We start from the raw sequence: 139655 nt of genomic DNA, 5'->3' as shown, positions 1-139655 counted from the left end.
GATCCGAGGATTGCAGGCCCGCCCTCGTTCTCATGTCCGGCATGCTGAAGGTTGCCTGTGCGGTGTCACTATTGGTCCCCAGAGCTCAGTCCCACACCTGCCCAGCCAGACCCTGTGGCAGCGCAGCAGATTGTGTCCTGGCCAGGGAGGCTGCTGACCTGCCCAGTCAGCTTCTGAGCGGTGGGACCTCAGCTCCTCATCTGCAAAGGAGAGAGTCGCCTGGGAGATGACTCTGAAGGTCCCCCCGGGTCCCACATCTGCCACAGTCTAGGAAACAGTCTTGGATTCGTAGTTTCACAAGAAATAGCACAGGATTCGGGAAATATTGTGGCCTCAGCAGCCAAGACCTTTCACCCAGTTCCTCCTACTGCCCAAGAAAGCCCGGGCAGAGCTGTGCCTCCTGATTTATTCCCTACGAGAACACAACAGCCAGCTGGCAGGCTCCTGCGAGGAGAGAGCCTCTGCCTGCACCGCGTGGCTGCCGCCTGGCGTTCTGTATAACCCTCCACTCCCCTCCTGCTCCCATCATCATCAGATCAGCAAGGAATTCAAGTACATCAGCACAGGACTCTGTGGCTGCCTTACGGGGCGCGGTTGACGAGGGTGATATGTACTGAACTTTACCCTAAAAGGCTCAAGCAGGAGGACAGCAGGGAGTTACAACTGGAGCAGCGGAAGGTCACATTCCTTAGCTCTGACGTCGGGATTTTTATTATCCCATAACAGAAATCGTTCCAAGGCGCAACCTTTTCTGTGTCCGGGGCATTGTTGTAAAGTTGTAGAATGACAGTAACAGCTCCAAGCCAGCGCAGCCGCCTGGCTCGGCAGTTACCACATATTGGCTTGTATCAGAGTGACCTGGATGGCTCGCTGACACAGGCTGGCTTCCCCCGCACAGTCTCTGATTGCAGAGGCCCCGTCAGGTGCAGGACATCTGCATGTCTTCCAAGTTCCAGGGACGCTGCTGCTGCTGCTGCTGCGAGCTCAGGGGCTGCATTTTGAGAAGCACTGGCTTGGACAATAATGGCACAGGGCTCTTATTGTCCAGATTAGGAGGGAGCACGGGCCGGAGTGACAGGACTGTGGGACCGCAGAGGTGGCCAGGCCACTCACCACCCCCTGGGGACTTGGACTGAGGGGGGCTGTGGGTTGAGTTGCCTCCCGGCAAAAGGCATGTTGAAGTCTTCATTCCCAGTACCTGTGAATGTGACTCTATTTGGAAATAGGGTCATTACCAACGAACAAAGTTAAAGTGAGGACATAGTGGATTACAGCAGACCCTAAACCAATGGCTGGTGTCCTTAGAACAGTGGTTCCCCAACCTTTTTGGCGCCAGGGACCAGTTTCATGGAAGACAATTTTTCCACGGACTGGAGTTGAGGGGATGGTTTCAGGATGAAACTGTTCCATCTTAGATCATGAGGCATTAGTTAGAGTCTCATCAGGAGCATGCAACCTAGGTCCCTCGCATGCACAGTTCATAATAGGGTTCGTACTCCCATGAGAATCTGAAGCCACCGCTGCTCTGACAGGAGGCAGAGCTCAGCTGGTAATGCTTGCTCGCCCCCTGCTCACCTCCTGCTGTATGGCCCAGTTCCTAACAAGCCACAGACCAGACCAGACCAGTCCATGGCCTGGGGGTTGGGATCCCTGCCTTATAAGAAAAATAAATTTGGGGCCGGGCACGGTGGCTCACGCCTGTAATCCCAGCACTTTGGGAGGCCGAGGCAGGTGGATCATGAGGTCAGGAGATCGAGACCATCCTTGCTAACACGGTGAAACCCCGTCTCTACTAAAAATACAAAAAAATTAGCCGGGCGTGGTGGTGGGTGCCTGTAGTCCCAGCTACTCGGGAGGCTGAGGCAGGAGAATGGTGTGAACCCGGGAGGCGGAGCTTGCAGTGAGCTGAGATGGCACCACTGCACTCCAGCCCAGGCAACAGAGTGAGACTCTGTCTCAAAAAAAACAAGAAAAGAAAAGAAAAATGTAGACACAGAGAGGCAGAGACTGGTATACCAAGGACTGCCAGCACTTCCAGGAGCCAGGAGAGGCCTGGAGCAGATTCCCCTCTGAGCCTCCAAGAAGAAACCAACCCCCCAACACCTTGGTTTCAGACTTCCGGCCCCCAGAACAAGAGAATACGTCGCTATTGTTGTAAGCCACCCAGTCTGGGTTACTTTGTTATGGCAGCCCCAGGAGGCAAACAAAAACAGAGGGCTCCTTCAATGTGTGGCTTGCAGTTCTTTCTTGTTTTTGTGTGTGTGTGAGAGAGACAGAGTTTCACTCTTGTCGCCTGGACTGGAATGCAATGGCGTAATCTCAGCTCACTCCAACCTCTGCCTCCTGGGTTCAAGCGATTCTCCTGCCTCAGCCTCCTGAGTAGCTGGGATTACAGGTGCCCACCACCACGCCCAGCTAATTTTTTTGTATTTTTAGTAGAGACGGGGTTTCACCATGTTGGCCAGGCTGGTCTTGAACTCCTGACCTCAGGTGATCCCCTGACTTTGGCTTCCCAAGGTGCTGGGATTACAGGCGTGAGCCACCGCGTCCAGCTGTGGCTTGCAATTTTAAGACCAAGAGAGCCCCTGGCAAACTGGGGCAAGAAAGGATAAGGAGCCCAAATGACAGCTAGCCAGAACTTTCATGTTTACAAAGGAGAAAAGTGATGCTCAAAGTTGTGATCTGCCAAGAGTCCCAGTGATATAGTTTGGATGTGTGTTCCCTCCGAATCACATGCTGAAATGTGATCCCCAAGGTTAGAGGTGGGGCCTGGTAGGAAGTGTTTGGGTCATGGAGGCGGATTCCTTGTGAATGGTTTGATGCTGTTCTCATGTTAATGAGTGAGTTCTCACTCTGAGTTCATGCAAGACCTGGTTATTAAAAAGAGTCGGGGTTCCCCTCCCAATTCCACCTCTCTTGCTCCCTCTCGCCACATATGCTGGCTCCCCTTCACCTTCTGCCATGATTGGAAGCTTCCTGAAGCCCTCACCAGAAGCAAATGCCAACACTATGCTTCGTGTACAGCCTGCAGAACTGTAAGCCAAATAAACCTCTTTTCTTTGTAAATTACCCAGGCTCAGGTATTCCTTTACAGCAATGCAAATTGACTAATACACAAAATTGGTACTGAGGAGTAGGGTGTTGCTATAAAGATAGATACCTGAAGGTGTGGAAGTGGCTTTGGAGCTAAGTAATGGGAAGAGGTAGAAGAGTTTGAAGATGCTCAGAAGAAGACAGGAAGACAAGGGGAAAGTTTGGAACTTCTTAGAAACTTGTTAACTGGTTGTGACCAAAATGCTGATAGAAATATAGACAGTGAAGTCCAGGATGATGAGGTCTCAGGTGGAAATGAGGAACTTATTGGGAACTGGAGCCAAGATCACCCTTTACACCTCAGCAAAGAGCTGGGCTGCATTGTGTCCAAGTCCTGGGAATCTGTGGAAGTTTGAACTTAAGAGTGATGACCTAGGGTATCTGGTGGAAGAAATTTCTAAGCAGCAAAGCATTCAAGATGTGGTGTGGTTGCATCTACCAGCCTACGTTCAGATACAGGAAAAAGGAAATGACTTAAAATTAACACTTACATTTAAAAGGGAAGCAGAGCGTAAAAATTTGGAAAATTTGCAGCCTAACCTTGTGGTAGGGAAGGAAAAGCGTTTTCAGGAGAGGAATTGAAGGGAGCTGAAGCAGCCACTTCCTAGAGATTTGCATGACTAAAGGGGAGCCAAGCGCTAATGGCCAAGACAATGGGAAAGGGCCTCAAAGCCGTTTCAGAAGTCTTCAGGATAGCCCCTCCCATCACAGTCCCAGAGGCCTAGAAGGAAAGAAAGGTTTTGTGGGCCAGGCCCAGGGCCTCTGCTACCCTGCTCAGCCTCAGAACAGTGTTCCCCACATCCCTGGCACCCCAGCTCCAGCTTTGGCTCAAAGGGCCCCAGGTACAGCTCAGGCCACCACTTCGGAGGGCACAAGTTGTAAGCCTTGGCGGTTTCCTTGTGGTATTAAGACTGCAGGTGCACAGAGTGCAAAAGTGAAGGAGGCTTGGCAGCTTCCACCTATATTTCCACCCAGAGTCCCTGCAGAGAGATTACTAGGGCAATGCTGAGCAGAAATGTAAGATGGACCCTCCACGTAGAGTCCCCACTGGGGTACTGCCTAGTGGACTTGTGGAAATGAGGCCACCACCCTCCAGACCCTAGGATGGTAGAGCCACCAGCAGCTTGCCTAGAGGAGTTACAGGCACTCAAGTCCAACCTGGAGAGCAGCCATGGGGGATGCAACCTGCAAAGTCTCAGGGGCAGAGCTGCTCAGGGCTGTGGGAGCCCACCCCTCACACCAGTGTGCCCAGGATGCAGGACATGCAGTCAGGAAGATGATGTTGGAGCGTTGAGGTTTCATGTCTATCCTGCTAGGTTTCGGACTGCGTAGGGCCTGTTCCCCATTTCTTTTGGCCAGTTTCTCCCTTTTGGAAAGGGAATCATTACTCAATGCCTGTACCACCATTGTATCTTGGAAGTAAATTGTTTTTTATTTTACAGGCTTATAGATGGAAGGAATTTGCCTTGAGTCTCTGATGCGACTTTGGACTTGGGACTTTTAAGTTAATGCTAGAAAAAGTCACGACTTCAGAGGACCAGGGAGAAGGGATGGTTGTATTTTGCAATGTGCGAAAAACATGAGATTTGGGGGGTCAGGGGTGGAATGATATGGTTTGAATGTGTGTCCTCTCCAAATCTCATGCTGAAATGTGATCCCCAGTGTTGGAGGTGGGGCCTGGTGGAAGGTGTTTTGGTCATGGGGGTGGATCCCTCATGAGTGGTTTGGTGCCTTCCTCACAGTAATGAGTGAGTTCTCATTCTGAGTTCACACGTGATCCAGTTGTTAAAATGAGTCAGGGACCTCCCCGTCTGTCTTGCTCCCACGTGCCGTAGGGTACACTGGCTGCCCTTCATCTTGCACCATGATTGGGAGCTTCCTGAGGCCCTCACCAGAGGCAGATGCCAATGCTATGCTTCTTGTACAGCCTGAACCAAATAAACCATGAAGCAAATAAAGCTCTTTTCTTTATAAATGACCCGGTCTCAGGTATTCCTTTACAGCACTGCCAACGGACGAACTCAGCCAGAAAATCCATGTTATAACCAAGATGAGAACCCACGTTTTCTAACAGCTGTCCAGGGTCCCAGTTGATTCACACACATGCGTGGATCCGTGTATATACGCATGTATGCACATGTCAGCAGCCCTGAGATGGCCACCTGGGGGAAGGTGTTGCTTAGTGTCGATTGAGATTCAGCAGTTCTGGGGTAGAGCTCTAGACTTGGCACTTCTGATGAGTTCAAGGTGACCTTGGTGCTGCTAGACTGGGGGCCACACTTGAGCCCCTCATGAAGATGCAGCACCTGCTTTCAGAAACGCTTAGCCCTCCCAGGGGCCTCGCTGTTCAGGGTGAAGGGAGACCTGAAAGTGCAGGCTCCCAGGAAAGGGGAGGGGCCTGGCACTGCGGGGTGCCCGCTCTGCCCGCCGCTTCTTCATGGCTTTGCAGTGAAGGTGGCAAGAGACAGCACACAGCACGTGTCTGACATCACCCAGCAGCGCAATGACAGCCAGGTCCTTGGAACCCCAAGCCGGGCATGCAGGCTCCATAACCCCTGGAATTAGAGTCCTTTCGGGATGTGAGGCCTTGCTGTCATGTTTTTTTCTGTTTCCGCAGATCCTGGTTTTGAGGGGCAGTTGGACAGAGTCTTCCTCACATGCAGGCCCTTGGGCTCCAGGGCTAGTGCCCCCTTTTCTGCCACCTGTCACCTGATGGTGGCTGGCCCACAGCTCCTTGTGGGACTTCCTGAGGGTGCCAGCAGCTCCCCTGCGGGCTCAGGACACAGACGCTCTGTCCAGTCTTTCTCCTCTGTCTTCTGCTACATCCTGCTTGGATTTGAGGAGTGCTGTGGTCTGAACATACCCCCTAAAATTTAGATATTGAAACTTAATCACCAGTGTGATACTAGGAAGAGGAGAGGCCTTTCCAAGGGGGAGGAAGTCTGAGGGTGAAGCCTCACGGATGGGCTCTGGGCCCTTATCAAAGGGCTTGAGGTAGTGGGTCCACTCTCTTATGCCGCGTGAAGACAGACTGTGCCATTGGTGAGAAACAGGCCCTCACCAGCCCCTGCCCCTGCGAGCACCATGACCTGGACTTCCCAGACTCCAGAACTGTGAGAACATGAGTTTCTTCTCCTTCTAAATTACCCAGTCTCAGGAATTTTGTTACAGCAGTGCAAGTGAACCGAGACGAGGAGGAAGGCCTGGGAAAGCCGCTGTCTTCCACATTCCACGTGTGGAGCTTCTGCCGCAGGCCGGTTTTAATTAAAAAACAAAAACAAGGCTGGGCACGGTGGCTCACACGTGTAATCCCAGCACTTTGGGAGCCTGAGGAGGGCGGATCACTTGAGGTCAGGAGTTCGAGACCAGCCTGGCCAAAATGGTGAAACCCCATCTCTACTAAAAATACAAAAAATTAGCCGGACATGGTGGCACATGCCTGTAATCCCAGCTACTCGGGAGGCTGAGGCAGGAGAATTGCTTGAACCCGGGAGGCGGAGGTTGCAGTGAGCCGAGACAGCGCCACTGTGCTCCAGCCTGGGCAACAGAGTGAGACTCAGTCTTGAAAAAATACATAAATAAAAAAACAAAAACAAAAACTTTGAGAGGCCGAGGCAGAGGATTGCTTGACGCCGAGAGTTAGAGATCAACCTGGAAAACATAACAAGACTCAGGCTCTACAAAAACATGTAAAAATCAGCCAGGCATGGTAGCATGTGCCTGTGGTCCTAGTTACTTGAGAGGCTGAGGCAGGAGGATCACTTGAGCCCAGGAGTTTAAGGCTGCAGTGAGCTATGATCGCACCACTGCACTCCAGCCTGGGTGACAAAGCGAGACCCTGTCTCAAAAAAAGTTAAAATAATAAAAAATAAAAACCCTCTCTTGATGTGAACCCCACAAATGTCTCATCTCATCCTGCATGTGGTGCTGCGGTGAAAGCCACATCCCTGCTGATAAGAGCTCCTCTCCTCTCTCCTCCTCCTGCCTTTGCTCCGCCACTGGCCCAGTGTTCAGACTCGTCCTGAGCCACTCGGACTCCACCAGGACCAAATGGTGATGCAAAGGCTCAGTGGCCTAGGTCAGGAGGCAGGCTTCCATGTTGTGCTTTGTCCCCCCCGCCCCTGGCTGGTGTGGGACCACGTGCTGTGTGGCCTGCCCCCCGCTGCAGGCAATCAGACCAGGAGTGAGCTGGGCTGGGACCCCACTTGGCCCCAAGTGAACTGTCCGGGGCTCCCTTGTTCAGAGCCATGGACTCAGAGATCCTGAAGGAATGAGGCTCTGGCCCGGAGGGCTGTAACGTGAGAAGCAAGCGAGGCTGTGTGCACCAGAGTCCTGAGGTTGGAAGACTGAGCATGAGGACACACGCTGCTGCAGCCTGGGACCACAGCTGAGGGGACTGTAGCGTCTGCAGTGGGGCACTGAGGGGGTCACCGTGGACCCCAGCTGCCGCAGCCCCTGGAGCTCCCTGCTTGGTCAGTACCCTAGGGCCTGGCTGTGCACAGTCCCTGCTCTTGGAGTCAGTCCTGCCTTACGCCCAGGAAAGAAGCCTGCGCCTCAGGGACCAGCACTCCCACCCTCACCCCCCAGAACCTTGGAATGCCTTCCTTAATATTCAAAAATGTCTAAGTCTCTCCCTGGTTGCTGGGACTAGCCAAGGCTGGTGGTGCCATCAGGTGGGGGCCCTGAGCTAAGCTGGGCCCCTTTGGGGCATTCTCCAACCCTCCACACACCCCCAATGAGTGGGGTGTGTTCATGATGCAGATGAGAAAGCACGGCGAGAGGGCATCGCTGCAGATGAAGCAGGCTCGCACGGTTCTAGTTTACCCCGTGGATGTCTTTATGCCAATGCGTTTGACATTTTAGATGGAATAATCAGTAGACCAGAAGAGCATAAATTACCGATATTGACTCAGGAAAAAAATAGAACACCTGGCTAGAACTAGACCTGTTACAGAAATGGAACCTGGAAGTCAAAAATCTAACCCCAGAATGGCATCAGGCTGGGACCGTCCAGAATTTTTAAGGAACAAACTCTTCCCAGAGAGTAGAAAGTGACAGTCCCTGTCATCTTTTATGAAGCTAGCAGAACCTGCATCCACCACCCAGAGAGGAGCCACAGGCGCTGACCTCCTGCCTGGGGAAGGGACAAGTGGGAGCAAAGAATCAAACCCAGGTGACTGCATTACTTCCCACACCTAGCGGGCGACGGGAGGTGACAAAGAGCAGAAGACACACAGCAGCTGCCAGGCTGCCCCCATCATCAGGAAAAGCAAAGAGAGGCAAAGTCGTGCAGTTGTTCCCTCAGGCCCTGGCAGGCACAAAGCTGCTCCTCCCACCTTCCCGCTCCCTGTCTCCCAGGGCCGCTGGCTGCTCCTAAGTCCGCTCCAGCCCTCCCAGGAGCCCAGCCTGAGGGTGCCCAGGGCGACTCTGGGGTTCCCTGCCACTGCGGCCAGGTGTCCTGTCTGCCGGTGCCGGGCCGCCTGAGCTGTGGGCTCTCAGGAGCACCCCACGCTCACCTGGTGACCAGTCCCTCTGCTCCTCTGGGAGGAGCTTGCTCATCTGTGAAATGGGTTAACCACACAGAACTCTGCCAAGATGGTGGGCTTGTTGTGAGCTTCAAAGTGGAGACTAATTAAACAGTGAGAATTCATTAAACACCAAAAGATCAAAACGCGATGCCATGGCCCCCACACCCACTTTGCTGTTGACCCTCATGGTGGGTCTGTGTGGAGGGATTTCACGTGCACCTTTCCCAGATCAGGCCACGGAGACACAGGGCCAGGAGCCCTGGTGGGGACAGTGTGACTTCGTGTGGTGCCCTTGCCTCACAGCAGGGACTTGTGGCACCTCAGGATGATGGACAGCCCTGCTCCAGGGGGACAGCGGCACTGGGACCACGCGGGGACAGAGGCAGGGGACGCAGCACAGAGCCCCCCTCCCTGGGCTGGATCAGGCAGGCCCTTCCTACCCTGTGAGGCCAGGGCCTCCCCTTGGTGACATACATCTTTCCCAACTAACCAGAGCGGGCACAGGCTTACTGCCCGGGATGGCACTCAGGCTGGAGTGCAGTGGCATGATCTCTGCTCATTGCAACTTCTACTTCCTGGGTTCAAGTGATTCTCCTGCCTCAGCCTCCTGAGTAGCTGGGATTACAGGCGCCCGCTACCACACCCAGCTGACTTTTGTATTTTTAGTAGAGATGGGGTTTCACCATGTTGGCTCTGTTGTGCAGCCCCCACTTTGCCCATCCTTTCATCTGGTGGCCAGGAACCTTCCAGAGCCTCAGGAAGGGAGCAGAAGCAGAGGCGAGTTGAGGGCTGGCGGTGGAGAGCACTGGCTGTCTCCCTGCTGAGGCCCAGCTGGTGCCGAGAAGAGCCCTGGCTTGGGGCCCCTGGCTCAGAAGCTTCACTCCTGCTCCCTGTGGTCGGCAGAATAGTGACCCCCAAAGATGTCCACGTCTTAATCCCTGGAACCTGTGACTGTGCCGCCTTCCGTGGCAGAAGAGACTTTACAATCATTTCAAACAAGCAAAGACTGAGAGTGTTTACCACACAGAGGCTACTACTAAATGAGTAACTGAAAGACATACTTCAACACGAAGAGGAGAGAAACCCAGGTGGAGGGTACAGGATCTCAGAGACAACAGTGCAGTTAGTAATAAGATGTATTGGTAAGTTTATTAACTAGTTACAGTCTTTCAAATGTGTTCTTACAAAAAGGAAAATTAAAACTATGGATTGTAATATCAACTTGGCGGGAGAGAGCTCTTCTTTGCTTCAAGAGTAAAAGAAATATCAGAGAACTATACTTTCTTTTTTTTTTTTTTTTAGATGGAGTCTATCTCTGGGATTTCAGCTGTGAGTCCCTGCGCCTGGCTTTCTTGTCTTTTTTAGATGACCGCTTTGCTTATCTCTCTAAACACCCCAAATTCTTGTCTTAAAGTCTTGTCAGATTGTGCTATAAATGTGTTCACTTTTTTTTTTGACGGAGTCTCACTCTGTCGCCCAGGCTAGAGTGCAGTGGCACAATCTTGGCTCACTGCAACCTCTGCCTCCCGGGTTCAAGCGATTCTCCTGCCTCAGTCTCCCAAGTAGCTGGGATTACAAGCACACGCCACCACACCCGACTAATTTTTTATACTTTTTGGTAGAGACAGGGTTTCCCCATGTTGGCCAGGCTGGTCTCGAACTCCTGACCTCAGGTGATCTGCCTGCCTCAGCCTCCCAAAGTTCTGAGATTACTGTATTCAATCATTTTAAGTGTAAACTTTGATGAGTTTTGACAAACGTATCCACCTGTGTGCCTACCACCACAATCAAAATATAGAACTTTCTATCACCCCCCAAAATTCCCTTGTGCTGTGTCTTAAAATCACCATCTCTGCCACCACCGGCTTTGGACCAGGAGGCCGCTGGTGTGCTGTTTGGCACCAAAGAGCCCTGTATCTTGTCCAGAGTCTCATACACACAGAGCCACCCAGCGTGCAGGCTTCTGCGTCTGGCTTTCTAGGCTCAGCGGATGTTTCTGGGATTTATTCATGCCACTGTGTGTATCGAGAGTTTGTTCCTTTTTACTGCTGAGTGGTATTCAGTTGTATGGATGAACCACGATGTAGTTATCATTCAACCATTGGTGGATGCCTGGACTGCATCCAGGCTGGGGTTGTGATGAATAAAGCTGCTATAACATGTGCAAAGCTGGGGGTCTATGTTTTTACATCTGTTAGGTAAACACCAAGAGTGGAATTGTCAGTTAACATGGTAAGCGTATCTTGACTTTATAAAAAACTAAAGTAACTGTACCATTTCACACACCCCCCAGCAGTGAGTGAGAGTCCCACTTGCTCAGCACCCTCAGCGACACTTGTGATGTCTCATTGTGCTTTTAATTTGCACTTTGAGGGGTAGCTTTTAAAGGATGAGCATATTTTCAGCCTTTGAGTCATTCGATCAGGATGTGTTGATGACTTAGGTGAGGAAGAAGGAAGTGAAGTGAGATCTAAAGAACATGAGGCCAGGCACGGTGGCTCACACCTGTAATCCCAGCACTTTGGGAGGCTGAGGGGGGCGAATCACGATGTCAGGTGTTCGAGACCAGCCTGGGCAACATGGTGAAACCCCGTCCCTACTAATAACACAAAAATTAGCCGGGTGTGGTGGCTCACACCTGTAGTCCTAGCTACTCGGGAGCCTGAGGCAGGAGAATTGCTTGAACCCAGGAGGCAGTGAGCTGAAATCGCGCCACTGCACTCCAGCCTGGGCAACAGAGTGAGACTCTGTCTCAAATAAAATAAAATAAAGTAAGAATATGAATAGATAAAGCTGGTGTGCTTTTAGAACTGCACAAAGGTGAGGAAACGTGTGCGTTATAATTCTCTGTAGAGGTTAAGGGCACCAATTCTGGATTCAAATCCCAGCTTCACTGCCTGCTTGCTGTGTGACCCTGTGACCTTGTGCAAGCTACTCATGCAGGCTGGGCCTCACTCCCCACAACTCTAAGATGAGGATCATGACAGAACCCACCTCCTAGGATTGTTGAGAGAATTAAATGACTTAATATATGTTAAGCTTTAGTTGGTGCTGGCTATAAGTAAGCACTATGAGAATTCGAATTTATTATAATTCTAAGCAGATGTGGTGGCACCCGCCTGTAGTCCCGACTACTCGGGAGGCTGAGGCAGGAGGATCGCTTCAGTCCAGAAATTCAAGACCAGCCTGGGCAACATAGGGAGAGCCCATCTCTAAACAAATATAACGGCAATAATAATTCTAATTCTAAATCCTCCCGCGGCCGCCCTGGGGCGTGTGGTGATTGTGCCCACCACGAGGGGTCAGGCTTCAGCAACTTTCATTTACCCGAACCTCGCTGGCTTTCAGGGTGGGAGACCCGGGGACTGTCTTCTGGGGCGCAGACGTCCCGCCTTTCCTTCCCCGCCCGAATCCGATGACCCCCGGAGCACTGCAGCCCCCTCCCTCACGCCGGCTGGAAATGGGGCGGAGCCAGGGGGCCCGGGCTGGCGGGGCGACCCCTGCAGAGGCCCAGGCCCAGCTCACTTGCAGACGGGCTCACTCGCAGACGGGCTCCCTCGGAAGGGCAGGGACTCCGCCTAACTGGGCTCTTTACACCCCCTTCCTTGCTGCCTGCCGGCGGCCACGACGCCAGGGCACAAGCTCGGTCCCCAGCAGGGAGCGAGGCTCCTGGAACCGCCCGGCACCCCCGCCGAGCTCCGCTGGGGCCCTCGGCCGGTGCTGCAGCCTGGCGGTGCTGGCCTTCGCGCATTTATTCCCTTGTTCATGCACTCATTCACGCACTCATCAGTGTCCTCCGGGGCTGACCCGGCGCAGGAGGCGGAGAGAGGAACCCGCAGCCCGGTGCGGAAGCGCGGAGCCCAGGCGGGAGCTGCAGGCCTGGTGACCACGAACTGCGCTTCGCTAGCGGAGCGTTGGGCAGAGCGGGCATCGTTGCCCCATGCAGCCCTGGACCGCGGACGGAGTCTAAAGTCTCCCCGCTCTCGCCCACGCCTGAGCTTTGGTATGCAAAGTGTTTCCAACTTTTTGTTCGTTTATAAATATCTTTAATAAATATATATATTGAGACGGAGTCTCGCTTTGTCGTCGCCCAGGCTGGAGTGCAGTGGCGCGATCTGCAACCTCCGCAGCTCACTGCAACCTCTGCCTCCCGGGTTCAAGCGATTCTCCTGCCTCAGCCTTCCGAGTAGCTGCCACTACAGGTGCCTGCCCCCACGCCCAGCTAATTTTTGTATTTTTAGTAGAGACGGGGTTTCATCATGTTGGCCAGGCTGGTTTCAAACTCCTGACCTCAGGTGATCCGCCCGCCTCGGCCTCTCAAAGTGCTGGGATTACAGGCGTGAGCCACCTCACCCGGTCTCTCTCTCTTTCATGTATATGTATGTATGTATGTATATGTGTGTGTGTGTGTGTGTATGTATGTGTGTGTGTGTATATACATATATACATATATATACATATATACATATATATACATATATACATATTTATATACATATATATACATATATACATATATACATATATATACATATATACATATATATACATATATACATATATACATATATACATATATACATATATACATATATACATATATACATATATATACATATATATACATATATACACATATATACATATATATACATATATACACATATATACATATATATACATATATACATATATACATATATACATATATATACATATATACATATATACATATATACATATATACATATATACACATATATACACATATATACACATATATATACATATATACATATATATACATATATACATATATACATATATACATATATATACATACATATATACATATATACATATATATACATATATATACATATATACATATATACATATATATACATATATATACATATATACATATATACATATATATACACATATATAAATATATACATATATACATATATATACACATATATATACATATATACACATATATACATATATACACATATATACACATATATACACATATATACACACATATACACATATATACACATATATATACATATATACACATATATATACATATATATACATATATACACATATATATACACATATATACACATATATATACATATATACACATATATATACACATATATACACATATATATACATATATACATATATACATATATATACATATATATACATATATACATATATACATATATATACATATATACATATATACACATATATACACATATATATACATATATACATATATACACATATATATATACATATATATACATATATACATATATACATATATATACATATATACATATATACATATATATACATATATACATATATATACATATATACATATATACATATATACATATATATACATATATACATATATATATACACATATATATATATGTATATATATAAAATTTAAGTAGAGACAAGGTCTTACCCTGTTTCCCAAGCTGGTCTCGAACTCCTGGGCTCAAGCAATCCTCCTGCCTCGGCCTCCCAAAGTGCTAGGATTACAGGTGTGAGCCAGCGCGCCCAGCCCGTTTGTAAACATCTTTTGAGCGCCTCCTCCTTGGTGTCCACAGCTCTAGCGCTGAGCGCCTCGCCCACACAGATGGGATGGTACCCGCTGGCGAGAGAGGTTGGGGAGTGGGGCTGGGAGGAGGCGCGGGCAGCGAGACCAGGTCCTTGAGCCCTGGGAAACTCAGCTCAGGTGTTGGGACCGCACCCCAGGATGGGTGCAACATCTCAGGAGGCCTGATCTCAGGGTCCTGCATGTCCTGGTCCCTGCTTCACTTGAAGGGCCATGGGAAGCCATTGAGCAATTTTAGGTAGGATCACATTATAGGTTTTAAGTGAGTATTCACATTAGAGCACCTAGGAGCCCCCCATTTGTAATGTCTTGTCTTTTTTTTTTTTTTTTGAGACAGGATCCTTCTCTGTTGCCCAGGCTGTAGTTGCAGTGGTGCAATCTTGGCTCACTGCAGCCTCGACCTCCTGGGCTCAAGCAATCATCCCACCTCAGCCTCCCTAGTAGCTGGGACCACAGGCATGTGCCACCATGCCCGGCTAATTTTTTAATTTTTTTGTAGAGACAGGATCTTGCGTTGTTGCCCAGGCTGATTTCAAACTCCTGGGCTCAAGCAATCTTTCCTCCTTGGCCTCCCAAAGCGCTGGGATTACAGACATGAACCACCTTGCCTGGCCTGTAATGTCTTATTTCTTAAACTGGAAGGTAGATTCGCTGCCTGAAATGACTCATAATGTATATATAGGGAAAGGAGCCGCTGTTGCTGTGGGTGGAGAACGGTCTGGAGGAGCCCAGAGCAGACAGACTGGGATGCTGAGAGGCTCCTGCAGCAGTTCCACTGGTACTGACAGTGGCTGGAGCTGGGGGTGGGCATGGAGAAGGAAGTGGGGAAGGGGGCAGAACCTGGGGGTCTCACACAGTGGTGTCACATACAGCCTCAATTTGGAGGGGAGTCCTGAGTCCTGTCTCTCAAACGCTACCCAGGATGGCCTCTCCCAAGCCCCAGGACCACTCTGCTCCCAAGAGCATTAGGATGACGCTGGAGGCAGGGGGCTACTGGGAAAGTGCCTCCCCTCAGCCTGTCACACACACCCAGAGCTCCAGAGTGAAGGGCTGGAAGGGCCTCATTGCCCACTCACATGACTTTGTATTGAATTAGGGCAGGTTTGGGAGTAGCAACAAACTGGGAAAAGTCTAAAATGAACCCACACAACAAGGAATAGACAACAGCAAAGGAACAGATAGCGGACTCACACACACACACACAGCAAAAGAATAGATAGCAAGTTAAAACACACACAGCCAGGCATGGTGCCTCATGCCTGTAATCCCAGCACTTTAGGAGGCCAAGGCAGGAGGATCCCTTGAGGCCAGGAACTCGGGACCAGCATGGGCAACATAGTGAGACCCCGTCTCTACAAAAAATTTTAAAAACCTAGCTGGGTGTGGGCATGTGCCTTTAGTCCCAGCTACAAGGGAGGCTGAAGCAGGAGGATGCCTTAGCCCAGTTGTTTGGGGCTGCATTGAGCTATGATCGTGGCACTGCACTCTGGCCTGGGTGACAGAGTGAAACTCTGTCTCTAAAACAAACAAACACGTGCACACACACACACACACACAGGCACACACACATAATCAATAAGGAAAGAGAAAAAAATGAGCAAAGCATATGAACAAGCAATTTACAAAAGATCCAATTCAAATGAACGCTATACATTTGAACTGATGTTGAGCAACTGGCCTTGGAACTACCAAGGGTGGATCTCATCTGTATGTCGGTGGGGCAATTTGGAAGACCTCTGTGGCATCTAGTGGCTTGAAGGTGAACTCATGCTTCAACCCAGCAATTTCACCCAGAGGCATGGGCCTCAAAGGAGGCAGTATTGGTCCCAGGGTGCGGTTGGAATTTTGTAGGGTGTTTCTGTTTGTCAGAATGCTGGAGGATGGGTGGGCAGGCCCCAGGATGCTGGATATCCCACAACATCCAAGGAGACACTGTCCCACAATTTCCCCTAGGAACGCATAGTATTTTTTGTGTGGCTTTAATATATACTGAAGATTTCCTGGTATGCAGTTTATTAGATATATAAATGGAAGATTTTACTTAGTTTTCTGAGGAATTCTACTGAGCTTTGTTAATTCACCATTTCAGAAACTCTTGTCACTAAAACAAAAAACCAAATTGCAGAAGGCTACATATAATGTAGCCACACTAAAAATTTTCTATTATTTACAGATACATACGAAGAAAGTAAAAAGATGAAAACACACAAAGACATAACACAAAAATCAGGACAGTATCTTATCCTTATGGGGAAGGAAGCCTTCGATTCTATGTATAATGATTTCTCATTTTAAGGAAAAACATTGATCCAACATAAACCTGGCAAAATGCTAAGATTTGACAAACTTTGTATGGTGGTGTTATTGTTCCTTATATTATTTCCTATTCTTCTCTGTGCTCTAAATTATCCAAAAACGGGAGAGACAAGAGGCAGAGAAGGGAGGCAGGCAAACGGGTGATGGCTCAGGGTGATTTATTATTAAAACCATTAGCCTCCACGCTGTAAAACTCTCCAATGCTGAGCAGCTACTGGTAGTTCTAAGGCTACATGTTATTGAGATTTTATTTTTTAAGCTATGACAGCATTCTTAGCCTTGCTTCTTCTGTGCTGTCACGATATTTATTCTCAGTCCATTCCCTTAGAATTTTGTCCCCAACCAGCAGCTGTATAGTGACTCAAGATCTCACCTACCTCAAGGTACATTTTAACAGTGCTCTACCAAAGATGACTCAAAAAAATGACTCTGATGTTGAGGTTTGGTGATACTGGCATTTGCATATTATGTAGCTATTTTGGGGAGGGGTTCTACCTGGCTACAAATAGATAATATGAATCTTAGCAGACTCCTCCTCTGGTAACTGAATTATAATAAAATCCCAGGTGGGAATTGAGATATTGCATTAGAAATAGGGAATGGAGGTGAAATTTGCAGGTATCTTATTCATCTACCCATTTTTAACAATTCTTTGAGTGGGGCTTTCAGCTAGGCATTTTTTCATATGTATTTCTCAGAAAACACCCCAAATCACTGCTTCTGTTTTGGATTCTGTTGTCATCACCTTTTTGGGTTGTCTGTGTGCTCTGGCCCTGCTGTGATGAGGGCAAATACAAATTAAAAAGAAGAAGTTCAGCTGGGCACGGTGGCTCACACCTGTAATCCCAGCACTTTGGGAGGCCAAGGCAGGCGGATCACTTGAGGTCAGGCGTTCAAGACCAGCCTGGCCAACGTGGTGAAGCCCCATCTCTACTAAAAAGACAAAAATTGGCCAGGCACGCCTGTAATCCTAGCACTTTGGGAGGCCAAGGCAGGCAGATTGCCGGAGCTCAGGAGTTCGATATCAGCCTGGGCAACACAGTGAAACCCCATCTCTACTAAAATACAAAAAATTAGCCAGGCTTGGCGGCGTGTGCCTGTAGTCCCAGCTACTCGGGAGGCTGAAGCAGGAGAATTGCTTGAACCCAGGAGGTGGATGTTGCAGTGAGTTGAGATCACGCCACTGCACTCCAGCCTGGGCGACAGAACAAGACTCCATCTCCAAAAAAAAAAAAAAATTAGCTGGGCGTGGTGGCACACACCTGTAGTCCCAGCTACTGGGGAGGCTGAGGCAGGAGAATTGCTTGAACCTAGGAGGCAGAGATTGCAGTGAGCTGAGATCGCATCACTGCACTCCTGCCTGGGGGACAGAGCAAGACTCCATCTCAAAAAAAAAAAAAAAGCTCTTAAAACAACAATGAGACACCACTGCACACTTATTTGAATGGCTAAAATCCAAAACTTGATAGCACCAAATGGTCAGAATGAAAAATCATACAGCCACTTTGAAAGACAGTTTGACAGTTTCTTTTTATTTGATTTGATTTTGAATTTTTTAGAGACAAGGTCTTGCTATGTTGTCCAAGCTGGTCTTGAACTCCCGGCCTCAAGTGATCCTCCTGCCTTAGCCTCCTGAGTAGCTGGGATTACAGGTACAAGCCTCTGCACCTGGCTTTTATTTTTTTTCAGTTTGTTGCAAAACTAAACATACCCTTAACATATGATCCAGCAATCCCACTCCTTAGTGTATAGTGAAAGGAGCACACAAAAATCTACGCATGGATGTTTATAGAAGCTTTCCTCATAATTGCCAAAACTTGGACACAACCAAAATGTCCTTCCATTGATGAATAGATAACTAAACTGTGGTACTTCCAGACAAGGGAACATGATTCAGCAGTGAAAAGAAATGAGAGACTAGGCCAGGAAAAGATATGAGGGAATCTTAAATGCATATTACTAAGTGGAAGAAACCAGTCTGAGAAAGCTACTTACTGTCTTAGTCCGTTTTGTGCCACTATAACAGAATACCACAGACTGGGTAATTTACAATGAACACAAATGTACTGGCTCACAGTTCTGGAGGCTGAGAAGTCTAACATCATGGCGCTGGCATCTTTCAAGGGCCTTCTTGCTGCATCATCCCATGGGAGAAGGGCAAAGAGAGGGTGAGAGAGAGCAAGCGGTTGACCTTGTAGCCCTTTATGGTCAGCGTTAATCCATGAATGAGGGTGAAGCCCTCATGACCTAAACCCTTCCCATGAGACCGCATCTTTCAACATTGTTGCATTGGGGATTAAGTTTCCAACACATGTGTTTTGGGGGACACGTTCAAACCGTAGTAGCTACATACTGTAAGATTCCAAATACATGACATCCTGAAAAAGGCAAAACCGTGAAGATAGTAAAAAGATCAGTGGTTGCCAGGAGTTAAGGGGGAGAGAGGGATAAACAGATGGAGCCCAGGGGACTTTTTTTTTTTATCTTTTTTTTTTTTTTTTTTGAGACGGAGTTTAACTCTGTCGTCCACGCTGGAGTGCAGTGGTGCAATCTTGGCTCACTACAACCTCCACCTTCCAGGTTCAAGCAATTCTCACTGCCTCAGCCTCCCAAGTAGCTAGGATTACAGGCGCCTGCCACCACGCCTAGCTAGTTTTTGTATTTTTAGTAGAGACAGGGTTTCGCCATGTTGGCCAGGCTGGTCTCAAACTCCTGACCTTAGGTGATCCACCCGCCCCGGCCTCCCAAAGTGCTGGGATTACAGGTGTGAGCCGCCGTGCCCAGCCCACACAGAGGACTTTTAAGGTGGTGAGAATACTCTACATGGTGCTCTAATGGTGGAACCATGGCATTACACTGTAGAGGCAGTAAAGTTCTACCTCCATCCTCTTAGGGTCCTGGCTGGGCCTGAGAAATAAATTGACCTAAAACAGATTAACAAGAGAAAAGCATACAAACTTATTTAATACAAGTTTTATGTGGCACGGGAGCCCTTATAAGGAGATGAAGACCCAAAGAAAAAGTTAAGAGTCAAACACTTACATACTCAACTGGACAAAGAGTAGCAAGCTGTGAAAAATCAACCACATTATGTGGGGAGGCTTTAAAAATGTGTTATTTTAACAAAGTCTACGCCGCATTCTCTCAACTTCTCATCCTGTATCCCGATGTATAACATAGGTTCATCGGTTGTGACAAATGAACCACTCTAATGGGGGCGCTGATTGTGGAGGAGGCTCTGTGTGTGTGTGCGTGTGTGTGTGTGTGTGGAGGGGCAGGGGGTATACAGGAAATGCTGTACCTTTTGCTGAATTCAGCTTGAACCTAAAGCTGCTCTAAAAAATAAAACCTTTTTTTAAGGCTTATTTTTCCCTGTTGAAAATAAGGGAAGAGGCTTCCCTTTCCTCCCTTTTCTTGCAGAATTTCCTTCTCTGTCATTTTCAAATGTGTGTAAATCTTTTTAATGGCTAAACAAGCCTCTTGCCAGTCTAACAACTCAGTCATGTTTCCTCTGGGAGCCAGGACCATCTCTTTGAGTCTTGACATCAAGGAGTAAGTGCCCCCACCCTCCCCGTTTCCTGAGAAGCCTGACTTCAGCTGTCACCTGACTCCAAATTGCAAAACCCACCTCCAGTCATAGAGATACAAGAAAATCAGCAATTTTATCCTGAAAACATGAATGCAGTGGGTTGTGTCTGCTTGGCTACAGAAGAGTGAGATCTCTCTCCATCTTTGCGATCTCTTAGGGGAGAGATCGTGATGCAGATCGCATTCCAGTTTAAAGTTTATTCAATAATAAAATTGTTTTTTTTTTCCTTCTACCTTCGTGGAGAAGTTTTCTGGGTTGGCTGGAGATTTTGTTTTTAATTTTATGTCCCCACCAGGGCCCAGGTCCAGAGGGAAACATTGGAATGTGTGGCTTGGCAAGTAAGGGCGCCAGTGGAGGCAGCTGGGCGGCGTCCCTGGGGAGGACCGTCCCTGGGTTCAAGGGTGACATGCAGGTTCTGGTTTGTACCCTGTCTACTTTTGAAAAGCTCCCACAGCAGAGGCAAGGTCACCCCTCTGCCCCAAGAATCACATAACCTCCTCTTCCTGGGCCTCAGTGTCTCATCTGTGAAATGGTCATAAAAATATACTGTTTGAAGGAAGAGCAGCCCAAACTCCTCCCCAAAGCTCCTCCCTGCCCTCCAGCAGAAGCCCCTGTGGAGCACCTGCCCCTCTCTCCTTTGATCTCAGAGCCTGTCCCCCACCACCCCAGCCATCTGAGTCATGAGTCCGGTGTTCCCAGCTCATCTCCCCAGCCGTGTGGGGGCTGCACATCCTGTGGGCTCCATGTTCGCTCTGCTCACTCCACAATCTCTGAGCCTCTGCTGTCTGCCAAGTGCCCGTTCTGGGCCCTGGGGAACTCTCCCTCCGCGGTGGGGCTGCTTTGTGCTGTAAACTGATCCTGGGCGTCCAGGGTGGCTTAGTTGGTGCAGCAGAGAGGCAAGGGGCAGAGCACTGTACCCCCAGCTCAGGGCAGCGCGGGTCACCTGGGCACCCTAGGCAGGATCTTCAAGGAGAGAGGGACCCAGGGAGGGAGAGTGCCAGGGAGGGAGGCAGGCAGGAAGAGAGCGGGAGGAGGGAGGCCTGACCTGGCCTGGCGTTTTGTGGGGTGTGGGGGGGTGCATCAGGGGCTGGGTGAGTTGGAGCCGGAGGTCTAAGGTGGGGACCTGGGAGCTCAGACCAGAGCAGCCAGGGGAGGGGCGGTCAAGGGCTGTCTGTCTGTCCGGGGAAGCTTGGGTTGCATCCTCGTGGAGACAAACAAGTTGGCACCAAGGCGAGACTACCTGCAGCCAGGTGAGAAAGGGGAGTGGGCTGGGGAGCTCGGAACAGGCCTTGGGAGGGAGGGAGATGGGCGTGAGGGCTGAGGGGCAGCGCAGGGGAAGAAAGGTTGGAGGGCTAGAGAGACACCTCCCCTCCTCCCCCCACCACTCCAGGGCAGGGCAGGGGCAGCCGCGGGCTGGGCGGGAGGGCTCAGGGAGGAAGGAGGCTCGGGAGCTAAACGCGGAGAGCACAGGGAGACCCCGGGCAGGGCGGGCTGCACTCGCGGTGGCACAGGGTGGCCTGGTGGCCCCTCGGGCTTAGCACGCCCGACAGCACTAACGCTCCGGGGCCGGCCCAGCAAATCTTTTGTCCGGGGCGGCGCTGAGCCAGCAGGGCGCTGCCCGGTGTAAACGGGGACCCGCGGAAGGGGCGGGGCGCACCATGGCGCAGCGCTCGGGGAAGGTGAGTGCGTCCCTCAACCCCAAGGAAACCGAGTGGGGCTCCGCCTTCGCCCCCTGTGCTAGGGGATGCAGGAGGGTGCACACTGTTGATGGTGACAAATCCAAGGGAAGCTGGTTTAATTTCTTAATAAAATGGGGTGGCCTCGCTACTGGCCTGGGGCCTCTCTGGTGTGGATGGATAGGAAGGTCTCCATCTCCACTCCTTCCTTCTGGGATTCCAACCCCTCGCCCCGCAGTCAGGAGCAGGGAGGGTGGTCAGACTCCCTGGGGCTTCCTTGGGGTGGGGGAGGCTTGGCTTGTCCCATAGCCCTCCGCCCCACTGCTGCGGCTTCTTTGCCCAAGGCTGGCCTCTATGGCTTTTCCTTCCCAGGGTCTCTTCAGGGACACTTAGGGCTGGCTCTCTGAAAAATGTTGAGATTTGAGGGAGCCCCGAATCCCTTTGGTGCCCAGACCTCCCTGAAGGTTTCAGGGGCCCTCTACCAGCCGTGCCTGGTGCAGGAAGGACGGGAGACCTGGCTCTCCCTCGCCCTCTCCAGTGCCCCTAGCCTAGCCACTCCCATGAAGCCTTTGGTCTCCAAGGCCACATTCCAGAGTGTCTGGGGGTGACTGTGTTGCTGTATCAGTCTGCATGGGCCAGGTGATGCTTCAGTAACAAAGGGCCCCAGTAACTCTGTGGTGCAGAACGCCAAGGTGTCTGCCTCCTTTCTGGTGAACGCATGTGGCCACGCCTGACTCCAAGGGGCCTGGAAGGGCAATTCTCGTGTTCTTTTGAGCGAACTGGAGACACTGGTGAGGCACAAGCGACCATAGTGATGGGGAACATCACTGCACTCTGGCAGGACCCTTCTAGGGCCACAGTTCTTGAAACCCAAAGAGTTACTGAATGGTTGAGATTTTAGGTTCCACAGCAGGAAATGAGTCTGGCGGGTTGTTATTGCTTCACTTTGTTTTGTTTCGGGACAAGGACAACCTGTGAGTGCCACGTAGCTATAAGACACAATGTCTGAACTCCCACCAGGGTGATGGAGCTCCAGATCTGATACATGCCTGCTACCCAAAGGAGTGCCCTACAAAACACAGAGAGACAGGGTGGCACTTATAAGCCCTCTTTTGCGAACATTAATCCCGAGCCAGGCCCTGACGCGGCTTCGGCTGATTCAGCCTCTCCAGTGAAGGAGGCCCAATCCCAGGAACCCGAATTTCTGCAAAATATATGCTGGGTTACCATGAGAGGGTTGTGGGTGAAGTTTCTTCTTTTGAAAACACCTCCTTTAATGTTATTATCAGCTTTATGTTTTAATAATTAAAAAATGAGTTAAAAATGCAGTGGAAGTTGAAAACAGCCCGTTTTGAAATGGGCACCTAGACAAAGGGGAAACCCCTGTCCCCAAATTGCTGCTGAAATTTGTCTGCCCCACTGTGAGCTCCTAAGGGTGGGGAGGAACAGGAGCTGTGTATGGCATCAGCCTGCCAGCTGTTCATTCTTTTGCCCAATTGGCAAATAGTGTTGGGCACCTACTGTGTGCAGCAGGTCTGGGCTTTTGGGGGCCTGGGAGTAGGGGTTCCATCCAGGGTGTTGGGACCCAGACGCCAGCCTCCAACGCTGACGGAGAGAAGCCCCTGACCCTGAGCTCTGTAACCTGCCGTTTCTAGATCACTCTCTATGAAGGCAAGCACTTCACAGGGCGGAAGCTGGAGGTCTCCGGGGACTGTGACAACTTCCAGGACCGGGGCTTTATGAACCGAGTGAACTCCATCCGCGTGGAGAGCGGAGCCTGGGTCTGCTTCAATCACCCCGACTTCCGGGGCCAGCAGTTCATCTTGGAGCACGGTGACTACCCCGACTTCTTCCGCTGGAACAGCCACAGTGACCACATGGGCTCCTGTCGGCCTGTAGGAATGGTGAGTGGGCCCGTCCACCAAAGGCTGAGTCTTCCTGCTGGAGGGACCGAGGGTCAGCCCTGGCAGACAGTGGCAAGGAATCGGGGAGCATGGGCCTCCCGGCTTTAAAGTCTGTAAGACTGAGGGAGCTATACCCAGAGCCACCTGCTGGCATGAGGTGAGTAGGTGGGGGGCCAAGTTGCTATGAACTGAGTGGGAGTGGCCCTGAGTTTTCATACAGGTATCAATAAACCACTTTAAGTTTCGGAGCCAAAAATCTAGCTGCATTTTCCATTTAAAATGCTGTTGAAATCATCCAAATTTAGATTTCCAGCCAGATAGGGGACACTCCGCCAATGGGAGGCTGATTTGGGCCTAGTGTGGCCACTAGTACAGGTGGTCTTGTGGCACATTCTGGAGCCTTCCATGCTCCGGTCTTGGAATGGCTGATGGAGGAAGCTGAAGAATCACCCGCCTGTCAGGGGAAAATTGGGGGGCAGGTCCCTTGGAATTACACGGGTAGCTGCCGCCCAAGAGGTGTGTGCAGGGAGGGCAGACGAGGGGCATGGCTCCCCGGTGGCGAAAGACTGTTTCGGTCCAGCTGCTCCTAGGGTGGGATTTAAGCAAGGCCGTTCCCCCAGGTCATGGGTACTCACTGACCTGCTGTGAGCTCTGGAGCTTCAGGTGGGGAGTGGCGGACTCCTGAGCCTGGGGGCGCGCATCTCTCATCACAGAGCGTCTCGCTTATGTCTGCTGAGGACCCTCCCCCGACGCCTGGGCTGGGCGGTTCTGGTGAACGTCTGAGGAACTCCAGTAAAGGGGCCTTTGCGTGGTGCCCCCTCTCTTTTCTGTATCAGTTGCAAAACCAGCTGGGCTTTGGCATCTCAAACTGTAAGAATGCTTTCTTAGTATTTCTTCCAGGCTATGGTCCATTTGGAAAAAAGAAATTTAAATGGTTGGCCCTGGACCCTGCATAATGCTATTTATATGAAAAATATCCTTGGTATCTTGCGAACTGCTGTTCTCCTAAGAGCTATCCTGGGGCCAGCTGTGACGCAGACCAGGCCCTGCCGGCTTCTGAGCCAGGCAGGGGCTGGCCCTCCTCTGTCTTTTGGAAATGCGGGAATCATATAGGGAGACGTGCTGAGCCTAGGGGACAATGATGTCAAGGCCAGCAGGGGTTTCAGCACATGAGATCTGGTATTTGTTTTAGATTTTTGGCTTTATGTTTTACTAAAAGGTTCTATTACAGTTTTAAAATGTTATCATTTGAAGGCTTGCCCATGGGCTGTGGCCCAGGGGTGGGGAAGTCAGAACCCGGAGTGTGTTGCTGTGATCAGGGCCGGAGTCCCCCACGCTGAGCACCCAGAGGGAGCCCCGTGACCCCAGCCCTGGTCTGAGTGTGACCGCTGGCCTCTGGTCAGTTTGGCCCTCTTTGGACCTCAGATTTTCTAGTTGTAGAAAGAGGAGCTTGGACCAGCTCAGTGGCTTGGAACATTTTTAGAGTAATAGAACCCTTTCTTCCAACCACATCTCATGTGGAAGAACAAACAGAAGTGTGGGGTTGAAGTGTGTGGGGTGGGGGTGCCCAGTGCCTTGGGTACCTCCTAATTCCTTCCTGCATGGGGCTTCTGTTTCTGGGAGAGGGGAATTCACAGCAACCTCCTTCTTTCCTTCTTTTTTGCTTGGTCTTGGAGCACGGGGAACATTTCCGCCTAGAAATCTTCGAGGGTTGCAACTTCACGGGCCAGTGCCTGGAGTTCCTGGAGGACAGCCCCTTCCTCCAGAGCAGGGGCTGGGTCAAGAACTGTGTGAACCCCATCAAGGTGTACGGGGACGGAGCATGAGTACAGGCCACGTGGCCGCACCCCGAGGCCCGGCTAGGCCCTTCAGCACCAGGCGTGGGAGGCTGCCCGCCACACAGGGGTGGTGGGTGGGGTGGGAATGAGACCTCCAGCAGTGGGCAGCGTGTCCCTGGCCCCACAGGCCCTCTCCTTTCCTCAGCTGCCTCACCTGCCCCAGTCAAGCAGCGGGGAGCTTCCCCTGTGGCCCAGAAGGGCCTCAGAGAGGGACTCTGGGCCCCAGAGGCACCCTGAGACCTTCCCTCTAGGGCCTCAGTCCAGGAACAGAGGTAGGAGAGTACCTTGAAAGTTGCACGGTTCTCTACGATTGATCTGATACAAGGGGCCGCCTTTGGTTTTCTTGAACCGGGGGACACCTGCTTACCAAGGGGTCCTCCAGGGCCTTATGGGCTGGAAAAGCCACAGTGGGCTCACTTGCTCTGAGAAGGGTGGACCAGCCCACCCTGCCCCCGCGCCTACCCAGCAGAGCTGACCCCTGAACCGGGCCTCTCTGCAAACCCCCACCACCCTGGCCTCTGGGAGGAGATGGACTTCGGGGTGGCTCACTTCTGGACAGAAAGTAGCTGGGGGAATTTTGCCCAGGCCCAGATGGGTTTGTCTGCCCCACACTTGGGTTTCCTCCTGGTCAACCAAGGGCAGCCTGTGTGCCCCCTCCTGCCCTCCCGCACACTCCCCTTTTGCAACTATCCTCTGAGCACCTTCAAGTTGGCCATGTATTTTCATTGTCCAGCCCACACCTCTAGGTCAGGTAGATATTATCGCCCCCGTTCTACAAAGGGCAAGCTGAGACTCAGAAGGCTGACTGCCCGGCCGCCCCGTGGGAGTGGCACAGCTGAGACTGCAGCCAAGCCTGTGTCTGTCCCTGTTCCAGAGCTAGCCGCTTTCCCAGGCCTCAGTCCCCTCCCCTCAGGCCAAGAGCCCCTCACACAGGTTCCAGCTGGCTGTGCATGGTTCTGGCGCCTATCGAAGCAATTGAGGAACAATTTGCCGTCTATACTACAGAGGTTCAAGGCCAGGGAGCTTCGGAGGGGATGCAGGGGGCACAGGGACTGCAGGGAGACAGAGACTGGGCCGAGGCAGAGCTGGGCACAGGTGGTACCCCATGTCCATGGGCTCCAACCGCACAGCGAAAATATCCCCCCACAATTGTGTCTATGCTGAATATGTACATTATTCCCTGAAAGATACTGTACAACTATTTACATAGCGTTTATGTTGGATTAGGTATCATAAGTAATCTGGAGATGATTTCGAGTCCAGTAAGTTGTCACTCAACATTGTGGATAGGTTCTTGGAAACTGTGACTTTAAGTGAAACGATGTATGGCAGGTCCTCGAATATGTCGTCTTGTTCAATGTGGATTCATTATAAAATTGATGAGGGGAGAAATGGCTTTGTTATATATCATGTGCTTAAAGCCACGGTTCCCAAGAACCTACTGACGGTGTTAAGTGAGGACTTACTATATATGGGAGGATACACATGGGTTATATGCAAATACAGTGCCATTTTAAATCAGGAACTTGAGCATCCTCGGATTTTGATATCCAAGGGAGGTCCTGGAACCAGTTCCCAGGGATAGGGAGGGACTGTGTACATCCCACCTTTCCCCGGTGGCCTGATGTTGGCCCCCTTCCTGCTGTTTCTGTCACTCTAGCTGGCTCCAGGATTCCGTTTTACGAAATTGCATTTTGCCCTAAATTGGTGGCACCTGGAGCCCAGGGGTGGCATTCCAAAACAAGAATTTGCCCTGGAAAACTTGCTGGCTAAATTGTGTCTTGTAAGGCCCAAGTCATGCCTTTGCATGGAGGATGTCCTGAGGCCCTAGACACAATCCCCCCGGCCCACCCCCAACGCTCAGGGGCTTGTTGAGAACGAAGGTGGGGAAGGTGGAGGCTAACATTTCTCTGACTGAGGGGCACACAATCCCCACTGTCCCTGAGAGGAGCCAGCCATCGGGACCCCAGGTGGGGGACCCAGGAGCTCAGCCTTTGCCGCCTAAGACTCTTACTCTTACACAAATGTAAGCCCTTGTCAAGGAGGTAACGCCCCCAGGTCCCCTGGATCCGGAGGGGACACTGCTAGGAGGCCTTTCCTGGGGTCGGGGGAGTGGGCAAGGCAGGGCCCCTCCACCACCTCCCACTGCCAAGACTCCTTCCCTCTGGGTCCCACATCAGCCCAGGCATGACCCATCCCCTCAGACCCGTGTCCTGGTGGGCTCTTGGAGGGAAATGCACTGGCGTTCTGCCCCCACCTACCCTCACCTGGGGAAGGGCACGGTGCTGATGTGGGCAGGACAGGCCCCTGCCCTTTCCTCTGTCTGCCTCCTCCCAGTAGCCACAGCCAGGACAGGGGACGGCAGGATGGGTGGTTCCCCGCCCCCTCCTTTTGGGGGTGTCCATGTGAGAACCCTCATGTGGCCCAGGACATGGCTTGGGGCATTTCTTGCCCACCACAGGGTAGGAAAGGACCAGCTGACTCTCTGAGGTGCCTCTGAGGGCCCAGCTGTGGCACAGGTGTGGGGTTGGAAAGCTGTAGGTGTGGAGGGGCATGGAAACAGGGGCCATGAGGGTGGGGTCCAGGCTGGACCAGGCCTGCCCTGAGTCCCCCAGCAGGTGCTCCAGGCTGGCTCACACCCTCTGCCTCTCTCTCTTCCTTCCTGGCCCCAACCCTTGAGGCAGCAGACTGTGCCAGGCACCAGGCATGACAAGCCTCACTCGTCTCAGAGATGGTGAGGGAAGGACAGGGTTGGGCCAGCCCATGCTCCGAGCTGTCCTGAGGTGTCTTCCTTGGACCACACGCCCCTTTCCAGGCAGAGGCCACTATCCTGGACCTCCAGTCTCTTCCTCCTGGTCCCCCGTTCCCTCCCCACCGCACCTTCCTGCTTTTCTGGGCCGGGCCCACAGCTTCCTGGGTGATGAAGAGCTGTGTTCTCTCCTGCCCCCACCAGCCCGAGGTCCTCCAGGCTCTGTAAAGACTTGTCCTGACTGTTTCTGCTCTCTGGGTTGTTGGTGGCTGCCCCAGTGGTGTGCAGAAGGGGAGGAGGACAGGAAGGGGCCCTGCTTGGGACTCCCCAACCCTCCTCTGTGCCCTGCAGGCTCCTCCATGCAACTGCACCCCCACAGCCCATTTCCTCTGCAGGGGAGGCCCCGTGAGGGCAGGAGGGGGCAGGAACCGTGTTGTGTGACCATGGCACCTCTCGTACCTGACACAGTGTTGGGCACACATGTGGGAACCTGCTGGCATTCACTGAATGAACGGTGCCCTCTGTGCCAGGCCCCCCACCAGGTGCTGGGGGTACTGTCTGTGCAAGGTGGTCCTTATCAGGGAACAGGAGTGTGTGGGGCGTGGAGTGATGGCGGGAGTGCATCCTTGCCAAGGACGGCTGAAATGCAGTGGCGCAATCTCGGCTCACTGCAACCTCCGCCTCCCTGGTTCAAGCAATTATCTTGCCTCAGTCTCCCAAGTAGCTGGGATTACAGGTGCCCACCACCACGCCCAGCTAATTTTTGTATTTTTAGTAGAGACGGGGTTTCACCACATTGGCCGGGCTGCTCTCAAACTCCTGACTACAAGAGATCTGCCTGCCTCGGCCTCCCAAAATTCTGAGATTACAGGCGTGAGCCCCCATGCCCGGCCAGGACTGGTCAGTTTTAAAATGTGGACATTACTGGGCCTGTCCCCACACATGTCACACCCCAGCATGGACCCCACAGAGCACTGGGGAAGGAAATAAAAGCAGAGGTGGGCACCGTGGGTGCCTTTGTGTAGCCCAGAGTGAAGGGGCCGCTCGGCCGGGAGGGGTTGCTGGGTGGCCAGGCTGTGCAGGCTTTTCTCTCCGGAGTCCCGGGGGACTTCCTGGCAGCCCCTGATCCCCACTCCCCTGGCCTCCAGGTGGGTCCTGTATGAGGAGCCCAACTACCACGGCCGCGTGTACGTGGTGGAGAGTGGCGACTTCCGCAGCTTCTCGGACTGGGAGGCCCACAGCGCACGAGCGCAGTCGCTCCACAAGGTGGTCAACTTCTTCCAGCCGAGCCCTCCCACCGGGATGGCCGGGCGCAGCTCTGGGGACAGGGGCAACCCCTTGCGGTCCCACCCAGACCTCGGGACCTTGGGCGATAAAAGTCCTCACAGCCAACGGGCGGCTTCTGAGTGCTCTCTCGGCAGTGGGCATCCCAGCCCTGGGAGGAGCTGGATGATCCAGGGCGCTTTCCTGGACTCCCAGGGACCCCCTGGGCCAGGGAGGGGAGAGTGGTGGGGAGAGGTGGTGAGAAGCAATGGGGATGGGGCAGGGCCGGAACCCAGGCCGGTTCAGGACTCCCCAGGCTCACTTGGGGCTCTGCCTCTCTGTGACTCGGCAAGGTGAGGCTGCCAGGCCATGTGGCCAAAGGCCTGACCCAGGGTCTCTGTGTCTGATCTCTGGGTTTTATCCTCATGGCTAATCTTGGCCTCGGAGTTTCTAAGGGAGACCCCTCTGGAAGGATGGTTTCGACCCAGGGCAGACCCCTCTCCTGCGAGAGAGAAAACAGTTAGTGGTGGTGAGTGTCAGGGTGGGGGCTTAGCTTGAACAGGTGGGCTCTGTGGGAATGGAGGGGCTTTCGGGGAGAAAGGGGCATGAGGCGTGTCTGCTGCAGCCTTAGCCCCTGGAGCAGTAGGGCCGGCAGACCCAGAACCGGCGGCTCGCGTCTTCAGCTGGTGCAGCACCAAGCGCTCACCTGTAGAATTCCTCCATTCCTGGGCCCTCTCCAGGACACTGGGTCCTCCTGTTGGGGTGGGCTTGAATCTAGAGGGGACACCCCACCCTTGAGGGGCAGAGGGGAGGGAAAAGTCTGTCCTGGAAGGAGATACTCGGCCCAGGCAGTGGGATTCCTGGGCATAAGAGCTCCACGTCGCCAAAAGCATCCCCCCACTCCCTCCCCACCCACGCCTATGCTTCCAACTCACTGGGGAGAGAGGAAAGGTCCCACGAGGGGGAACTCTGGTCCCTGGGGGTGGCCCAGGTAACTCCCTGCTGCCGGCAGCCCTCCAGCAGAGTCCTGAATGGAGCCTGCCTGTGAGGAAACCATAGCCCACCGCAGAAGGAGGCAACAGATGGAGTGCTCTGGGCTTCTGAGGAGAACACAGGGGCCCTGGACCCGAGATTCCTGAGCATGGGGTCTCCTGGACATGGAGACCCCAAAGATGTCCACATGGCCTGTGCCTGGACCAAGGCCTGGCTGGATGAGGGTTCAGTGGGGAGCCAGGTGCATGGGTTGGATCACCCGTGTGCCCACAGAGTTCTGGCTGTGGTTCTGACTCCTGGTCCGGCCTCTAATCCCCGACTGCGATCCCAGAGTCCCCCCAACCAGCTGGCTCCCGACTGGCCTCTCAGTTCCCGGGTCCTCCCACCACACATCTTGCTCCAGTTTTCTGAGTAGATGGAGGAGTTTGGATGGGGATCAGCCCCTCTAGGCTGGTCGCCCGGCTCAGGACTCCCAGGGAAAGCCCATGAGCCCTGGGTTACTATCTGAGTTGAACTGAGACACGCCGACAGGCCTGGGGGGTGATGGATGTACAGCAGGGACCTCAGGGAGGGAACACAGGGTTCCCGAGAGAAAAACAAAATCTCAGGGGCTGATTCTGCCGCAGAGTGTGGTGGCCTGAGTGTGGTGGGCCAGGGGATGGCTGTCCCGTTCCTGGGTGTCCTCCAACCTGTCCCCATCCCTCGCTGAGAGAGCAATGGAAAAAGAGTCACGATGGGTCACCCAATTCACCCAAGACAATGCCCCACCAAGAGGTGGGTGGCAAAGACGGAGGGGCCCCATGACTGCTGTGGGACCCCCGTAGGCTGTCCCATGACAGCCGAGGCCAAATGAAGACATGAAACCACTAGGCAACCGTCCACTCCGCCCAGGAAAGGGGAAGGGGCTCCCTGCTGCCATGTGGTAGATGGGTCCCCAAAAGGCCTGCTCTGTACCCCTAATGCCCTGGCCCCACCTCCTTTCACCTACAAACCACAGAGCATGGAGCCCTAGAAGCTTCGGAGCTGAGGACTTCCAGCTGAGCAGCTCTCTTCAATCAGATCAAGGACCGGAAGAGGCCACCACAAAACCAGCAACAACCCAGCCACCTTTCCTGACTGCAAACCTCTGAGCCTGGAACCGATTGACATGTAAATGCACCTGCACTGTTTCTGAGCCGGGAGAGTGTTTACTTAAAATCATGCCCTCAGTTTTCATTTCTCTGCCAGTTTGTTAGGGAGGTGGAGCCTTCTGTGTGTCATATCTGCCAGCAGGAGGCCCTCCCCACCCATGGCAAGGGCCCTGTCTCTTCTGAAACAGCCGTCCAACCCTCCACCCCACAGCCTCCTTGGGCCTTGGCACCCTGCTGGCCTCAGGCCTCCACAATCTCGCACCTCAGCCCACAGCTGATGATGGTGATGATGTTGATGAATATTTATGGAGCACTGACTTAATGCCAGGCTCTGTAGTAGCTGGAATCTGTGTAATTTTACTTAATCATATACAATAATGCCAAGATGATGATATGCTTATCACCACTGTACAGTTGAGGAGAGCCAGCCACAGACAGGTTAAGCAACTTGCCCAGGGTCACACAGCAGTCAGGACTAAAACCCAGGTCTGGCTGGCTGATTGATCCTTTTCGTTCCTAACCACTCCTCTATAGAGCACCACACATTTGCATATTTAGATATATTTTTGTCATGAATTTGGCGCAAACCCAAAGCCTCTCCAGGCCTCAGACCCTGTTCTGTGAAATGAGTGCAATCATGTCTGCTATACCAACTGTATACCCTTGTAAAAGCCAAAGGCGTGACCCATGAGCGGGTGCCATATGAGGGCTGGTTAGTAGTAGGTGACCCAGTAGGTGACGGGGTGGGGAAGCAGGCAGGGGAGTGGCATCACAGGAGAGAAGGTAACTTGGCTCCAAACTCCAACCTGATTCCCACTCCATCCCTCACTAGGATGTGACATTGGAGAAGCCACTGCTGTGTGTCTCAGTGTCTTCAGACGTACAGCAGTGGTAATCATTCCGCCCCCTCATAGGCAATTAATGCCTGGGGAATGAAATGAGAACTGCAGGCCCCACCGGTTCAGTCCAGGTCCTTGGGAGTCACGGGAAAAACCAGGCCTAGCAGCCCTTCCCATGAGTTCCAGAGGCTTCCCCTGAACTCTTCCTCTCCTCCCCAGCACCAAGGCCTAGCAGCACCTCATTAACTGGTGATTTAATGCTTCTCGAATGGGCTTTGTGCTCCTGGGTGACCTCCCCCTCACCCCAGCCCCCTGCTCCCTAATCTGTCAGCAAATCTGCTTTTTGTCTGAAAGAGGAAAAACAAGATTCCCACCAAAGTGCTTGTGGGCAGCTTGTAATTTATCTGAAGTCCGTCCAGGGGTCGATGGACCGAGGGTGAGAGGCCCTCAAGAGCCACACATGCTTCACATATTTCTACCTCCCTCTGTGGTTTGGAAAGCTGGGACTTTCACAGAGCCATCCCCTCATGTCCTCAGCCCTAGGTCCCCCTGCCCTGCTGGCCCCCTGTGCACTGTTTATCAGGCCCAGTCTGACCACAGGAAAAACATTCCCTTTGAATCCCCCCAGCCACCCCATCCCCCGCGCCAAGAAGTTCCTCTCACCAGCCAAGGGCTGGTCCAAGAAGTCTCTGTTGGCCCCTTCCCCTTCCTGGGCCTCCCTCCCGTGCCCCGAGGTGGCCTGCGCCTGGCAGGCTACCGCCTTCTTGGCTGGAGGCTTCTTGGCTTGCCTCTTCACCCCACTGGGTGCCTTAAGAGCAGGGCTGTCCTGCCTGTGTTCCCCCCAGGAAGCCACAACAGATCTTCAATCAAAGCCTGTTGGATGAGTTTGAGCCCAGGGACGTCAAAAAAAAAAAAAAGAAGAAGAAAGAAAAAGACAAACTAACAAAAAACTTGTCGAATGAGACAGTTTTAAAGGTTTAGCTCCAGAGTTTCAGTTTGTGAAGATGACAGACTTCTGGAGACAGACAGATGGTGCTGACGGCCACACGACTATGTGTGTGTACTTAATGCCACTCAACCACACACTTCAAATGGTTAGGATGATAAATTGTATGTGTATTTTGCCATAATCAAAAAAATTAACTCCTTGTTGCTGAGGTGCTCAGGACTGTGGGGGGCAATGTGGGAATGAAGGCCCTCGCTGGTCCCAGGGAACCCTGTGGGTCTCCTGTGCCACCATGCCCCACATTCCCTACCTGAAGAAGCTATCACCTGCTTATTGATTGCGTGGGTCCCATCGGCTTGGCAGGGCTCTTGGCTGTGGCTGCTGGGGAGGCTGAGATGCAGGAGGAGGAAGAGGAGGAGGAGGAGAAGGTCCTTGTCCTTCAGCAGGGATCCCTGGAGCGTCCCTGTGGTTGCCTGGGACTAACCCTGCCTTCCGGACCCCCAGGACTTAGTAGCCCAGGTCTGGGGACACCAGGAAGGAGTGACTTGGGCAGCCTGCCCTGAACAGCGAGCATTTGTGTGAACAGGCTCCTGGCTTCCTTGCCTGTGGACAGCCCGCTTTGGAATTGTGATTTAAAAGGATCCTGTGGAGCCCAGCTGGCGTGGGCTGTGCATGGAGGGGTGGCAGCCCTGGACCCAGCCTTGCTGGGGCTGGGGGATGGACTGGGCAGGTCAGTGCTGGTAACCCTAGTCCTGGTCCATGCCTGCTCTGGGACCCCCAGGACTGCCCTCCCTGGGTAGGGGCAGGGGCAGGGGCAGAGGGTAGGGCTGGGCTGAGGGTGCGCATTCTCAACCCGAAGTGGGCTCAGCGATGTGTAGGATTGCTCTGGCTAGGGGGCTGAGCAGGTTATAAGGACCCTCTCCACGAACCCTGCCTGGCCCCCAACACCACGAGCGGGAGTTCTCACCAGTTGGGCTGGATCGTTCCGCGGGCTGAGATGGTCGTGCCCTGGGTTCCATTCCCGTAAAGTGTTCATTTCTAGGTGCCAGGCACAGGGAGCAGGGCGGCATGTCCCCCGCACAGTGTGCCCAGCCTAAGCACCAGCCCAGGCATTCCTAAACTGCACAGACAGACATGCGGGCAGTAGAAATGGGCGCTCCCACCCAGTGGGGCTGCTGGGTAGAAGTCCCTTCATGGGGCTGGTGATGGCCGAGGTGGTGTCACCTCTACACACAGAGGGGACGCTCAAGTGTTGCTTTACCCTTGGAGGCACTGGGCCCAAGGCCAGGGGAGGAGCCCATTGTGATAAAAACGCAGATACAAAAAGTAGGGGAAGAAATCTTTGCGGCAGAGGGGACTTAGAAAAATGTTGTAGAAAAAAGCGAGGCATCCGTAATATTCTCCCCGGCACAAGTCCTGTGCTGTCTGCTAGAGAGGAACTCCTAATTGGGCCAAAGCAAGCAGGGAAACAGGATCAGCTCCATCATTCGCTCAGTCCCAAAGATGAAAGGAAGCTAGTTTTCCGGAAGAAGCCCAGCAATTCCTGGGACCGAGGCCAGAGAGAAGTTTCTTCCACGGGTCCGCTGGCCCCATGCCGATGACTCACAAGCTGCACCCTCAACGTTAGCCCTCCTGCGGGGAAATTAACAGGTTTCCTAGGATTTTCTGTAATAGCATCCCACAGGATTCGGTGGACGGCACTGTGCCAAAGTCAACTTTTTGTGGGGGAGGAGATTTTAACATTTCTGGTTTACGTATGAGTATATTGCTACTTTTAAGTGAACCTAATTGGGTCATGAAAGCGGGACCTGGCAATGACTGGTTATCAGTAGATACCAATACCAACAGCATTTTCTTGGGTAATTACTATGACACAAACTGTGTGCTAACCCCTTTTTTACATATAACAAGGTGGGTATATTATTTTCTCTCTTTTACAATGGAAGAAATAGACCTAAAAGGATGATTGTAACTTGCCCAAATGTGTGCCATAAATGGCCAAAAAGGCCAAGTGCCCCTGGCCGTCTGACCCCAGCCCACACCTAACCCCCTCTACACATCATCCCCTGTGGCAACGGCTTCCCAATCTTTTTGACTGAGACGCACATGTAGGTCATTAGATATAAAACTAACACAGCTGTGTCACAAACAGTCCCGATCCTCACTATTTAGTTGAGCATCAATATTTTCTATTTTATTTTACTTTAAAAGAATGCTGGTCAGAGACCCACTAAGTTGATTTCGCAACCTCCTAGTAGGTCACAATTCTCCAGTTTGAAAAACACTACACCACTGCCTCATAGTGTAAACAAACGAAGATTTAAGGAGCCACAGCCTACGCTGTGGATTAGCTCTTCCAATCCCAGTGCCCTCCTCCCTCCCTTGCCTGCCTTCACTAAAGCATCCAGAAAAGCCAAATGCTCTTTTCTCTGCCTCCCAGGCCATGGGACATAGCTCTGGTCACTGAGATGAAAGCTGACAGACGGACTTCAGAAAAAGCTTTGGCTTTCTGGATAAAAAGCCCCTTTCCCCTGGCTTCCTGCCTTGAATAAAGATGTGACGCCAGGAACTCAGGCAGCCTTCTTGTAATCATGAGATAAAAGCCAAGAGAACCAGGGAAAGGCTGGCACCAAGCTCACCGAGCTGCTAAATCAGCATCAGCAGCCACCCTTCTTGTTATGTAAGAGAAGTGAACCCCTATTTGTTTCACCACGCGTAGGTTTTCTATTATTTGCAGCTGAAAACATTCCTAACTGATAACATAATAACCAAAAACCCCCAAACCTCACACAGGTAGTTCCTCCTGTGTTAAACCCTGTGCTTCATTGTCTGGTGAGCAATAAAGGCACTTGCACTTGGAAATACTAAAATAGATTTTAAAAAACCAACCTATTAAATAGTTCATCTATTTAAGGTCATAGTGCGTTTTTTCCCAATTAGAGGCACCGCCTGCCCTGTGACATACGTTCAATGGCCGCGGTATCCTGACCGTGGCTAATTTTTGTATTTTTAGTAGAGATGGGGTTTCACCATGTTGGCCAGGCTGATCTCGAACTCCTGACCTCAAGTGATCTGCCTGCCTCCGCTTCCCAAAGTGCTGGGATTACAGGTGTGAGCCACCACGCCTGGCCTATTTGTTTCTGTCATGGAGCAAACCCAGATTCTTTGGAAGAGAGTTTTGTGGGATGTGGAAATGGAAAACAATTGCATGGGAATGCCACATTCGGTGTGGGGCCTTCAGGAAGAAACGTGTGAAAGGTTTCCAGAAGAGAAGGCAACATGATTCACGTTGGAAACTGCAGGGCTGTGGTTGTTTAGATTAGAGAGAGAAGGGGCCGGGTGTCTGGCTGCTGTAACAAGTCTCTGTGTTAATTTCCAAGTGCATCCCTGTCTTCATTTATGTTTGATGCTTACCTGTCAGGTGAGCAGAATAAGTCTTGTTGTTCCTGGTTAATGAAAAAGGAATCGAGACCCTGAGAGGTAGAGGGGTTTGCCTGTGTTTACATCGTAGGTCTCCATGGAGCAGTCCAGACCTCTTCCCAGAACTCATGCTGGCCTTGCTACCCAGAATTCCTGCCTTTAGGGAATGACCCTTCCCCTGGCCCTGCCTTGGTTCTGGTGTGTGTGCCTCACCCTCAATGCCCTGCCACATGTGGGCTGGGCCAGTCAGATGCACTCCTGGGAATTTGAATCTTACGCAGAGACAGAGAGGAACCCAAGGTGGATAGAGGGTTGAGCCGAGTCCGTTTCTGTTACCTGCACACCAAAAACCCTAATTGACAGAAATTTCTACTAGACAGAAGGTTGAAGGCCACAGGCCAGCAGAAAAATGTAGGATATTTGGAATTAGTTATTGGGATCTAGATGAGTAGAGAGTAGTTAAACTCCCATTTACATTCTGGTGTGGATGGCATTATGGGTTGACACCATAACGTATACATTGAAGTCCTAACCCCCAGCACCTCAGGATGGGACTGTCTTGCAATGCACTTAGTTAAGTTAGAATGAGGTGTGTCTTAGTCTTTCAAACTATCATAACAAAATACCAGAGACTGGATGGCTTAAACACAGAAATGTATTTCCTCATAGCTCTGAAAATTGGGAATTCCAAGCTCAGGGTGCTGGCCAACTTGGTTCCCGGTGACAGGCCCCCTTCCTAACTTGCAGTTGGCTACTTTTTCGCTGTGTCCTCACACGGCAGAAGGAGCACAAGATCTCTCTCTTCTTCTCCTTATGAGATTAGGTCTCCACCCTTATGATCTCATTTAAGTTTAATTAGCTGATAAAGCCCTATGTTCAAATACAGTCACGTTGGAGTTTGAGCTCAGATACATCAATTTTGGGGGTGCACAGTTCAGTCCACATCAAGATCCTACTAGAGTAGGGTGGGCCCCTGATCCATCACGACTGGTGTCCTCATAAAAAGGGGAAATTTAATTAGACAGGCGTGGTGGGAGGCACCTGTAATCCCAGCTACTCGGGAGGCTGAGGCAGCAGAATTGCTTGAACCCAGGAGGCGGAGGTTGTAGTGAGCCAAGATCACCATTGCACCGGCAACAGAGCAAGACTCTGTCTCAAAAAGAAAAGGGGGGGGCGGGATTTAGAGACAGACACACACACAGGGAGACCACCATGTGAAGATAAAGGCAGAGACCCAGGTGATGCTTCTGTGAGCCAAGGAACCCCAAAGACGGCCAGCAAACCGCCAGAAGCTGGGAGGGAGGCCTGGAACAGATTCCTCGAAGCCTCGGAGGGACCCAACCCTGCTGACACCTTCATTTATCTCCGACGTCCAGCATCCAGAACTGTAAGACAGCACATTTCTGTTGTTTGAGCCATTCAATTTGTGGTACTTTGTTATGACAGAAATGAAAGGGGAGAGCTGCCTGTGGTACAGACGGGCCACATGCCTAGTCAGGCCACCCTCCGTGGCCAGCTGGAACCAGGTGTGCACTTGTAATGCCCAACCTTGTTTTCACTAACCCTGTTTTTAGACTCTCCCTCTTCCCTTTAATCACCTAGCCTTGGTTCCACCTGAATTGACTCTCCCTTAGCTAAGAGAGCCAGACAGACTCCATCTTGGCTCTTTCACTGGCAGCCCCTTCCTCAAGGACTTAACTCGTGCAAGCTGACTCCCAGCACATCCAAGAATGCAATTAACTGATAAGATACTGTGACAAGCTATATCCGCAGTTCCCAGGAATTCGTCTGATTGATAACGCCCAAAAAGCCCCGCTTCTAACACCTTGTAATAGTCTTTAAGCCTCTACACCTGGAACTGTTTACTTTCCTGTAACCATTTATCCTTTCAAGTTTTTTGCCTACTTTATATCTGTAAAATTGTTTTAATTAGACCCCCTCCCCTTTCTAAACCAAAGCATAAAAGAAAATCTAGTCCCTTCTTCGGGGCCAAGAGAACTTTGAGCATTAGCCGTCTCTTGGCCACCGGCTAAATAAATGGACTCTTAATTCATCTCAAAGTGTGGCATTTTCTCTAACTCGCTCAGGTACAACACACTAAGGCAGGGTTTTGAGGGTCGTACAGTTGCTGTTGCAACATAATTTTAAAAGAATGCAGAACGCAGCTGACATGTAGTTGCCTCTGACAGCACTGGATATTTGGATGCACATCAAGATTAAATCCGACAAAGCTCCTCTCAAGGTGGAGAGCAGAACTCAAGGCCTTCCTGTGACCAGTCTAAAATCTCATTAGAGACAGAGTTTGGAGACAAATCCTGTAGGTTGCTAAATGAAAACGTTAGTTGTCTGCATGAACTTCCCAGAGATTTGATGTGAAATTTAAAGCACTAACACAAAAAGAATGAGACACCAACCGTTGGAACGGGGATATTTGGGAGTATTTGGAAAACTAGAACCTCCAGATCCCCCAAGTCCTTTAAAACACCCCCCACTATGTTCCTCTTACCTGAGAAAGATGCTCCTCTTTTGAAGGAGAGAATTAAGAGTTCCCTTCACAGCCCACTATGTAGTGTTGCTTGCCCCATAACAGGAGTTCAGCTTGTGTGGCTTAGACTAAAGGGAGAAGTACGGAGAGACCTAGAGAAACTGCCGGAGGTCACTCATCCACATTGCCAGCAGTCTGGAGAATGTTTGTGGGAATGGATTTTTGAGGGTTCTTGGCCAAAGAGGGAAGAACTGGATTCTGGCTTGCACCAAGGGTATTGATAAGACAATTCTGCATTCTGTGTACTGGCTTAGGGGGTGCTGTCCATGTCCTAACAACCTGCTGATGCAAAGTTGATGGCGTTGAAGTGGCGCAGAAAGGCTAGGAACCCTTGGCATAAGAGAGGGACTGGTTCTGAGCTGTGGGAGACAAGATGCTGAAATGGATCCTTTTGTGTGTTTCCACCCCACCCACCCCTCGGGACGGACCTCAGGATGGAATCAGGTGACTCCTCCACCCTCAGCCTTGCCACAAAGAGTAAACTGCCATGGATTGTTAATGGGAGGGACAGTGATGGAAGGGGGATCCCCAATCTCTAAGGGGTGAGAGGAGCACTGGGAGCTGGAGGTCTTCACTCCGGAAGTGCACTGGATAGGGCTAAGTGGAGCCTGGATCTCAGGGAGTCGTCTCACCTTCCAAAATCTCAGGTCATGGATGATTGACAGGTATCCCCCAAATTAAGTCGGTAATCAATCCACTCATGTCCCTCTTTTTTTGTAGACTCAGGAAGGTTGCAAGAGGCCCAAGTAGAACCAGCATGCTAGAGAACCATGGCCTGTTATGAAATTCCCAGACCCAGGTCAGCCCACAGACCTGGCACCCTTTGAATGTGAAGGCCAGGCATCCTTGAAGAGGGCAGCTGCTATAATATCACATGTATATTCTGACTGTTTTTTTTTTTTTTTTTTTTGGAACAGAGTCTCACTCTGTTGCCCAGGTTGGAATGCAGTGGTGCAATCTTGGCTCACTGCAACCTCCGCCTCTTGGGTTCAAGCGATTCTCCTGCCTCAGCCTCCTGAGTAGCTGGGATTACAGGTACACGCCACTGTGCTGGCTAATTTTTGAATTTTTAGTAGAGATGGGGTTTCACCATGTTGGCCAGGCTGGTCTTGAACTTCTGACCTCCTGTGATCTACCTGCCTCAGCCTCCCAAATGTTGGGATTACAGGCGTGGGCCACCATGCCCAGCCTTTCTGTGACTTCTTAACTTTAAAAACTCTGACCTTTGAGCCAGGTGGGTGCTCATGTCTGTAGTCCCAGCTACTCGAGAAGCTGTGGTGGGAGGACTGGTTGAGCCCAAGAGTCCGAGGCTGCAATGAGCTATGATCATACCAGTGCACTCCAACCAGGGTGAAAGAGTGAGACCCCATCTCTTAAAAAAGAAAAGGTAAGGTATTTAAGCCTTCTCTCCTTGGAATTAAACTTGGTGCAAAAGCACACTGGGAAAAAGCAGGCTGGAGCCAAGTCCACTTGCAGCAACATCGTGGAGACGATTCCACAAGGCCCGGCTGCCAAGCTCCCTGGCATCTCCCTAGTGCTTATCCTTCAAATCTGGATATTTATCTCTATCTTCTCTTGCTCTCTTTTCAATAAATCCATTTTTCTTGCTTAAACTCACTAAACTCATTTATTTCACTGCAACCAGAGAATCTGGATGGTTCCCACTTTCTCCCTTTTTCCGCTCCCAGCAACATAAAGGCAGGTGTGGAGTGGGTGGCCCCACCAGCCCTGGCTCCCACTAGGAAGGACACTGAACGCACACAAAATACCCTTTGTAGGATTAGCAACCCCAGCACTCCTTAAGCTGGGCTTCAGAATCCACACAAAGAATAAGCAAAGGCATAATTTTGTGGGCAGTTAGAAATCCTATGGAGTGAGTGGAAACAGACATTCCTGCATGGGGCTCCCTCCTCATCCCTCCCAGTCACACACACACTCTAACCACGGTGCCTTACTGTGGCAGATAAGAACAAAAGCCCCTTTCAAGACATGTGGTGCCTATGTGCAGAAGGTCTGAGATCTCCGTCTGGGCTGGGAGAACTGTGCCAGGTGCCAAGAGCCTTGCTGTGGCTTGCTTGTCTTGGTCCTCAGAAATGCACTGAGAATGGAGGAAGCGGTCAAGGAAGGGTCTTCCAAGTCCTTTGGATTTTCTCCTTAGCATCTGGTATCTCCCAGGCCTGAGGCTGGAAGGATTTGTGATATTTTTCCCATTCTGTGGGTTGATTTTTCACTTTCTTGATAGCATACTTCGAAGCACAAGAGCTTTTCATTTTGATGAAGTCTGATTTTTTTTCCTTGTTTGCTTATTCTCTAGGTGTATCTAAGAAGTCATTGCCTAATCCAAGATTAAGAAAACTTACACCTGTGTTTTCTTCTAAAAGCATTAGAGCTTTAGCTCTTACATTTAGGTCTTTGATTCATTTTTAGTTAATTTTTCTATATGGTATGAGGTAGAGGCCCAAATGTATCCTGCATATGGCTATCCAGTGGTCCCAGCAGCATTTTTTGTAAAGATTACTCTTTCCCCTGTTGAATGGTCCATACATGTCTGGGCTCTCAATTCTATTCTATTAATCTATATGCCTATCCTTATGCCATACATTGATTGACTTTTGGATGTTAAACCAACCTTGAATTCCTGGGATAAACCTTGGTTACCAAGTTTTATTGTTTTTATACATTCTTGAACTCAATTGCTAAAATTTTTAAAAGAATTTTTGCATCTATGCTCATGATAAATATTGGTGTGTAATTTTCTTATCTCTATTTTTATTTTATTTATTTTATTTTATTTTATTTTATTTTATTTTTTGAGTTGGAGTCTCGCTCTGTCGCCCAGGCTGGAGTGCAGTGGCACGATCTCAGCTCACTGCAAGCTCCGCCTCCCGGGTTCAGGCCATTCTCCTGCCTCAGCCTCTGGAGTAGCTGGGACTACATGCATCTGCCACCACGCCGGGTTAATTTTTTGTATTTTTAGTAGAGACGGGGTTTCACTGTGTTAGCCAGGACGGTCTCGATTTCCTGACCTCGTGATCCACCCGCCTCAGCCTCCCAAAGTGCTGGGATTACAGGCGTGAGCCACCACGCCCAGACTTTATTTATTTTTTGAGACAGGGTTTTGCTCTGTCACCCAAGCTGGAATGCAGTGGTGTGATCACAACTCACTGCAGCCTCAACCTCCCAGGCTCAAGTGATCCTCCCACCTCAGCCTCCCAAGCAGCTGAAACTACAGGAACATGCCACCATGCCCAGCTGATTTTTTAAAATGTTAATACAGATGAGGTCTTGCTGTGTTGCTCAGGCTGGTCTCAAATTCCTGGACTCAAGTGATCTTCCTGCCCTGGCCTCCCAAAGTGGTGGGATTACAGGCATGAGTCACAGCGTCCAGCCTATAATTTTCTTTACAAATAATGTCTCTGATTTTGGTATCAGGGTAATACCAGCCTCATGGAATAAATTGAGAAGTGTTCCCACCTCTTCAGTTTTCTGGGAAATTTTGTGGAGAATTGGTATTATTTCTTCCTTAAATGTTTTATGCAATTCCCCAGTAAAACCACCTAGGCCTTGAATTTTCTTTGTGGAACGTTTTATCCAGATATTCGATTTTAAAAATAAATAAAAATAGATATAGAGCTATTTTGATTACATACTCTTCTTGATGCAACTTTGGTAGTTTGTGCATTTTATGTTTTTGTGATGGGGTACAATGAGTTTCTTGAATCTATGGACTTATTCATCAAATTTGGAAACTTTTCAGCCATTATTTCATCAAATATTTTTTCTGTTACCTCCTTTTTCTCCTCTTCTACAAAGACTCCAATTACATATATTTAGGGTACCTGTCCCACAGATCACTGATTTTTTTTTTCATTTTTAAGTTCCTTTTTCTTTCTGTTTTTCATTTTGGATAGTTTCTCCTGCTGTGTCTTTAAGTTTACTAATATTTTCTTCTGTATCATCTAATCTGCTGTTAATCCCACCCAGTGTTGTTTAATTCCAGATATTGCTTTCATCTCTAGATGTTCAATTTTGAACTGTTTGATATCTTCCATGTTCCTACATAAGTTTTTGAACATATGGAATACAGTACAATCACTGAATAACTGTCCTTTTTTTTTTTTTTTTTTGAGATGGTGTCTCACTCTCTCGCCAGGCTGGAGTGCAGTAGTGCGATCTTAGCTCACTGCAACCTCTGCCTCCCAGGTTCAAGAGATTCTCCTGCTTCAGCCTCCCGAGTACGGGGACTACAGGCGCGTGCCACCATGCCTGGCTAATTTTTGTATTATTAGGAGAGACAGGGTTTCACCATATTGGCCGAGCTGGTCTCGAACTCCTGACCTCGTGATCTGCCCACTCCGGCCTCCCAAAGTGCTGGGATTACAGGTGTGAGCCACTGTGCCTGGCCAATAACTGTCCTTTAAAAAATTATTTTCAACTTTTATTTTGGGTTCAAGGGTACATGTGCAGGTTTGTTACATGGGTAAACTCGTGTCATAGGGACTTGTTGTACAAATTACTTCATCATCCAAGTACTAAGCCAGGTACCCAACAGTTATTTTTTCTGATCCTCTCCCTCCTCCCACCTTCTACCCCCAAGTAGGCCCCAGTATCTGTTATTCCCCTCTTTGTGTCCATATGTTCTTTTTTTTCTTTTCTTTTCTTTTCTTTTTTTTTTTTTTTTTTGAGATGGAGTCTCACTCTGTTCAAGGCTGGAGTGCAGTGGCATGATCTCAGCTCACTGCAGTCTCTGCCTCCTGGGTTCAAGTGATTCTCCTGCCTAAGCCTCCCGAGTAGCTGGGATTACAGCTGCATGCCACCACACCCGGCTAATTTTTGTATTTTTAGTAGAGACAGGGTTTCACCATGTTGGCCAGGCTGGTCTTGAACTCCTGACCTCATGATCCACCTGCCTTGGCCTCCCAAAGTGCTGGGATTACAGGCATGAGCCACCGCACCCGGCCCCATGTGTTCTTATCCACAGCAACTGTCTTCACGCCTCTGTCTGCACTATTCTCCACTCTGCGCAGATGCTGAGTTGCCTCTGACCCTATCCTACTTGGAGTCGTTTCCTCCCATGCACGCGCTGACGGACACTCAGCTGATGTGGAGGGGGAACCTGTGTAGTGCTCCAGGGCTCTCCCTTCTCTAGTCCTCTGTCCTGCTCACTCCAGTCCCTTAGTTCTCCCTAGACACTCAGCTGTTTCCTCAACCAAGGAAGTCCACTGGGCTCCGTCTGGGATCCCCGTTCCTGCTCTGTGGTCTGGACATTCTCTCAAGGCAGTAAACCGGGCCAGTCATCGGCTCGCCTCATTTTTTCCCGTCTCTTGGGGATTGCTGTCCTTCACCGCCTGGTGTACAGTGTCTTGAAAACAATTGCTTCATATATTTTGTGTTTGTTTTGGGTTGTTTCAGAGAGGAGGCAGGAGGGTAAATGGGTCCTTGTTACTCCCTCTTGGCCAGAAGCAGAAGTCAAAGTGAGTGAATTTTGAAAGCTGTTTCAAAACTGCATTCCCTCTATCTCATTAGCCTCTGACATTTCTCTGAAGTTGCCAGGAAGAGGCTGTATGGGGGATAAAGTGAAAATTTGGGGGGATGGGATGTTTACCAGCTGGCTTTCTCCAGAACCACCCTGTCCTTATAACATAGCCCTGGTGAGAGACCCAGGAAGGGCCCAGACGTCCCAGTCCCAGGTGTTGGGGGACCACAGAAACCTATGTGCTTCCCAATTCTGGACCTCCCTCTGTGCCCAGGGCCAGGCTCCAAGCAGCAACTCTCTCACTCAGCTGGGCCTGACTCTGGACTCCAGGGCTAGAGGCAGTGACCAGCAGAGACCAGGACAAAGACTTCCTAGCAGGAGAAGGCGATCTGGTCTCTTAACACTGCCTCCTTTGAAATGCGGAACCTGACTGGAATAGACATTGACCCCTTGGAGCCAGATGGAGAGAATGCTGTTCTGAATGTGAGGGAGTGGGAGGTGTGGGGGAGATCTGAGCCCTTGAGCGCATGGCCTGGCTCAGGGACACCAGGGCTCTCTGGACATCTAGCGCTGCTCCCATCCTTCTCTGGACTCCAGCAACACTGACAATCTGGACACATGTACTTACTGGGTTTTAAGGGTATATGGCCATTTGTTATTCTCCAAACATTAATACTTTTAATTCTCTGATAATTGTTCTCCAAACATTAATCACAGTAGTAATAATAGAGGTGCTTCATAGAACTTTTTCTTTTTAATGGCACAAAATAAGTTTTATGTGTGTACGTGGTAAAACACACATAACATAAAATTTACCATCATAACCATTTTAAATTGTGCAATCCAGTGGCATTAAGCATATTTACAATGTTATGCAACCATCATCACTGTCTGGTTATAGAACATTTCATCACCCCAAACCGAAACCTGGTGCCCAGGAAGCAGTGACTCCCTATTCCCCTCCTCCAAGCTCTGGGCAGCCACCGATCCGCTCCCCTCTGTAGGGATTGGTCCATTCTGGAGATTTCACATCAGTGGAGTCATACATTGGTCCTTTTGTGTCTGGCTTCTTTCACTTAGCATGTTTTCTAGGCTCAACCATGTTGTAGAATGCATCAGTGCTTCCTTTTGGAGCTAATACTCTTCCATTGTATGAACATAGCACGTTTTGTTGATCTGTTTATCTGTTCATGGAAACTTGGGTTGTTTCCACCTTTTGGCTATTGTGGACAGAGCTGCTATGAACATTAAGTCCAAATTTCTGTTTGAACACCTGTTTTCAATTCTCCAGGGTATGTACCTAGGAGTAGAATTACTAGATCATATGGTAATTCTGTGTTTAACCTTACTAAGGAAGCTCCACACTCTTTTCCAAAGTGGCAGTACCATCTTACATTCCCACCAACATTGCATGAGTGTTACAATTTCTCCACATCCTCACCAGCCCTTGTGATTTTCCATTTTAAAAATGATGGCCCAGACTAGTGGATATGAAGTGACATCTCACTGTATGTATGGTTTTTTAAAAACAGCTTTGGCCGGGCCAGTGGCTCACGCCTGTAATCCCAGCACTTTGGGAGGCTGAGGCGGGCGGATCATGAGGTCAGGAGTTTGAGACCAGCCTGACCAACATGGTGAAACTCCATCTCTACTAAAAATATAAAAATTAACCAGCCATGGTGGCGTGTGCCTGTAATCCCAGCTACCCAGGAGGCTGAGGCAGGAGAATCGCTTGAACTCAGGAGGTGGAGGTTGCAGTGAGCCGAGATCGCGCCACTGCACTCCAGCCTGGACAACAGAGTGAGACTCCATCTAAATAAAAAACAAAAACAAAAACAAAAAAAACCCCAGCTTTATGGAGAAATAGTTCACATACTGTACAGCTGATCCATGTAAAGTGTACAATTCAATGGTTTTTTAATATATTCACAGATATATTAAAATAAGCAACCAGTACCACAGTCCATTTTAGAACATTTTCATCACCCCAAAAAGGAACCGTGTATACTATACCCATCACTTCTCCACTCCCCAGACCTCTTCCCCAAGCCCTAGGCAACCACTAACCAACTATCTCTGTAGACTCCCTTGTTCTGGACCGCGCAGATGAATGGAATCAGGTAATATGTGGTCTTTGGTGACTGACTTCTTTCACTTAATCTGTTTTCAAGGTCCCTGAACTTCGCACCATTTATCAGCACCTCACTCTTTGTCATGGCGGAACAGTATTCCATTATATGCATATACCACATTTAGTTAATCTACTCATGGGCTGATGAATCGTGGGGCTGTTTCTTCCCTTGTCTATTAGGAATAATGCTCATTTCTCTTGGGTATATATGGAATTGCTGGGTCACATTATAACTCTATGTTTAATCGTTTGAGGGACTGCCAGACGGTCACATAGCAGCTGCACCATCTTACATTCTCACCAGCAGTGTGTGAGGGTTGATTTTTCCACATCCTCACCCACACTTATTTTATTTTTCCCATCCTATGATTACCCATCCTAGTGGGTGTTGAGTGGCATCTCACTGTACATTTGATTTGCATTTCCTTTATGACTAATGACAGTGAGCATCTTTTCTTTTCTTTTCTTTCTTTTTTGAGACGGAGTTTCACTCTTGTTGCCTAGGCTGGAGTGCAATGGCATGATCTTAGCTCACTGCAACCTCTGCCTCCCAGGTTCAAGCGATTCTCCAGCCTCAGCCTCCTGAGTAGCTGGATTACAGGCACCTGCCACCACACCTGGCTAATTTTTTCTATTTTTAGTAGAGATGGGGTTTCACCATGTTATCCAGGCTGGTCTCAAACTCCTGACCTCAGGTGATCCGCCCACCTCCGCCTCCCACAGTGCTGGGATTACAGGCGTGAGCCACTGCGCCCGGCCAACAGTGATCATCTCTTCACATGCTCATTCGTCACGAGCACATCTTTGGGGAAACGTCAAGTCCTTTTTCCATTTTAAAACTGGGATGCGGTCTTTCATTGTTGAATTGTAGGAGTTTTTTAATATGTTCTGGATTTTAGACCTTTGTCAGATACATGATTTTCTCCCATCCTATGGGTTGTCTTTTCATTCTCTTGACAGTGTCTTTTGATGCACACGTTTTGAATTTTAATGAAGTCCAATTTATTTTCCGTAGAGCCTCTTGTATGGTTTTAAAACTTATAGTGCTTATAAGATAGTACAAATATAGATACAAAGAATAATCTAATGAAACCACATGTACCCACTACTAAGATTTCACATAATCATTTGACTTCAGACTTTCAGTGACTGAGGTTTTAGGTGTGGGCAGGTATTTCTGCAACTGGGTTTTGCAGGTTCTCTGCGAGGTTCATCTTTGGCTCCCTAATATTTAAGTCGACACTCCTTCTGCTCCCAGAAGAGACTCCCTCCTCTTCTTGTTCTTCGGGCCTCTCACTCTGTCTGTTGCCTGCTGTCTCCGGTATCACCAACTTCTCTCTCCAAGTTCTTTCTTAGCAATATTTAAAGCTGATCTCTGTCTTTAAAAAGTTGAGTTCTTCCACACTGTGCCCTCCTCTGGCTGCCTTCCTGCAACCAGCATCTATGTCATTAGTGGTACAGATGCTCCTTGAGCGATTAATGATGTCATGTTCTGATAAACCCATTGCAAGTTGAGAATATTCTAAGTCAAAAATGCATTTAATATGCCTAACTTGTGGAACATCATTGCTTAGCCCAGCTTTCCCTTAAATGTGCTCAGAGCACTTGCATCAGCCTTACATTTGGGCAGAATCATCTTACACAAAGCCTATTTTAAAGTAAAGTGTTGAATATCTCATGTAATTTATTGAATACTGCACCAAAAGTGAAAAACTGATTGTATTGGCACTTGAAGTACAATTTCTACTGAATGTCATCACTTTCATACCATCATAAAGTTGAACAATGCTAAGTTGGGACTATCTGTACAATTACCCTCAAATATATCTTCGATCACACACTCTCACCCCCGGGGTGAAAAACCTTCAGGGCTTCCCGTTTTCTCTCGACTGCCCTGGGCCTGGGGTAGCAAGATCTTCTCCCGGGAACACCGTGCTTGTGAGAGTCTGCAGGTGGCTGCAGGACTGGGAAGGCTTCCGTCCTGTTGAAAAATACTAGCACTTAGCATAGTACCTGACACACAGTAAGTACCCAAACTATGAAGATGATGACCACAGGCACCCTCACCACCAGCACTGCAGGTTGTGCCAGAAGGGAAAAAGCAATTCTGACAAAGCTCTGGCTATAACGTTCCCTGTGGGCGCCCCTCAAGGTGCCTCCCTCTGTCACCACCTACACACACACACACAACTCAAGAATATCCAGCTTTCTCCATGCTTCTCAGAGAGGCCCCAGAGGGTCACTCTTTCCAGCAGGGTAAATTGTGGCAGTCCCTGTGGCACGGGGAATGAGCACTCCCTGGCACAAAATGCACCCGCCCCCCAACCCTTCACTTGTTAAACACTGCCCATTTCTTGCTTCTTAAAGCTTAACCATTTCCTCCTACACCCTACCAGGTTCCCTTCCCACGGTGCCTTCCATTTATAAAGTGATTAGGTCCAGGAGGGCCTGGGCACCACGGGACTCCAGGCCCTCTTGGAGGCTCCAGAAGAGTTAAAGGTGTGAAAGGGGAAGGGAGCCCAGGTTCTGCTGGGGACCCAGCCTGACTCCTGGGTCTCTATAGCTTTGCTATCTCAAGGTGGAGGTTGGGGGAGACCCCAGTTTCAGGGGAATTAGGGGAGACCTCAGTTCCAGGGGAATTCGGTGCTGTTTTCCAATCTACCCAGCTTCTTGTACTCCTGTTAGATCTGGGGGCAATTTCCCAGAGGAGAGTCTGTAATCTACGACCTGCAAGAGAAAAGGGAAGACAGGCTGGCTGAGGACATCTGCACCCACAGCTCTACAGTCCAGACTCAACCCCCAGAGATGGCTGGCTCATCCCCACCAGGGGGCCACTTTGTGCCAAACCAGAGAAGGAGGGGTGGGGGAGGTGGAGAAGCCAAGAACAAAAAATCTATCAACCTGGAAAGAGGAAGTAGGTAAGGTCAACGGTGTGTGGACTGCAGGCTCCCAAGCTGATGGCGCTGGCGCTTCTGAACGCTCTGCCTGCTGGGAGCTGAGCATGGGGCTGATGGCTTGTGTTGGCTGCAGAGGAGAGGAACCAGAGTGCATGGGTGCCACCTTGCTCAGGAATCCTGGGTGACCTCCTTGAAAGTTAAGCTTTTCTCCTGGTGGTTCTTTCCTCTGGCCCACGACCAGGCAAGCTCGCCCAACCTACGATCTGTCCCCAGCTCCCAAACTGCTTTCAAACCCCTCCCCTCTTAGTTTCCAAAAGAGTCGATGCCTGGTTCTCCTTGGCCCCTCTGCCCAGAAAGTTTGGGTTTCCTCTGGCACTTCTCCGGATAAACCCTCCCAGCCTCCATGGTCCTCACATTCACCTTCCCCAAGGGCTGCAGCCGCAGGGCCTGCCCAAGATCCCCACTACACCGTGTCTGTCCTCACCTGGAGGCCACACCGCAGTTTCACACCTGGATGTGCAATGGCCCCCTGAGGTTCACCGGTTCCTAAGAGGAACTGGTGATCAGCCTGTAGGGTACAAAACAGTCTACCCAGCCTCTCAGCACAAGACAGGCTCCCCGGCCTCTCCCGCCTCGCAGGCATCCAAATGCTGAAGCCTCCACCTCCTGAAAACGTCTCTCCTTTCGGCCTCCCTCTCTCCGGCTGGATGACCCCAAATCTCGTCCTAACGCTCCTCCACTGCCCCCCTCTCCATCACCTGCTAAGGAAGGGCCACGCTCCTTAAGCTGAGGCGCCAGCTGCTTTACAAGTTTTGAGGGAAAAGAACGGATTTCTCTGGTTAGGCCACTCTGAGTATAAACGACCCAACGGCCTGGGACACCCCACGATGGGGTTTTCTTTTGGAGTCTGGATAGAGCAGAGCGTGCAGTACTGGTCGTCCCATTGCGGGCTAGCTCGCCAAAGACGCCCCTTCCTTGCCCTTCTCCCTAGGCTCCTGAGAGCCCCGGAGCGTTCTGGAAATCCTGCTACCTTTAGGACCTGGGGGATCCGAGTAGGGGGTCACCTTCCCCGCCCCCAGCGAAGTCGGCGCCGGAACTGCTCTAATGGAAACCAGCCGCCGGGTGCTCCGGGAGGGCTCAGGCCGACCCCGGGGGCCATTAGAGGCGCCCCAGGCCGAGGGAGCCCGCGGCGGCTGGAAGGTGAACTTGACATCCCGGCTCCACCGACCCCGCAGCGGCTCGCACCTCATCCCCACTCCGGCCAGACCAAAGTAGAATCCTGGGTGTGCGCGTGATTTCCCAGGGAGGGCGGACTCGGGGCTTTCCCTGTCGCACCCTCCATTGGGGGACCGCCCCCAAGTCCCCGAGAGCCCCTCGGGCAGAGTCCTTAGGGCTCAGAGCATGGGAGGACCTGGCTTGCCTGGTGAAGGCGAGTAGCCGAGGGGTCGGTGGAGCTGCGCCCCAAATGAGTTCCCGGCGCGCGATTCTCCCCGACCCCGACCCTTTGTCCGCCTCCCCCTCCCTCGTCCCGGCCCTTGGCTCAGGGGACCCAGGCGGCGGCGGCGGAGGTGGCAGAGGCCAGAGCCCAGAGGCGCAGCCCGGGCAGCTGGGAGGGTCGCACGTGGAGCCGTCCCCTGGACCCGCACAGCGACGAACGGGGGAGGCTGCAGGCGCGCGGGGTGGGGGCTGGGGCGCAGCCCGAGAAGTGGGAGGGGATCGGGTGAGGGGTGGTCTCTGAGGAGGAGCCAGGCTGGACCGTATTGTTCCGCGCTCGGCCGGGGAGGGCGCGGGGCGCTCGGCTTCCCGTGTTCCTCTCCCCGCCCCCGCCCCGTGGGCGCGAGAGGAGGCGGGGGGCTCCTTGTGCACCAGAGACGCAGCTGCCTTGTTCGCCCGGTGGGGTGTGGATCCTCCGAGCGGTGCTGGGAAGGGGGTTCTCTCTGCCCGCGCGCCCAGGACTCTACCCAGGGCGGAGGTCCCGAGTGGGCCGCCCCCCGCAGCGCCCTGGGTTCGCGGGCCCAGAGGCTGGAGGCAGCGGGGAGCTAGGGTCCTTCACCCTCCCCTCGCCGCGTGCCTCCGCAGGAGTCGGGCTCCCCGTTCCCCGCGATGGCCGCGGGCCGCAGTCGTACGGAGCCGCCGCGCGGACCCCGGGGCGCCCCTCCCTAGCGGGGCGCAGCTCCTTCTTGTTCCCCGCCCTGCCAGCGGGATGGGGGGCGGCGGGTCGGCCCTGAGGGTCTGCGCCGACCACCGCGGGGGCATCAACTGGCTGAGCCTGAGCCCCGACGGGCAGCGCCTGCTGACGGGCAGCGAGGACGGCACGGCCCGGCTCTGGAGCACCGCGGACGGCCAGTGCTGCGCGCTCCTGCAAGGTAGACCCTCCCACTCCCTCCCTGCCCTCTTCGCCGCAGCTCACCGGCCCCAGACCGCGGACCCCAGCTCCTGCGCCCGCAGACCCCTTTCTAGAAGTCCAGCCCCCGCTCATCCCGGCACACTCGCGGAAGAGCGCTTGTCTGGGCCCAGCATCTGGCTGTTGAGCGCACGGCAGGGCAGGGTGAGGTCTGGGGGTGGGGTGCGGGTGCAGAGCAGGGTGCGGCCGGGATCGGGTGGGTGGGTCGAGGGGCGTCCGCTACAAAGGCGAAGATCATTTGTCAACCAGCGGCAGGAAATCTCCCTTGACAACAATGTTAACAAACAAAAAGTTGCACCTATACTCCTTCTAAGCAAACCTTCCCTTGTCTCTAGGTGCCTTGTGGCCTCTTTGTGGCCAATTGTGCTCTTCTGCTGGCATTTCCTGTTGACGACTCTCACAGCAGCAATAGGGGCTTGTTAAGGGCCAGCGGTGCGGAGAAGTGTGCCGTCGTTACACTATGTTACCCCACATACAGACGTGGAAACAGGCTGGGAGTTAAGTAATTCGCCCAGGTCGCACAGCCAGTGAGGGGTAGATGGCAGTCTGAGCCCTCTCATTGCTGTAAACCCTGCCTGCATGCCTGTTGGTTTCTATTTGTGTCCTGTACTCACTCAGGAGGTCAGTGTGCCTCGGGTGCACCTTCCCCTGGGCCTGTCCCATGCACTGTGAGGTCCCTTTCAGCTCTGGCCCTCCTACTGCCCAGGTAGCACACGTAGTCCCCTGGATGAGCCGCGAGGCTTTCTGCTGTGGGTAGTTCTTTATCACCGCGGGCTTTTCCACCATCATCAGTGAACTCTCTGTGGCCTCGCCCAGGCCTTCCAACTTAGGTAGGATATTAGCCCCAATATTGGCTAATCCTGATACTGCTGGTTTTAAATAAGAACAGTTGACCAGGCTCGGTGGCTCACACTTGTAATCCCAACAATTTGGGAGGCCAAGGCGGGTGGATCACCAGAGGTCAGGAGTTTGAGACCAGCCTGGCCAACATGATGAAACCCTGTGTCTAATAAAAATACAAAAAATTAGCTGGGCGTGGTGGCGGGCGCCTGTAATTCCAACTACTCTGGAGGCTGAGGCAGGAGAATCACTTGAACCCAGGAGGCAGAGGTTGCAGTGAGCCAAGATCGTGCCACTGCACTCCAGCCTGGGTGACAGAGCCAGACTCTGTCTAAAAAAAAAGAAAAAAATATTAAATAGTTAGGGCAGATATTTCAAACCCAACAGGGATGACTTTCGGATTACCGGTTACTTGGGAGTTGGTGTGGATAATGGAGAGGTGGCCACAAACTAACACACATCCCCCCCAAACAGCCACACACACTTATAGGCATTCAACCAGGAATGGAAAATGTGAGGTCTTTTAGAAGTGTTAAGTCCAGTTGGTATTGCTCCCAAACATAAGACTGTCTTGGGGGTAGAGGGGTGGGTGGTGTTTCAGAAATGCAGATCCCCAGGCCTGGGCTCCAGTGATGCAGTCCTCCGTGAATAGGGCTGTAGAACTGGCATTTCTTCTTGTTGTTGTTTTTTGAGATAGAGTTTCGCTCTTGTTGCCCAGGCTGGAGTGCAGTGGCATGATCTTGGCTCACTGCAACCTCCGCCTCCCGGGTTCAAGCGATTCTCCTGCCTTGGCCTCCTGAATAGCTGGGATTACAGGTGCTCGCCACCATGCCCGGCTAATTTTTTTGTATTTTTATTAGACGTGGGGCTTCATCATGTTGGCCAGGCTGGTCTTGAACTCCCGACCTCAGGTGATCCACCCGCCTTGGCCTCCCGAAGTGCTGAGATTACAAGTGTGAGCCACTGCACCCGGCCTAGAATTGGCATTTCTAACAAGCTTTTGGGTGGGTCTTACGCACAGCTGGCCCCAGGAGCCCCTGGGCTGGGGACGGGTTGTGGGAGCCCAGCTTAGCCCACAATTAGGTGGGGTTTCTCCCCAGTGAGGCTCCAGGCTTTGCCAGGCTGCCTGTAGCCTGGTGGGCACTTGGCTTTGCCCCCACGGCAGCTCTGGAGCCTCACCAAGCCTCCAGGGCCCACCCTCCTGCCCAGCTCTGTGTCTGGCACCTGTGCCTCCTTCCTTCACACCCACTTTGGTGACCCTCACGGCTGCTTGTCCCCTTGAGGTACTGACACTCACTTCCCAGGGAGGGTGCCCAACCTTCTGCCCTAATTGAGGGCAGGGCTATCCCCGCTCAAGCAGGACACTGGAATGAAAGAACTGTGGCCCATTTTGCTAGGATTGTTTTTGCTGTTATATGGGTTGGCATTTTCAGGAATTTTCAAGGACAGGGACAGAGGTCATCTTTCTTTATCCTGAGATTCTACTGATACGCTCAACTTGCAAAAGAGTCATTGTCAGTGTGTGACAGTCCTTTTGTGTGGACTCCCAAAGAAAGCAAGGTGTTGCCAGTTCCTTTCTCCTGCAGGATTTTTTTTTCTATCAGTGAAATATTATTAAAATGTCTTAACATTTGTTTAGTGCCCTATATTTTATAAATAACACATCTTTGTGCTTTTTTATCGTGTAATGAATCCTCACAACTCTGAGGTGGGTGGGATTGACACCAGTTCACAGAGGAGAGTGGGGAGGTGCAGACTCATTAGCAGCATACACAGCATTCTTGTTGTTTTCTAGATACCACCGACAATGGGGTGGGTGCTGTCGCCAACATCCCTCGAGGCGCGGTGCGGTGGCAGGACTTGTCCAGGGTCCTGCAGCTGGTCCATGGCAGAGAGGGCTTCTGAAGACTGTACGGTGCTTCTCTTACCGCTGCGGGGGAGGTTGTGTCCAGACCACATGGCTGGTCTGTGGTGGCCCCATCCCTAGAAGCATCCTAACTCTAAATCTAGATCTCTTTCCACTTTGGTTCCGTCCTGGCCCTTGCACAGCTCTGGGCCCACAAGAGCCTGTGGTTGGCCGGTCCTGGATTTCTCAGAGAAATCTGAGATTTTCTCAGAGAAATCTGGATTTTTCAGCAGAGTGGCTGGGGCTGGCGACTCCTACGTACGCTTTTCCTCTAGAGACCTCTGGCTCTGTTCATGGCAGCAGGGGCAATCAGGGACTGCAGGCTTTCCTGGATGTCTCGCAGAGCTTAAGAAAGTTTGGGCCAAAGGGTGAGAGGGAGAGGAAGAGTGAAGGCCGTTCCCTGTGGCGTGCGGGCTTGGTGGGTGAGGTGCTGCTCCCGGAGGCCCCAGGGAGAGTGGGCTGCAGAACCGGTGTGCGGGGAGCCCCTCCCTGTGGGTGCATTCACTTGTTCATACACGGAATTGCCTTTCAAATGCGGTTGGTGAGCTCACAGTGAAAAAGGCTTCATTGCAATTACTCTGCAAAGAGAAGAATTACTTGCCACTTGCTTTTCCCTGACCTCCTCTTTTTCAGGTTTATTCATTGAATATCTCCTTATTTGGGGGCACTTTATTGGTTCAATGAGATGAGTGACATTTTCCAAAATGGTAGTACCTATCCTATCCTGTTCCTGTTGAGTAGGGGACTCAGCCTGAAGGTGGCAGTCCACTGTGGCTGTCCCACACGCTTCCTCGTCTTCTAACATGAGGGGGCGGGGATTGTTGTTCATTTCCTGGGTACAACCCCACATTCCCATTTGCTGGGAGCCGGTGGCATAGGAGATTCCCTGTGAAGCCTGGTGGGAGAGCAGTGGCCCAGAAGACTGGGCTGAAGGAGGCCTGCGCACGCCGGTGACGAGAGCCACAGCAGCCTCACACAGCTTGGGGGCAACTGACCGCTCCCACCGGAGAAGTCCAGAAAGCCAAGCTGCGTAGGTCTTGGTTCAAAGTGGGGGCTTGCAGATTTGCTACAAGTCTCTGGTGGCCACGTCAGTGTCCATTCCAGCCACGCTGTCGGTGCTTCTGGGCCCAGATGTCACCTGCCTCAGGGTCCCAGCACCCTCGAAACTGGGTTCTACCAGGAGAGTTTAATAAAGGGACACTGCAAAATGCGGGTGGAGCATAAGGGAACCACAGTGGCCGTGGCTCGAAACAGCAAGGCTGTCACCTCTTCTGGGCCTGAGTCGGGGACGCAGCCACTGCATCCTGGAAACAGCTGAGAGGGCTTCCTTCCAGGTTGGATGGCCACAGCCAGCCTGAGGGAGCCCTGCAGGGTCGGAGCTGGGGGAGGGGAACATATCCTGACCTAGAGTCTCCGGCTGCGGCTCCCACTTGTCTGAACCCACGGTGGGCTCCCTCTTTTCTAACCCAATGGGAGTCTTAGATAAGAGTGAGCCCACTGTGAAGTCCATGCAGATGGCGGGGGCAGGGTGGAAAAGAGGGGGATTAGGGAGCAGAGGAAGGCTCAGTCCTGGACAGCAGGCTCAGTGGGGCTTCCCCCACAGGTGAAAATAACCCTTGTGCTACAAGGGCTGGAGCAAACCAGGTCAGCAGTGCCATCCCTGCCCCGTGTGGCTTCCAGGGTGGCTGTCCAGTCCGTTGTCTAAAGCTGGGACACAGGGAAGGGAGACACGGCTTCCACGCAAGTCAGGGGCACCGGGCCCACTGCAGCCCACCGCCGGCAGAGACCCGCCACCAGCAGGTCCGAAGCTCTGAGCTGCTTTTCCTGCATTGGGGTGGTGAGGGAGGAAGCAGTTTGACTTGAAACTTCCAGCGAGTCCCCAGGGTGTGCAGGCGCTACCTTGGCAGAAAACCGTCAGCCTCAGCATGTTCTTTGAACATAATAACTGCATCTTATCTGCATTCTTCATCCCTTCAGAAATATTTATTTTTAGTTTGGCTTTTTTGCTTATTCTGCACAATCCCTGCAGCCCCTGGAGGTGTGATGAGCCCGCCCCCATGCCTTCCCTCTTCTGTCCTGGGGTCCTCGGGGTTGGGGTGGGGGCCTCAGCTCCAGGGGTGGCAGGCCTGGTTCCGCCTCCTCCCCGCTAGGGTGACCCCGCAGGCCTGGGTCAGTGGAGGCCTGTTTTGTGTTCTGTGGAACATGGGGATTGGGGTTGGGGACATGCTCTGTTGGCCTGGCTCTGACCCGTGACTCACTCGGGCGTGTGTTCAGATGTGGGTGAGTGCTTAGAAACCCAGGGGAAGAGGCCTGTCCACAGCAGAACCCTGAGCGCTGTGGGCCTCTGTGGGCTCAGTGCCAGGCTCTGCCACAGGGCAGAGGGCAGAGGGCATCAGGGCAGCCTGGCCCAGTTCAGAAATGGAGTTTTTTTTTAAACCTTCCTTTCATCATTGCCTGTTTTCTTCAATATTTGTATGCATTTACATTTTTATCAATTTGCCATCATCTGCGTATATGTCCTTTATTCCTTACACACATCATAAAGTGGTCCCTCATCTCAGGTGTTCAGCATCCCTGGCTTCAGGCTTCAGTTCCACCAGGTAGAGATGCCACAGCTCACTAGCCGCCATTGGCTTTTAAGTGCTTTTCTTGGCTTAACATATGACTCACTGCTGCGCTTCACCTTCCTGGGGCTGAGATGCGTCGGGAGCAGCTGGGCTTGGCATCGGCCCCACAGGATCCTTAGGCAGGTGCCTGGCACCTGAATGCCCACAGCACACCTTGATTACCTTTCCATCTTGGGTGTCTCCAGCCACAATCTCTCTGCTGAGCCCTCCTGGTGGCAGCAGGGAGGGTGGGACGGATCTGTTCCCAGGGAAAGTTTATTGACAATCTTAACATATTTTATAAACCCTCTGGGGTTGGCAAAAATCTAGCCTGTGTTTTGACAAACACATTGCCCTCAATGTTTAAGCCGACATGTATTTTAAGGGAAACAGAATCTGCAGTTTCTTCAAATGTTGACTTAATCCGTACATTGTTTTCTTAGCGGCCTGGTATATGCCCTCCAGGGAGGCTGGAAAACTTTTTTGTTAAATTATGTTTCTTAGAACTCAGGAAGTTGCGTTTTTCCAAGAGTAACTGAACTTAAACTCAGGGGGTCGGGGGAAGGGGTGGATGTGAATTGGCTTGAAACTACCCAGGAAATTCTAAATCCCTGTCTACCCAATACCAGCTGTCTAAATGAAATTTAAAAATTCTATCAAAATTCTTAATGTAATAAGTACGTCCCCCAAATGTGTGGATGTTTGAATTTGTCCATTGTCTCATCTGTAAAATGGCTCTTAGTTCTAACAGTCTTTTGATTTGACTTTCTGGTCCCCGAGTTCCTCAAATCCAGTGGGCCTTCCTGCCCAACACGTTCTGCACCTGTGGGTTCGTCTAACCACAGATGAAAAACATCCAGGAAAAAAAAATTCCACAAGGCTCCAAAAAGCAAAATTTGGCTTCGCTGCTCACCGAGTCCTACACTGAATCCACACAAGTGAAGCGATGTGTAGCCATCGCAGTGGGTGTCATAAGTAACCTAGAGATGAACTGAAGTGTGCAGGAGGATTGCATAGGTTATGGGCAAATACTACACCACAGGGACCTGAGCGTTGTGGAGTTTGGTATCTGCAGGGGATCCTGGAACTAATCCCTGATGGGTATTGGGGGCAACTGTATATATTGGGGGACAACTGTATACACACCATCTTTACCTGAAGGGCAGGCCCTACTAAGATCAGAGACCCTGAGGGCCCCCAGGGCTGCTAAGCAATGCCTGAGGCATAAACATTGATCTGGCAGCCAGGGTGATAGTCAAGCTATCTAACTGCACCCATGAGATAGAGTCCCAACCAGCTGGTGGGGTAGCTCAGGTGCTGAGACCCCAGACACCCTGGCATGGCCCTCCACTCTTGGCCCTCCATTCTGGCCACATCCCGGCCTCATCAGTCATCTCTACCGATCACCCAGACTCTGGCCTGGAGGCGCCCCATGGAGCCAGTCCCTGCACGCCTGCTTTCCTAGCCGCTGTTCTCCCTACGGGCACCGAGTCACCCTCTTCCTGGTCCCCAGTGCTCAGGCTTCTCTCCCGAGCCCCGGCCAGCCGCTGCCAGTGGGGTGCCGAGCCCTGCTGACCACATGCTGCCCTTGACTGTCTTCCCTTCTGGGCCTGGAGCTCCCTTGGAGGGCAAGGCTGTGTTTCATTGTCTCTGTGTCTATGTTAGTGTCCTGGGGCTGCTGTGACAAAGGAGGATGCTTGGTGCCTGGAAACAAGTGAAGTTGATTCCTCACAGTGCTGGAACCCAGAGGGCTGAAATGAGCGTCCCTGGGATGAAAGCAGGGTGTCAGCAGGGCCACATCTAAACCCTGCAGGGAACGGTCGGTTCCTGGCCTCTTCCAGCCCTAGTGGCTGCTGGCATTCCTGTGCTCTTGGCCGCATCCATCTCTGCCTTCACCTTCACGGCCTCCTCTTCCGAGTATATCACATCTCCCTGGCCTCTCTCTTGTAAGGACATTTGTGGAGAGAGATATATATATATATTTATATATATAGATCTAGATATATATATTTATTTATATATATATATATATATATATATTTTTTTTTTTTTTTTTTGAGGCAGAGTTTTGCTCTGTCGCCCAGGCTGGAGTGCAGTGGTGCGACCTCAGCTCACTGCAACCTCCGCCTTCCGGGTTCAAGCAGTTCTCTGCCTCAGCCTCCCGAGTAGCTGGGATTATAGGCGCCCACCACCATGCCCGGCTAATTTTTTGTATTTTTAGTAGAGACGGGGTTTCACCATCTTAGCCAGGCTGATCTTGAACTCCTGACCTTGTGATCCACCCGCCTCGGCCTCCCAAAGTGCTGGAATTACAGGCGTGAGCCACCGTGCCTGGCCACTTGCGGTTGTATTTAGGACCCACCTGGATAATCTAGGATAATCTCCCCAGTCCAAGTCCTTAACCTCGTCACATCCACAAAGACCCCTTTCCAAGTAAGGTCACATTGACAGGTTCCAGGGATTAGGACCTGCTGTCTTGGGGCCGTCGTTCTGCCTACCACAGTATCTCTCCCCAGTGTAAGGAAAATAGCGACATGTGCCATTCCCTCTGCGGCTGCCTCTGTCCTAAGTCTGCGCTACATCCCATGAGGCAGGCATTGTCCCCATCCCAGGTGAGGAAATGTGGAATGCAAAAGCTGAAAGGTTTGAAAATGACTAAAAGGAGATGATAAAGAATGAGGAGGGAGGAAGGCAAGAGTGGAAGCCGAGGAAACAGAAGGTTTAGGGTACAGGCGAGTGCCCCTGGATTGCTCCTGCTGTTGATGGCTGCTGTGAAACCTCAGTTCTTGTCTTCTTAGTTTAACAGAATTGAAACAGGAGACACACAGCAAAGGGGATGCAGCATAGAGCAATGTATTGTATTGCACAGGAGGAAGAATACCCTGAAAGTTAGGTGCAGAATAGGCAGGACGCCCCAAGAGGGGAGTCAGGGTGGGCTGCCTGTGAGGATGAGAGAGCAAAGACCGGCTGGAGGGAGGATCCCTTTTTAGGAGTCTTACCTGATTATTCATGAGCAGGTGGGGAAGGGGGTTGCTGGGAAGCATGTTCTGGGTGCTCATGCACAGTGGCTGTGCATCCCTGTTCATACATCACATGTCTCACTGGCATCTTAAATCTCCATCCAGGGGTGTGTTTTTTACTATTGTAATGAGCAAAGGGTCACTCTGAGGACCGGTAAAAATCAAAGTGCACGTGCTCTCTACAGGGGAAAGTCCCTACTGAAGATAGCTTTGCTTGAATGAGCTTGCCTGCCGTGCGAATGCTGGGGCTTATTGTGTTGACGGCGCAGTCGCCATGGTTGCTGCGTCCTGAGGACATGGTTACTTCCCTGACTATCTGTCGTGCCTCACTGGTACCCCGTGCTTTCTGAGAATCACTCAGACTGAAGTCATTCTTTAAGAAGGATGAGTTGAGGGCTGGGCGCAGTGGCTCACGCCTGTAATTCCAGCACTTTGGGAGGCCAAGGCAGGCAGATCACTTGAGGTCAGGAGTTCGAGACCAGCCTGGCTAACACGGCGAAACCCCATCTCTACTAAAAATACAAAGAATTAGCCAGGTATAGTGGTATGCGCCTGTAATCTCAGCTACTCAGGAGGCTGAGGCAGGAAAATCACTTGAACCCGGGAGGCAGAGGTTGCAGTGAGCCCAGATCGCGCCACTGTACTCCAGCCTTGTGACAGAGTGAGACTCTGTCTCAAAAAAACAAAACAAAACAAAACTAATGCTAATTGACTCCAGCTTGTCTCAAACACTCTCTACATCCTGCTTTCTTCCCTTTTCAAACATTGTTCCCAGAAGAAAAGCAGGAGCTGGCATCCCCAGTACGCTCACATCTCCCCTGTCCCTCATCTGCAGGACACGAAAGCTATGTGACCTTCTGCCAGCTGGAGGATGAGGCTGCCTTCACATGCAGCGCCGACTGCACCATCAGGAGGTGGGACGTGCTGACTGGGCAGTGTCTGCAGGTGTACCGAGGACACACGTCCATTGTGAACAGGTCAGCCTGGCTGGGGGCTTGGGCTGAGTCTCACCATACATAGGCCTCTGGTGGGGCTGAGGGGTCAGAGATATGGGCCCCTGCACGTGAGGGCCCTTGGCTCTCTGGGGAAGCAAAAACGTGGACAGCTGGGAGGTGGTCAGTAGCACCCAGCGACGTGGACCCAGGACAGGCAGCGAGCTCAGTGCCTGCGGCTGCATGTGGGGCAGGGAGGCACTGCCCATCCACTGAACGGAGCCTGATGCTTCCCTCTTGGGGGCACAGTGGCTCCCCGCTGGGTGCAGGGAAAGGCACCAGAGCCTACAGCTCATACGGACGGGGACAAATTCCATAGGTAATGGCTTAATTGAGACCCGATGGTGGACCAAAGGTTTGCAGGAGGAGGAGTGTGGGGGATTGTTCCGAAGACGGAGTTGAGGATATTTTTAAGCCTCTCCTTTCTTTGTGGCTGTGGAAAATATCCCAGCCCCTCCTTCTCAAGAAGGTTGGAATTGTTCCTTTCTCAATGAATTTGCGTCTGAGCTGAGCAATGGAAATTCCTTTGCTGATCAGATCAGTTGGACACTGTTGGAGTCACTTGTGGTGGTCACCTCGGACTCCCGAGGGAAGCCTCCTGGCGCCCCTGGGCCTGGCAGCTGCACTGGAGGAGGGGCGCTGCCTGGAGGGTGACCCAAGTAAAGACAGGGCTGGCGCAGGCTGGCACGAGGGGGTCCTGAAGGTGGGGCTGGGGGCGCAGACCAGACAGGATGAACCCCACCAGAGGAATGCTGCTGGTTGAGCTCTGACGGGAACCCCCAGTCAGTGGACCAGCGCATGGGGGGACAGGAAAGGCAGTGAGACCCATCAGCCCAGCTCGCTGGAGTCCCAGGTGGCTGCAGCCAGGAACAATAATCGATAGTCGGTGGACGGGGAGCTGGGTGACACCCTGAGGAGGAGGCTGAAGGGATGCGGGGACTTTTTAGAGTGAATGGGGGGTATATGCAGACACGAGGTAGGGTGGCCGTCTGGCCCCGGCCTTGCTCAGCTGAAGCAGGTGAGGCCCTGAGACCTGCCCAGGCAGCCCACAAGGTGGTAAAGAAGGGGCTAGAGTGAGAACTCAGGGCTCACAGCTCCACTGGCCTCTTCCCAGCACTCTGACTTCCCTGAGAAAGAAGTTTGCCATGAAAGAAGAGAGTAGGGCTGGGGGAGCGCCCTCCTGTGAGTCAGGCAGAGGCTGCAATGGGCTCAACGGGGAGAAGGCCTGCCCGCAGTGACCAGTGCGCCCTCAGCTGCCAAACCCACAACTGTCAGATGCTTCTCAAAAGCAAAACTGGAACATTAAAGGTAGAAATCATGCTCGACCAGATTTACTCTCACATGTGCACACACAACTTACACATACACAGGTGCGCACACACAACATACATATACACCATACACACAACTTACACATATACACGTGCATACACAACATACATACACACTCATACACAAACTTACACATACACACGTGTGCACACATATACACATACACACCTTACACATACACATGTGCACACACATACATATACACTCATACACAACTTACACATGTGCACACACGCACAACATACATATACACCCATACACACAACTTATACACATGTGCACACATACACAACATACATATACACATACACAACTTACACATGCACATGCAACTTACACACATACACACAACATACATATGCACCCATACACACAACTTACACACACATATGCACACACAACACACACATGCACACACATAGACACAACTTACACAAGCAACAAAACATACACATATACACACAAAGTACATGCAGGCACACATTGTGCACACAACACACATGCACATATACACATATGCACACATGTGCACATGTGCTCACAACATATACAAACACACACACTATTTTGGATCGGTCACAGCTCCAAACCCATAGCTCTGTGTAGATATTTGCATGATTAAGTAACTGTCCTCATAAATCAGGAAGTCACTTCCTCCCGTGTTTTCAGAGCCAGGTCAGGCCTGTGAGCTTTGGGGTCACCGATCGTTCAGTGGCCTGGCATCCCTGCCTTCTCACACCAGGCAGGACTCAGCCACCCCCTCCATACCCCAAGGCCTCCCGCTACACCCTTCCTCCCGCTATGCCCTTCCTCCCGCTACACCCTCTTCCTCCCGCTACACCCTCTTCCTCCTGCTATGCCCTTCCTCCCGCTATGCCCTTCCTCCTGCTACACCCTCTTCCTCCTGCTACACCCTCTTCCTCCTGCTATGCCCTTCCTCCCGCTATGCCCTTCCTCCTGCTACACCCTCTTCCTCCTGCTACACCCTCTTCCTCCTGCTATGCCCTTCCTCCCGCTACACCCTCTTCCTCCTGCTATGCCCTTCCTCCCGCTATGCCCTTCCTCCTGCTATGCCCTTCCTCCCGCTATGCCCTTCCTCCTGCTACACCCTCTTCCTCCCGCTATGCCCTTCCTCCTGCTACACCCTCTTCCTCCGGCTACACCCTCTTCCTCCCGCTACACCCTCTTCCTCCTGCTACACCCTCTTCCTCCCGCTACACCCTCTTCCTCCTGCTACACCCTCTTCCTCCCGCTATGCCCTTCCTCCTGCTACACTCTCTTCCTCCGGCTACACCCTCTTCCTCCGGCTACACCCTCTTCCTCCCGCTACACCCTCTTCCTCCTGCTACACCCTCTTCCTCCCGCTACACCCTCTTCCTCCTGCTACACCCTCTTCCTCCCGCTATGCCCTTCCTCCTGCTACACCCTCTTCCTCCTGCTACACCCTCTTCCTCCCGCTACACCCTCTTCCTCCTGCTACACCCTCTTCCTCCGGCTACAACCTCTTCCTCCCGCTACACCCTCTTCCTCCCGCTACACCCTCTTCCTCCGGCTACACCCTCTTCCTCCCGCTACACCCTCTTCCTCCCGCTACACCCTCTTCCTCCCGCTACACCCTCTTCCTCCGGCTACACCCTCTTCCTCCCGCTACACCCTCTTCCTCCGGCTACACCCTCTTCCTCCCGCTACACCCTCTTCCTCCGGCTACACCCTCTTCCTCCCGCTACACCCTCTTCCTCCGGCTACACCCTCTTCCTCCCGCTACACCCTCTTCCTCCGGCTACACCCTCTTCCTCCCGCTACACCCTCTTCCTCCGGCTACACCCTCTTCCTCCGGCTACACCCTCTTCCTCCGGCTACACCCTCTTCCTCCCGCTACACCCTCTTCCTCCGGCTACACCCTCTTCCTCCGGCTACACCCTCTTCCTCCCGCTACACCCTCTTCCTCCCGCTACACCCTCTTCCTCCCGCTATGCCCTTCCTCCCGCTATGCCCTTCCTCCTGCTACACCCTCTTCCTCCCGCTACACCCTCTTCCTCCCGCTACACCCTCTTCCTCCCACTATGCCCTTCCTCCCGCTACACCCTCTTCCTCCCACTATGCCCTTCCTCCCGCTATGCCCTTCCTCCTGCTACACCCTCTTCCTCCCGCTACACCCTCTTCCTCCCGCTATGCCCTTCCTCCCGCTACACCCTCTTCCTCCTGCACTTTGTGGCAGCAGCATCAAGGCATCATTTCCTTTAAAAATACACGTAATCCCAGCTACTCGGGAGGCTGAGGCAGGAGAATCGCTTGAACCTGGGAGGCAGAGGTTGCAGTGAGCCAAGATCGTGCCACTGCGCTCCAGCCTGGGCGACAGAGTGAGACTCCATCTCAAAATAAATAAATAAATACATGTTTTGTGACAATCATCCTATCTGGGTCTCAGGGAAGAAGCCAGTTGGAAAGGGATAGTTGGCATTTGAGTGGAGTCTGTGTTGTTGAGCTGCTTGCGGGAAGTGAGGAATGCTGTTGGGATCCTGTGGAGGCGGGAGGCAGCAGGCTTGTCCCGAGTGGGTCTCCTGTCCATGCCAGGCTGGCCAGCAAGCCCTTCGCGGGAGGACGGGAGGAGCAGCAGGGCCGGCCGTGGTCCTGATTCAGGAGGGTCCCACCCCGGCAGGGATGCACCTTGTTACAGTGCAGCCACGGCCGCACCCCTTGGCGGTCTCCTCTCCTGGGGTGCAGGGCTTCTTACCAAGGGTGTGTGCTCAGACCTTCTGAGGTTCTGTGCAAAGCTCTGCACTAAAGACAAATGTGTGTTTTTCTGGGGAGTTCTTGGCTTTTATCAAAATGAAAATAAGAGTCGTGAATACAGTGTGGGGGCCTCGGTCTCCCATGTTGGTCAGTTGCACTGAATGGATGGACTCTCTTGGCTACCCAACCCCCAGTTCCCAGCCATGTGGCTAGGACCCTGTTGAGGCTGTGACCTCAGTCTGCATGGGGATTGCTGTGAGAGCTGGCAGCAGAGGCCCCCACTGGCTGTAGCGTGACCCCTGGCTGTGCCTCCCACAAGCACCCCTGGGTGCACTATGGGAGTTCCCAGTGCTCTCCAGCTTCTCAGGGCCCTCATCTGAAGTGCCCTGGCCCAGCCACTTGAGCCGGCCCTGTTCCCAGGGTGACCAGCGTGTCCCACTCTGCTCTGGACTTTCTCAGTCTTAGGCTGAAAACCCTAAATCCCCAGAAGCTTTTCAACTCCGGGCAAGCTGGGAGGGCCGTGCTCCCCTACCTTCTCCCCCACCCCCTTCCCGCTGCTCCCCTACCTCCTCCCCCATCCCCTTCCCGCTGCTCCTGCAGAGCTGCTGTGGGGATGCTGGAGGGATCCCAGCGGAGCATCTAAGCTTGGTCCCTGCTACAGGTACATGCCCAGGGGCAGGCAAGGAAGGGTGGGCATGAGGGGAGTCAGGGTGGCTTCCTGGAGGTGGGGGCGATTTGAGCTGGACCTTGGAAGATGAGTGTGGCAAGCTGGGCAGACACAGGGAGAGGTTATTTTAGCTGCAGTGCCGAGCATGGCATGTCGGGAGGCTGTGTGGATTCTGGAACCCGTGCCTTCTGATCCCTGACCCCTTCCCTCTTGCCCCCAGGATCCTGGTTGCCAACAACCAGCTCTTCAGCAGCTCCTATGACCGGACAGCTCGGGTCTGGAGTGTGGACAAGGGGCAGATGTCCCGGGAGTTCCGGGGCCACCGCAACTGCGTGCTGACCCTAGCCTACTCTGCCCCGTGGGACCTCCCCAGCACTCCCTGCGCGGAGGAGGCCGCGGCCGGGGGGCTCCTGGTGACCGGCAGCACAGATGGCACGGCCAAGGTGTGGCAGGTGGCCAGCGGCTGCTGCCACCAGACGCTGCGGGGCCACACGGGTGCAGTGCTGTGCCTAGTGCTAGACACGCCCAGCCATACGGCCTTCACAGGCAGCACCGACGCCAGCATCCGTGCCTGGGACATCCTGAGTGGGGAGCAGCTGCGAGTGTTCCGGGAGCACCAGGGCTCCGTCATCTGTCTGGAGGTGAGACTGTCCTGGTCCCCACCCAGCAGCCAGGGGAGCCCAGGTCACCCCCTGCACTGCCGCCCTGCCCTGGGTATCTGCGATTCGGCTGCATAACAAAGCGCTGCAGATGGGGGCCTGGCAAGCGCCACGGAGGCCTCGCGGTCCTGGGGCTGGGAATCCCCAGGGTACTGGGGACCCAGGGGTCCGCAGTACTGGTTTCCGTGAGGCCTCTCCTTAACCTGCAGATGCTGCCTTCTCCCTGTCCTCACGTGTGTGTGTGTGTGTGTGTGTGTGTGTGTGTGTGTGTGTGTGTCCTAATCTCTTCTTAGAAGGACACCAGTCATACTGGATTAGGGCCCCCCTATGAACTCATTTTAACTCAACTGCCTCTTTTAAAGACCCTCTTTCAAAAAGGGCACATTCATAGGTACAGGGGTGGGGTAGGGCTGCGACACGTGAACCTGGGGTGGGCATGATGCAGCCCATAACACTCAGCTTCTGAATCTGCATGCTGGGCCAGAGCTGGGGCGGAGCCTGCCTGCAGGGCGCCTGAAGCGGGTGTTGACTGTTTTCCTGGTTTGTCTTTGCGCTGTCAGGGTGAACGCCGGCAGCCTCCTGGGCTCCGTCCTCATGGGCTGGGGACTGGGAAGTGGCCCATCATGCTATAAGCCGACAACCAGGATAGAGGAAGCACATAGCGCTGTAATGGTGTGGCCGTGTGGGACGTGGGGTTGCTGCCCCGTCTCCATTGCCTCCCCTGGACAAGCCACCCAGCCTCTGTGGGCCTCAGTTTCCTCACATGTACAGGGAGGATTACGCCCCTTCTTAATTCCTAAATCCAAAAAGTTCCAAAAATTGAGAAGTTTTTTCTTAAGCTTGGCACGAAAACTCCTGGTGGCAGAGTCTGGCCTGAAGAGACGTGTGACTGTGTGTGCTTCGAACATCCCGGTGCCTGGGGGTCCTCACGCCTTTCCTGCAGATGCAGGAGTGTGTCTGTAAGCCAAAAAATCCTCAAACGCATTGTCCCAAGGTTTTAGATTAGGGATTATGGTGTGAAGTTGCCCCGTCCGTGGGCTTGTGGTAGGGATTTGGTGAATCAATGGAAGACGCGTGAACAGTGCTGCCAGGCAGCCCTTAGCCGCCGCGACCGCGACCATCCCTGCTGCTGTTGCTGTGAAGGACCTAACAGTGTGCCTGGCCGGAGGGCCTGTTGGGTGTGATCCCCCATGCTGGGGTCTAGATGTTCCTGGCTCAGTCTCGGCCATCCTCTGCCCTGCTCCAGGGCAGGTCCGACCCCTGCGGCAAGCGGTTGGGGTGCATTGCTACCAGCACCTGATGCTCAGCGAAGCCACAGAAGATGGGAGGGGCAGGCTCCGGGCGACGGGGCTGGAGTCAGGGCAGCCCTGACCAGGCTTCGCTGTGCTCAACCCCATAGGAGAGCCAGGCCAGGGGCCCCATTTGGGGTTGTGGGGGTAGAGGCGGCCCCGGGGCTCCAAGACCAGGGGAGCAGGGAAGGGCTCACATTCGCGTGGAGGGAGGGTCACCCAGGTCCCTGAGATGCTGGATGGGGCATGTAAACCCCACGTCTCTAACTCAGGTCCCACCTGTGGACATTGGGACGGGTGGACAAAGAAGTAAATCAGCAAATGCAGCGAGATGAGGGGCTTGGGAGAGCAGCTCGTCATGGGGAAGGGGCACAGCAGTCCGGGCCCATCTCACAGGGTCTGTCCGCACAGGTTTCCCTTGGCCTCAGCTCCACCTCTGGTGATAAGAATGTTTCTGTTTCTTGATCTCCTGCTTTCAGGAAAGAAGGGAAGGTCAGGGTGCACTGCTCGCACCTGTTTTTTGCGTGCCTTTAACTCGACATCATCCTTATGCTGAAGGGGCGTGTTTTGGGGAGGCACACTCTGCCACTCTTCACGCTCCCCGGCCCTCCCTCCGTGTCGTTACTTGTCAGATGTTGGTGGTGATAACAGCTCTTCTAGTCTCCCAGGGTTCCCATGAGAGTCAGCACTAGTGGCCCGAGACTCGTAAAGAGCTGGGGGCATCCGAGGCCTCTTTCCTGCCAGGCAGTTCCGTGGTGGGCAGTATGGAGTGAGGCTGAGACCCCCCCCACTGGGCTCATGTCTGTGCTCTGAGCTTGCGAGGGCAGGGGGTTGGGAAGGGAAGGGGCCAGGAGTTCGCTGGGAGGCCTGTCCCAGATGGAGCTGGTGACTCGCCCTCATGTCACCAGTGAAAGAGGAACCAGCGCAGGCATAGAAAGGCCACTGGCCAGGTGGAGGCTGGTGCTGGACGGAGAGGGGAGAAAAGCAGCACTGCCCTCCCAGGTGACAGCTGTCCTCACTCCAGGGGTGGCAGGATTCCCCGGGTTCGCTCCCTGGGGTATTCTGTAGGGTCTCAGTGCTGTTCTTCCTGGAGAGTGGGAGCGTAGGGTGTCCTGGCAGAGAGTCAGGAAGGCTAAAGGAGAGAGTGCGGAGGGACAGCTCCCACCCCACACACCTGTGTGCACACACAGGCATAGGCGCACACACTCCACATGCACATGCATGATACGCGTGTGTGAACGCACACCCCACAGGCACACATGCACACACGTGTGAACACACGTGTGAACAGACAAGCCACGCACGTACATGCATGCCCACAAACATACCACGCAGACACACATGTTGATGGGTATGAAGAGAGAGCACCCGGGGGCCAGAGGCTCTGGCTATGGACTGTGCCTTTGTTTTCTTTCCCTTTGAAACTTAGCCAGCCCCACAAAGCAATTTGAATGGGAAGAGGACTGGGGACAGAAGGTGCCCATGGGAACAGCCAGGGACAGCCTGGCCCAGGTGGCCAGTGGGGCTCAGTCCTAGCAGGGAGGTGGGGTGCAGGGAGCCAAGACTGAAGAATGGGGGGCTCTGGAGACGGGCAGGGCTGCCATGAGGGCTGAGACCCCCTAGGAATGCACTGGTCAGAAGGTTCTGGGAGGTGGAGGTGAACCTCTCAGGACCACTAGGTCTCGTAAAGACAGAAGGAAGGCAAGAGAGAGGGCAAGGAAGGAGCTAGCAGGCACCTAGGTAGCGGCCCCGCAGTGTGCAGGGCGCACAGCCTGTGACAGGCCTGGGAGGTCCCTGGAGCCTCAGGTTCTGGTAGTGGCAGGGGTGGAGTTTGCCTCCTCTATTAGACTCGGCCTCCCGACCTGGGAGCCAGGCTCGTGGGATGAGGGAGTGAATGGGCGGCGCTCCGCAGGGGCTCAGAAGCTGCAGGAGGCATGGGCAAGGCCCACTCCCCGGGTAGGGGGCTTCAGGGTTTACATGCTCTCCACATGGGGATGCTCTCACAGTGGGGACTCTGGGGCGGGGTCCGTTTTACCCCTGTAAACACAAACCCTAAGTTCTAGCTTAAGTCCCCTTCAGGGAGGGAGGTTCCTGTTCCCTGATGAGGAGTCAGTGGTGGGTGGGTGGGGTCAAAGTGTCTGAGAGGCTGGGGGTGCAGGGGGCACATGGGGAGAGGGCCTCGCTGGCCGGCTGGATGGGGGCATGTGGGCAAGAGAGAAGGGACATGACCCAGGCCTGGGCGCAGGGGAGCATCAGGCTGCAGCATAGGCTGGGGGCCCCGATCAGAGCTGGGGTCCGGGAGGTCCACTCTTGGGGAGCACATGGCTGGCGCGGGCCTGGCTGTTGCGTCTCAGCTGGGCAGCACCTTGCCCTGCCCTGAGCGTCTGAGGGGGCTGGCAGAAGGAAGGCAGCACACGCTTTTGCAGAAAGAGCAGCTGGCACTGAAGGCAGCCAAACGTCTGATGGTTTGGGGCTCTGCTCAGGTAGTCACTAAGGTAACTACTAAGTGACACCCTGCTTCACTAGGAAGTCCTGGTGGCTGAGGTAGAAAAAAGGTCCCCATCGCCCAGGACGGGTGGGATGAGGTGTCAGCCTCACGGTGCGTGGGAGGGGCGGGGCCGGGGAGGAGGCGCACCCCTGTACTTGGACTCCTAGATTCTCAGTAGACGGGAGTTTCTTTTACTTTGTTCCCGCCATCTCCCTAATCGTTCAGCACCTTCTAATCCCTTGGGAAGTCTGTTGGGTGACATTTTGGTGCATCTGAGTGTGTTGTAACATTGCCCACGTTTAAGATTCCCTCTTTCTTCCCTTCACAGGGTGGGGAAGGCACCTTTTCCCACCCATCCAGATCTGCCTCTTGAAAAGGACTGTCGGGCCCCAGACCCGGTGCGCAGAGAAGCAGAATCCAGCCGGCCCCTCAGTCTCACCCGGGCTCCCAGCTCACCCAGCTGCGTGTGGGGGGCCATGCCACCCACAGAAGGGACCATCTTGCCTTTCTCTTCCCTTGTATATGATTTCTTTCACCCGACACCACTCAGGAAATTGGAGTTTTGCAGGGGTTAGAAGGCTGCTGCCTTACAAGCCAGGTTTGATTAGGGCAATGGGACATTTCTCACACTGTCCTAAACGCAGAGGGGGCTTCCTGACAGAGATTCAGGGGCAGGGAGCCAGGGCAGGAGCCTCATAAGCAGATCCGGGAAGCAGGACTTCTGGGTCTGGTGTCCCCTAGCCCTCGCTGGGCCCCGCCCCCGCAGGTGGCTACGTCAGTTCTCCCTCCTGCCTTCTGTGGCTTCTCTGACCGAGGGCCACAGCCTTCATCAGATGGGCTGGAAGTGCCGCTCACGATCTACCTTTCTAGAAGGGCCTGATTGGCCCTCTCGGGTCCAGGAAGCACAGGAGGGGGACCCACAGGATCAGCTGGGGCCTCCCTTTAAACCATTTTCAGCATTTACTCAGGGCGTGAAGCACATTCAGTGTTGTGCAAGCATCATACCATGATTTCCAGACTTTTCCATCAGCCCAAATCAGAACTCTGTCCCCATTAAACACTGACTCCCCGCTGCTCTTCCATGCCCCGGGCACCCGCCCTTCTGCTTTGTGTCTCTGAATTTGATGACTCTGGGTCCTCACATGAGTGGAGTCGTGCAGGATCTGTCCTTTCCTGTCTGGCTTATTTCATGAGCGTAAGATCTTCAGGGTTCATCTGTGTTGTGGTGTGTGGTGAGATTCCCTCCTTTTTCCGTGACTGATAAATATTCCCTGGTGTGTGGATACCACATTGCGCTTATCCGTCACCTGTTGATAGACACACGGGTTGCTTTCACCTTTCAGCTGTTGTGAACGGGTGGACGGGATCTGGGTGCATCCTGCCTTCAGTTCTCGGGTATGTGCCTGCCAGTGGGACTGCAGATGACTTGGTAATTCTCTGTTCAGCTTTTTGAGGAACTGCCAAAGTGAAATGATTCTTAAGGCGAGTGTAGAGGTAAAGGGACGGGAGGTGGGCGCCGTACCATCCCCTCTGCCCGCAGCCTCAGGACGCTGTGCAACTTCCGGAGGCTTCCTGACTGTGGGAGTTGGGGGGACTCCTTTTTCACAATCTGCCAAGTGGGGACACACGATGGCTGCCCCTGGGGTGGCCAGATGGGGTCCTGATGTGGGGGGTGTGCAGTGAGCTCTGGGCTTGGTCTGTTTCACGGGGAGAGCTCTGTCGTTGAGGGCTGAACCAGGGACTTTTCATCTCCTCCCCTCCAGCTCCTCCCCTGCTCCGCAGCCCTGGCCCTGCGAGTGCTCCGTCTCCCCGAGCTCTGACTGTCCCTTGGTTCGTGGCACCAGGGCTGGCCATTACACCCCACGCTCTCTTGCATTTGGATCCTTTTGGGGCCCCTGCCTCATGGCCTGCCTGGGGCCCTCACTCTGCCTCAGTGCTCTGCTGGGCTGGAGATTGTGCATTCAGCCAGGGTGGCTCACCGGCACCCCCATCCACAAACTGCTCTCAGGAACGTGGCACCCACACACAGGACTGTGTGGCTTCTCCACCCCAACCCAGAAACCCTGTGAGGCAGGCGGCACCGTTGCTATCTGAGATTGAAGCAGAGACCTGCTTGTTGCTTTTCTCTGCTCTCGGCATGCAGTCGGGGTCACTGACCCGTGGTCTATGACACCTCATCTCCTTCCCCTTCCTCGAAATGAGAGAGGGCCTCATGCTCACTTCCAGGCGTCCTTCTCCTGTGCGTACAGGCCTGGTGGGTGCACCTGAGACCAGGAAGCAAGCTCTTCAAAAGGACTTCACACGGCCCCTGCCCCGCGTAGGGCGGAGCGGGCAGACTCCTTCCCAGGTGCCCTTAAGAGTCCTGGGCCCCCACAGTGGCTTTGCGAGCCCCATTGTGTCGCCTCTGAAATCGTTTTGCCGAAGAAGCGTGTGTGCTTGCAAGTCAAGAGCCAAGGGAGAGAGTGGCTGAGGTTTCCTGGTGGGCCAAGTGTGGGGCGTCTGCTGGGACCCTGAGTGAGCCGCCCGGCGATGGTGCGTTTGAGCTGTGGTGTCTGCACCACTCACATCACACAGGTCAGGCTTCTTTGATTTATGGAGATAAGCCCGTGGGCAGCCTTTCCAGAGGCTGGGGAGGAAAAGAGGAGACCGTGCAGTTTCGCAGAGTCCTGGTCCATTGCTGCTCCTGTAACAAAATACCTTAGACTGGAGGGCTGGGCACAGTGGCTCATGCCTGTTATCCCAGCACTTTGGGAGGCTGAGGTGGACGGATCACTTGAGGCCAGGGTTCCCAGACCAGCCTAGGCAACATGGAGAAACCTCATCTCAAACAAAAAAAAAAAAAAAAAAGGAAAGAAAAGAAAAAAAGGTGCAGAATACCTTTGACTGGGTAATTTATAAATAATAGAAATGTATTTCTCACTGTTCCAGAGGCTGGGAAATCCAAGGTCAAGGCGCCAGCACGTTCTGTGTCTGGTGGCTGCTGCTCTTGCCACATCCTTCGTCTTGGATGAAGGGACAAACAAGCTCCCTTAAGCCCTTTTATAAAAGGGAACTCATCTCATTTATGAGGCGGGCCCTCATAACCACTTTACTTCCTAATGCTATCACAGTGGGGGTTAAGTTCCAGCATGAATTTGGGGGGTTCCGACACTCAGACCATAGCTTCATATACCCCACCTCCGACCGTCAGCCTGGGGACCAGGTGGCCACAAAGCATCCTCCCTGCTTCCCTGAAGCCTGCAGCCTGCTCCAAGTTGGCCAAAAGCAGAGGTGAGGTCCTGAGAAACCACCGTGCCCAGAGGGGCCTCTGCCTCCCTCGCCTTTTACAGGACTGCATGCAGGGCTGAGCCACCGATCTCAGGGGTCCCAGAAGCCAGGTGGGGACAGAGCCAGGAGCACACAGGCCTCCTTTGGAGAGGGTCGGGCCAGAGATGGTGTGAGGACCTGCTTCTAAGCGACAAACCCAAGGTCAAAAAGCCAGGGGGCACCTTGTCTGTGGTGGCTCCTGTGCTGCAGGGCAACCCTCTCCCCTGCTCTTTGAGGGGTTGCCCAGGTTCTGGGCTTGACCTGGGGTCCTTGTGAAGGAGGAGAGATAGAGTCTCTGCCCTGTCCCTTCATGGTTTTACAGAGATGTTTTAAACATTTTAGTTATAAAACATTTCAAATGTAAATTGTAAAAAATAACTAAAACAGACACCTATGCACCCAGTTTTGAAATCAGATAGCAACATTGTGATTTTAAAGAAATGAAGCATTTCAAATCCAGCCAGAGAAAAGAAAGACCTACAGGATCTGGGAGCCAGAGGTGGTGGGGACCACAGCAAGGATGTCGTGGGGCAGTCTCTGGCTGCAAAAGCCCTGTCGTACCAGTTCATGAGTCTCACCCAACCCTGAGGAGCCGGCGGGCAGAGATTGCACCTGCATTTTAGGGATGGGCGGGGGTTACCATGTTCAGACCCTGGGCTGTGTGCGGCGCACAGCAGTGCATCAGCCCTTGTGGCCTCGTTCTTAGCAGGAGGTCCTTGTTTCTCACATTGCACATGAGACAGTGGAAGCTTGGAGAAGATGAGTAACTTGGCCACATCTCACATCTGCTGAGGGGTGGAGGCAGGATTTGAACCCAAGACTGTGCATCTGTAAGCCCCGTGCCTGTGAGCACCACAGCTGTCACCAGGCAGGTGGTGTGTCCCCCGACACTCTTGCTTGGGAGGAGTACCTTGGAGGGTCTGCTGTTCTGGAGCCTGCCAGGCCCTCTGCAGCCTCCTCCCACCCCTGCTGGGCTCCCTTGGAGCCCGGGGAGGTGGAGGCCCGCATCTGTGCCCTCAGCGGCGGAGCCCCGGGCCGGTGCCTCTCCTGCTTCTGCTTGGTTGGATCTCATCGCTGGGAGACTCCTCAGAGCCGCCGTGGCTGCGAGGAGCCCTCAGGATCATCCTGCCTTCCCCCTTGGCTCAGGCCTCCCTGGGCCACCCCGCTCTCCCTGTCCTGTCAGGAAACCAGCTAGAGGGAACAGCAAGGCCTCCACAGGCTGAGGACCCTGGGGCTGGGAGCGCCCCCTCGGCCTGTGTGGCTCTGGCTCATGTTCGGCAGGGTGCTACTGGGAGGGCTAAGCACAGTGCTCACAGGCCCTGTGTGGTGAGGGCCGGCTGCCAGGGAACAGGAGGGGCTTCCCTTTGTCCTCTCCTGCCCTGGTCACCCAGCAAGCCTCCTGCCCTGGTCACCCAGGAAGCCTCCTTGGTGCAGGGGCTGAGCGGCACAGAGGTGTGGGGCTGCAAAGCTGGCCAGTCCTTGGAGGTCTCAGTCTCAAACATTCCACCCTTGCCCACTCCTCTTATTAGAGCCTGAGAGGCTCTGTGACTGTCTGGGACGCAAGCACAGGGAGCCTGGCTGGCTCTGGAGCTGACCATGTGATGGGGAGATGGCCAGGAAACACTGCGCTGGTGGTGGTCAGCCCAGCCTCTAGGACGCAGACACGGTGCGCTGGGGGTGGTGCGAAGAAGGATCCTGGGCTTCCACTTGCCGATGAAGGAAAAGGGAGGATCACAGTACAAGGGCTTTCTGGGCAGGGAGGACTTGTAGGAAACCTGGGAGGAAGGCACGTGCCCAGAGGTCCTGGGGCAGCAGTGTGGACACAGGTGTGTGGAGTGGAAACCAGGAGATAGGGCCAGGGAAGCTGGGCCCTGCAGGGCCTCCGGGCACGAGGCAGGAGGGGTGGTCTTTCTCAGGAAGCAGAGGGGCTGTTGAAGACTGTAAGCAGCTGACTGTGTGCCCGGCAGGCTCAGGAAGGTCCATTTGTCCTTCCTGCTGGTGCCCACATTACTGGCAGGAACTGTGCTCCTGGGTGGTGCAGATGGCTGAGGTCTGAGTGCAGGAATGTTCTGGAACCCTGCCAAAGCTGACACGGGCAGGTGGGCAGTCACACGTATCCCTGTCCTTGGGGAGCGGACCATCCAGTTAGGGAGGCTGCCTGGGCTGGGGCCCACCGTAACCCCAGCAGGACTTCAGGGCAGGGCCTGAGAGAGGGCAGGTGACTGTCCACAGGAAGCACCCGCAGCCTCTGCCTCCCAGAGGCCACACTGTGCTCCTCGTGGTTCCACTGCCTTCTCTGGGCACAGTGATTGGCCCAAGGCCAGTTAACTCCTTTGACCTGGGCTGTGGCCCGGGTCGTGGAAGCCCTGTCCTCTGGGATTTGAACAGGGAGATAATATGGGGAACCGGCAGTGGAAAGTGGCCCAGAGCGTGGTCGTGAGGGGAAGGTTAGGAGGGACGTGTTCGGGATGCCAGTGGCCAGCGTGAACTGACTGCCTGCCGGTGGGCCCACTGCCTGCCGACCACAGGAGAAATGCCCTGTGTGCCTGACCCGCTTCTGACTCCTGGTTCCTGGGCCCTAGCAGTAGTGGCAGGAGGCCTCTCTGGGGCATGAAGCCTGCGCCTGTCTCCTGTGCCATCGCGCCAGGTCACTGCAGCTGTGGAGCCTGCCTGCCCGCCCTGGCCTTCTCGTCCGTGACTGCTGACCAGAGGTGCTGGCTGGGAGTGCTCTTGGCTGGGTGGTGTTTAGTCTAGGGGAATTTACAGAATTATTTTAATAGTCTCCGCACTTCCCTGGGGCTGCTACTCCCGTCCATCTTGGCGAGGGCCTCTTCCCTTGTCTCCTGGGCCCTTTCCGTACCTCCTGCGAGACAGCAGCATCACATGGCTGGGCGAGACTGTCTCCCGGGCCCTCTTCTTGCTGTGAGCCCCATGAGCAGGGGGAGCAGTGACCCCGTGACAGTCCCCGGCTGTCAGCTCCAGTCTTGGCAGAAGTCTGCCTCATACCCTCGCTCAGGGCTTTCTCTGTCCTGTCTGAAGCAAAAGCCCCGTGTGAAAGCCCTTCTCTGGAAGCCCTCTCCTCAGCCAGCAGGAGCGAGCAGTTAAGTGCCTGTACCCCACACACACCCTGGAGGAAGGGGCTGTCCACATCCTAATCCTCAGGGGAAGCAGCTGAGGGGCAGAGAGCCAGGGACTGGCCCAGGGCAGTGTGGGGCTGGGCGGCCAGCCCTGTTGGAGCACTGGCTGCCCCATGGGGCAGGAGCAGCCGCCTGCTTTTGGGTGCTGAAGCGGGCAGTCTGGTGGGGCCGGTGGCGGGGCCATTCGAGGCTCACCCATGGTTTCACCACTGAGACCTGCACATGCCCCTTCCCCCCTTATAGAGGGAGAGGTCTGGGGGGCTTCAGAGCTGCCCCAGCTGCCGACCTTCCCTGCTCCTCCTCGCAGCTGGTGAACCGACTCGTGTACTCTGGCAGCGCGGACAGGACCGTCAAGTGCTGGCTGGCAGACACGGGGGAGTGTGTGCGCACGTTCACGGCCCACAGACGCAACGTGAGCGCCCTCAAGTACCACGCGGGCACCTGTAAGTGACTCGGCCCTGCACGACCTGTGCCACCCCAGCCTGGCTTCTCCTCTCTGCTTCTTTACTTCCTACGGGATTTTCCCTCATTGAGCCTTGGCTGCCAATCATCAGCGTCCAATGGCAGTGCTCGTTCCTTCTCCACACACCCGTGCTTCCAGCTGTTTTGCAAAGAAGGTGCAAATAAGGGTTTGGTGGCTCCTCCCAACCTTTCTCCAGGACGGCCTGGGAGACTGGACTGCTGGGAGGGTCTAGGGTCAAAAGCATGTCCCAAAGGGTGCATCCTAATTCTCCAAGTGAGACAGTGACTGCCCCTTAATCCTGCCAGCCTCGAGGGCCACATGGCTTTGGCCTCACTTGGCCTTAGGATTTGTCTGCAGAGAAGAGAAAATCCAGGTAGCTGTGGTTCCAATGAGGTGGTGGTTTATTTTCTCTCAGGTAGAAGAATTTCAGAGGCTGGTGGTCTCGGCTGGAATGGGTGGCTCCACAAAGTCATCAGGCACCCAGCTTTCTTCTGTCACTCTTCTTCGTCATCCTTAGCACAGACCTTCTATCTTTAAAGAAGCCTCATGATTCAAGATAGCTGCTACAGTGCCAGCCATCGTGTCATGTTTTAGGCAGGCAGAGAGAGAGGATGAAGGGCAAAACGACGCGTCTTCTAGCTGAGTTGGTCCTTTAAGATCTTTCCTGGAAGCTTCATCCAAGGGCTTCTGCATACCTCTCTGTGACCATTCTGTCTGCAAGAGATAGAGAATCATAAAGTCTTTTATCTGAGGAATTTGCTGCCCAGATGGAATCAGGGTTATTTTGGAAAGAAAGAAGGGCAGAATGGCTTGTTGGGCAGGCAACAAGCTGTCTGTCCTACAGGTCTCAAATTGTCACACTCTCGGGCCATTTGGCTCTGCCCCTGGGAGGGAGGAGACGGGGTGGGGGAAGAGTCACAGTGGAATATTCAAGTTGACCTCACAGCAAAGGTGTTGGATGAAGACAGAATGTAGATATCTGAAAATAGATCCTGACATGCCCTCAGGATTCAGGTGTCTGACACAGAAAAATTATTTTTCGTTTGTTCCTGTGTCCAAGGCTGGAAGTGTGGTTACGGCTCTGTTCCCAAGTCTGGGTCCTCTAATTGAACACGAGGAAGGTTCCACTCTCAAAGGCTCTGGCCGGCGGCCGCCTAGAACACCTCCCCGTGCAGCCGGGGCATGGAGCCCGCAGGGAAAGCGAAGCCTGCAGCTCACTGTTGCCCAGCTCGGTTCTTGGTCTTGGCCAGCAAGGCTATGGGATGATCAGACTTTGTTTTTGATCCTCTTCCCACCCATGGGGAGCTCAGCAGCCACACTGGGTTTTCCAGGCCATGTCCATTTGTCTGAGTTTGTGGGGGGAAGGCAGAAAGGGGCTGAAAAGAGACCCAGAAATGAAACTTCCCCTCTGGGGCCATTCACTCTGTAGTTTTAACAAAAAGGCTGGAACAGGCTGGGCACCGTGGCTCATGCCTGTAATCCCAGCACTTTGGGAAGCCAAGGCGGGAGGATCTCTTGAGCTCAGTAGTTCAAGACCAGCCTGAGCAACATAGCAAGACCCTGTCTCTACAAACATTTTTTTTTTTTTTTTTGAGACGGAGTCTTGCTCTGTGGCCCAGGCTGGAGTGCAATGGCACAGTCTAGGCTCACTGCAACTTCCACTTCCCAGATTCAAGCGATTCTCCTGCCTCAGCCTCCTGAGTAACTGGGACTACAGGTGTGTGCCACCACACCCAGCTAATTTTTGTATTTTTAGTAGAGACAGGGTTTCACCATGTTGGCCAGGCTGGTCTCAAACCCCTGATCTCATGATCTGCTCTGCCAGCTTCAGCTTCCCAAAGTGCTGAGATTACAGGCGTGAGCCACTGTGCCCAGCTCCCCCCCCACCCCGTTTTTTTAAAAATTAGCTGGGTGTAGTGGTGCATGCCTGTGGTCCCAGCTGCTCAGGAGGCTGAAGCGGGAGGATCGTTTGAGCCCAGGAGTTCAAGGTTAACAGTGAGCTATGATGGTACCACTGCACTCCAGCCTCGGCAACAGAGTGAGACCCTGTCTCCCTGTCTCAAAAATAAAATAAAAAAAAGGCTGGGGAACAAGTACCCACAGAGCACCCTCAGATAGATAGGTAGCCCAGCACCCTTACCCTCAGGTGGTCCTACCCCTTTTCCCCAAGGTCCCTGGCAGGCTTGCACCATAGCTGCCCACCGTAGTTACCTGCTCATTGAGGGACCCCACAGGACTTCCTCCTTCCCTTTCCATCTCCCATTTCCCTGTGAGCGTTTCCTGGGACGCCTGCCAGGTGAACTGTCTGCATCAAGTCCTAGCATCAGGGTCGGCTTCGGAGAGCCCAGACTAGGCCAAGTGAGTTCTTCTAGTCCACATCCTCAGTGTGGCCTCCTGACTAGCAGCAGCGTCACTTAAAACTGGTTAGAAATGCAGATTCTCAGGCCCCGCCTGCTAAACCAGATTCTGGGATGCGGCCCCGCGATCCGTGGCTAAGACCTCCAAGTGACGGATGCAAATGCAGGTTGCAGTTGGAAAACGATTGGACTGAATTCTTAGGCGAAACCCCAGGGAGAGGCAGCCACCTGGGGGAGGAGACAGACTGAGGTCGGAGGCTTGCCCCCGCTAGGGGTCCCGGGGGTGCGTGATCATGAACCCCAGAGGGCTGGGCTTTGATTTGAGTGCCGATCCATTAATGAGGACGGGAGGATAAGGCTGCCGACGCAGCGGAAGGTAGGGGGGAAGCGACTCGAGGACCTGACGATTATCCCCAGGCAGGGGCTTCCCAACCAGGCACGGAAACCAACTTCACCAAACCGCGGAGTGGGGACTGGGCCCGGGCGGTGTTCAGCAGGGCAGGGGCAGGGCCAGCTGGCGCGCAGGCATCTGCAGGGTGGAGCAGAATAACCGTGGGGACCCGTTTCTCTGGAGGGGCACTGTCCACTTCCCATATGAGCCTCAGGATACCCCCGTGGGGCGGAGTCTCGGAGACGCCCCAGGTCACGCTCTCGCCGCCCCATCCCTGCTTGCGGGGGGTAGAGCAGGGAGGGAGGCCCAGCGCGCGCTGTGTGTCCGCAGTGTTCACGGGCAGCGGGGACGCTTGCGCCCGGGCCTTCGACGCGCAGTCTGGAGAGCTGCGGAGGGTGTTCCGGGGCCACACATTCATCATCAACTGCATCCAGGTAGGTCCCTCTGCCCTTCTCGGGGCCGCCGCCCGTGGGAGGGAAGGTGCCCCGCCCCGATCCATCCACGCCGGCAGCGGCGTCCTCCCCGCCTACCGCGTCACCGGTGACGCCCGCCCCTGCGCCCGCAGGTGCACGGCCAGGTGCTCTACACCGCCTCGCACGACGGCGCCCTGCGCCTCTGGGACGTGCGCGGGCTCCGAGGTGCCCCGCGACCCCCTCCGCCCACGCGCAGCCTCTCGCGGCTCTTCAGCAACAAGGTGGGCTGTGCCGCCGCGCCCCTGCAGCCGGCCTGATCCCGCGGGGCCCCTGCAGACGCCAGCCCAGACACCCAGCGGCTCCCAGAGCGCCCCGCCCTGCTACCCGCGGTGGTGGCGCCGGATGGCCGGCGAGGGGCGAGGAGCGAGGAAGCCCGGGCGGGAGGAGAGCCCGGCGCAGGCGTCTGGTTTTTCTTTGGTGGCCAGGAGGCGCTGGGAGCGGGAGTGCTCGCCCTGGGGACCGCCCCCTTTTCCCTTTTAGGGTGGCTCCTGTCCTCCCTCCCCATCCCTGACCTGGCGAAAGGCCTAGTCCTGGGGACCCTCCCACCTCAGGGGCTGCAGGCGGACTGCCCCAGCTCCCCCAGCCCCACGAAACTGGGCCTTTCCTGCTGAGAGGAAGTGACTTTTTACAGAAGCCACTGAACCTGGTTATTTTGGCAAATCGTCCGTCTCGAGGGCCTTGGGGGGAACTGAAATATACAGCCTGAAAGTTAAAAGTGCTCCTGTGTCCTCTTTTTGTTTTGCAAACTGAGTCTCAGCTTCTTTTTGGAGCTTGGGATTCCAGGAACCCAGGGCGGCGGGCCTCCTGCCCTCTGCCTCTCACAACCGGCCTGGGCAGCCTTGGGGGTGACTTGTGGGTGCACTGCGGGGCTGCCGCCAGTGTCACTGGTGCAGGAAGTGGATGGGGAAGAGGCCAGGGAGCAAGGGAGGAGCTCTTTAGCCTGTGCAGGTGACAGCGGGGACCCTGCTTGGGAGCAGGGTCATTTTCTGGCATGTCATTTTCTGGCATGAATCTAGGAAGTCCGTTCAGGGCCTGGAGTGGAAGGAGGGACGGAGGCGGGCAGCAGCCCCACCCCGGGCTCGTGCACAGGAGCCAGGGCAGCGCCTGGTGCTGGAAGGCGCAACACACACGCCAGAGCCACCGGGCACCCAAGGGGAGCCCTGTGCCCAGGGGCTCGAGGGGCCAGTGGGACTCAGTCTGCCGAGGGGCCCTGCAGGAGACCCCTCAGCACCCCTCACAGCACCTGAGCGGGGTGCTCTTCAGTCCCTTGATGGTGCCACTTTCTGCATCCATGTGCCCCGGTTGGCCCGGGTGCCAGGAGAGAAGCTGCAGGTGACAGTGTCTGCCGTGGAGAGCTCATCATCTCGCTGCAGAGAGAAGCATCTGCTGCAGGAGCAGCCCCTTCAAGTGGAGCAGCCCCTTCAAGTGGAGCAGCCCTTTCAGGTAGAGCAGCATGCGCTTCATAGTCTTAATGCAGAAGATACTTCATCAGAGACGGCCGGGGCGCCAGGGATCACCTGCTAGGTGATGGGCGGGTCCGCCCTCGGGCACGGATGAACAGGTAGGGATTGCACTGTGGGCAGTAGGAAGGAAAGGACGCAGGCGCTGTAACTCCTCTAGGCCAAACCTCCAAACCCTGGGAACCAAAGTGCCCCCGACCCCCACCCCAGGAAAATGGGCCTGTTGGGAGGCAAGCAGATCGGTGCAGGAGAACCCGCAGAAACGGCACCATGCACTGTTCTCTGGGTGAGACTTAAGCACACACAGACCTGGGGGGTGGCCAGGTCTTGCTGCGTCCCGGAGCCATTGGGGCCTGTGGCTGCCACAAGGGGCGTACCTGCCAGAGAGGAGCTTTCCATCGTGCTGAAGGGACGGTTCCGGTGGCGCAGGCCAGAGAACCGCCTTGAGTGCTGCCTGCGGGCAGTGCTGCCGGCCGGCCCTGAGCCTGCACAGACGTTCACACTGACTCCTGCTTGCCGAAGACACTGCTGCTTGGTGATGCTGCGCTCTGGCCTGAGCAGCCCCTCACTGACACGTCAGCTCCAGTCCCCACCTTATCTCCCCACCTTATCTCCCCACAGCAGAGAATGGAGCATGCATCAAGCCATCCAGAGAAACCCAGTGGGGCATGGACCCAAAACACGGGCGCTGCACTCACTTTGCATTTTTATAGCAACACACATTGGGGTAATTTCTACTTCCATCGCACAGAGAGCTTTGCGAGATGTTGAGGACATAAAGATGGCCAGATGTCCATTTTCTCTCGGTTTCTGAGAGCCTGAGAGACACGGTGAGTGAGAGAGTCTGATCCCCTGAACCCAGGCCTGGTTCTCTTCCAGCCACACCACTGTCGCCTTGCTATGAATGAAGAAACAAGGTGTCTGCTTTTGATAAATTGACTGAGTTGGCTAAGGGAGGAAGGACAGGAGCTACCCATAGGACATATGGGCAGGAACACAAGGACAGGGTAAGGCCGTGATCAGCATCAAGGACACCTGACCAGTTGTGCACACCATTGTGCTGGCATGGGCTGCCCTCACCTGCCTGCTACACACCCATGCCCACTCCTGCTCCTGTAATGGCATCCAACCTCCCCGCTGTGATCAGCAATCATACCATCCGCCCCCATTCTTCTCTCCCCACAACCCACACCTTCTGGCAGCCCATGAACATGTCACACTCAGACTGTCCTGCCCCAAATACTATCTTGTTTGTCCCACATCTGGAATGTGCTTTTTCCTCTGACTCCCCAAGGAGAACCCTCCCAGGCCCCCTCCTCTGCAGCAGCCTCTCCTCCAACCTCAGCACCGTCCTGCCCCCTCCTCTACCGCCTGTCCGGTGGAGCAGGCCCGGCCCAAGTCTCCATGCCTGGAGGGCAGCCCATTCTGGACATAGCGCATGCCCAGAACTGCCTCCACAGCCGGCTTCCTCTGCGGCTCTCTCTTCACAAGACACGGAAGAGTTTTGGGGCCTGCTGGTGTGGCATTGCTTCTATGATGGCTAAAAACAGCTGGGAAGCTAGAAGACATGCCTAAACCAAGCTCAGGACAGCGACTTGTTAGCCAAAAGCTTAAATTCAGGCCCCAAATCCAAGTGTGGCATTGTGTCAAATGAGGCTGAGACTCCGTGTCACCTCAGCTCACCAGGCACTTCTGAGGCAAACCCTGACAGGTGCATTTCAGTCCCCTGCCCAGGATGCACCCCAGCCCCGCTTGGCATGTGGCATCTTTCATAGCAGATGCCCTCTGCTTCTGAGATCATCCTTCCATCTCCTCACAAAACTCAGTGGAAACAGACATCCTGCAATCAAAATGAAGAGCTAGTCACCCAGACACTTTCAACACCTACAGCTGGGGAGGCTGAGTAAATTAATGCAAAATTAGGGTGACAATTTTTGAATATATTTCCCACCTTTTATTTCCATCGGTATCATCCGTTTAAAAAGAATGACAAGAAGATTCCCATCAGTCCAAACTGGACCACCCACACTTTGAAAAAGTTGGAGCATTTCAGCCGGCTCCGCATGATCCATCCTGTCTTCAGCCAGTGCCTTCTGGAAGGGAGGGAAAGTCTTGGATGCACCTGGCACTCAATCCACTCGGCACCTGGCTGCTGCTGCGGTCCTGGGGCTGGAAGGAACTCCCACTGGGCACACATCTACAGAGGAGTGCGTGGCGCAGTGAGGACGGTTACTGCTGGAGCCGACACACAGCGAACTACATACTTTTAGAAAGAGCCTCTGTCACATGGCTGGAACAACAACAACAAAAAAAACCCCACAAAAAACCTGGAGAAAATATATCTAAATCTCTGATAGGTCTCTTAGCTAGCAGTGAGTTCAGTATGACAGCACAGTCTAAAAATATTAATTAAAAATAAATTGCTTTGGTTAGCATTTAAACCTTTCCCATTCAATAAAAGATTTCTGTAATGAGGAATGCTGAATATATATAAAGCCTGACACTCAATCTTGAATTTTGGGGGCGTATTTTACTGAACTAAGAGCATAAAACACTGGCGTCCCAGGCTGAAGGCATTTGCTGCGACCTGGTGTGGCCCCCAAGGCCAGTGCCTCATCGTTATGCCCCACAGCACTTGGAAGGAAGACTTACTTAAAGGACGATTTGAGGGGCGGGGAAAGGGTGGCACAGGAACCCATGGGGCACCCTGGCAGAGATGGCAGCGTGGGAAGCAGGAAGGTCATGGGCAGTGGGTGCAGGAGGTAGGCAAGCTGGGCAGATGGAGCCACAGCTGGAGAGGAAGTGGTCGGGACACCCTTCCCAGGACCCTGCCCTGGACACCTTCCCCAGGACCCCTGTTCCACAGGACCCCTGTTCCTTCCTGTTTCGGGGTAAAACACCAAGCTGGGGAAGGGGTTAGGGACGCAGACCTGGGAGGCAGATGGAACGGCCTGCGCCAGGCCAGAGGAAGCTTCTTCCCCGAGACCACGCATGAAGGCCCTGGGACCCCTCCTGGACTTGTCCCCTGCCCACCCCCTCCTACACCCAAAGAGGACTTGCAATTCAGATAAAAGGTAAGAACAGAAAGAGCTGCATTAGCCTTTTCATAATGATAGCATTTATAAGCAGAAAATTAGCGCTATTTCTGTTCATTATTTAGTTTTTCTTTGTTGCTGACTTCCTATTTTCTACATAGGATAGGTACTCTGCAATAATAATTTCTTCGTCTTCCAGAGTTGAGTCAAGATAGTCTTCCTCATGCTCTGGAATGTCTTCCAGTATCTCATTGACGGCCTCTGTCTCCATGTCTTCGTCTGTTGAGGCACTAGAGGTTCCTACAATAAAATACCGCAGGAGTAAGTGAATTATGTGAGGATTGTCCTGGGGACACTGCACGACCACAGTCAACCTCAGACTGTGCCTCTTGCTGGCCACACTGTCCAGGTGGCCGGCCCGGTGACGTCAGGGGACGCCCCCTCAGTCTCCACATCTGCCGTGGCTTAGGGCCACATCTGTTGGCTTCTGAAGACACTTTGCTCTCAATGTGGCCCTCAGAGACCTCAGACCTACCTGCGGAGTCAGAAGGGGATGTGGCTGGCGGGGACAAAGAGTCTTCTGGCGACAGCGGCAGCTCGGGAGGCAGGCTTCCTCCGTTGTGAGCAAGGGTCTGGGCGGCCAGCTGGACGTTGCCTCTGAACACTCTCAGCGCAGCTTCGGCCACAAGTGCATCAAAACCCATGTACACCAACTAGGGGAGAGTGCAGGGGTCACAGCATCGGCCCCTGGCGCCTCTTCTGCCACCCCCGTCACCCACACGGGCGGACAGCCGACTCTCATGTTTAAGAGCTCCCGGCGTGCGCACCATGGCCCTTTGTGCACAAGTCATGCTTCTGTGCAATGTGAGCGTGGAGCAACCTGGAAGGGGGCTTGGAAGACTCGAGTCGGGTGCATCAGGGAGCAGCCATCTCAGGACAGGCAGTGACCTCGGGCTGAGAGCAGGGCGCCACACCAGCCTCACCACGAGCACCGCGAGGTCAGTGGCCACAGCATACAGGCATGCTAACGCGTGTAGGGGGACAAATGTGGACAGAGCTGTCACTTGGGATACAAAGCTGGATGGGTTTCACAGGTCACAGTGCCATCCTTTTAGGTCACAGGCAGAGAAATGGGGCTGATGCAAACAGTGGTGCATAGACAAAGGCGGCAAACCTAAAAAGAACTTCCTGACACTTCCCCAGTTTTCCTGCTTTCCAAGGAGGCCTCCCCTGCCCTCTGTTACTGCGTGGGTGGCCTCTGAGGTGGGCAGGTTACACCTGGAGCCTGGGAGCCAAGGTTTCAGCATGGACTCCCCCAGTCCTGCTGCCTGATTCACCCGGGTTACCCCAAGCAACCCCACCCGAGGCTGTCCAAGCTGAGGGCACAAAGGCCTGCCACTCACTTGGTCAATGTTTTCCTGGGAAGGACTTTCTTGATGGTTGTCGGTTTCAGGATTGGAATCATTTAACCACCACATCTGAGGATTGCTGAGCAGAATCTAAAACACACAGGAACACCCTTTACCCATCACTAAGAACTCTTCACACATTCAGACAGGCACTGCACCCTGCCATGTGCTAGGCAGACCCCGCCGTCCTCTGCTGCTATGAGGCAGAGAAAGGGGCTCCCACCCAGGCTGGTGTTCACAGAAGGCTTCCAGCCAGAGACCAGGACAGCTGGGGTTTGAAGGAGGAGCAAGACTAGTCAGGGAAAAGATCCCTTCTGTTAGAGCAGGAAGGGATGGAGAGCGGGTGGAAGCAGCATCCAAGAAAACAGGTTTTGTCAGAGCTACAGGCAGAAAGGTCTCTTAAGCAGCTCAGGGCTGCCTGATTGATCTTTGAAAGCGTCATGCCCTCTAGACTTAAAATGTCAGGCAGGTAGTAGGGTTATTTTGACCCTTGATTTCTTCATCACACAATACTTAATCTTCAAAGACCCTGTGGAGACTTTCCTTTCCAACACTCAGTACTTCCATGTTGACTGGAAGTATTTTTGTGCCACTCGTATAATTCACATCTATTTTGAGACCCATCAGTCCCTTCGGATATTCAGAATTTCCCACCTCTTAATATTTCTCCAACACAAAAAAAAACAAACTAGATATTCAAATAAAAATTTAAAATTTAACATATATGTTAAATATACATGTACATAGTAATAAAAGTACTGACTTGTGGAGCCTTCCGGGGAACAGGGCAGGGATAAGAGGCAAAGGCAGGGTGGACCCCCCGTGCCTGCTGCACCCACACCCGCCTCAGCAGGGCAAACGAGGACACCTGCCCTGCACCCCACCCCCTCCAACCCCATCTCTGTCCCCCCAGCCCCGCCCCCAGCACGTGCACAACCTAAGCCAGCTCCTACCACTCCGCTTCCTGCCCGCCGTGTTGCCCCAGCATCTCTCTGGACTGCTGCCTCCACACAGCCAGCCCCCCTGCCTCCTGTGCACCCCCTCGGGACCCCCCACCACGTGTGCTCTGAGTTTGTCTCTCACTGACCTGCGGGGCCGAGAGGGCAGAGGGTGGTTCCATGCCAAGCTGCTGAGACGCAGCACAGCACCTGCCCTACTGAGGATTCGATATGCTTCTCCAACACAGGGAAGGAAGTGGCCCAGGTAAAGTCACTGCTGTCTGGATCCCAACCTGCTGTCACTCCTGAGGGGTTCTTTGAAAAGCTCCCCCTTTGCCAACATGTACTATGGACTAAATAAATAAAACTAGATACTTACTTACATTTAAAATTTTAATGCCAAACAATTATTATACTACAAGTTGAATTCCCATTCCCTTTTTTCTGCTGTGGAAACTGCCTGTTTCACTAAACTCTGCTGCACACAGAAACCCTACACAAAGTCCTGGCCTGTGGACTGTGCTGGTGTGGACAGGCACCACGTTTTGGAGCCAGGCCTGGGCCAGGCACTGAGCATGGGGCCTCACGTGGCCTGTGTCTGGGCTGGAGCCCAGGAGAAACCTGCCCTTCAGATCCGGATGACGGGGCAGCCCATAGGAGTGAGCCCAGGAGGATGCTGGAGAGCCATGGAGGGAGCTCTGGGCAGGACCCACTGCTCAGGGACAAGGCCAGAGGCCCCGAGGGAGCTGCTACCTTCAGGGCCTCATCCAAGTTCCCGCTGGCTGCGTGGAGTGCCTGCTGGGCCGCGTGCGTGGAGTAACCCATCCCTTTCAGAAACCTGATGTTCTCCAGGCGGCGTCTTTTCTTCTCTTTTTCCTCCTTCCTTATTTGGGCCAGTTCCTTTAGGAAAACAGCAAAGTCCCATCCCAAGTTAGGGACTGAGATTTCACAGCCTCTCAGTCTGCGCTCTGCAGGATTCTCCGCATTTCCAGGCAAAGCCAAAAAACCAAAGCAAAGCACAGGGGGCCCTCTTTCCACCTCTCCTCACCCAGCCAAATGGCAGAGGTGCCACAGAGGCAGAGGGGTGGTGGAAGTGCTGCTTCTGAGGGCAGGCAGTGGAAGTGAGATGCCCATGGGGCAGGAAGGAGGTGCCTCGCCAGCCCCACCGTCCACCATCTGGCATCAGGATGGGCTGCTCACCAACCCAGCACTCCCACTGCAGAGGTCACGGGTGTGAGGTGCATGGATTCTCTTCTAGGAACCGGGTAGGAGAGCTTCTGCACGCGGTGGGAAGGCCTTCCAGCCTTCGATGAATCGCCCAGGGACTCAAGTTAAAATGTGATGTGGAATCAGGGGCTCCTGGGCAATGCCAAGGCTGGTGACCCACCCCCCACAGCCTGCGGAGCAAGGACTCCAGGGCCTTCTGAGGCCTGTCATTCCATTCGGAACCCACAGAATGCCCAGGGACAAAGGTCATCTAACCTCTTGGTTCTCAACCCTGTTTCTCAGAGTTGCCTGCTATTGCTGCAGGAGCACAGGACGGCTGCAGAGGGTTCTAGTCTCTTCACCTCTCCCACCCAGGGCCAATCAGGAGAGTTCCCAATTTATTTTGTAAACTAGTATCCCCATAAAAATGTCATTTAAAAAGGGGATTTTGCTGCTTAAAAACAACAACAACAAAGCAAGTTTGAAAACCAGGAATTTAATCCAACCTCATTATTTTCCCAACAAGGAGACAGAAAGCTTTCAGCAAAGTTAAGTGACTTGCTACATTCTCCCAGGGAGCCCAGCCCCACCATCAGCAGCAGCGAGGACGGGGGAGAAAACAGACTCCTTCCTTCCAGAGACCTGATCCTGCCTCCTGCCCAGCCCAGGCAACAGGCGCCTCCCTGCATTTTCCCCACAGCAGGAAAGCGGCCTCATCTCTTAGGAAAACAAAAGCATCATCATCGTGGAACCAGACTCCACAGGCCTCACAGTAGGAGCAGGCAGAACAGAGTGGCTGCTGGAAACATCTCCAGGGATGAAGACACCTGTAGACTCATGGCCTGTCTCTATCACAGGAGAACCTCCTGGTGTGGCCCTGGAGTGCCCACAGCGCCAGCTCCCTTTACTTCCCCTTCAGCTGCACCAGGCCTGTCTCATGCCCCCATTACGTGCCCTACCTCTCAGTGGCCAGTCTCCCCCAGCTCCAGCCCCGCTGCACAGGGCAGTAGGCTCCGTCATTCCAGTCACCTACCTGAAAGCCCGCAGCAGCTCCTGACCACCTCCCCACACTGAGGCACCAGCTCCTTATTCTGCTACTCAGGGCCCCCACTCCCTGGCCCCAACAATGCTTCGAAACTGACCTTATCCTGCCACACCACCCCAACCACACACGCCAGCAGGAGTCGTTCATACCACTCACATTTGCACTTTTATTTACGCATATACTCCACGTAAAATGCCTTTACTGGCCCCATCCTCTGCTTTCAATACAGTTTCTTCCATTTATATTCCAAAAGGCTAAGAAGCGCACCTAACATCCAAGCGCAGAGAAGGATGCTCCAGCCAGCGGACCTGGGCATTACCTAACACAGACCTCACACCAACTGGGAGCTTCAAAGAATACTTCCTTTCATTACAAATGTCTTAGTCTCTTTCCTTTTAATCATGTAAACACATGTGAGAACACTGTTTTCTGAAATTTCTCTTTATACTAAGATGAGTTAGAAAGATAAAGTAGATCAAATCAATGACAGTGAGTACTGCACTGAAGTGGCTACAGTTAAGTAGAATCAGATCTCAAGAGAGAGGCATTGTATGGTCACAACAAGCCGGGATGACCTCTTAGGAAGGCTGCCTCTCACGGCCTGGCCATACTGAAGCATGATCTGTGAGCTCCGTTTCTACAGCTGTTGCTTTTTCTCAGATGAGAAACTGGTCTGTACTCAGGGCCATATTGCACAAAAAATATAAACTTTTAATAATTATGTATTAAAGGCTGGGTGCAGTGGCTCACACCTGTAATCCCAGCACCTTGGGAGGCCAAGGTGGGAGGATTGCTTGAACCCAGGAGTTTTGAGACTGGCCTGGGCAACATGGTGAGACCCCATTTCTACAAAAAAATAAAAAAATAAAAATCAGCCAAGAGCTCTTGGCAGGAGGATCATTGGAGCCCAGGAAATCAAGATTGCAGTGAGCCATAATCACGCCACTGCCCTCCAGCCTGGACAAGAGAGCAAGGCTCTGTCTCAAACAAAAACATGAACGAATTGTTTTACATTCAGCTCAGTCAGATGCTCATACCTAGAACGTTGGAACTCCGAGGGCAGCAGATTTCTCTTGTTCATCTAAAGCTCCGATAGGAGCTCACTTTCTGTGGGACATTGTTTTTGTCTTTCCAGCACCCATTCTACCCCTCCCTGAGGTGTGGGAGGCTGCTCCAGCTCCCCAGGTGGCCCCTGAATGGGCTAAGGTGGCAACCCTCTATCTCTTGCCACAGGCCTGAGCCAGTCTTGGCGTTCCTCCAGCCTCAGTGACAGGTTCAAGGCTGCCCAATCACAAGAAGCTCAGGATTTTCCCTGAGGATTCTGGGACAGAGATTATGGCCCTTGTTGTGACTGGATGACACTGATGACATGGGGTGGGGGGGTGGGGGTAAAGAGACAGACCTCAGGTCCTCAGTGACATCAGTAAGCCACTGAATGAATCACCTAACCCTGAGACCTATCCTACTTCTGGACTTTTTACAAGTAAACGGCCAATAAATCCCACCACATCCCTTGTTTTGATGTTTAGGCCATTTTGGGTTTTTTGTTGTTGTTGCTTTCATCCAAAAGCATCGTAACTAACAACATCCGTTGGGTGGAAGAGGGAGAAGGATCAACTGCACTATATACACTGGTTTTTTTATTTGCATTTTCTCCAAGGGCTTTTAACTTCAGAAATGCACAAGTGATATGACTCCACTATACTTTAAAAGACCACCTCTGAGCAACAGCTCTTCCCATGTGCAAGATGAGAAGTACCTGTCCTGTGGCCTCTCGGCTGGTCACAGGCAGAAGTGAATGACATGAGTGTGACAATGTTTTATGAACTATAGTCTTATACAGTGATGAGAACTGTTTTCCAAATGATCTCATTTTAAAACACTAGCTTTCCAGATGCTAATAAAATCTTACTTCATTCTCAGTAAACTATCGCAAGAACAAAAAACCAAACACCGCATATTCTCACTCACAGGTGGGAATTGAACAATGAGAACACGTGGACACAGGAAGGGGGACATCACACTCTGGGGACTGTTGTGGGGTGGGGGGAGGGGGGAGGGATAGCTTTAGGAGATATACCTAATGCTAAATGACGAGTTAATGGGTGCAGCACACCAGCATGGCACATGTATATATATGTAACTAACCTGCACATTGTGCACATGTACCCTAAAACTTAAAAGTATAATAATAATAAAATAAAATTAAAGGAAAAAATAAATAAAAATAAAAATAATAAAATCTTACTGGTAGTGGAGTAATAGTAAAGCAACAAATCAGTATCAGCAATGTTCATTTTTCTGTTAGTACTGAATTAGACCATGTAAAACTCAAACACACAGAACTCAACTTTTCAGCTGGTCGCAGTGGCTCACACCTGTGATCCCAGCACTTTGGGAGGCCAAGGCGGGAGGATCACTTGAGGTCAGGAGTTCGAGACCAGCCTGGCCAAATTGGTAAAACCCCATCTCTACTAAAAATACAAAAAGTAAAGCTGGGCATGGTGGTGGGCACCTGTAATTCCAGCTACTTAGAAGGCTAAGGCAGAAGAATCACTTGAACCTGGGAGGCAGAGGTTGCAGTGATCACGCCACTGCACTCCAGCCTGGGTGACAGAGTGAGACTCTGGAATAAAAAAAAAAAAAAAAGAACTCAGCTTTTCAAAGTCTCTGCCTTTACCTACTCATTGACTTCTATAGCAAGACCCAAAGGACCACGATTGGACTAGGCAAGAGAGAAAGGTAACGACCACAGCTGGTGTTGTAAAAGGAGAAACCCTGTGACTGCTCACCACGGAATGAACCCATGAATCCACTCCCTCTCTGGCATCAGGTAGGCAAACAACCACGGGGCTTTCCTGCTCCCATCCAAATACCCCTGAGGCTGCTTTTTTCCTTCAGGATTATCCTAGTGTTTAGCAAAAAGGGAAACGAGGTAACATACATGTGAAGATTCTAGAGACTTCTATGGCTGGAGTTTACAGCTAGAAAGGACCTGTGAGATAATCTAGTACCAACTTCTTGTTTTGGCAAGAAGAAAAATGGCTCTCCTGCTAATATTCCACCATGACCGCCCTCTAGACCTCAGTTCTTTCACTGCAGAACATATTGGATAGAATAAGGATGCTTCCAACTCCAAAATTCTAAGGTTTTCTTTAATGTACTTAATTGTTTCAAATGATTATAGTTTTTTAACCTGTGCTTTCATAATATAATACAACTTGTTTCTATGATTTGACTTATGTTTCTAGGCAAGGATGCAATCCCCAACTTTAATAATGACCTCATGAAAAAACAATTTTGTTTTTAAAATGACTTCCAGAAATACACTATGGTGTTAAAGAAAGAGAGAGAGGGGACTCTTTGCCACCACAGCAGGAAACAAAACTAAGGAGACTGCAGCATGTGAAAAATGATCCAATTGAAAAAGACAAGTTTCGGCCAGGCGCGGTGGCTCACACCTGTAATCCCAGGACTTTGGGAAACTGAGGTGGGTGCATCACTTGAGGTCAGGAGTTTGAGAACAGCCTGGCCAACATGGTGAAACCCCATCTTTACTAAAAATACAAAAATTAGCCAGGTGTGGTGGCACACACCTGTAATCCCAGCTACTCAGGAGGCTGAGGCATGAGAATTGCTTGAACCCGGGAGGCAGAGCTTGCAGTGAGCCAAGATCGCGCCACTGCACTCCAGCCTGGATGACAAAGTGAGACTCTGTCTCAAGAAAAAAAAAAGGACAAGTTTCTCCTTCCTTCCCAATCTGGAGTAATAAAGAGTTCCTGGTTATTAACACTCCTGTGGGATTATCTTTTTTTGTTCTTTCATACCCAAGAGAGCTAGGGCATGTGAAAGTGGGTACCTCTCTGCGGTTGGTAATATGAGTGGCCGCATGATCCACGTTCCCATCACACGCCCTCAGGCCAAGCCGGGCTTCCTGGGCAGTAAACCCCAACTGCAACAAATTGTCCACTTTTGATGGATCAATATATAGCTCTTTAAAGAGCTGACGTGCCTAGAGACAGGGAAATGTAAGAATCATGTAACCACGGCAATACTTAAAGCTTAATACAAAGTGAAAGCCTAAAAGAAATTAGATTGTATCCAATGTGAATTAAAGGGCATCAGATTTTGGATAAAATCTCTAAACTAGGCCTGTTATTAACAAGTACAAATGGAAACAGACCAACACTATCTCTACTCACATAACAGCCACAGCACAACACGAGGTAAGAGGCTGGGTGTTGCAGAAGTGACTGGTAACCACTTTGTTTTTGCAACAAAAGCCCCCGAATTTCAGCTGTGCACGTGGCATTTCTCACCCTCCCTTGCAGCTGGGTGTAGCCAGGTAGTGAAGTCGAGGTCAATGGCATGCAGCCACAGCGCTGGGTGCAGCTGCGGGGTCATCTCTCAAGTGGCCTGCTCTGGACTCTCTCTTGCCCCCTCTGCTGGCTGGAAGAGGCACTGACAGGAGCAACCTAGGACGCCTCGCTGAGGCTGGCGGGCTGCTCACTGCTCCGGCCTGGCTCACCTCTAGACTGCAAGATGAGTGAGCCATAAACTTCTATCCAATTAAAGTCACTGTCTTTTTGAAGTCTCATTACAGCATCTGGCTGTACTCTAACATATACAAATATGTTTCTGGTTCAACATCTCTCTCCTGTGCACGGAGAAAGCACAGGCATGTTTCTCACAAGTCACAAACTACTAAGTTAAAATCCTTAACTTCTGGGAATGTTTTTTAAAAGGAGGTGAAAATTGGCTACAACTTTACTTTTCTTACCTTGTTAAGATACTCACAAGCCTCTACATCATTTCCACTGTGATAGTTTCGGATACCTTGAAGTAAGTAGAGTCTTAGAAACAGTACCTTCTCTTTCCCACAATTTCCCTAAAATTATTGAAGAAAAAAAGGATAAAATTGCCTTATTTCTAATTACAGGTCTATAATACTCATATCTGTCATTCCCTTGGTCTCCAGAGGGGCAACATGATAGGTATTAAAATGTCCATGGCTTCACTATGACTGACGGCAAAAGTGAAGCCCCCTCTTCCCCATCCCCTGTGGTATGATAACATTCCTCATGCCACACAGGAGAGTCAGTGTCAGGGCACCAGCCTCCAGACATGCAGCACAGTGGCCCTTCTGGTCAGCAGAGAAGTATGCAGAAATCCAAACCAGGTATAAGAGAGTCTGCATCAGCAGGATTTTGATGACTTGGGGAAATCAGAAAAATCCTTACTTGAGCCACAGCTCTTGAGCTGTGACTCATTCACGTAAACGATTACTGCTGAAATGTCTATTTTCTGCATTTACATCTTGCAAATTAGACTCTACCAATATAAAGAAGTCAGCAGCTCTCTCCTGGTCAGGGTGATCACTGATGGGGTTCTATGACTAGCAAACCATGTTCCTTTGGGCTAAATGCTCACACGCTAAGTAAGAGAGACAGCCAGATTTGTAAAACATTGAACACTTTATAAATATATAGTTTAAAAAGACTATACTGCATACTACTATCAAAATGAAATCACCTTCTGGCAGTAGTTCAAATACTTTAACAGGAATAAACACAAATGCTAGAAATGGACTCAACGAGACATAAGATGAATTCCAGGAACATACTTTTATGTGGACCAGTCTCTGATGATTTTCTCCGTAACAATTTTTAAAGCATTTCTGGGCCAAGTTTAATTTTTTTTCTGCATCGTCAAGGCATTCCAGCTGTTCCAGGCGGAAGTAACACCACACTATATCCAGCTGGAGGACGGCGTAGTTATCCACTGTGTCCAGCAGCTCTCTGCAACACTCACTGGAAAGAGAAGGACAGTGACATCACTGCCAAGCAGCATTTGAAACATTTTTAGCATTTGAAACCTTTTTGTGAATGACTGGAATTCTTTCCCCATTCTTGGTATATATTCAAAGGCTGACTGCTCTAAAAGAGAGATCCTAATGTTTAGGAAGGGAGCTGTATTTATAATCTCATCCTTCTAATGGGGGAAAGAAAGAGAAATCAGAAATCAGGGCTTAGGAATCAAAGCTTACCACCACTTGCCCCAGGACACACATGCAGCCCCTTGATAGGAAGCAGAACCCAGGGCCACTGTTTCAGAGGCCCTCAGCAAATACGGGGAAGACCATGCTTTAAAGCTGTGACTTCCAATCCTGACTGCAAATCAGCATCACCTGGGCCAGAGCAACGTTCTTTCTTTCTTTCTTTCTTTCTTTAAGAATCACTGATTCCACCTAGACCAAACATAACAGAAATCTCTGGGGGTTGGGCCTGGTGGTTATACTGCCAGAGTCTCCCCAGCTGATTCTAGTGTACAGCCAGGGCTGAACACCACTTCTTTAAAGACACCAAAAAAATCCCTACGTACTATGAATGCCTCAGCTGATGACGGCTCTGACAAGGCATTCATGTTCAATCATATTCAAGCTGGGGGAAAAACAATCCAGAAAGCACCAGGCTCTAACGGCCCAGCTGATTTCTGAGGGCCTGTGTGCAGGCAAAATTCGACTCGTATTCGTGGCAGCAGGCTGAACCCAGGCGTAGCAAAGGGAAGAAAGACAGCAACAGAAGTCAGTGTGCTCCAGGAGGAGCACTGACAAAGACAGCCATCAAGGTGACTAATTTTAAGTTATGATTACATTAAAAATTCCTAATGCCAATCTAGGTCTCAAGTCTTCAATAAGAACATTTGGAACCACACATTGTATATGAACAAGGTTTTCTCTCTTTGTGTTCATTGGTGTTCTACTAAAAATAAGAATGCTCTTGTATAAAACTACAAAATCCACATGGCCTCAAGCTTCCTGTCCTGCCTATCAAAATATGCATGGAATAAAAAAAAAAGGACTTTAATTTTGTCATTTACTCTTTAAAACAGTAGTTTCCTAAAGAGGGCCCATGTACACAGTCCAGTTGTGGGTGCGGCAAGAAAAATGTATCACAGCAGTATTTTTATATTTATTTTCATCTCTCTCAACATTTCTAATTTCGTGAATGTTTGAGAACACATACACCATGTTTTACACACGTGTGCACGCAGACACACAGATGTGGAGCTGGGTGAGGGGTGCTTTCTCCAAATCTACGGCTCAGCCTGAGAACCTGCCTTTGAGAGAAACAGTAGCGCTTTGTGCATTGTGGTCTGATCTCACAGTCGTGTTGAGATTTCCTGCCTCTAGGCACATTCTGGTCCCAGTGACAGAAGACTCTCCTGCCACTCGCAGGAAAGCAATGGGCATGTGGCTGAACTTCTCCATCTCCTGCATGTTGCTTTAACAGGCTCGTTCATGTTTTACTAAGCATCAAGAGCGTGGGCAGAAATGGCCTCATGTCAGTTAAAAATAAAATCAATATGCACTTATCTCAAGTTTGACCCAGGAGTGAGTATTTATTTGTGCAGCCAAAAAAAAAAAAAAAAAAGAGAAGAAAACCAACAAAATGAACAAACACACAAAAAACCCAAAGCAGAGGTCTCATATTAGAGGGGTACATGTCATCCTTTTAGTTTTGAGAAATCAACACTTATTATTATATATAAAACTATATTTAAACCTGATCATTTGCTTGGGGCAAAGTGGTTTCTTAAAGCCTGGTATAAATTGCATTTAGAAGGCTGGGTGTGGTGGCTCACACCTGTAATCCCAGCACTTTGGGAGGCCGAGGCAGGAAAATCACTTCAACCCAGGAGTTTGAGACCAGCCTGAGCAACATAGAGACTCTGTCTCTAAAGAAAAAAAAAAAATTATAAAAATAAAAAATTTCATTTAGAGTGTACTTTTATTAACATTGCTTTGGTTTACAATTTTAGTAGCATTAATATTCAACACTGTTACATTTTCATGCTGACAATATTAAAATAAACGTAAAATATTTATTTAAATAAAATCTACTGAGCCTAGCTTTCAAAAAATTAAATCCTGGCCAGGCACAGTGGCTCACGCTTGTAATCCCAGCACTTTGGGAGGCCGAGGCGGGCAGATCACCTGAGGTCAGAGGGTCAAGACCAGCCTGGCCAACATGGTGAAACCCCATTTCTACAAAAATTAGCGGGGCATGATGGTGGGTGCCTGTAATCCCAGCTACTCGGGAGGCTGAGGTGGGAGAATTGCTTGAACCCAGGAGGCGGAGGTTGCAGTGAGCCGAGATCGTGCCATTGCACTCCCGCGTGGGCGACAGAGCGAGACTCCGTCTCAAAAACAACAACAACAAAAATTAAATCCCATTTGAGCTTAAGTCGGTTATTTAACAGAAATTTATTATGTTTGTCTTACAGTTTTTTTTGTTTTGTTTTTGTTTTTGTTTTTGTTTTTTTCAGACGGAGTCTCGCTCTCTCCTCCAGGCTGGAGTGCAGTGGTGCAATCTCGGCTCACTGCAAGCTTCGCCTCCCGGGTTCCTGCCATTCTCCTGCCTCAGCCTCTCAAGTAGCTGGGACTACAGGCGCCTGCCACCATGCCCGGCTAATTTTTTGTATTTTTAGTAGAGACGGGGTTTCGCCCTGTTAGCCAGGATGGTCTGATCTCCTGACCTCGTGATCTGCCTGCCTCGGCCTCCCATAGTGTTGGGATTACAGGCGTGAGCCACCGCGCCCGGCCAGGCTTACCTTTCTTGAAATTAATATTTATTTAACATAAAAATTTTAGGCCAGGCGCGGTGGCTCACACCTGTAATCCCAGCACTTTGGGAGGCTGAGGCGGACGGATCACCTGACGTCAGGAGTTCAAGACCAGCCTGGCCAACATAGTGAAACCCCGTCTCAACTAAAAATACAAAAATTAGTCGGGAGTGGTAGTGGGCACCTGTAATCCCAGCTACTTGAGAGGCTGAGGCAGGAGAATCGCTTGAACCCAGGAGGCAGAGGTTACAGTGGGCGGAGATTGCAGTAAGCCAAGATTGCGTCACTGCACTACAGCCTGGGCGACAGAGTGAGACTCCGTCTGAAAAAATAAAATAAAAAAATAAGCCAAACTTACCTAACTTTTTTCAAGAAAGGTTAGCTAAAAAGTCATTTTCAATTTTATTACTGGTTTTAGGGAATTGGATTATAGTGTGCTGTAGTGTAGTTTTTTTCTGATATTTCTTGTACTTGGGGTCATTAAAGTCATTGCATCTGGGGGTTTATAGTTTTCATCAAACTGGGAAAAATGATGGCCATTTTTTCCTTCAAGTATTGTTTCTGTCCCACATGCCTGCCTTTCCAGGGACTCCAATTACATGCATTTTAGGCCACCTGAAATTGTGCCACAGCTTGCAGATGCTCTGTTCATTTTTTTTTTTTAGCCTTTTCTCTGTTTTATCTGATAGTTTCTATTGACTTATGTAACATTTAACTAATCTTCTCTTCTATAGTGTCTATTCTGCAGTTCATCCCAACTAATGTACTTTTCATCTTGGATGTTGTACTTTTCATCTCTTACATTCTAATGTGGGTCTTTTGAATGTCTCCCATGTCTTTATCTGACATGTTCAGTTGTTCCTCTGCCTTCTTCAGCAGATGGATTTACAGTCACTGTTTTAATGTCCTTGTCTACTAATTCTATCTTCTGTGTCACTTCTGGATCTGTTGCTACTGACTGATTTTTCTGCTTGTTATAGGTTACATTTGCTTGTTTCTTTGCATGCCTGCTAATTTTTCAGTGGATGCTGGGTATTTTTGAATTGCTAAATTATTGAGTTTTGTTAGGGATGCACTTATTTGAAAACAGTAAGTTAAGGGTACTGTTCAGGAGTAGCTTTTAAGCTTTGTTAAGTGAAACCAAATTATGCCCTAGTGCTGAGGCAACACCCTTCTGAAGACTCTATTTGACGCCCTGTGACTACCAAATCCTCCACTCTGGCTGGTGGGAACATAAACTATTCCTGGCCTTCTATGAACTCGGAGGATTATTCCCTGCTTCTTTCATGTGGTACCTTGCCCAGCCCTGGGCGGTTTCCTCACACACATGTGCTGATCATTACTGAGCAGAAGACTCAAAAGGGCTCCTCTGGAGCTCTCTGACACCCTCTCTGGCAGCTTGCTCCTCTCACCTCCTTGGCCTCCTGCAAGCCCAGCTCCATCTCTTTAACTCCAGGGAGCACAAGGCTCTGCCTGAGTTTGCCCTCCCTGCCCTGTAACCTGAAACTTCTCCAGACACTGAGCTCCCCTCATGTTTCCCTATCTCAGGGTCACCGTTCTGCACTGCCAGGAAGTCACTGTTTCATACAGTTTGGGGAAAGAAACTATTCTTGGTCATACTACATACCATACTCCAAGACATATGGTAGGAAGTTGTGACGAAACTTCTAGCTTACTTGGAGAAGTAAGGGGGAAAAGTCAAATGGAAAAGGAAATGGAAAAACTGAAGTTTCCTCTATCTGCATTCTATTTGGCTTACATTACTGCTGATTTCCTTTATGAAAAGAGAGAAATCACACACACACAAAAATATGCTAACAAGTTGGCCAGGATAAATAGATGCCCAGGATAAATAGATGCCCAGAAAAAAAAATAACTTTCTCTACTTAGAAAGACATTGTTAATTATTATTTCATTATTATACCTACCACTTACCGGACATGTTAATGTATCATGAACTGAAGATGTAGCCAAATTTGTATTCAGTGGTTCCCTGAGACCTAAAAATTATTTCAAGGATTTGTCCAGGATAAAAAGATTGAGAGAGGCTCACACAGATGTATGAAGATCAACCATGTCTTTATAACTGCAGAAGCTTAGTTATGAGTGTATATGGAAGCTCATTATACTAATTTTTATTTTTATGTCTATTTGAAATTTTCCATAATAAAAAATTAGAAACAACTATGGAAGGGAATGAAAAATTTACCTAAACTTTTAGGACCTAATTTAAAGCCTGTTTACCCTACACTGTTTGCAGAAGAGAATGAAACTGACATCCAGAAAGAGGCAGAGACAGAGACCCCAGAAGCACAAACCAGCCCTCATTCTCACTATTCCCAGCCCGGCCCCTCCCCTCCCAATTCCTTTTTTGTGTACGTTAAAGTTGGGACTTGTTCACTTAGAACCCAAAGGCACTGACCAATGGAAAACTATAAATATTTGCATTCATCTTCTGGGAGTATACAGTATTATCTTGGGAATGCACCAAAACAGAAAAGAAGTTAACACTAAATTTGTTAACTTTTGACCATTTTCAAAAAATCAAGTCTACTTTTCAAATGTTGAATATGTCTGCATCACAGTCTCTTAGTACCATTTCCCATGAAGAGGAACCAGGACTCCTTGGGAAATTGCTGATTCCTGGTCTGGGCATTAAATGCCCAAGATGAGCCTGGAGTATCTTTGGATTCCAGAAATCAGAGACTGCAAAGACTAGCAGGGTCAGGTCAAAAAAACATGGGCTGCCTGCCAGCCAGCATGACCAATTTAAGCACTGAAGTTTGAAACACATCAAATGTTTTAAATCCATGAGTTAATAATGACACTTAAGAAAATGAAAAGAAAAAGAAACCTCTTTGGTCACCTTTGGAGGGTGATAGTGAAGCAACTCATTTATTCTGAAAACAAGAAAATAAGGAGAAAGAAACAAAGTATTTTATTCTAACTTTCCTATACAAATTGTACCTCCACATATAAAATAACTGATGAGCAAAAACAAATTTTTCAGAATTCCAGCAATAAATGCAGAAGGGAGGCTGGGTGCGGTGGCTCACACCTGTAATCCCAGCACTTTGGGAGGCCAAGGCAGGAGGATCACATGAGTCCAGGAGTTCAAGATCAGCCTGAGCAACACAGGGAGACCCCATCTGTATAATTAAAAAAAAAAAAAAAGCCGACACAGCGGCTCACACCTGTAATACCAGCACTTTGAGAGGCTGTGGTGGGTGGATCACTTGAGCCCAGGAGTTTGAGACTAGCATGGGCAACATAGTGAAACCTCATCTCTACAACAAATACAAAAAAATTATCTGGGCGTGGTGATGTGCACCTGTGGTGATGTGCACCTGTGATCCCAGCTACTTGGGAGGCTGAGATGGGAGGATCACTTGAGCCCAGGAGATGGAAGTTGCAGTGAGCTGAGATCATGCCACTGCATTCCAGCCTGGGTGACAGAGTGAGACTCTGTCTCAAAAAAAATAATAATAAGTACAGAAGGAATAATATCACCATTATACAGCTCTTAAACAACGGATTTGAGGAATAATCATCAATACTACCCCAAAACCATTAGGTGAAAAGCTGACAGGAAACTTTATAATGGAAAGTTCCGACTAGCAACATAGCACATGTACAGAAGAAGAGAGGATATCCTACCTGCTTGAAAATTCTTTTCTTTACAGGGAGGAAAGGTCAATTAGAAATACAAAGGGAAGAAGAAATTCACCAGTTTACACCATAACTACTCTTTTACATTAACCACTGTCGTAGATGAAAGTCTGCAGTCTCAAGGGCATGGCAGGGTGTTCTGTATAGTCTGGGCCATCTTCCTTAAAGCTGGTGTTCACCAAGTACAAAAGCGCCTACCAGAAATATTTGTCAGCGTCCAACAGACATGGCAAGGCTATTCCATATTCTTTTCTTTTCAGGAAAGCTCTGCCCTTCTCATGATATCCCATAGCTAACATAAGGGCCTAGGAAAAAATACAAATTTAAAAAACATCACTTTAAAATATAATAAGGCAAATTATATTAAAAGCATATTACTTTTTAAAAAACAAAGTAAAAAAAATGAAAACAAGATCATAACTCGATCTAAAAGCCAAAATTAAGAAAAATATAATTAATTAAAGCTTTATTTCATTTAAATACTGAAGCCAAACACTTCATTTATTATAGCTGATACAATCCTAACCAGCACTTGGCCCTTTGCTTTCATTAGTTTATTTTCATATCCACTGATCTGGATTCTACTTCTAATATTCTATTCAGACTAAACATATTAAAAAGCAGCCAGTAATGCTTGTATCATTTTTATTTCATTTATTTTATTTTTTTGAGACGGAGTCTCATTCTGTCGTCCAGGCTGGAGGGCAGTGGTGCGATCTCGGGTCACTGCAACCTCTGCCTCCTGGGTTCAAGAGATTCTCCTGCCTCAGCCTGCCGAGCAGCTAGGACTACAGGCATGAGCCACCGTGCCCGGCTAATTTCGTATTTTTAGTAGAGATGGGGTTTCACCATGTTGGCCAGGCTGGTCTCAAACTCCCGACCTCAGGTGATGTGCTGCCTTGGCCTCCCAAAATGCTGGGATTACAGGCGTGAGCCACAGTGCCCGCTGCTTGTATCTTTAAAAAGGGCATTCATTTCACTTTCTATTCTTTTTTTTTTTTGAGACAGAGTCTTGCTCTGTCACCCAGGCTGGAGTGCAGTGGCGCGATCTCGACTCACTGCAAGCTCCACCTCCCGGGTTCACACCATTCTCCTGCCTCAGCCTCCCGAGTAGCTGGGACTACAGGTACCCACCACCATGCCTGGCTAATTTTTTTTTTTTTGTATTTTTAGTAGAGACAGGGTTTCACCGTGTTAGCCAGGATGGTCTCGATCTTCTGACCTCGTGATCTGCCCGCCTCAGCCTCCCAAAGTGCTGGGATTACAGGCATGAGCCACCGTGCCCAGCCTCACTTTCTATTCTTAATCATCTAGTTTTTTCAGAAGTTGTTTGTCAACTTTAGTATTTCCAAAACAAATTTTTTTATTTTATTTTATTTTTTGAGACAGTCTCACTCTGTCGCCCAGGCTGGAGTGCAGTGGCGCGATCTCGGCTCACTGCAACCTCCGCCTCCCGAGTTCACGCCATTCTTCCACCTCAGCCTCCCGAGTACCTGGGACTACAGGCGCCCACCACCACGCCTGGCTAATTTTTTTGTATTTTTAGTAGAGATGGGGTTTCATTGTGTTAGCCAGGATGGTCTCGATCTCCTGATCTTGTGATCCACCCACCTCGGCCTCCCAAAGTGCTGGGATTACAGGCGTGAGCCACCGCACCCGGCCCCAAAACAATTTTTAAAAGGTGATCCAAAATTTTTTGAAGTTCATTAGATTTTTCAATTTAAATGTTCGCATAATTCAGTCTGATAAAGCAGTAGTCCCAACCTTTTGGCACTAGGGACTGCTTTCATGGAAGACAATTTTTCCATGGACAAGGAGGAAGGCAGATGGTTTCAGGGTGAAAACATTCTACCTCAGGTCATCAGGCATTAGATTCTCATCAGGAGTGCACAGCCTAGATCCCTCGCATGCGCGGTTCACAATAGGGTTCATACTCTAAGACTCGAATGCTGCCGCTGATCTGACAGGAGGCGGAGCTCAGGCGGTGATGCTCACTTGCCTGCTGCTCACCTGCTATGTGGCCCAGTTCCTGACAGGCCACGGACTGGTACCCATCTGCAGCCTGTGGGGTGGGAACCCCTATGATAAAGGTTTTCCAAAAAGATCTGGATGTCGTCATTCAATGTAAGAGAGCAGTGGGCAAGTAATCATCATTTCCAAAAGACAAACATTGGCCAGGCACAGTGGCTCACGCCTGTAATCCCAGCACTTTGGGAGGCCGAGGCAGGCGGATCACGAGGTCAAGAGATTGAGACCATCTGGCCAACATGATGAAACCCCGTCTCTACTAAAAATACAAAAATTAGCTGGGCATGGTGGCGTGCACTGTAGTCCCGCTACTCAGGAGGCTGAGGCAGGAGAATCGCTGGAACCCGGGAGGCGGAGGTTGCAGTGAGCCAAGATTGTGCCACTGCACTCTAGCCTGATGACAGAGCGAGACTCCGCCTCACACACACACAAAAAAAGACAAACATCAATCTACTGATAACTCAGACACTGATCCACAGTTCTGTTATGAAAACAACTTTAATCTGGCCGGGCGCGGTGGCTCATGCCTGTAATCCCAGCACTTTGGGAGGCCGAGGTGGGTGGATCACCTGAGGTCAGGAGTTCAAGAACAGTCTGGCCAACATGGCGAAACCCCGTCTCTACTAAAAATACAAAAATTAGCCAGGCATGGTGGGGCACACCTGTACTCCCAGCTACTTGGGAGGCTGAGGCAGGAGAATTGCTTGAACCAGGGAGGCGAAGGCTGCAGTGAGCTGAGATCGCACCACTGCACTCCAGCCTGGGCAACAGAGTAAGACTCCTTTTCAAGAAAGAAAAAAAAAAAAAAAACTTTAATCTTTAATTTTAAACAGAGTAACTCATAGAATGAAGCCTACTCGAAACCGTCCCTTAAAAACAGAAAAATTAAAATTAATTTGACCCATAGTCATTCATTATAAGAAGCTACTGAACCCTTTCTCAGAGATTGATCTTAGAGTCCACGTTCCAGAATGCTGCTATAGAGGCCCCCATGGGGCTGGGTGCAGTGGCTCACACCTGTAATCCCAGAACTTCGGGAGGCCGAGGCGGGCGGATCATCTGAGGTCAGGAGTTCAAGACCAGCCTGGTCAACATGGCAAAACCCTGTCTCCACTAAAAATACAAAAGTTAGCCAGGCATGGTGGTGCGTGCCTATAATCCCAGCTACCCAGGAGGCTGAAGCAGGAGAATAGCAACAGAGCGAGACTCCATCTCAAAAAAAAAAAAAAAAAAATTAGCTGGACATGGTGGTGTGTACCTGCAGTCCCAGCTACCCAGAAGGCTGAGGCGGGAGGTTTGCTCAAGCCCAGGAGGTTAAGGCTGCAGTGTGCTATGATGGTGCCACTGTACTCCAGCCTGGGTGACAGGGCAAGACCCTGTGTCTTAAAAAAACAAAAACACGGCAGAGTTCGGTGGCTCACGCCTGTAATCCCAGCAGTTTGGGAGGCCAAGGTGGGCAAATCACCTGAGGTCGGGAGTTCAAGACTAGCCTGACCAACATGGAGAAACCCTGTCTCTACTAAAAATACAAAATTAGCCATCCGTGGTGGCACATGCCTGTAATCCCAGCTACTCAGGAGGCTGAGGCAGGAGAATCACTTGAACCCAGGAGGCGGAGGTTGCAGTGAGCTGAGATTGAGCCATTGCACTCCAGCCTGAGCAACAAGAGCAAAACTCCGTCTCAAAAACAAAAAACAAACAAAAAACCCACAGATATGTTTAAGATTAAACTTCCGCCTACCTATCCCAAATTATAGAACAGGGAAAGAGTATGAGGAAATAGGGGAGAGAAGTCAGAATCACCTGTGGACTTTCCCAAACGACACAGTTTCCCTGCCCCTATTCTGATCCATCCCTTAGGGGACAAGGTTCTCTAGTAAAATAAACTAAATGTAAAGCACTGCCACAGGAAGCTGCATGCACTGAAGGCAGTGGGTCGTGTCCTCAGGTATGCTGAAAGTCACCGCTCCAGGACAGTGAGACATGACATTTTGTACTAATGCACTGAAAAGCACAGGGTGAGGCCCACTGGATGCCAGTGCTCACCACGTGGTGACATTTTCTGTTTACGAGGCTGGAGATGGAGCACTGTTTCCAACCCTTTACAACACTTCCAACATAAAGCAACTAAAAAACCACCTCTGCCCTGACAACAAATCTAAGAACAGGCCACACATTTCTCATAATACTTACTTTTCTTTCTGATGGGGGAATTCTGATTGATCTGCCTGTCTGGTTAGCTATGTCTAAGTATGGTGTCATTTCTGGATCCACCACTGTCTCTGCTGCTGTAACAAAACCAAAAGGACCTCCGTGAACTCAATGTTAAACAGTTATGATGATGACAGCCTTAAAAATGTTAGACTGTTGAGGTGAGACTCAGTGAGAGCCATGATCCCCCAACTGTGTGATCCAGTGCTGCCCCCAAGCAGCTGAGTGGGTGACAAGCCCAGAGCTCTGGGTACCTCTCTTTGCCAGTATTTCTAGTCCTCTCTTGGTCCTCTGAATTTGTTTTTCTTTGAGTTTGGCCTCATTTTGCTCCTCTTCCTCTAACTGGAAGTTTTTCCTCGCATCCTCTTCAGACTGTTTTAGTTCAAGCACCATCGCTTTCACATTGTGAGCCACGCCTTGTTCTTCAAGGGTTTTCCCTATAAAAATCAGAACTGCCTATTATTTTAAAAAGCCATTAAGCTTACCAGGTTAACAGTCCATTTTCTATGTTAAATGGAATTGTTTTTATTTTTGAGACAAGGTCTCACTCTGTCACCCAGGCTGGAGTGCAGTGACACGATCATGGCTCCCCGCAGCCTTCATCTCCTGGGCTCAAGCAAGTCTTGCACCTCAGCCTCCCGAGGAGCTGGGACTACAGGCCCATGCCACCACACCCAGTTAATTTTTGTATTTTTCGCAGTGATGGAGTCTCACTATGTTGCCCAGCTTGTTTTGAACTCCTGGGCTCAAGCGATCCTCTCACCTCAGCCTCACAAAGTGCTGGGTTACAGACATCAGCCCTCGCTCCTGGACAAAACGGAATTCTTAATCCTGCATACCATCACGCCACATAATTGGTAAAAATATGCCTACATTTGGTTGTAACTATGTCACTGTTAAGCAGTGGTTAAAATCAGCTAGCGACAATAGAATCAACTAAATTCATCTTTTCTAATCTTCTTTATTCTCAGCCTAAGACCAGATCAAAGCAACAAACATTTGATAATCTACTACAAGGAGAACATTGTGCTAGACAATATAAGCAGAAAATGAGAAAGTATAACACACCTCTCCTACCCTCTAGTTGAAAAAATAATAAAGCCAATTCACAGCTACAAACAAGAAGCTGTACTGCAGTCTGTCACGGTTAAAAGCAAAGACCAGCAGGGCGTGGTGGTTCACACCTGTAATCTCAGTACTTTGGCAGGCTGAGGCAGGTGGATCACTTGAGCCCCGGAGTTCAAGACCAGCCTGGGCAACACAGTGGACCCCGTCTCCACAGAAAATAAAACATTAGCCTGGCATGGTGGTATGCACCTGTGGTCCTAGCTACTCAGTGGGAAGCTGAGGTGGGAGGATTGCTTGCACCTGGGAGGTGGAGGCTGCAGTAAGCTGCAATCGCACACCACACTCCAGCCTGGGTGACAGATAGAGACCCTATCTCTAAATAAATAAATAAAAGCAAAGACTAAGGGCTCCATCTACTGTTTTAACTCTGTGGCCCTGAATAAACTACCTGTCTTCTAGGACTCAGTTTCCTCATACATAAATTAGAAATAAAGGGCAGAAATCAGTGAAACAGAATGAAAGAAAACAGTAACAAAATCAAAAGCTGGCTCCATGAATAAATTAGCCAAATACACAAATCTAACAAAAATTATGTCAAAGATGCAAATAAACAAAATAAAACAGGGTAAACATAGATGCAAACAGATTTTAAAATAACAATATTGTGAACTAAAAAACACAAATGTGAACACATTTCTGGAAAACTAGCTGGATTTTTTTCTTTTGAGAAATATGACAACCTTTCTAACATTAACACACAAAATAAAGGTCCACCAGTGGTTAAGCCATCTTGATTTAAAAAAAAAAAAAGCAAGGGTGGGGGGAGGTCACCAGATTTTAAGACTGCAACAAAGCCACAGTAATAAAAAACACCACAGGTGAGTAGGAAGAACAGAAAATATAGAAACAGGGCCCCCCAAAAAGGGTCACCACCAATCAGCAGGGAAAAGACAGACTATTTAATGAATTATATAGGAAAAAAAATAAAGGAACCCTTAAACTTTATATAGAAAGGGGGACTCTGGACAGACTGAAGACCTCTTATAGATTAAGCTAATATTCAAGAAAATGTAGACTATCCTTGTGGCCCTGGGGTTAGGGAAAGGACTTCAACAAAACACAAACCATAGGCAATGGATTTGATGACATCAAAATCAAGTTTTCTGTCCAATGAAGGATGCCACAAACAGAATTAACAGAGGGATGAGGCAACAGTGAAAAGATATCCATGACATCTAAAATAGACAATGGGAAATTGCTAGAGATGACGCTGGAAAGCAAGGCTAGGGTGAGCTGTGAAGGGCTGTCTTAGATCAAGCTAAGAAATGTGGACTTCATTCTCGAGGCCACAGGAACGCACTGGAAACCAGTGGGCTACAGTGCTTGTATGGATGGCTGCAGTAGCTAACTGGTCTCCCCAAGTCAACTCATGCCACCTTCAAATATATTCCCCTACTGCATGACCTTTCTAAAACACAAACAGAATTGTGTATCACTCCACAGCACAGATGTCTTCCCATGTATCTTAGGAGAAATGTACTAACACTGAGGAAGGTCATCTAGTTTCTCGTTTCCCAACAGCTGCGCTACTGACATCTTGGACTGGACAAGTCTTTGTTGTGGGGCCTGTTCTGGGCATTGCACATTCAGCAGCATCCCTAGCCTCCACCCACTAAATGACAGCAGCACAACCTCCCCCGTCACCAAGTTATAAGCACCACAAATGTCTCCAGACAATGCCAAATGTCTCCTGGGAATTCACAGTGTGGCCTCTGCTTGCCCCTCCATCCTTAAAAAGCACTCCCCTCCCCTCACTCTCCACACACAGCCACACTGGACCTTCCTCAGTTCCTCAAATTCACACCATAGTGCTCTGACATAAGGCTCTCAGTCTGGAACGCACGCTACCATGGCCTCCCCACTGTCCTGACACAGCCTTAGCTCTTCTCCTTCAAGAAGAATTTGCTGGAACTGGCATCTTACACTCAGCACACCTTACATTCCATTCTCTAACATTTTATCTAAGCTGTAATGAGTGTCTTTCTTCCCACTATCATAGAGCAGACAGTAAATATTTATTGGAAAAGCTATTTTCTGCTTTACATTTTTATTTTAGTAAACTTCTAAATCACTTTTGGATTATAAATGAAATAAAGCTACAAATTTTTGAAAAGACATTGAGAAAAAAAGGGAAGTCATTATTTCTATATTTGGTTCATTAAAAAATTATGCATACTTTGCCATACATACCTAGTTGTAGTTGCTTCTTATTTATGACAATTTTGATATAATTTTCTTGAAGTCCAAAGGTTTCAGCTATTCTGTAAAATAAAACCAGTGAAAATTGTAGGAAAACAAAATTGCGATTTATTATCCATTAAAAAGACATTAGCCAGGCCCGGTGGCTCACGCCTGTAATCCCAACACCCTGGGAGGCCAAGGTGGGAGGATGGCTTGAGCCCAGGAATTCAAGACCAGCCTGGGCAACAGAGAGATCCTATCTCTACAAAAAATTTTTAAAAATTAGCCAGGCCTGGTAGCCCATGCCTGTGGCCCTAGCTGCTTGGGAGGTTTGGGTAGGAGGATTGCTTGAACCGCGAGTTTGAGGTTGCAATGAGCTATATTTATGCCACTGTGCTTCAGCTTGGGTGACAGAGCAAGATCCTGTCTCTAAAAAATAAATATTTTTTAAAAGAAGGCTTTAATCATGGTAGCTCTTTTATCCATTTTATCAGAAACACCCAGGATTTCAACTGACTGACTCACAAACATCACAATAAAGCCATCTTACTAGACGGCTATTTGAAACTGTAGGAGACAAGGTCCTTTTTAAACTTTCCATTTTACTGCTTGTTTCCTCAGGCAGTGGAGACCACAGTGCCGTAGATCCATGTGAACAGGAAGCCCTAGTTGCACATCCGGAGAAAATCTACCTATACCTTCTGTGGTCTCCCTGAGGAAGCCCATAACGGGGGCTGATCCACAGGATCTTCTACGCATGTGTGTTGAATGCCACTTCCTGAATCCACCCCTAACAGCCCTGATGTAGACCAAAGAAGGAAATGAGAAAAATCAGCTGAAGAAATACACCTGCTAGCTAGCCCTGGAGGTGCTCCAAACACCATTTTAAAACATACAAGGAGATGAAATAACCCACCAGATCTCAAAGTTAGGATTTCACTAGTATGTGGCAGACGTGTGTGTGTGTGTGTGTGTGTGTGTTTTACAGATGGGCCAACAGCCTGAAATCAGATAAAACACCGTGCTGAAGGTCATAGCAAGCTATTAGTACATTAGAGAAAAAAAATAGTAATTCAAAACTAATGAGCTAGTGAGTACCAGGTGTCTCCTGCTTGTATCACTCACTCATTCACTCAAACATGCACCAAGTGCCTACCATATGATAGGCATAGAGTTCCCACCTGCTCGGAAGTTACACCAGGAAATAGTGTTTGCAAGTCTTGAGTCCTCACTTTGCCACTTACCTACCAGTGACAGCTCTAATAAGTCCTTCAACCTCAAAGCCTCAATTTTCTCTTTTATAAAATGAAGATAATACCTGCCCTACCTATCTTAAGAGGACGCTCACAGAGGATCAAATAAGCCAATGTAAAAAGGCCCAGAGCACCTAGGACACAGAGCACACAGATACTTACTTGGACCTCAGTTCTCTGCCAGTGATGTGCAATCGGGTCTCCAACAAGTTTTTCCTATCCTGTTAAAAATAAGACAAATAAAGTAAAATGTACTTGAATTTAACACATTTTGGAGAGATTACCCTGTGAAATCAGAAAAGCTAACGGCAGAGGATATAAACTTAGTTCACTGTTAAGAACTAAAATGCTGCCTGCCTAGAAGTCTACTGAACATAACCCAGCACAGGCTGACCCTGTGACCTGCACGTCCTCAAGGGGGCGGCAGCGTGGCACCACCAGGCAGGGCTGCTCAGAGGGGCCGTCTCACACAGCTGGACGTCTTTAACATTTCAGAACATTTCCACCATCCCTCAAAGAAACATCATGGCCTGCACCCCATTCCCTCCCCTTTGCCCCCCAGCCCCTGGCAACCACTAATCCATTTTCTGCTGCTACAGATTTGCCTATTCCGGACATTTCATATAAATGAGATCGTGCAGTACGTGGCCTTTTGTGTCTGGCTTCTTCCCTTAGCATCATGTTTTCAGGTGCACGCACACTGTGGACGCATCAGCACTTCATTCCTTTGCATTGTGAACAGTTTTCCATCGTATGAATAGACCACATTTATCTATCCCTTCATCTGTTGATGGACATTTGGACTATTTCCATCTCTCAGCTACTGAATAGTGTTGCTATGACCATTCATGTATGAGGTTTTACATATTAATATATATGTGGGCGGCAAGCCACCCAGGTGCCAAGGCAAGAGACCGAGGGCACAAATTGTTCCAGTATAATAAAGAAAATATATAGAATAAGAATAGTTACACTAGAAATAGATTATAGATATGATTATATATGAATATCATTATTAGTTTGTAGCATTACTCTTTATTTCAATATTACAATAATCTTTGTTCTACAATTATAACCTAGGAAAAACCAGGCCACACAGAGATAGGAGCTGAAGGGACACAGTGAGAAGTGACCAGAAGACAAGTGTGAGCCCTCTGTTATGCCCGAACAGGGCCACTAGAGGGCTCCCTCGTCTAGAGGTAACTCCAGTGCCTGGGAAGGCCCCCGTTACCTAGCAGACCTTGGTCTAGCGGTAGCGCCAGTGCCTGGGAAGGCACCTGTTACTTAGCAGACCGGGAAAGGGAGCCTCTCCCTGGGGTAGTTAGAGAAGACTCTGCTCCACCACCTCTTGTGGAAGGCCTGACATTAGTCAGGCCCGCCCACAGCCATCCAGAGGCCTAAACGTCTCCCTGTGACGCTGTGCTTCAGTGGTCCCGCTCCTGTTTCACTTTCATGTTCCGCTCTGTACACCTGGCTCCGCCTTCTAGATAGCAGCAGCAGAATTAGTGAAAGTATTAACGTCTTTGATCTTTCTGAGAAGAGCATAGAAGAAATAATGACGTAAGCTGTCCTCTCTCTCTGCCTCGTCTACCTACAAGGGAAAGGCCCCCTGTCTGGTGGACACATGACTCCTGTGACCTTATCAATCATTGGAGATGACTCACAGTCCTTACCCTGCCCCTTCTGCCTTGTATCCAATAAATAACAGCACAGCCAGGCATTCGGGGCCACTACCGGTTTCCGCGTCTAGGTGGTAGTGGTCCTCCGGGCCCAGCTGTCTTTTCTTCTATCTCTTTGTCTTGTGTGTTTATTTCTACGATCTCTTGTCTCCGCACATGAGGAGAAAAACCACAGACCCAGTAGGGCTGGAGCCTATGCTCTTATTTCTTCTGAGAGTGCTGGCACCGATCAGTCCCAAGAGGCTCTGGGTGCCTTGCCACAGGGACATTTCTAGATGCAAACTACCTGGCCATGGCAATGAGAGGAGGTGACCCCACCCAGATCTCCTCAGCCCTGCTTGAGAGCACTCAGCGGACTGCCCTCTGACCTCTACTGGAACAGGAAAAGGATGAAGCCTTCTGTGCTGTGTCCTCCTGCACAGGCTTCTAGGAAACTTGGGAATCCTTTATTCCCCATTATTTCTCAACGTTCACACTCTAGAAAGGATCAGAATGTGACATACAGCTCTGTGGCATTTTAGAAGCCCAAGAGGGTCTCTAAAAGCCTACCTTGGGAATGTTCCAGTTTAAGAATTTGTAACATTGACTTTCAAGCTGATAAATTGTTCAATATGTAAAGTCACTTAAAAGAATTCTGACTTTGGATTGTAACTTTCCAAACAACAACAATTTATTTGACCTCATCACTAACTGGACATTAGTGCCTACTCAAATTTAGGGAAATTACTCACTTTTTTTAGTCTTGGTGGTAAAAACACCTCGATTGTAGCAATTCCCGTTGTTCTATAATTGTCATTTCCTGTTCCACGCTCAATTGCCTTGCAACGTATTTCTTCTATTACCTTTTCTACTTCATTTTCACAGCATTCTAGTCTGTCAGAGTACTGCTTAGCAAGGTCCTATCAAGAAAAATCAGAAAATGCAATACTGACTTTAAAAAAAAAAGGCAAAATATAGAAAAGGGCATGAAAGACTCTAAGGCCATCAACTCTGATGAGCGGAAGTCGCCCCGTTACACTGCAGTCCACACTGTGGCTTGACATCTTGAGAGGTGTGGAGTTTAGAGAGCCCAGGAAAAAGTGAAAACACTTATTTGAGACTGGGCGCGGTGGCTCATGCCTGTAATCCCAGCACTTTGGGAGGCCGAGGCAGGTGCATCACTTGAGGTGATGAGTTTGGGACCAGCCTGGCCAACATGGTGCAACGCCATAACTACTTAAATACAAAAATTAGCTGGGCATGGTGGCGTGTGCCTGTAGACCCAGCTACTTGGGGGCTGAGGCAGGAGAATCGCTTGAACCCAGGAGGCAGAGGCTGCAGTGAGCCAAGATTGTGCCACTGTACTCCACCCTGGGTGACAGAGCAAGACTCTGTCTCAAAAAAAAAAAAAAAAAAAAAAAGCAAAAAGCAAAAAACAAAAACATTTATTTGATAAATGTTTTCTACCTACAAATAGTAAAATAATAATAATAATAGAGAATCTTCTAAGGGGAAGAAAAGGGTGGGCTATGACTTATGTGACTGCGATCTATTTAAAAAGTATAGTGAACTGTTCAACTCCACTGGAGGGGAAAATGAAAAAAAAACCCAGAAAATATTCCAATTTTTCAAACTTGTGAGAACAAATCAAGTTGGACTTAAACAATTCTCTTAATGAAAATCTGTGAACCATGGGTACTAGTTGTAAAACTATTTGTAAGGGAGAGCTTTAGAATTGAGAAAAAAAAGAAGATTGAAAGGGCTCAAGAAAGGATGGGAACCAGTTATTACTGAGAGCAAAGTCATTATGGTTCCTCCCCAAAAGAATCCAGATGAGTATCTCTAATCTAAAAATCTGAAATTGCCAAAATTCAGCATCTGGAGATGCTCAAAGGAAATGCACACTGAAGTATTTTGAATTTTGAATTTTCAGATTAGGATGCCCAACTAGTAGGTATAAAGCAAACATTCCAAAATCCAAAAACACTTCCAGTCCCAAATATTTCAGTTACGGGATACTCCTCTCAATCTGTATCTGCATGTGAGGTTAATGTTTCATTAAACATCTCATAAAACAGTAAACACTTCAAAAAACGCTAAAGGTCAAGGTTTCATTAAATTCATAATGTAATACCATATAGTACGTAAAAATTATGGTGTAAGCATAAATTTATGACAGAAGAGATGTTCATGATAAAAGTGAAGTTGGAAAACTTTATAGATATGAGTATAGATTGGGCGCGATGGCTCATGCCTGTAATCCCAGCACTTTGGAAGGCAAGGTGAGAGGATTGCTCAAGCCCAGGACTTCAAGACCAACGTGGGCAACAAAGTGAAACCCCGTCTCTACAAAAACTAAAAATATATTAGCCAGGCATGGTGGCATGCACCTGTAGTCCCAGCTACTCCCAAGGCTGAGGTGGGAGAATCACTTGAGCCCAGGAGTGTGAGGCTGCAATGAACTACGGCCATGCCATTGCACTCCAGCCTGGGCAACAGATCAAGACCTTGTCTCAAAAAAAAAGGAAAAAAAAATTTTGTAAGTAACATAAACCTATATATACTTTTTTTTTTCTTTTAGAGACGGGGTCTCACTACGTTGCCCAGGCTGGAGTGCAGTGGCTATTCACAGGTGGGACCATAGCATACTACAGTCTCCAACTCCCGGGTTCAAGTGATCCTCCTGCCTTAGCCTCCTGAGTAGCTGGGACTACAGGCATGCGCCACTGTGTCCAGCAATACATTTTTTTAATAGTTACGTAGGAAAAGAGGAAGAATATACCTATGTTAACGATGTTTAACATATTTTAAAAATACATTCTTTATATTTTTGTATTTATATACATACTTTTTAAAACCTAGAATATATATTATAAATACTTTTTTAAAAACTTTCTATAATTTTCTAGAAAACCTAACTAGTGAGGATTTCTTTCTTCCTCCTGTCACCAGCCAATTCTGACACCAACTGGAAGTCCTACGATTCAATTCTGACACTAACTACCCAGAGTTAGCGTTAGACTCCACAGGTTTAAGGGCTCAGTCCACAAAAAAGCCCTAACTTCAGATACCAGTTACCAAGTATCTGGTCCCCAGGTTACCCATACTTTTGTCTGACTTAGCTACAAAGTCGAGGGTTCACACAAGCACCCCCTTCAGGTTCCATGATTTGCTAGAACAACTCACAGAACTCCAGAAAATGGTATACTTATGAATATAGTTCATTACAAAGGATACAAATAACCATTCACATGAAGAGGTACTAAGGCAAGGTCTGGAAGGGTCCTAAGCATAGAAGCCTCTGTCCCATGGAGTTGGGGGTGTACATCCCGACATGTGGATGTGTTCACCAATTTGGAAGCTGTCCAAAATCTGTCATTTAGGGGTTTGTATGGAAGTTTCATTATGCAGGCCTGATTAAATCACTGACCATTAGTATTAGTCATCACCTCAATCTCCCCTTCCCAGAGGTTGGAGGGGAGGGTGGAAAGTTTCAAGTGTCTAATCACGGCTTGGTACTTTTGGTGACCAGCCCCATCCTGAAGCTATCTAGGGGCAACCAAGCCTCATGAGCACAAAGGTTGCTCCTATCATGCTTACCACTTAGGAAATCCCAAGAGTTTTGGCTCTGCCAGGAACCAGGGACAAAGGTCAAATATTTTTCCTTTATGCCACACCTAGTTTCTAAACCAAGAGACTGTAACAATAAATTCAGAAGCAAGGTCAGAAGGTGGGTTGCAAAGAAAAAGTGAGGCCTGCCTGGAACAGAAGAAAAAGAAGAACTAGGACCCTAATACAGTTTGTCACCTCCCAAGCACATCATTATGTCACAACACAGAGCAATTTAATGCCTCATGACAATCCTTAGTCCCTGATAAATGTTACATCATGTTCAGGATACTCTGACTGAGAGCAGAGAAGTACATGCTAGGAAATTCCAGTATGATAGATTTCTGGCAAAAATGAGTACTGTTTCTCTGCTTAGAAAAGCAAGCAGACTTCAGTTTCTAGAAACATCACTTACATACAATATCATTTCTGATGATGCCATGAAAAACTGAGATACAACTGTTAGAAAAAACCTATTTTGGAAAAATGAACACTGATAGTGATAGCAACAAAAAAACTGGGGGAAAAAGGAGCAATTGTTTCACAGCAGATGATGATAGCAAGGAGGACCGAGAATGAGCCAAGACACTGTCACTTTGAACACACAATGCAATTACTTACTGGCACCAATACTGTTGCACTAATGGGTCAAAATGAGTTCCAGATAAATAATGTTATGTAATCCTGTGATGGTATTAAAAATATATGCCTGAAAAATTAGATAACATCCTCATGTGAATAAAATATTAATGAACAAAAATAAGGTTGTCAGTTCCTAGTAAAAAGTGGGTACCCGCTCACCACTAATGCTTTTGGTTATGCCAAAAGTTTATATGGTCATGCCTGACAATTCAGAATCTTATTTACCAAGGAGATTTATAATGCTGCTAATTATTGATGTCTTAAAAGAAAAATACCTTTAATGCCAAACCAACTTTTTTATTTTCATCTGTATATGGAGGTTTCCAAAGTTGAATCCTGTCTTCCCTTAAAAACTGGGTCAATTTTGCTTGAAGATATTTCTTTTGTGCCATCCCTGAAAGCAAAACAATACATTAATAAAACTCCACATCGCATTTTAAAATGTTAATAACTTACCTACACGTTAAGGTGTTTTGTTGGGTAAGCAAAGCTCCCTTCCTCTGTCATTAAATATAAATTACTATGGTTTAAATGAGTTCCAGACTTCTCTAAAAATATATATAGAAATATATGTTCAATTATATATATTACATATATAAAATATGTATTTCAAAGTTGCTAATATGTAGCAAGGATTATTACATGTTTCTATTTCTTAATCTGCTATTCTCTTATCTAAGAGAAAAGAGAAAATAAGAGAAAGATAAATCCCTCGAGTCGTGAACTTCTTTTTTTTTTTTTTTGAGACGGAGTCTCGCTCTGTTGCCCAGGCTGGAGTGCAGTGGTGCGATCTCGGCTCACTGCAACCTCTGCCCCCTGGGTTCAAGCAATTCTCCTGCATCAGCCTCCCTACTCACTGGGATTACAGGCATGCACTACCATGCCCAGCTAATTTTCATATTTTTAGTAGAGACGGGGTTTCGCCATGTTGGCCAGGCTGGTCTCGAATTCCTGACCTCAAGTGATCCACCCACCTTGGTCTCAAAACGCTGGGATTACAGGCGTGAGCTTGTAAATTCTCTCATACTTTGGCTAGTTTAACATAAAACAAAAGGCCAACCATCCTGGTAGTTAAATATAAAGAAAAGCTTGCTTGAACTGTAAACTATCGATAATAAATATTTTCGGATGGGTGTGGTGGCTCAGGCCTGTAACCCCAGCACTTTGGGAGGCTGAGTTCAGGAGCTGAGGTCAGGAGTTCGAGACCAGCCTGGTCAACATGGTGAAGCCCTATCTCTACTAAAAAAAAAAAAAAATATGAACAATTAGCCGGGCGTGGTGGCAGGTACCTGTAATCCCAGCTACTCGGGAGACTGAGGCAGGAGAATCGCTTGAATCCAGGAGGCAGAGGTTGTAGTGAGCCGAGATGGCACCACTGCACCCCAGCCTGGGCAACAGAGTGAGACTCCGTCTCAAAATAATAATAAATATATAAATATTTTCTATGTCAGAATTTTTTAAATTAAAAAGATTACAATACTAGGAAAATTTTGCATATTTTCTGATTAACAGCCTAACAGCACATCTACTTTTTTTTTTTTTTTTTTTTTTTTTTGAGAGGGAGTCTCACTCTGTCGCCCAGGCTAGAGTGCAGCGGTACAATCTCGGCTCACTGCAAGCTCCGCCTCCCGGGTTCACGCCATTCTCCTGCCTCAGCCTCCCCAGTAGCTGGGACTACAGGCGCCCGCCACCACGCCCGGCTGATTTTTTGTATTTTTAGTAGAGATGGGGTTTCACCGTGTTGGCCAGGATGGGCTCAATCTCCTGACCTTGTGATCCGCCCGCCTCGGCCTCCCAAAGTGCTGGGATTACAGGCCTGAGCCACCGCGCCTGGCCCTACTATTCAAATCTAACACTGATCGGATCATTTTACAGCTGAGAAAACTAGGGCCCTGAGTTTGTACCATGACTCAGGCAAAGACACAAAATTAGGCAGCATCTTAACGAGCACAACTTCCACCCACAACACTGGACTCTGAACTTCCGTCATGGAGTCCCCTTGCTGCTTGCCTGTTCCAGGTATGTAACTTCTCTCTCCCAGAGAAGTATGTACCGCGATGGAGCTGTCTACTCATCCCATACTAGCACAGCAATTCAAAGGTGAGTGAGGCGGCTGAGATGTAAGGCAGCTGGCAGGTGTAGCACAGCGCTTTAAGGTTTCCCAAATCAGAGAAGCAATAAGTAAAGAAAAATGTTATTAGCCCCCGAATGATGAAGACAAGTTCTAGAGAGTGGAAAAAATATGAGTTAATATTACCAAGATAAATTTCTTTTTTCTATTGAGGGCCAGTATTCCACATCCCCCCAAACTCAATTCACACAACTTTGAAATCTTTGAAAACTTTGGTAGCTTGTGTATTTCATAAACAAATATTTTTTAAAAGAAAGTTCAAATCTATTTTATGTCAGTGCGGGGACAAGAATTAGGTTAACCAGGACAGGGAGAAGAAAAGAGAGGAAGGAATAACACAGCCAAGGAGGCTGCTGTGTGCAACCTGGGTGGCCCATGGGAGAATCCTCCATTTTTCAAGCACTGACAAACGGCTTATCACAGCAAAGCATATTAGTCCTTAGAGCGTTAGCTTTTCAAACACAAATAACTTTAAAAACTACTTTATATACTACTCATGAATCTTCAGAAATTCTGAATAAAATATCACAGCAACCCTACTGTCTCCCCACTGTGGGACGGTAATTTCACAGGCTGGTTACTGGAGCCAAGCAATCTGAAAGGCTGATGTGGTACTCAGAGATGCCATCCAAGGCCGGGCGCGGTGGCTCACACCTGTAATCCCAGCACTTGGGAGGCCGAGGCCAGTGGATCACCTGAGGTCAGGAGTTCAAGACCAGCCTGGTCAACATGGTGAAACCCCGTCTCTACTAAAAAAATAAACAAATAAAAATTTTTTAAAAAGATGCCATCCAAGCCACCACTTGACAGAAGGACGAAGGAGTGTTACAAACCTAGTGCGTGTCAAACACTCCAGGGAGCAAACAAGAGCTCCAGGGTTACACCGAATAAGATTTAATGTTAAAAAAAATTAAACCACTGTCTTGAAACTTAAGAAACTTCAGTTACAGACAACAGAGTAAGTGGTGACATATTTTAAGTCAAGTTTAATAAGTCAGTTTTTAATTTTAACTGAAATGAGAACTGAAAAAGTTTCATGCATGCCATACAATGTTTCACATTGTAACTAAGAAAAGACGAAACTCATTAATATCACTCCGTGGTCCAAGCAGAAAGTGAAACGTTATAACGATCTTTTAAAAATTTCACTTTCACTTTTGTAATGAATCGCTCAATGCTACATTTAGCCACACCTTTTCAAGTATACATTATATATAGTTGAAACACTATATCTAGTCAAGACACATTCATTTTTTCTTAGGAAAATGAAAGATTCTTGATTAAAAATAAAAGGGAAGGAGGTGAGAATGATAGAATCAGGTCATCAAGGTTCGAGAAAATCAAGTGTCTTGTCATTAAATAGCAAAGAAAATCTGGCTTTGATTGCAAATAAATCCCAAATGGTATACTCGGAGTGTTACGATTCAAGTATAGCATTTGGCTAATTTTTTATAGACATATTTATTCCTTTCTCTCCCCAAACCGATACACTCAATATTTTCTTTTAAATACCCCACACCTCTGCCTAACTCAGGGCAAACCAAAGGGCCCCGAACGGCCAGCGCGTCCCGAAGCCCGGCCCGCCGCTCCCGGCCCCGGCCCCGGCCCAGCTCCACGCATGGCTGCTCACCCCCGCCCCGCGGCCGCTCCACCCCTGGCCAGGAGAGGTGCCCAGTCGGACCGGGAACCGGGGCGCCAAGCAGTGCTGCTGAGGCTGGGGTCGGGGACACTCGGCCGCCGTGTCCTCACCTGCGCCACGCCACTCCCGCCGCGACCAGCAGAGTGCCCGGATGCGGCAGCGGCCGCCGTTTGTTTTCATTCCGGGTGAGGCCAGCCCCGCCCCCGCCGCCGCTGTCGCCTTCGCGCCGCCGCCGCCGCCGCCGCTTGGAAAGAGGGTTGTGGGCGGGGCCAAGGCGAAGCCAGCTGTGGGCGGGGATACGGTTGTGTGGGCGTGGTTACCGCGGGGCGGAGCCGCGACGGGGCGGAGCTGAGTGGAGGCGGGGCTGGGCGAGGATGTGGCCGTGTGGGGCGAGGACCCGGGAGTTGGTGTCCAACGCCACCCCAGGCTCAGTCTTCCAGGACTTCCCGCCCGGGCTCAGTTTGCCAGCCATCAAGAGGAAATGGATCCTGGCTTTGTTTCTCCAGAATCCTTGAAAGAGGCTGGGGGAAGGGTCGGGACCGTCCCAACCCGCATCTCATTCCTCAGCCTAGGCTGGACCCCTTCCCTAAACCAGCGGCTTTTCACCCCGCCCTCCACAAGCCCACCAGGGGCTTCCCTGGGGTGAAATTAGGCTGCTTCCCGGGAATTTCCTCCCCCATGCTGTCCACGGCCACTAGGGACCACAAGACCTAGGGAGCTCTGCCTACTTCCAAGGTCCTATTCCCAAGGCTGTGCTCAACAGTGACGCTTCTATTTTATTATCAGTTATTGCTGTTAATCTCTTACTGTGCCTAATAAATTAAACTTTATCGTAGGTATGTACGTATGTATAGGAAAAAAATGTAGTGTGTATATATATATATAGTATATATATATGTGTGTATGTAAAATGGGGTGCAGTACTATCCGAGGTTTCAGGCATCCACTGTGGGTCTTGGGACATACCACCTGTGTGTGGATGAGAGGGGACTGCTGTAACCTTGCAGTGACCAATCCGTTTTTCGTTCCCTGTTGCTGCTTTCTTTAGCCCTTTTCTACCTATAAAGCCCACCTCCTCTGCCCAGCTCGTTGGAGCACCGTTTCTAAATTTTCAGAGAAGATGCCATCCTGATTCATGAATCAATAAAAACCAATAGATCTTTAATCTAAATTTGTGGTTTTGACTTCTGACAAAGGGATATTAATAACTGTATAACCGCACCAGACCAATCTGATTCGCCTTTTATATACCCAAGTTGTGAGTTGTTTTTCAGTTGCACGGACTCCCAGATGGAAGGTTTCACACGTAACCTGAGGATGCCCAGGTGAACCAAGCATGCAACCAGGGGCGGAACCTGAGTGCTCAGATCAAAGCAGGGACTGAATTAAGAAATGGGCACTGCATGGTGAGATCCAGAATGCAATCAGATCAAGCCCTGGTGTCACCCCATGGCAGGGTCCAGTCAGATGAGCATCCCAGCATCACCTCATCGCAAAATCTAATCCGATCATGCGTCATTACCCTATGCTTATAAAATCCAACCCAGCCCCAAGCTCAAGGAGACAGAGCTGAGGGTTTCCTCATGTCTCCTTGACAGTCAACTCACAATAAAGCCTTTCTTTTCTCAAAAGCCCATGCCATGGTGTTGGCTTCTAGCACATCAGGAAAAAGCCCGTTGATTGCTCAGTAGCAATTGCAGCAAGGTAGAAGGACAACAGAAACTGTTCTGACATTTTTTTCTGAGGGCTTTCTCTGAGATGAGTAACAAAGATAGTTTCACTTTTACATTTACGTAGTAGACCATCAGGAAATTGAATGTCCATGCTCAGGTGTGATGGAGCAGCTTGCAGTAGACCAAGGCTCCCACTAACAACAACTAGAAAAGCCAGAAAGCAAAGTCAGAAAACATCTGTTTGAAGGCAGTGAAAGCTGCTGAGGCAAGAATGGGGGGACTTGATATTCCAGAGAATGAGGAAGCTTCAAGGGGTGAGCTAATGTCTGCAGTGGCTTGTATTGGTGTGTGAGGGCTTTTGCCAGTTCTGGATACAAGCATGAGGCTGAGAATTTAGACTTTGAGACCACAGAGGGCCACTGCTGGGGACACAAAACCAACACAGCGACGTAGGGGGAAATTCCAAGGACAATTGCTGAATTCAAGGCTTGTATGGGGCAAGAAACTGAAATGTAAATGGAAGGCCTCTGAAAGCAGAAGTTTTTGATAGACTTGCAAAACAAAGATTCGAGTCTGAGATCTGCTAGGGTGGTGGTGGAAGTGGGTTACTGCAGAGCCTACACCATGTTCCCAGTTGGAAACTGGAGGGCAACGGTAGCTTGAACCCTACCAGAACCTCAGCCCAGCCTTCACTCCATGCAGTCCCTGATTGGATTAAGGTTATTGGCCACTCCTCTCTTTGGTTTTGTGGAGGAAAGGGAAAAACCCTCCTGAGAGAATGATAACATTTGAAGCCTCTACAACTTTTTAGAAGCTATATTTGGCATCTATTAAAAAGTTACTAGATAAAAAAAGAAAAAGACAATAGAAACAGACCCACAGATGAGTCAGATATTGGAGTTGCCTGATTAAAATAACTATGATGAACATTTTCAAGAAAACAGAGAAAAAGATGAAAATTTTCACCTGAGTATTGAAATCTATAAAAATAAATCAAATGAAAACTCTAGAGGTGAAAAGTGTAATAAATGAAGCTGTGAACTCTGGATGTTAGACAAAACTAAAGACACGATTAGTGAACTGCAGGCACATCAATAGAAAATATCCAAACTGAAGCATAGAAGGAAAGAATGGAAAATACAGAAACAAGCATTAGAGACACATGGGACATGATGAAAAGGTCTACCAGGTATTCAGGTTCCTAGAAAAAGAGAGAAAGGGGCAGAAACAATATTTGAAAAGATAATAACCAAGAGTCCAAGTTTCACAAAACTGATGAAAGACATCAAATTACAAATTCTGTAAGTTCTATGACTCCTAAGCAGGATAAATACAAAATCAGCCACACCCAGTGCATTCTAGTAGAACCATTGAAAACCAAGGAAAAAGATAAAATCTTAAAAGGTGCCAGGGCCAGGTACGGTGGCTCACGCTTGTAATCCCAGCACTTTGGGAGGCTGAGGCAGGTGGATCACCTGAGGTCAGGAGTTTGAGATGAGTTTGACGAATACGATGAAACCCCGTCTCTACTAAAAATACAAAACTTAGCTGGCTGTGGTGGAGGGCGCCTGTCATCCCAGCTACTTGGAAGGCTGAGGCAGGAGAATCGCTGGAACCTGGGAGATGCAGGTTGCAGTGAGCAAAGATTGCACCATTGCACTCCAGCCTGGGCAACAGATTGAGACTCCATCTCAAAAAAAAAAAAATTTAATTTAATTCAATTAAACAAAAAAAAGGTGCCGGGGAAAAGATGCATTGCCTTTTAAGATTGTCAGCTGACTTCAGAAACAATAAATCCAGAAGACAATGGAATGGCATCTTTAATGTGCTAAAAGAAAATACACGTTTAGTTCAACGTTCCTTAATATTTTAGGCAATAAGATTTATTGAGAACACAGAAATGGTGCAGACTTGTGCTTTTATCTTTGTCATGCATATGTGATGTCTTCTGGAATTAAGTTTAAAAAAGCAAAAGAAGTAAGTTATTCTGGCCTCCCATGGAGGTTTCTCAGATGGTAAGCCTACAGTGATGAGTAGCCACCTTCTTACTTCCAAGGTCACCTTAGTTTTTATTCACCCTTAAACTTAAAATCACATGACTAATATTGTATATCGAATTCTTTTTAACATTAAAAGGGGTTAAAAAACAAACACGGATAAAACACAAACAGATGATCCTGAACTTAATTCAGTAGTACTAATACCATGGTTTTATTTATTTATCATCTCTCTCCTTATTTTTTTATCTTGTTAGAGTAAGTGTATCACCTACCCAACTTTTTTTTTTTTTTTTGAGGCGGAGTCTTGCTCTGTCACCCAGGCTGGAGTGCAGTGGCACAATCTCAGCTCACTGCAAGCTCCGCCTTCCGGGTTCATGCCAATCTCCTGCCTCAGCCTCCCAAGTTGCTGGTACTACAGGCACCCACCACCATGCCCGGCTAATTTTTTGTATTTTTAGTAGAGGCGGGGTTTCACCATGTTAGCCAGGATGGTCTCGATCTCCTGACCTCGTCATCTGCCCGCCTTGGCCTCCCAAAGTGCTGGGATTACAGGTGTGAGCCACCGCGCCCAGCTGCACCTACCCAACTATTGAGACAAATGAACCTGGGTTAAAAAATTTGGACCAGAATATGTCAGAGATTCAAAACCAGAACACAAAATTTGAGGACTGATTACATGCTTCCAGAATGATTCTACCTGAATCACAGGTGAGAAGGCCAAGCCCTTTCTCACAGTGACTATGGCAACAGGAATTCATGACCTCCACTGAAATAAGGCATCCTAGCCCATGTTTCCTAGGAATCAGAGTAATCCTCCTATGCAATGACCTTGTAACTTCTTTTAGCTTCTATCATCTGTTTGGGTGATTGAAATTCTGGATTCCCAATCAGATGCGAACAACTTTTCCTCACCACTAACTTGATTTCTCTTTCTTCCATGATCTTCATATCCAACTAAGATGCTGAATAAAATTACTATGTCTCCAAACAGCATGTTAAAAAATTATTTATGGGCTAGGCGCGGTGGCTCACGCCTGTAATCCAGCACTTTGGGAGGCCAAGGTGGGCAGATCACGAGGTCAAGAGATTGAGACCATCCTGGCTAACATGGTGAAACCCTGTCTCTACTAAAAATACAAAAATTAGCTGGGCGTGGTGGCGCACGCCTGTAGTCCCAGCTACTCGGGAGGCTGAGGCAGGAGAATCACTTGAACCCGGAGGCGGAGCTTGCAGTGAGCTGAGATTGCGCCACTGCACTCCAGCCTAGTGACAGAGCGAAAATCCATCTCAAATATATATAATTTATGACACTTGTTAAAGAAGGCCATTCAAAGAGGCCATGACAATATGTATAGGGACCCCTGCAACAGGTCTTGCAGTGGGGGAGAGAGACTGGACTCAACTCCAAGTCCAATTAGGACATGTGGGAATTTATAATCAAGGAACAAGAGGGGCAGAAGGGGGGGTCAGTGGATGAAAAATCAAAAGAAATATCAAGGAGAAGGGGCTTCTGGCTAAAATGACTTGATACTATTGTTGCTGAAGGCAGGCCAGGGTGACCAGATAAAAGATAAAAGGATCAGATACAAAAGATGAGGGCCTTCTCTCAACTGACTTGGCAAAGTTCTTGCTCTAACTGGATTCTACAAGAAGAGAGAGGAGCCCAAGGCTGGGCCTAATCAGAAAGGACTCAGGAGACTGACTAAAGTTTGGTCAGAAGAGAGAGCCTTTGTCAAGGGTTCCTAGTAAAATAGAAAACCCGCCAGACTGAAAGTGTGAGTCATCGTTCAAATTCCCCAAAAACTCCAGTCAATAACCACTCCCCAGAAATTCCCATTTATAAATAGGAAAGTCAAGAATTAACTTGTTTTCTTTTTAAATCCACTTCCCCATGTACAAAAGATTAGTTTACCACACAACTTAATCCAAAGCATATACGGTCATCCCTTCGTATCTGTGGGAGTCTGTTCCAGAACCACCTACAGATACCAAAATCCTCAAACGCTCAAGTCTCTGATATGCAAGGGCGTAATATTTGCATAGAACCTATGCACATCCTCCTTGTGCTTTAAGTCACTTCCAGATCACTCATAATACCTAATACAATGCCTACACACCACGTCGTTCGTGTGGATTCAGCACAGTACTCAGCATGCCACTAATTCCAGTTTTGCTTTTGGGAACTTTATAGAATTTTTTTTTCCTGGATATTTTCCATCTGCAATTGGCTGAATCCATGGATGCAGAAGACACAGACATGGAAGGCTGACCGTATCATTCTGATCAAAGCAACTATCAATAAAGAGGAGCTGCCAAAACTACCTGTTACTTTTCACTCTTCTAACAGGAATCGATAATACTCAGCATTAAATTTTGCTATCGTGCAGAGGGTGTTTAAGGAGTTTCTGATTTTATTCCAACAGAAGTAAAGTTGGTTAAGTAGAAGTTCCTTGATTCTTTATCACCACAAAACCCATGCCAGGCTCTTGGCCACTGCCTGAGAGTCAGGAAAACCACACACACAGGGGCTTTGACCACCCTTCAATTCTTCCACTGCTGCTAGGAAAATAGCATGGGATTCAGCCCACAGAGCTGCCCATGTTTTCACCTTCTTGGATCAGAATGGCATCTTTCCAAATAGGATGTTGTTCATTCACCTTGGAACTGCCATCCACAAACCTGCCAGCTTTTTCTTGGTCAACTGAGATGAGTCCCTTTGACTCTCCCTTTTGCCTTTCCCCAGTCTCTTATTAATTAACCTAATGTTTTTTATCAGCATCTGTAAGACCCATGAGGGGAAGCCAAGATAGCAATTTGGATAAAACTTCCTAAACTGTCTTTTGGTTTTCATCAATAAAGTTATATGGAGCATCCACATTAAAAGGGCCCCCTTAACCACAGCATTTACCATGACCTGAGTAATGGGCCTCTTCAGCGAGTGAACATCCCAGTCATCAAAAAGCCAGTTCCACATCACACGCATATGAAGCATATGAGCTGCTTCATCCGGGGTGTTTCACTTGGCATTTATAGGACCTGTAATCTCCAGACAAAATCAATTCACTGAGACAGCGGCATTGCAGTAAAGAAAGAGATTAATCGATGCAAGGCCAGCCATGCCACCTGGAGAGACAGAGTGATCACTCAGATTAGTCTCCCTGAAGGTTTAGAGGTTAGGGGTTTTCAAGGATAGTTTGGTGGGCAAGGGGCTAGGAAATGGGTGCTGCTGATTGCTGGGGGATACAATCATTGGGGCATGCTGAGCCCACCTTTGGGTGGGGCCACAGGACAGGTTGGGTCATGAGTCACAAGTCCACTTCTGGGTGAGGTTAGTCAATTGCTAGAATGCAAAAGTCTGAAAAATATTTCAAAAGACCAATCTGAGGTTCTATAATAGTGATGTTAGCTACAGGAGTAATTGGGGAAGTTACAAATCATGTGACCTGAGAACAATGCCTGGCTATCGTTTAACTATGCCTACGTCTTAGCAGAATTCAAGCCCGTCTCATAAACCTAACCTGGTAGTCTTTCATTAGTTTTAGAAAGGTGGCTTAATTTTGGAAAGGCCTATTATCATCCTTGCTTTAAGGTTAAACTGTAAACTAAATTCTTCCCAAAATTAGCTTGGCCTACACCCAGGAATGACTGAGGACAGCTTGGAAGTCAGAAGCAAGATGGAGTCAACTACGTCAGATTTCTCTTACTCTTATAATTTTGCAAAGGTGGTTTTAGGGAGAAACGAACAATTCCTCTTTACAGGGTAAGCAGAACTTACAGTGGCTTTTATCCAGTCCAGCAAGCTGTATTCCATTGGGAATAACCTGCTGTGTGTCTGCATCCCATACAACCATCTGTGATTGTTCTATAGTGAGCTGTGGGTTCGGCATCAACTCAAAATGCTCTTCCACCCAGCATCATTGAAAACTAAAGAAAGTGCCCCCAAATTAGTTACTCTCACAATCCATTTTAGTAAATGTTCTTCAGGAAGCTGGTGATGCCAATCCACAACACGAAGCAATTCCTCCACACTATACCTTCTGGTTTCAGTAGTTTCTTGGTTTTGCTTTCCCCCCACATTGACTACCTTAGTAACCACAGGCCTTAGAGGTACTTTCTGTTGTCCCTGAATAATTTTCCCTTTGGAAGTAGCTTTGAGGCTGGTGGCCAGACCTCAGACTCAACTAAAATGTGAGCTTGATTTAGTATCAAGGTCCCCGCCAGCACTCTCTTTTAATTTCATTTTAGCTGTTTCAGATAATAATTACCTAGGAAATGAGTATTTGCCATTTTCTTATTAGCTTGCATTTTTTTCTCCCCCCTTTCCTCTGTCTCTTTCTTTTCTTTTTTCTTTTCTTTTTTTTTTTTGAAACGGAGTCTCACTCTGTCACCAGGCTGGAGTGCAGTGGCGTGATCTTGGTTCACTGAAACCTCTGCCTCTTGGGCTCAAGCGATTCTCCTGTCTCAGCCTCCCGAGTAGGTGGGACTACAGGTGCCCGCCACCACACCTGGCTAATTTTTTGTAGTTTTAGTAGAGATGGGGTCTCACCATGTTAGCCAGGATGGTGTCGATCTCCTGACCTCATGATCCGCCCGCCTCGGCCTCCCAAAGTGCTGGGATTACAGGCATGAGCCACCATGCCCGGCCTCTTTTCTTTTTTCTTTCCAGACAAGGTCTCACTCTGTTGCCCAGGCTGGAGTGCAGTGCCATGATCATGGCTCACTGCAGCCTTGAACTCCTGGACTCCAGAGGTCCTCTCACCTCAGACTCCCTAGTAGCTGGAACTACAAGTGCATGCCACCACGCCTGACTAGCTTGCATTTCTTTATGCTCCCAGTGAACCAACTCCCTGGAAGTTAGATCCATCCCTGTGTTTTGCTAACTTTTATCTTTGGTAGCTTATTGCAGCACAGCTGCTACTCCACGCTTATGGAGCCATCTAGGAATTAAAGCTTCCTCATCCCCCACCCTCTTTTCCTTTTTCTTCCCAAACCACATGTTTCTGTGAATACCAAGTCCTATTTTTGACACCAATTCTGAGAATATAGGGAAAAAACAAATTCAGTTTCTCCTAGAGCCTCTCTCAACAATCAACACAGAAGACGTCTGTGACCACACCAATCAAGCAGTCAGTTCTGCAGGAGACACCAGTTGGCTGTCCCCTAATTCATTCAATTCTTGCACTTATCTACCTGGAGATGGCATCAGATCCCACGAGTTGAGGGCTCAGACTCCAAGACTGCCCCCATCATTTATAATGCCAGTTCACAAGCCCCAGTTTGTTTTACCTGTGCTTCTGACCGAGCGGCTCTAAACTGAGGTTCCCACAACCCCCTCCTTAGGTTTAATTATTTTGCTAGAGCATCTCACAGAACTCAGGGAGACACACACTTACATTTGCTGATTTATTATAAAGGATATTACATGGATACTGATGAACACCAGACGACCAGATGGATTGGATAAGAAATGTGGGAAGGCGTGCAGTGCTTCCTTGACCTCTCTGGGCCCTCCACCCTTCAGGAACCTTCATGTGTTCAGCTATCTGGACACTCTGAACCTGGTTCTGTTGGGTTTTTAGAGAAACTGCATTACACAGTCATGATTGATTAAATCGTTGGCCTTTGGTGATCAACTTCGCCTCCAGTCCTGTTGCCTTCCCCCAAGACTGGGGAAGTGGGGCTGTAAAGTCTCAACTTTTTAATTAGGCCTTGGTGTTTCCTGTGACCAGCCCTATCCTGATGCTACTAGGAGCTGCCAGCCATCAGCCAACTCATTACCATAAAAATACATCACTTTGGAGATTCCAAGGATTTTAGGAGTTGTATACCAGGAAATAGGGACAAAGACCAAATATGTATTTCACAATATCACACCATAGCAACAAAAACAAACAAATCAGGAAGAATTCTTCATCTCAAGCCAGGCGCAGTGGCTCAAGCCTGTAATCCCAGCACTTTGGGAGGCCGAGGCAGGCGGATCACGAGGTCAGGAGATCGAGACCATCCTGGATAACACGGTGAAACCCCATCTCTACTAAAAATACAAAAAAATAGCCGGGCGTGGTGGCAGGCGCCTGTAGTCCCAGCTACTCGGGAGGCTGAGGCAGGAGAATGGCGTGAACCCGGGAGGCAAAGTTTGCAGTGAGCCGAGATCGTGCCACTGCACTCCAGCCTGGGTGACAGAGTGAGACTCCGTCTCAAAAAAAAAAAAAAAAAAAAAAAATTGCTATTGGAGCCATTACATTTCAGTGTTGGGAATAAGATAAAGGAGGCAAGATAATAAAATATAGCCAGAACAGTAAAAGCTGAATTATTGGATCAGGAGTATGTACATTGTGATTTTTTTCTTCTTTTTTTGGAGACGGAGTCTAGCACTTGTCCCCCAGGCTGGAGGGCAATGGTGTGATCTCGGCTCACTGCAACCTCTGCCTCCCAGGTTCAAGCAATTTCCTGCCTCAGCCTCCCAATTAGCTAGGACTACAGGCACCCACCACCATGCCTGGCTAATTTTTGTATTTTTAGTAGAGATGGAGTTTCACCATGTTGGCCAGGCTGGTCTTGAACTCCTGACCTCAAGTGATCCGTCTGCCTCAGTCTCCTAAAGTGCTGGGATTACAGGCATGAGCCACCATGCTCGGCCTACATTGTGATTTTGATAGATATTGCCCTTCAAGGAAATGTACCAATTTAACCTTCTACAAGTAATGCGTGAGGGTGCTTTTTCCATATTGCCTTGTCATTACAGCATGTTATCAAATTTTTTCCAGCTTGACAAGTAAAAAGTAGTATCTTGGTGTAGTTTTAATTTATATTTATCTCCTTATGAGTGAAGTTAAGTAATTTTTCATGTTTATGAATTATTTCTATTTCCTTTTCAGTGAATCATATTTTCTTAGTCTTTGCCCAGTTTTCTATTTTGTTTTTGTCTTATTGAATTATAAGAGCTCTTTACATATTAAAGAGATTTATCTATAATGTAAGTTGGCAATATTTCCCCCCATTTTGCCATTTGTCTTTTGCCTTTGCTTATAATTTTTAAACACAGATTTTTCAAAATGTAAAATTTATCTTTTGTTTTGTTTTACGGCTTCTGGATATTGTCTAAGTTAAAAAAAAGTCTTTCTTCTCTTCTTCTAGAATATTTGTGGTGAAGTGGCATAGTTGTCTGTGGTAAATACCTGGGATTCATCGTCTCACATCAAGAAGATTGAGGACACGGACACACACAAGGAGTGAGTATAGGAGCAGAGGTTTAACAGGCAAAAGAAGGAAAAAGCCCCTCTCTCTCCCTGGAGAGAAAGAGAGGCTCCTGAAAGGAAAAAACCAGCCTGTGGCGTATAACACCAGATTTTATAGGCAGGCTTGAGGAGTGGTGTCTGATTTATATAGAGCCCACAGATTGGTTCAACCAGGTGTGACAATTACATAGCATGCGGGGAAGGCTGGTTGTCCCACCCTAATCTTATTATGCAAATGGAGTCTTTGCCTGGCCAGCTCCATATTGTCTTCTCCTTGCTGTACACGTGGTTTGGCAAAGACAGGGAAAGATGGAACTGTCATTTTGAACATGCCTAGTCCCAGGTACCTTTTCCCTATTGGCACAACTGCCAGCGTTCACCTGTGCAAGCTTCCAGCTTACTTGTCTATGTCTGCAGCTCAATTTTCCAGGCCGCTCTTTGTTAGAAAAGAAAATGATTTTAGGGCTGTTTCTCATTAAAAGGAAAACCTTACTGAGGACTCCCATACCCTCACTATCTGCCTGAATAATGTCTTCTTAACTCCCCTATCAGTGGTTTCATTTTTTACACTACAATCTTTGATTCATCTGGAATTCATCCTGGTGAACTGTGTGAGATATGGATCAAACTTTGCTTTTACCCAGATAGTTATTCAGTTGTCTCTCTGCTATTTGCTGCTGTAGTTGTTTTGAGAAAGAATCTCACTCTGTTGCCCAGACAAGAGTGCAGTGGCACAGTCATAGCTCACTGCAACCTCTGCCTGCTGGGCTTAAGCAATCCTTCTATTTCAGCCTCCTGAGTAGCTGGGACTATAGGTGTATACCACCACACCTGGCTTTTTTTTTTTTTTTTTTTGAGATGGAGTCTCACTCTGTCACCCAGGCTGGAGTGCAGTGGTGTGATCTCGGCTCACTGCAACCTCTGCCTTCCGAGTTCAAGCGATTCTCGTGCTTCAGCCTCCTGAGTATCTGGGACTACAGGCATGCCTGACTGTGCCTGGCTAATTTTTGTATTTTTAGTAGAGATGAGGTTTCACCATGTTGGCCAGGCTGGTTTCAAACTCCTGACCTCAAGTGATCCACCCGCCTCAGCCTCCCAAAGTGCTGGGATTACAGGTGTGAGTCACCATGCCCAGCTGATTTTTGTATTTTTTGTAGAGATGGGGTTTCACCATGGTGCCCAGACTGGTCTCAAACTCATAAGCTCAAGTCATCTTCCCACTTTGGCCTCCCAAAGTGCTGGGATTACAAGCATGAGCCACTGCGCCCAGCCTACACTCTTTATCAAATAGACAAACTTTTCTCCATTGATTTAAGATGCCACCTTTATCATATACCAAATGTCCTGCATGCATCATAACCCTCCCTATCCCAGGATTAAGAATGAATGCAAATTGTTCCATTAGAAAAAGTGAAGGCTGGGTGTGGTGGCTCACACCTGTAATCCCAGCACTTTGGGAGGCCAAGGCTGGCAGATCACTGAGGTCAGGAGTTTGAGACCAGTCTAGCCAACATGGTGAAACCCCATCTCTACTAAAAATACAAAAATTAGCCAGGCATGGTGGCATGCTCCTGTAATCCTAGCTACTCAGGAGGCTGAGGCAGGAGAATCGCTTGAACCCAGGAGACAGAGGTTGCAGTGAGCCGAGATCACGCCACTGCACTCCAGCCTGGGCAACAGAAGGAGACTCTGTCTCAAAACAATAAATAAATAAAAATAAAAACAAAAACTTACAAGTCCATAAAGCAGTGATTACCCTTATTACATGCAGTACACTCTGATTATTTTTATTCAGTTACATCTTCTTTAAAAAATGCTACTTGACAACTGTCTTAGTCTGTTTACCACAGACTAGATAATTTATAACATACCATAGAGTGGGTAATTTGTAGAGAAAAGAGATTGATTTGGCTCATGTTTCTAGAGTCTAAGAAGTCTAAGAAATACCACCAGCATCTTCTCGGCACCTGGCAAGGGCCTTCATGCTGTGTTGTCCCACGATGGAGGGTGGAAGGGCAAGTGAGTGCGAGAGAGAAGGAGTGGGCTGAACTCACTCTTATAACAACCTGCTCTTGCAATAACAAACCCGCTCCGCAACAATGACGTTAACTCATTGATGAGAGTAGAGCCCTCGTGGCCTAATCACCTGGTAACAGTCCCACTCTCTATGTTGTTACAATGGCAATGGCATTTCAACACGAGTTTTGGAGGGGTCATTTAACCATAGTAAGAACCACCCCACCGATTTCAAGTCTGCGAGTAAATGGTTAACGCAACCCTTTCTCCTTCTGCATAAGAATGTAACCATTGTTTAACTTTCTAGACCTTTCCTTTTGAAACCTGATGAAGGTAGAATGTGAGCTTTGTTATTAAGGGACATTGTTTATGATTCAATAACCCCTGGCTGATAAATTGCATCTGGACTAGGAGGAAATATAAGTATATTATAGAGACCTAATGGGGACTCCACACGTCAGATGTCCCTGCATGTACTAACTTTTACAATTAAGTATGTACTGCGCAGATACTAGGAAGCTATGGTATTCTTACAAGAGCTATGCCTGTGTAGGTCATGAGACTTCCAAGTCAGGACGGCTCTTGAACCCATCTGATGTGAGTCTCATTTCCTCGAACCTGTGCCACATCACCTGGGGTGCAGGATACAGGAGAACACCTGGAGGACAGTGTGGATGTCTCCATAGACTGCTGTAATGATTGCTACTGTGGAAGAATACTCCACACTGCCCTGCGGTCTGTTTCAGGAAATTTGGGCTGCTATAGCAAAAATACCTTAAACTGGGGAATTTATAAACAACAGGAACATATTTATCACAGTTCTGGAGGCTGAGAAGTATAAGATCAAGGCATTGGCAGATTTGTTGTCTGGTGAGGGCCCATTTCCTAATTCACAGATCGTGTCTTCTCTCTGAGTCTTCATGTGTTGGAAGGGGTGAGAGGTCTCTCTGTGGCCTCTTTTATAAGGGCACTAATCGCATTCATGAGAGCTCTGCCTAGTCTCTCCCAAAGGCCCTACCTCCCAGCATCATCACCTTGGGGGTTAGGCTTCAACATATGAATTTTGGGAGAACTCAAACATTCAGACCATGTCACTGTCCCATATCCTTCTACGTGAATTTAATGCCATATATGGCTATGACAGTCTTGTGAGTCAGACTGTTTAGCTGACCCACTTGTTAACATCAGAAGACACCTTGGAGGATGTCCAAAGCCTAATAGTCCATGACCAATGGTTAGAAAAACACTGTCTGGCTAAATGTGTATATATGAGGGGCCTACAAAAAGTTCATGGACAATGTATTATTACAAAAAAAGCTATACATAAATTTCAAAAATTTTTTGCACCAAAATAAACTTGCACTAACTTGTTATAACATGTCTGAACAGGATCTAGTTTGAGGCACTAAGAAGGATAAGACATCAGTTTTAAAAGAGACCCTATCAGGGCAACATTAATTCTGCTAAAATTGAATGAAGCAAGAACAAACATCAAGTTTGTAGTGAAGCTGGGGTGGAAGAATGGCGAAATCATTGAACCTTTACAAAAAGTTTATGGCAACAATGGGAAAATCAACAGTTTACAAATGGATAACTCATTTTAAGAAGGTACCAAATGATACTGAAGATGAAGCCTGCAGTGGCAGACCATCCACTTTAATTTATGAGGAAAACATTCATCTTGTTTGTGCCCTAATTGAAGAGGACCAACAATAACAGCAGAAACAACAGCCATGGGCATCTCAATTGATTCAGCTTACACAATCCTGATGGAAAAATCAAAGTTGAGCAAACTTTCCACTCAATCAGTGCCAAAACTATTGCAACCAGATCAGCTACAGACAAGAGCAGAGCTTTCAATGGAAATTTTAAACAATTAGGATCAAGATTCTGAAGCATTTCTTTGAATGATGGTAACAGGAGATGAAACATGCCTTTGCCAGTACAATCCTGAAGACAAAGCACAATCAAAGCAATGGCTACCAAGAGGTGGAAGTGGTCCAGTCACAGCAAAAGCAGACTGGTCAAGAGCAAATGTCATGGCAACAGTTTTTTTGGATGCTCAAGGCATTTTGCTTGTTGACTTTCTGGAAAGCCAAAGAACAATATCATTTTATTATGAGTGTATTTTGAAAAAGTTAGCCAAAGCTTTAGTAAAAAAGCACCCAGGAAACCTTCACCAGAGTCCTTCTTCACCACGACAATGCTCCTGCTCCTTCCTCTTATTAAACAAGGGCAATTTTGTGGAGTTTCTGTGAGAGATCATTAGGCATTCACCTTTCAGAACTGATTTGGCTCCTTCTGACTTTGTTTTGTTTCCTAATGTTTAGGAAGATCTTTAAGATCTTTAAAGGACACCCATCTTTCTTCATTTAATAATGTGAAAAAGACTGCATTGACATGGTTAGATTCCCAGGACCCTCAGTTCTTAACGATGGAATGAATGGCTTACAAAAGTGTCTTACAAAAGTGTCTTGAATTTGATGGAGCTGATATTGAGAAATAAAGTTTATTTTAAAAATTTTTATCTTTTAATTCCATTTTTCCATGAACTTTTTGAAGTCCCCTCATATACATAGAAGCTATAGTGTTAGAGTACAAGACATGCAGTTTTTAGATTTTCTACATACTACTGTCAAAGAACAAAATTACAACACATTTAAAAATTGTATTGGGTTTATTGCAATTCTAGAATCAGGCAACACTTCATTCCATAAAATAGAATAAATCTTCTAATGAGTTGAGCAGAAGATGTTATAGGCAGAGAAGAGCTGCAGAAAGCAGAAGCAAAGAACAAATAGTGTATTCGTTGTTTCAAAGCTACTTTTCCTATAAGGCAGGGACAGGGAGACAGATCAGAGAAAATAGCTGATTAGTTAACATCAGGTTACTTCAGGCTACTTCTCCTGCATAAAGATTGAGGCAGAGGGAATTACATTATCATGCCAATTGAAGATTAAGCTGGTTTGCGAAGATCAGATAACAACTGAGTTTGGGTTTCGTGACTCAATTTTTATTTTTTTGGTTTGGTGACTCCATTTTGATTGATTTTTAGTCTGTCCTGTTGGGGCCTAGTGCAGAGCTTAGTCAAAAACAATTACTTCCTGTCGGGTGTGATGGCTCATGCCCATAATCCCAGCACTTTGGGAGGTCGAGGCAGGCAGATCACTTGAGATCAGGAGTTCAAGACCAGCTTGACCAACATGGTGAAACCCCGTCTCTACTAAAATTACAAAAATTAGCCAGGGTGGTGGTGCATCCCTGTAATCCCAGCTACTCAGGAGGCTGAAGCAGGAGAATCACTTGAATCCAGGTGGCAGAATTTGCAGTGAGCCAAGATCATGCCACTGCACACCAGCCTGGGTGACAGAGTAAGACTTCATTAAAAAACAAAAATTACCTCATATAACTTTGATTTAATTCTATCTTATAATTATTCAAAGTATATTAAATTATACTTTCAACTGCACTGTTATAAGAATTTCCATTTCCCCAAATCCTCACCAACACTTAAAATGATCAATGTTTAATTTTTCCCATAATCTCTGGCTCTGAAATAAGTTGACTTGTTCTAAAGGAATTTGGAAACCTTTTCTCCAGGGAATTGGATTTCCAGGGAATAGGATTTTTAAAAAATCTCTTTGCCTTCCTTCCATCCTCCAATTTGTTCCTCAAAATGACCTCATGTGCCTACATGGTAGACAATAAATATAAGTTGTTGAATTGAAAATGTAAGCTTTATTTGCTGTAATGTGAGTAAACCAATTTATCTGAACTGTAAAATTTTTTGTAGAAGAGGAACAGTAGGCAAGATGAATTGAGTAAGAGATTTCAGTTATACATAGCTTTGGCTGAGGTAAGAAGAATGAAAATACATATAGATGCAATGCAATCTCTATCAAAATACCAGCTGCCTTTTTCAGAGAAATTGACAGGCTGATCCTAAAATCCATATGGAAATGCAACAGACTCAGAATAGTCAGAACAATCTTGAAAAGGAACAAAGAACAAAAGAATCTTGAAAAAGGACACTTCCCAAGTTCAAAATGTACTGCAAAGCTACGTTAATCAATACAGTACGAGACTGGTGTTAGAATAGGGATACAGAGAAATGGAAGAGAATTGAAATAAACCTTCACATTTATGGTCAATTGATTTTCAACAAAGTTGCCAACACAGTTCAATAAAGGAAAGAACCATCTTTCCAACAAATGGTTCTGGGCTACCTGGATAGCCATATGCAAAAGATTGAAGTTGAACCCTACCTCATATCATATACAAAAAATTAACTCAAGATGGATTATAGATCTAAATAAAAGAGTTAAAACTATAAAACTCTTAGAAGAAAACAAATGAGTAAATCTTCATGATCTTGGGTAAGGAAATAGTTTCTTAGCTATGGCACCAAAAGTACAAATGACAAAAGAAAAATTAGGCAAGTTGGACTTTATCAAAATTTAAAACTTTTGTGCTTCTAAAGACATCATCAAGAAAATGAGAACACAGGCTGCATGCTGTGGCTCATGCCTGTGATTCCAACACTTTGAGAGGCTGAGGTGAGAGGATCACTTGAGCCCAGGAGTTTGAGATGAGCTTGAGCAACATAGTGAGATCCCATCTCTACAAAAAAATACAAAAATTAGCCAGCTGTGGTGGTGTATGCCTGTACTCCCAGCTACCTTGGAGGCTGAAGTGGGAGGATTGCTTGAACCCAGGAGGTTGAGGCTGCTGTGAGCCATGATTATGCCACTGCACTCCAGCCTAGGCACAGAGCAAGACCCTGTCTCAAAAAAAAAATGTGAAGACAATTCGCTCTATGGGAAAAAATATTTGCAAATCATGTATCTTAGCAGGGACTTAGATCCAGAATATACAAAGAACTCTAAAGATCAAATAGGCTGGGTGCAGTGGCTCACACCTGTAATCCCAGCACTTTGGGAGGCTGAGGCAGGTGGATCACCTGAGGTCAGGAGTTTGAGACCAGCCTGGGCAACATAGTGCAACCCCATCTCTACTAATAATACAAAAATTAGCTAGGTGTAGTGGGATGCACCTGTAATCCCAGCTGCTCAGGAGGCTGAAGTAGGAGAATTGCTTGAACCTGGGAAGTGGAGGTTGCAGTGAGTTTAGATCGTGCCATTGCACTCCAGCCTGGTCGACAAGAGTGAAACTCCATCACAAAAAATAAAAATGAAGATCAAATGATAAAAAGACAACCCAACTTTTTTAATATTCAAAGGATCTGAATAGACATTTCTCTATAGAAGACAATGGCCAACAAGCACATAAAAAGATGCTCAACATCATTAGCCATTAAGAAATTGGGAATCAAAATCACAATGAAATAACATTTTGCACTCCTTAGAGTGGTCAGAATAAAAAGGAAAGACGTAGGTGAAAATTTGGAGAAATCAGAATCCTTAAACATTGCTGGTAAGAACAAAATGATACAGCTGCTACGAAAAAGTTTGGCGTTTCTTCCAAAGGTTAAACTTAGAGTTACCATATGACCCACCAATTCCACTCGTAGTCATATGCCCCAGAGAATTGAAAACTTATGTTCTAACACAAAAACTTATACACTAATGTTCACGGCAGCATTATTCATAATAGTTAAAAAGTGAAAACTATCCAAATGCTCATTAACTGATTAATGGAATGCAATAATATTCCATGTAATGGAATATTACTCCACTGAAATTCCATATAATGGAATATTACTCCATTATTCTTTTCCATACAATGGAATATTGTTTGGCAATAAAAAGGTATGAAGTACTGACATATTACAACATGAATTAACCTT

At 49.6% G+C, this 139655-nt stretch overlaps 4 protein-coding genes across 19 annotated transcripts; 2 read left to right on the top strand and 2 right to left on the bottom strand.

Annotated features, from left to right (window-relative positions):
* The first annotated feature begins 21634 nt into the window (after window positions 1-21634).
* CRYGN (crystallin gamma N) lies at window positions 21635-36052 on the top strand. Its single transcript, XM_055115542.1, is given in 4 exon segments — window positions 21635-21864; window positions 23517-23765; window positions 25442-25602; window positions 31606-36052. Coding segments are annotated over 4 exon segments (564 nt in total). The 5' UTR covers window positions 21635-21843; the 3' UTR covers window positions 31739-36052.
* Window positions 36053-48746: 12694 nt separating this feature from the next.
* On the bottom strand, window positions 48747-52624 carry LOC129398371 (uncharacterized). Of its 3 annotated transcripts, none has more exons than XR_008955762.2 (5): window positions 52403-52523; window positions 50477-50538; window positions 49997-50119; window positions 49719-49822; window positions 48747-49076 (listed from the first exon to the last, which is right to left on the bottom strand). XR_008955762.2 is itself a non-coding variant. In XM_057302789.1 (5 exons), exons 1-4 carry the CDS (start codon window positions 52469-52471, stop codon window positions 49754-49756), a joined length of 345 nt encoding a protein of 114 aa, XP_057158772.1. In that variant the 5' UTR covers window positions 52472-52624; the 3' UTR covers window positions 48747-49076; window positions 49719-49753. The 3 variants fall into 3 exon arrangements, 1 of the variants encoding a protein (XP_057158772.1); XM_057302789.1 differs by having other exon boundaries at window positions 50477-50560; window positions 52403-52624; XR_008626106.2 differs by lacking the exon at window positions 50477-50538 and having other exon boundaries at window positions 52403-52624.
* On the top strand, window positions 50499-85886 carry WDR86 (WD repeat domain 86). 9 transcript variants are annotated; one of them, XM_055115539.2, is made up of 7 exons: window positions 50499-51192; window positions 61604-61745; window positions 66713-67133; window positions 77615-77814; window positions 80913-81016; window positions 82374-82498; window positions 85750-85886. In XM_055115539.2, exons 1-7 carry the CDS (start codon window positions 50880-50882, stop codon window positions 85753-85755), a joined length of 1311 nt encoding a protein of 436 aa, XP_054971514.1. In that variant the 5' UTR covers window positions 50499-50879; the 3' UTR covers window positions 85756-85886. The 9 variants fall into 9 exon arrangements, 8 of the variants coding, with proteins under 8 accessions (XP_054971514.1, XP_054971516.1, XP_054971515.1 ...); XR_008626105.3 differs by having other exon boundaries at window positions 50744-51192; window positions 77679-77814; XM_008967963.5 differs by lacking the exons at window positions 82374-82498; window positions 85750-85886 and adding an exon at window positions 81148-81773 and having other exon boundaries at window positions 51037-51192; window positions 77679-77814.
* NUB1 (negative regulator of ubiquitin like proteins 1) lies at window positions 84447-121538 on the bottom strand. 6 transcript variants are annotated; one of them, XM_055115538.1, is made up of 16 exons: window positions 120914-121025; window positions 119163-119301; window positions 117428-117546; window positions 113654-113821; window positions 111406-111464; window positions 110000-110070; window positions 106936-107118; window positions 106664-106758; window positions 102641-102747; window positions 95772-95958; window positions 94929-95036; window positions 94008-94160; window positions 88651-88797; window positions 86954-87049; window positions 86086-86263; window positions 84447-85850 (listed from the first exon to the last, which is right to left on the bottom strand). In XM_055115538.1, exons 3-16 carry the CDS (start codon window positions 117542-117544, stop codon window positions 85672-85674), a joined length of 1848 nt encoding a protein of 615 aa, XP_054971513.1. In that variant the 5' UTR covers window positions 117545-117546; window positions 119163-119301; window positions 120914-121025; the 3' UTR covers window positions 84447-85671. The 6 variants fall into 6 exon arrangements, with proteins under 6 accessions (XP_054971513.1, XP_003815135.2, XP_008966213.2 ...); XM_003815087.3 differs by lacking the exons at window positions 119163-119301; window positions 120914-121025 and adding an exon at window positions 121033-121538; XM_008967965.4 differs by lacking the exons at window positions 119163-119301; window positions 120914-121025 and adding an exon at window positions 121033-121178 and having other exon boundaries at window positions 106664-106755.
* Between the last annotated feature and the right edge of the window lie 18117 nt (window positions 121539-139655).

This window comes from Pan paniscus, chromosome 6 (assembly GCF_029289425.2).
Source record: "Pan paniscus chromosome 6, NHGRI_mPanPan1-v2.0_pri, whole genome shotgun sequence".
NCBI classification, from domain to species: Eukaryota; Metazoa; Chordata; class Mammalia; order Primates; family Hominidae; genus Pan; species Pan paniscus.
Note: the sequence above shows the minus strand (reverse complement) of the source record. Positions and strands in the feature narration are given on the sequence as shown.

Coding starts and splice junctions, on each gene's coding strand:
- LOC129398371 (XM_057302789.1), bottom strand. CDS start 52,471: ATGAGCGGGGGCTGGACTTCTAGAAAGGGGTCTGCGGGCGCAGGAGCT. Junction 50,120..50,476: donor AACTGCGGTGTGGCCTCCAG/GTGAGGACAGAC, acceptor TCTCCTCTGCAG/CCAACACAAGCCATCAGCCC. Junction 49,823..49,996: donor TACCTACTTCCTCTTTCCAG/GTTGATAGATTT, acceptor TTTCTCTTGCAG/GTCGTAGATTACAGACTCTC.
- WDR86 (XM_008967961.6), top strand. CDS start 52,196: ATGGGGGGCGGCGGGTCGGCCCTGAGGGTCTGCGCCGACCACCGCGGG. Junction 52,359..61,603: donor GTGCTGCGCGCTCCTGCAAG/GTAGACCCTCCC, acceptor CCTCATCTGCAG/GACACGAAAGCTATGTGACC. Junction 61,746..66,712: donor CACACGTCCATTGTGAACAG/GTCAGCCTGGCT, acceptor TCTTGCCCCCAG/GATCCTGGTTGCCAACAACC.
- NUB1 (XM_003815087.3), bottom strand. CDS start 121,102: ATGAAAACAAACGGCGGCCGCTGCCGCATCCGGGCACTCTGCTGGTCG. Junction 95,037..95,771: donor AGAGACTGGTCCACATAAAA/GTATGTTCCTGG, acceptor CAATAATTTTAG/GGAAATTGTGGGAAAGAGAA. Junction 88,798..94,007: donor ATATTACCAACCGCAGAGAG/GTACCCACTTTC, acceptor GTTTTCCTAAAG/GAACTGGCCCAAATAAGGAA.